The sequence below is a fragment of the Rhyacophila brunnea genome, unplaced genomic scaffold, assembly GCF_057557595.1.
Source record: "Rhyacophila brunnea isolate RB1 unplaced genomic scaffold, BYU_Rbru_1.0 scaffold_19, whole genome shotgun sequence".
Classification (NCBI taxonomy): domain Eukaryota; kingdom Metazoa; phylum Arthropoda; class Insecta; order Trichoptera; family Rhyacophilidae; genus Rhyacophila; species Rhyacophila brunnea.
Window position 1 is genome coordinate 35,350,222 of NW_028232848.1, and position 144,179 is coordinate 35,494,400.

The following is a 144,179-nucleotide window of genomic DNA, read 5'->3' on the forward strand; positions in this document are numbered from 1 at the left end:
ATATTTTTTATGTTAATTTTGATGAAGTAGTATAGCACCACATGCGATTTTTTTAATAATATAACAAATTTCTGGGGTGTGTTTATCTCACAATTAGACGAGCCGCCACGCCGGGCCCTCATAAACCCGGGCCCCCAGGCTGTAGCCCTGTCAGCCCATGGTGGTGGGTGTAGTCGTACTTTTCGCCGAATTTTTATCGTCGATTTTGAGTTTTTTAATAGTGAAGTTCCAAAATATTAATTGAAAATGGAAAAAAAGTATTATTGCATTTAACTTATAGGTACACAAACCTACCCAACAGAACACAGCCTAATTTCTCGTTCATCGGACTTTTGTCTATTGCACTCGGTGTACACCACTCCAGAATTCGGGTGGACACCGAGAATTTTTTGACATTTCCATTAGAGATTGAGTTTCTAAAAAACCCGACATTAGTGTTTCGAAATTTTTGTGTTAGAAATTAAAATCTAAGAAATTTTTCTAGAGGGTGCTGGAGAATTTCAAATCATTTTTTTTGCCGTGTTTTTATTTGTCTAATCTATTGGCTTTCAATTTCAATGTTTTTGGGGGGGGCCAAGGCCCCCTGCCCCCCCCCCCCTGGGTGCGCCACTGTTAACAATATACGATATGCCGATGATACTGTGCCGATTGCTGATAGCTTAAAGAGTTAACATCAACGGGTAGAAAGGATTAATGAAGTCAGTAATTCTTATGGTTTTAACCTCAAGAAAACAAAACTATTATCTACTAGTATCAAAAATAGCGACACCAGACGCCAACACAAATTTTGTCATTAACAGTGAACCAATCAAACATGTGACCCATTATAAATATTTAGGTACATGTAGACCAGTATCAGGAAATAAAAACTAGAATTGAGATCTGAGACTGCGTATGGTACGTTGTTATGTTCTCTCAATTCTTTTCTATTGTATGGTATGGACGCTAAACCAAGAGATGTCACGGAGACTTGAAGCTTTCGAGATGTGGCTGTATAGACGCATCCTCAATATTCCTTGGACTGACCGGGTGACAAATGTTGAAGTTCTCAATCAAATGGCGAAGGACCGAGAAGTTCTGCGTAGTATCAAAACCAGGGAACTACAGTACCTCAGCCACATTATGAGAGGACAAAAGTACAGTATTCCCCGACTTCACGTCGTTGAAATCATGAAATGAATTCAAATTTCTTGTATTAATTTTACACTATGAAATAATCGAAATGTTCACTTACGTGCAAGTCGATTTTTTCTTTTTTTCCTTTTCACAATATTCTTCCTTTTTGCTATTATGTTTGAATAACTTTTGACTGAGAATTTTTTATTTATATATAATCTACTAATTTTAATTATTATGAAAACAGACAGAATAAAAAAAGCTAGGATAAAAAACAAACGATAGTTCACCATTGTCTCCTGTTCTAATTTTGAATGCATAGTTAAAAAGAATGACGTGGACATTTTAAATTTTGTTCTTTATTAAGGGGAAAGGCGTGTACAAGGATTATATCGTTTTCATTTAAAATGGTAACTGTGAAAGGTATATATTTTTAAAATGAAAGTGTTATTATTTTGCATCTCTTTTATCCTTGCTAATGCGATAAAAAATTTTCTCTTTCTCATTCTATCGCATTGAAATTTTAACAAAAAAAAATAACATTGAATATATCTTAGCAAATCCATTCATTATAAATACATAGTAGGTATTTAACATTCATTTAAAATATCAGGTATATATATACTTTATTAAATACGAAGCTTATTAAATACGAATAAATATGACCATAAAATATAATGTAATAATAACGTAACTCGTGACATAAATATGTAACAAGTTAACATTTTTTTATAATAATTGTAAGTTTTATTTTTGAAATAATAAAAATACTTTCAATGTTTTCAGATACATATTTATTAATTAATACAGTTGAAATTGTAAATTATCAAAAAAATGTCTCAAATTGCAAGCTTCATATTTTTTTCCGCTAGGTGCCTCTGCTGGTATAAGGAACCCCCTTAACGGCCCACATGCTCAGCGTAGGTCAAAATTCAGTTTTTATTGTATTTTCAAACCATGATCCTGGACATTCCTTAAACGTTGTAGATAATCTATTTATATAATTTTGAAGCCTTATTATCCTTTACATTTATTTTAAACATTTGATGACTGCGTAAAGTATTTTTGTTACATAAAATGGTATTCTTTTAAACCTCTCGCTCTAATGTTTTAGAATATAGTCATATTTCAGTACATGAATGTGCAGTGGTGTTAAGATTTTTTACGTTTATTAATTTTTAATCGCATTTATAAAACCATTAGTATAATTTATGACGAGATAATTTTAGTAAAATATTTACGATAAAAAATTATATTGATAATCTCTGTGATCCCAAATTTGACAAGAATTAGGCATTTTATTATTCAAAAAATCGGCAAGATTTACACATTTAAAGATAATTCTAAATATGCTAATTATAAGCTATGTCTTTGACCATTCAATTCAAGTGTGATAAACATCTTACGAATAATGATTGCTTTATAATAATTATTGACCTAAGAATAAGGTAGTGTTTTTTTGAAATACGCCATTTCTTTTGTCATTCCCCAGTGGTTAAGCTACAACATACGGCCGTAGCCAAAAATTGACAAACTATAATTGAAGTAGGGAGTGCAAATAAATCGTACTTCTCATTGCTGCCCATATTCAAATCAAGAAATGTCCACAGAAAAACTAAGACGCGGCTCTATAAAACCGTCATACGCACAGTCGTTGCATACGGGTGCGAGTCATGGACGCTAAATGTGAAAGCAGCTGAAATGGTGGATTGCTTTGAGAGAAAGATCCTTAGGCGGATATACGGACCCATGAATGATGGTGGGGAGTGGAGAATTAGGTACAACACGGAACTATACCGCTGATACCAAGATTCAAAACTCTCCAACTTCATAAAACTCCAGAGGCTAAACTGGGCAGGCCATGTCCAGCGCATGCCTGAGTCACGGATACCGAAGAAGATCCTCGAAGGAAACCCTGGGGGAAAAGGCTAGTGGGAAAGCCACGCACACGATGGGGTGATAATGTTACAAAAGATGCCAACCAGATACTAAAAATCAGGAACTGGAAAAGACGTGCGGAGGACCGTTCCGGCTGGAGGACAGCAGTGAAGGAGGCCAGGGCTCGACTTGAGCTGTAGCGCCACCGAAGAAGAAGAATAAGGTTTCAAAATTATATAAATAGATTATCTATAACGTTTAAGGAATGTCCAGGACCATGGTTTGAAAATGCAATAAAAGCTCCATTTTGACCTACGCCGAGCATGTACCCCATTTAGCAAAATTAAAAATATGACACCCAACTGGCCATATAAAAATAATTTCAGTTGTCATAAATATAATTTGTTATTTCGTTGCTAAGACGATCGGTTTATCTGTTTTCTCCTGTCAGATAAATTCTAGAAACATTATGTACTTATATTACTTTTCCCTTCAATATTGTCAGTCGTTTTATAGTAATGCTTTTCCATTTCAAATATATACGTTTAGTTGTCATTAATAATATTTAGGTACTTAACCATAATTACTTTTATTTGGAAAATGCTGTAAAAATACATTACGTTGCTTAATCATAAACATTCTTCTCTGCCCTCTGTCGCCATGTACTTTGTAACCTCATTGATCATCTGGCTCTTGGGCGCAGTTTGCGTATTTTAATGTATCTTGAGCACCAATGTAAGATGCTTAGACTATAACTATAGATACATAAGATGTGATGTCCTCAGCGATGACCTGCTTAACGATGTAGCCTGCCTATCTTTATTTTGATTTCTTTACTAATTGCATTGTCATTTGTTTGACCTATTAGTCTTTTACATTTTATTTTTGATACATGCATCTTTCCATACAGTGTTATACTGTAACTTCGTTGATCCAGCGGGTTTTATGGCAGCTCTATGGTCGTCTGTGGCCACTTTTTACCACAGTATGATAGATTTTTTTCCTACAGCGGTCAACTTGGCAACCTCGATCATATCGCATACCGTCTGCTTTCTTATATATTGGCTAATTTGTGGTATTTTCATGTTGTTCATAACATACACTTTTTCATGTTGTTCATAACATACACTTTTTCATACTACGCTACGCTTCTCGCTCTTTTTAGATTTTTCTTACAGTAAGGGTCCAAGTTTAACATGCATATGTAAGCACTGGTTGCACACATCGGTTGATACTGCGCTTTAGGTATAGCTGGAGGTCACTTTTTATAATACTATTCAGACGCATAAATAATGTTCTCGATGACGGTTTTGGTCTGCAGCAATCTTGTCAAACATAAGTACCGACAATCGACAATATAGGTGCCAGAGATTTTTTTACATTTTTGCCATTGATGAATAACATCGTTAGAATGTAGAAAGTTCTTTGCCTTTAGGTGTAGATTACAGCACAGAAATATCTAATTTGTCCAAATATCCAAACGCTTTGAATCTTCCCATGTCACATGACCTCTCCACAGCTGCTATCTAAACCATTTTGCATACATTGTCGCAAAGACGTTATTCGAAAACGTTTTAATGTAAGCACGCGTCCCTCTACTTGGTAGAAGTTTCCCAAACTTTCGACATCTGTGTACTCCTTCTATTATTTTCGTAACACTGAGTACCCCTCGTCAAAAAAAAAATGCATATACTTTAATAACAATCAAAATATTTTTTTTTCCTTTTTAGTAGGTAGGTACGTAACAAAATAATAATGAAATTCATTCATAATAAAATATAAATAAAAGTTATATTATAAATAACATTCATTATAATGAATGAGAAGGATGAAATTGTTTTTGTTGAGACGACAGATCATCGTAATTTGGTTCCCTGGTTATTAATTTTAATCTGAGATGCGGTTCCACGCCCAAAAGCCTGTTTCTTTTTTGACTCAATGTCTACAAATGCTGAAAAAGCAATTCCACATAGATATGAAGTTGGAAAAGGCAAGATGTATTTCAGGACTTTCTGTTAAAACTGGATACACATGTTGCATTTGCAACCAGAGTGATGTTAAAGTACACTCCTTATATTTATTATCAAGAATCCATCTGAAGCTAATTCCAACAATTACTCTACTTCCGCATGCGATAAACCATCTTGCATGGATGTTGTATTAATATTTGTTGCACCAGGCGCAGCCAAAGCCCGGTGCAGCGCGTACCCCCACCAAACTCTAACTCTTCCCGTACCCCAGGGGGTATGCAAACCACACTTTCGGAAACACTGCTCTACCAGTATCTTAAACATCACCACTCCACCATTGCTATCGACAACTTTCGCTAAATATTCACAATAAATTGTTACATGTGGGTTTTCGACATCGGTTGGGTATAGACCCATGATCCTAATCTTCTAACTCACATCACCATGCCACCGTTACTATTTGACCGCTTTACCGAGTGCGGCATTTTCGATAAGCTGTATCGTATAACTTACTAATGAACTCAGATCGAGAATCCGAAGTCTACTTAAGATCTACTTAATTGGCACCAATAAGTTGTGTTAGCTTCATCAATATTGGTGCTGTAGTTTATTGGGTTTAACGGAACAGGCAATTAAAAAAAAATACAATATTTTGTCTAATGGATTTAAGTTTTGTACTATTCCGTTTGCGTCATTTTTGCGACTACATAAACCGCTATTTTCCTTTCGTCATGATAGGTCATCGCCTTGTGGATACTTCTTCTTATTTGATGATGTCTAGACTTCACAAAATAAAACTGTCGTAAAAATAGTATACCTCATATCATAAAATCTTATTATATTTAAGTTTTGTACTATTCCATTTGAGTGGTTTTTTGCTACCCGGCTACAATTAATTGTATTAATTGTCAGTATGTACTTACCTTTTGGTGAGTGCACATAGTGCCTGAAGATACCGAAAAGCGAAACCCGGGTCGCAAAAAATGACTCAATGACTCATGATTTTTTTCCCTTTCAATGCAGTGAAAAGTTTTTAGAGATTCATCATACCTGATGTTCATTATTTATAAAAAATGGGATATCATCCTATGTTTTTGAGTTACCAAATATTGTCTTTTTATTTTTACAACATTTTTCTTAGCTCGTATTCTTATTTGTCCGGTGGTTGTTTGTCCGGTACAAATCTTGCAATCGATTTTTAACTAGCTTCCCGACTAGCTAGACATTTGAAACTTTTAGAATATATCAGAACACGATGCCAATGCATTTTTTTAATACTTTTAGCCATCTTTAAGTAGAATTGATTTCATTTTCAGTTAATTCTGTTTTGTCAGAAAAGTTATTTCGGAAGAAATCCGTAAAAAGTAAAACTATTATTAGTTGCTAAGTGGGTCCTAGCAACAAAATTATTAATATTAATATATACGTGCGTTACTATGGAAATCAATATGAAGTGTCAAAATGACATTTCAGTATATTTATTCAGTATTTCTATCAAGTACAAATTTTTTTGATCGTTTAAGCTAGTCAAGTAAAGTTTATATGATTCAACAGAAAATTTAAAAACGTATATAAAAAGTTCTTTTTATCTTGTAATTATTTTTGTATTATTTCTTGAGAAAAAACCATGTAAAATGACAGTTTGCGTTGAAAAACAAGGCGATACGTTTGTGTGTTTCCAGACTGTACAGACAGACTGTGGGAAGAGTATGTGGCCACTTCAGCGTCGTCCGCGTCGTCAAGAGCCAGAGTTGGAGCTGCATCCGGGGACACGGCAGCCACAGGAGGAGCGGCGGTGATGATCTCAGAAACAGGATAGACAGTTTTGATTGTTTAGACGGCTAACTTATTGTAATTGTTACAATATGTGCTAATACTTCAATACAAAAAATGAAAAACTACCCTCGATAGCTGCCGATAGCGGCCTATAGCAGTCTTGTGTATAAAATAGATGCGCAGGTTATAGTCTAATCGCTTTGGAGTCGTATTAATAATTTTTATTATTGATTAATGCTTTCACTTAAAATTACACGGTATTCACAAGGATTCGTTAAGTATTTCCAATAATTTTATTAGTCTGATGAAACATGACGTAAAAATCGAATCACTTCTGTAATGCTTGTTTCTCGATCTTGCTTTGTTGTTCTTCCGATTGAAGCTGCTGCAGGGTAAGAAGGGAAAGTCCCAGTTGGTCTTCTCTGGTGAACAGCTGAGCCATCTGTCGAAGCCAACGTTTACTTATCTGAAAACATGTAAATTTAGGACTAAGCTTTATAATCCAGAATCAATCACTTTTCTACATACAAATGGCATGAAATGATAGCAAAAAAAGGCATTTTCGTTTTCCTTAATAGAGCCTACATTAATTTTTGTTATTTCATTCAACAGACCCACTGTAAGGCTAAGCGCACATGAACCATTAGTTAATTGATCATTATATTAAAGCATAGTACAATTTACGAATCTGCAACTCATAAGAATGGGGCATTAAAAGACAACTCGATTAGTTTTCCTTATTCTTGACTATCAATTGCGCATCGATTGATGTCTTCCATGAAGGGATTATGTTTTATTGAATGAGGATTTGCTTGGAATTTTTGGCACACCTATTTTTATTTTATTTTGCATTTTAAAACAGATGACAATTATTATCTGTGGAACAGCTGAACTTCTAGTTTACTACTGACCTGAATAGCTTCTTCTGTACTTAGGTTACATAGAGAATCCTTGAGATGTTCCTGAATCCATCAAGGTAATTTACTTCTCTTATCTTGTCTGCTAAACCTTTTATCAGCAAATATCATGATGAAATATCAGTCAGTCTTTCCCCTGAAACCGAATGATATTTTATTAATTATTATATAAATGATTTGGATTTTGGTCGCCACATATTTTATGAAAAATAAATGTTAGCCACATGCTCAATTTATTAGGTTCATGATCTGCATTCAAACAACTGTGAATTTATTAGAAGCTGGATTCCAACCCGCGACCCTTGACATCATAGGTCCCTCCCTTACCACTCGTCCAATGTGGGCTATATCTGGCAGTAGCGAAGGGTGGAGGTGGCCTGTTAAGATCTGCCATAAATAGTGCACATTAAAATTTGTTGTCATATGTATTTGTTTTTATTGAACTAAGACTACAATTTACAGATGGTATTGGTTAGTTTTTAAAAATCAATTAAACCCCTCCTAACCAAACCGTTTTGGGCGATACAATAAAATTGTGCACACTTTTTCATTCATAATTATTTATTTTCATTGGATTAACCAAAATATAATAGATAAAATATTATTCTATCTATAAAATATACAAATTTATGTATGATTTAATTGCATAATTTTAGATATTTTATAGATTTGTATTGTTGTTTTTATTTAATAAAACGCATTTTTTTGTAGTACTAGTTCCACTTTTAATCAATAGATTAGGACCGGTTTCGTCCGCCTCAGTGGGACATTTTCAACTGAGTTGAAGAGGAAAAGTGGAATAAGTACTACAAAAAAAATTGCGTTTTATTAAATAAAAACAACAATACAATGCAGTTCCACCATGAATTGACAGTTAACAAAATAAAAGAAATATTTTATAGATGGACGAATACTTCTTGACTATTATGTATTACGGCTTGGTTTCGCAGGGTTTAATTGAATTATACAAACTAACCGACACCATCTGTAAATTGTAGTCTTATTTCAATAAAAACAAATACGTATGACTGACAAACTTTAGGGTGCACTATTTATGGCGGATCTTAGCAGCCTACCTCCCCCCTTCGCCACTGATATCTGGTAAATGAAAATCTATTAAATATAATCGATTTATATTAATTCCATTTATAACTGACCCAATAGCGCGACCAACACATTGCGCGGCGTGCCTCATTGCGTCAAAACTGAGGAAATCATTATCTCTTCTCTGAAATAATGCAAACAATATAAAATAAATAACAAATGTATGTTATATAAAAGAAAAATGAAAATAAACCACTAGAATTAACCAAAGAATTTGTACAAGTGGTTGTATTGATAACAAGTTCATTATTTTTCATCTACTATTGGCAGTCTCGAAAACAAAATGGAGGCTTGAAGTCTGTTGCTTTGTTTACATAATCTACGTCAGTGACGTCCCTAGGCAGCGCCAAAAAGCCGCCCAATTTTTTATAAAGTATTTTTATCACCCTTTCATGTTTCCCAGTATCTAAGAAATGTGTTGTATTGATACATTATTTACAAAATAAACACCAATAAAGCATACAAAATTAAATTTAGATATAAAAAGCGAATAAATATAATTAAGTTAGAGTTAGACACTTACCCAAGTCATCAAAGTCTGATGTCGTATTTGACGATATTTCTGATACATTTGGTTTGTACCATTTAGCAATACACAGATTTGTTATTTCCACACCATTTTTATAAAGCTATTATTGTAGATAGGTACAACATGTAACAACAATATGTTTAGCTATTTCTATAAGTAGGTATACCAAATCTCAATTTGCCGCCCCTCGAATAACTGCCGCCGCTAAACGACGCTCAATCTGCCTACCCCCACGGGACGTCACTGACCTACGTACGAATTCCTCGGTGTTTTATGTGATTATGCATCATGCATAAAAATAATGGTCAATGTATTGCTTTTGGCTGTCCACATGAAGAGGGAGTACCCTCCATAGATATTTACGGCAATATGTGAGATGCTTGAAATGTCAAATTGAAGACGAATTTAATTATACATCTGCATATAGAAACATGTATGTGATTAGGTAAATGGGTGAATCTGAAATTATAATGGAATATTATAGTAAAAATGTGTAATTATCTTCAAATGAACCTGTAAGGTTCCAGACACACGGCATTGCAGTTGACGTGCGTCGACGCAGGACTTACTTGATTCCAATTTCATCCGATTAGAATCAACAATTGGATAAAACAAATCCATGCTAGTGAATCTAATCGGATGCAATTAGAATCAAATAAGACCCTGCGTCGACGCATGTCTACTGCAATGACGTGTGTTTGCAGCCTAATGCGAAGTTACTTGTAGCTAACTTAATCAGTAGACCAGAAGTCCTTTATTGTTTAAATTTCACACATTTAGGCTCCACTCTATAAAAGAAAGTTTGTTTCAAAATCTTTGAATATTGCTATTTTTGTCTATTGAAATTATTTGGTTTGTACAGCCTTGATGACCGAGGTTATACTGTAATATTATATAAAACTCGAGTCACCAGGACATGAAAATCGTGTCCGGAAATTTGTACGTATTCAAATCGCCGTATTACACTTCACCGTGAAATGTTGTATTGGAAATATATGGTCGTATTGTTATGCATTAGATCGATACGTCGATAAGAGATTCTAATTAGAGAAACCGCAACTTCCTGTGATAACAATAGCATCCTCTGATATCAATAATATTGTCAATATAAATATTGATTCATTTTATTCTAATTAATTCTAGAAAACCACAAAACAATAATGTCATGTTATTTGTGTTTGATAATTGGAAACATCTAGAACATTATTCAATCTATATATGAACCATTGTACACGTAATGAATTTGTTAGTTCTTTGTCGACCATTGTACCTATAGTATGTAAGTTGGCTTTCTGTCAATTGTAATAAATCTGTATTACTTGTAATTTATCGCCGTTTAATAAATCAAACATCTATCAAAAGTTCTTCTATTTTCGATTTGATATCTCCTGTGAATATTTCCGCCCTCTTTCGCTATTCCTGACAAATCAAAAGAGACTTTTACAGAGTCCTATTTCATAGTCCTCTGTATAATAATAATAAAATAGCAAATAATACCTAACAAGTATAAAGACTATTTAATTTCGTATATTACGAAACCTAAAAGACTTAGTGAAAGTGATTAACTATCTTACTTAAACTATTCCACTTTTTGGGGACGTAACAACTGGTGTCATCCGTGGGATTTATCACAAAGAAAGTGACAAGCAGACGTCTTCTTCGAGACCTTCCAGTAACATCGGGAAAAAGAACCTTTGGGTTTTTGCTGCCGGGAGAGCCTCGCGGAACCGCATCTTCCAAGATTAATCTGTGAATCCACATCGACGCGAGAAGAAAGAAAACACAAGTGCGCACTGTGACAAGATTTCTTCGCGTAGATCATCGAGACATATCAACGCATCAAGATACAAGACATCAAGATAGAAGAATGAATTACAATACATTACTGTGAGTACATGCAGAGAACTATCCATTAAATTTAAGTTTTATTATATTTTATATTCTTATATTTTTGAAACATAAAAATTTCTATTATTTTGTATAAAAATTATACGCAAAACTATATAAAAATTACATATAGACTTCTACATATTTAAATTATTCAAAATGAATCCAGATAGTAATTCTAACACTTCAGAATCTAGTACTAAGAAAAAACCTTGCTCAAACTCTGATTTACGTTCACTTATACAGCATTCATTTGATGGTAATAGAAAACAATTAAGTTCATTTTTACAAAATTGTGAAATTGCTTTCGAACACGCTGATGAAAATCAATATGACTTTCTACTTTCGTACATTCGTACTCAGATAATAGATACAGCTCAATTAGCTTGTAGAATTAGATCTTTTAAAACATTTGATGAATTAAAAGCGCATCTTAAACAGAATTTTGCTGACACTAGAACAGTTATGCAACTAGAACTAGAATTGCAAAAATGTCGCCAACAAAAAGGAGAATCAGTTTCAGAATTTATGATCAGAATAGAAACTTGTGCAAAGGAAATTAAAACAGTAATTAGTCACGAAGAAAATAATGAAAGATTGTTAGAAGGGCGATTCTATTCAACTGATGAACAGGCTCGTACCCGTTTTATAATAGGATTACTCCCAAGCCTCTCAGAGAAAATAAGAAATATGAATCTTAATACTTTAACGGAAGCTTTGAAAGCTGCCACACATGAAGAAGGTCTAGTAAATTTAGTAGAAGAAACAAATAAAACTATTATGCAGAGCAAACCAATTTGCCAGACTTGTGGAAAGATTGGACATGTTTCTACAACTTGTTTCAAAAACAAAAATAATAATGTCAGAAAAATTTATAATTTCGAACAGAAAAATAATCATCAAAAGAAGTTTTGTAGCTATTGTAAGAAATCAGGACATCTAATAGATAATTGCTTTAAAAAAGACCCGTCTAAACGAGATAAATATCTCAAAGATAGAAAATTAAATATAAATTTTGTTTCAAAAGGCTCAAACGAACCGATGTGGTATGTTTCAACGGAATAGGTAATATATCGAGTCATAACATACATAATTAATTTAAGAAAGAAGAAAATTCTAAATCTTACTTTGATTACTCTCTATGAATATAATATTATAATATAATAAAATAAAAATTTACTTTTTTTTGAACCAATATCTTTAGTGAATGAAATTAAGATAGATAAAAATCATTTTAAAAATTTACCATTTGTGAACCTTATTAAATAAAAATTATTCTATCAATTATACGTTTCTAGTAGACATAAGAGCCGTAACATTTTCGATAAAACGAAATGTTTTTAAAACTTTTAATAGTGACATAAAATTTGGTGTTAAGAAAAGATAAAATACAAATTAAAGGTATAGAAAATTCTAAATCTATATCAGGAATAAATAGAAAATTATATTTGAATTTTAAAAATTGAAAGTGCTAAGAATTAGACACATATATTGTCAAATGACATGAATTGAAAATATTAATCTCGAATTCGATGGAATATTAAGAAATTACTTTTCATTAATAAATTATACAAAATTAATTATGAATCAAATATATCGAATATATTGAATAAAATTCGATTACCTTTAAATAAAAGAAAATTAAATTTAGATTTAAAATCTAGATAAAGATATTAAAATAAATGTTAAATATCTCTGACAATTGAATAATCAAGTTATAATTTTAAAGAAAAATTATTATCATTTGAAGTTAATAAAAAATCATTAGAAGAGAATAAGATTAATAAAATCAGTAAAATTATCGTAAAGAATAAAAAATTAATAAAATCGTTACAATAATGAATTTAAATTATTGAAAGTTCTATTCGAAAGAAAATATTTAAATACTGAAGAAAATAAATCTTCACTATAAAAAACTATATGAAATTGCCGAAGTCAATTCATTAGTATACTAAACTTTGAAAATACGAAATATCATCAAAATAACTTATATAAATTATGTAATTTTCAGTTAAAATACATCGCAAAATAAATTGAAAAAATGGATAAATTCAAACTTAAATGGAATCAGACTCTACAAAATCTAAAGTTTAAACAAATCAGGCAATGCGAAGCTTTCGTGTATCACCGATTATGTACAAACGTAGCTGTAGGACACCATAACTTGTGCGAACAACATAGGAAATTAAAAAGATTATTTTGTAAGAAATATCATTTCATAGATCAAGGTTACGACGACATGAACTATCGTGTTTTAAACGAAGTAGAACTGAGTTGTCGGGAGAACTATGAAAGAATATTTAGAATCATACCCGATCACGGACATGAAATATGGAAAAACAAATTAAGAGAAAACATACGTTTAGAAATTTGGTATGAAGAAGATCAACAATATGAAAAAGAAGAAAAGGAAAATTTAACCCATTTAAAATATATCTATAACTTAAAATATTAAAGAATAAATTATCTGTAAGAAAAATACATTGTTTTCAGGTATATACTGTTAGTATTACAATAGAGTAGTTGCTCATACAACAAATTAATTCTATTCCAGATTTTTTCTGCTAACATCGTGGACATGCGAATGTTCCCATACAGAAAAAATTAACGAAGGAAGTGGACTTTACTATGATGAAATAGGAAGTGCTAAACTTTATCAAGACTATTGGAACCTTGTGACTTTTCAAGAGACAGAAAATATTCTATCACAACATAAAATATTATATGATATATACGATAAAACTAATGCAATCTGTATGAAAATAATTCTAGAAAAAAGCCCAAACAATTGTAGATTAACATTGGCTAGTATAAGAAATGATATAAATGGTATCAATTCAAAATTTGAATCTATATTGCATCTAATAGGAAAGAATAGAGTAAAACGTGGATGGTTTGACGGTATAGGAACTGTATTTAAAACTATTTTCGGAACATTGGATGAACATGATGCTAATTATTATAGCGATGCTATCAATAAAGTAGCGGGAGATGAAAAACAATTAATCTCTTTGTTAAAAGATCAAACTCAGGTAGTAACATCGACGATCCTAACATTTAATGAAACAGTAAGAAGATTTCAACTTAACGAATTAGTAATGAATGATAATCTTAAAAAATTAGAAGTGTTTGCGAAAGATATGAAACATGAAACTGTTGCTACAGAATACTTTGTTAAATTAATTTCTCAAATAACCTTATTACAAGAAGATGTAAGAAATTTAGAGAACCAAGTAGATAATATTATACAGTCTATATTATTTAGCAAGAATAATGTTATTCACCCTTCTTTAATCTCACCAATGAAATTATTTCAAGAATTATCCAAACATGTAGGACAATTAACTCAAGGACGCGAATTACCAATACCGTTTACTATAGATAACATACATTCGATTATGGATATCTCATCCCTAACAGCATATTTTTATAAAACTAAAATAATATATGTTATATCAGTACCTTTAACTAGTACGCAAGATTTCACTATATTCAAGGTAACACCTTTACCAATTCCGCATAATCCAAAAAACCCAGATGTATTCTCACTTATTCAAAATGAATATAAATATATAGGAATAACTAGAACAAAAATGCAATACATAAAATTCAACGATTTAGATAAATGTAAATCATTAACGAAAAAACATTTTATATGTAAAATAAGAGACATTTTCACTACATTAGATAATGGAATTTGTGAAACGAAAATATTAACAGAAACTATTTCAAAAATACCTTCTGATTGCTCTACAAAAACTATATTCGGAAAACTGAGTATATGGCATGAAATATCACATAGTAGATGGATATTTGTTCAATCAGAAAAAACAAAGGTAACAATCGACTGTCCTTCTAGACAATTAGAAGAATTAGACATATTAGGTACAGGTTTATTAAAATTAGAAGCTAATTGCAAAGCTTATACAAAAACCTTACAATTCATAGCAAGTAATGATGTTTTAACAAACGTTACTGTGACTAAAAGTGAATTTAATATAGTAAATGAAGACTGTTGTATCAGAAATGAAAACTTCAATGCTACCATACCTAACTTGACCCCTTTAACAATAACTAATGCTAATTTAGACGAGCTTAGAGTAGCTACGCATAAACTTAATATTTTCCAAGATGAATTGAAAAAGATGAAAGAAAAACCGACGTTAGTTAAACATTCTAACTATTTTACAATCGCGATATATATCTTAATCGGATTAGTAATATTATATTTTATGAAAAAATTATATTCAAAATATATAAATGAAACACCACATGGTAAAAATTGTATTCAAATATTTAATCAATGTCACAATACTAGGAGAAATACTCCAAGATCACGAGAAGATTATCCAGCGATTTCTTTAACAAATATTAATGCAGGATATAAGGATGATGAAGAGGAAATACCTGAACATCCTAGGCCCGTCACTAGAACGATGACTAAAAGATCATCCTTAATTAGAGATAATACATTCTCTTAAAATTAAAATTAAAATAAAAATAAAAATTTAAAATTTAAAAATCTCACTAAAATAAAGATAAATGGAAATGGTTCATAGTTCACATTTTTAATCGAAATAAATATTTCACATTTTTAACATGCATGTGATCAAATAAATATGCATATAAGTGATCAAATAAAAATGCATATATAAGTAATTGATCAAAAATAAAATTAAGTGACACATAAATACGTATATAAATAAGTGTTCCAATATAAAATCAATAATACGTATATCGATATCTTTGATATATGAAAATATTGATAATGGTTATAATTCTATCCATATAAAAATTACTGTCAGTCTGTCAATCAGTCTGTTAGCCAACAAATAAAGGTTATAATTCTATCCAGATAAAAATTAAATGGTTATAATTCAATCCAAATAAAAATTAATTGAATACGTATAAATCAATAACATGTATATCAATATCTTTGATATATAAATATGTTGATAAAATCAATAACATGTATATCGATTTTCCCCCCGATATATAAATATATTGATCATGATTAATCAAAATAAAAACTTAAAACGCGTTAGAATAGGAAAAACCCATACAAGGCTAGAATAAAGAAAAATTTCCGTTAGAACAAGAAATACTTTAGGAAAAACTTCATAAGTTAGAATAAGGAAAAGTTTCCATTGATATAAGAAAATTAAAAAGGTTTTTTATAAGGTTTTCCCTAGAAAACTTCTATAGAACCCTTAGAATAGGAACCCTTAGAAAAGTTAACCTTAGAATCCATGTAAAAGCTTAAAATAAAGAAAATCTTAGAAAGCTTAAGGAAAATAAAGAAAATCTTAGGAAATTTAGAAAAGCTTGAATAGAAAGTTTAGAAAAAGAAACATAGAAAGTTTAGAACAAAACAAATTAAAACAAATTTATTCAATTTACTAATTATTAATAATTAATAATAATCAATAATATTAATTTGATTATCCTTTTTCCAATTAAAAATATTATCTTTAATATTAAGAAAAATCTATGTACTTATTCTATATTCTTTTGAATTATATAAAATCTTAATGATAAGAAATGAAATATATAACCCTAATGATAAGAAATGAAATATATAAGAAAATGAAATATATAAGAAAATGAAATATATAAGAAATGAAATATGTTATTCATTGATCTATAAAGATCTTGACAATGTTCAACCCCTGTCTACATATTATATTCTGTCAACTTTTGAATTATATCAAATAAAAAGTTTTGAATTATATAAAATCCAAATGATTAAAATGAAATGAAATACTTTCTCTCTGTCAAAATAAAAATTATATTATATGTAAACATTTAAATAATATTCATTATATTATCTTAGTATATAAACAAAAATGAAGATGTATCAAAAATAAAACAAATCTATTTTCAAATATTCAAATAGATAATTTAAACTATTTACAACATGTTGTCTATAAAAATGAAGATGTATCATTAGACAATAACAAAACTGTTTTAGAAATACCTTATTATAATAACAAAATTGTTAATTATTATAATGACGATGTAAAACTATGTAAAGAATGTATCAATCAACATAACTACAAAAGAAGATTACGTTCATGCAAAAGAAATAAAAATTCTCTAGAAATACAAAACAAGATGCTGAAAGATAAAATAAATAAGATCCTCATGTCAATCAAAGATAGGAATTTCAGACACTTCAACTAATTTACTTAAAAAATATTAGTTTCAGTCTTAAAGAGGGAGGTGTTATGCATTAGATCGATACGTCGATAAGAGATTCTAATTAGAGAAACCGCAACTTCCTGTGATAACAATAGCATCCTCTGATATCAAAAATATTGTCAATTTAAATATTGATTCATTTTATTCTAATTAATTCTAGAAAACCACAAAACAATAATGTCATGTTATTTGTGTTTGATAATTGGAAACATCTAGAACATTATTCAATCTATATATCGTCACCGTTCAGGCAAAAGTCACCAACCCTAAAAACATAGTTTTGAGATATCGCAATTTGAAAGTTTGAAAATGCAGGAAAAATCAGATTTTAATGTTTTTAAGGTTTTATCTACATTAAATTATTTTCTCATGTCTTCTTAATAATTTCTTTAAAGTACTTTTACTTTTTGATGCTAATTAAAACATCTGGAAGGTTTTAAAGGAGGCAAGGTAGCTCAAATTATGGTTTGGTGACTTTTGCTTGTTAATAATCTGAGCAATGTTAGCCAAAAGAAGCATCAGTAAAACTCACCATCCATAGTATAGTGACTTTTGCTTGTATATTTATAACGAAGGATTTTTTTTTTATAGAGTCAATAATGTCTATTCACCTATAATGACTTTTGCTTGTTAAGATTTTATCGGAAGTCATTTAGCGAAAAACAAATAATTCGGATTTAAGCAAAATTTTACTAACTTATGTACCGAGGTGAGTTTTGCATCTTAAAGAACATAATTTTACGCTTCGGGTGACATACTCAACTCAAAACTGCCATTTTCAGAGTTGGTGACTTTTGCCTGAACGGTGACGATATGAACCATTGTACACGTAATGAATTTGTTAGTTCTTTGTCGACCATTGTACCTATAGTATGTAAGTTGGCTTTCTGTCAATTGTAATAAATCTGTATTACTTGTAATTTATCGCCGTTTAATAAATCAAACATCTATCAAAAGTTCTTCTATTTTCGATTTGATATCTCCTGTGAATATTTCCGCCCTCTTTCGCTATTCCTGACAAATCAAAAGAGACTTTTACAGAGTCCTATTTCATAGTCCTCTGTATAATAATAATAAAATAGCAAATAATACCTAACAAGTATAAAGACTATTTAATTTCGTATATTACGAAACCTAAAAGACTTAGTGAAAGTGATTAACTATCTTACTTAAACTATTCGACTTTTTGGGGACGTAACAGTATGTTAAAGACCGTCCAACCTCTTAGGGTACTTATACTTAGGGTAGTAATACTGAGATAAAATTCATGTCTAAAGAAAACACGGTTCTAGTCGGTTTACAGAAACCCAGCGGCAAACAAATTTTGAAAATAGCCGATATACTGGATTATTTGTTAGGTTAGGTTAGGTTTTCATTCTTGAATTCATGAATTTTGCCAAAATTGGCCATGAAAATGCTCCACGAATGTGTAATTTTTTCATCTCTTTCCGATAAGAAAGCGCACGGCGCTACAGTGAAATGTAATACGTACAATTTACATGTAACCAATGAAAATACATTGATATTAATAAAACATATCCATCCATCATACACGTGGAGCATATTATTAATAACGGTAAATGAAATCGGAATACCTGAAATTGATCTCTGAGCAGCGCTCGGAATGGAGCGGAACGTCCCGGAGCGCCGTTCCTGTTCGTGGGATTTCCAAGGATGACGTTCATGTTCGTTAAAACCTCGAAAATGGCGTACCGGTTCGTAAAATATCCGACGGACAGCGAGTCTTCTAGTAAAATCCTCAAGCGTCATACTTAATATTATTACGTTCCGGGTTAGATTTAAAATTTACGAAAATGAACTGATATGTACAAAGGTACAAAAACATAAATATTTTTTTTTATTAAAAAATAATTTTACTGGTTTAGAACCACTGAATTTTCTATGACCCGTACATAATGTACTTAAGTTTTTTTGAAATAGTGATAGAGTAATTGTAAGACAACGTATTTGAGAACTAACCTTTTTCAATACAATACTGTTTTCAACGAATTTGGCCTTTAATGCACCAATAGACAGACCCTTTTGCGTCAATGGTGATAAAACAATAAAGTTGTATACAAAGAAATGCACTGGAGCTGAGTAAAATTTATTGCATTGTCTCATGTATGGAACAATAATGTATTTTGAAAAAAAAAGGTTTTTATGATTGTAAGGAAAGGTTGGAAGCTATTTTACATTGCAATGTAGATTTACTGTAGTATTAATTTATAAAACGAGACACTTATTTTTTTGCAAGTTCATACATATTATTTTAATACAGTTAAGGTTAAGGTACACGCCTAAATATAGTGAGTTAATAACGTAATAGTTATAATGCACACTGCAACTTTTAAATTTTTAAATGAAACACATTAAATACACATATTATCTTTACTGTATAAATGACTTAATTAATTTGTTAAATATTGCACAAAAATAACATAATAAAGATAGTGTGAATAAAACTATGTGCCCTACCTAAGTATCTACCGAGATAGATATACTATATCTGTCCTACCGAGGGTTGAAATTCTTGAGCACGTTTATGATCAATACGGCAGTGGTAGGCATTTGTTTTTTGTAATGAAACTTTAAATTTTGTATCGAGACAACCATAATTGACCGAATTGTCCATTTATCATATTACGTATTATGTTAGCGAAATTTACATGGGTTTGACGAGTTCATAGTTTTTGAATTTCATAATGCAATCGGGGTCTTTCATTGGTCGTTTATCAATATTAAGTTGTATGCAGCCAATGATAAGCGTTTTCATCAGAGGAAGCGACAAAATTAGACTCCTTATTTTTCCAAATTTAATCATTTTAGGTTGTGTTTTTTTGGTTTCCCATTACCTAACCCCCATGCTTTGCTGCTCTGCACTAATTTATTTTTTATATTTCTTACATTATTGATGAATTGATGAAGTTCAGCGGAAATACTTTGCAGTAAAAAACTAAGTAGGCACCGAGAGAGATGGAATAAAATAAGGGAAGCTTTCATCCAGCACTGGATCGACCAATGTTGATGGGTTGGGTTCTAAATAATTATTATTGCATACATGAAAAACCTAACTATTGCAGCTGCTTTGCCAAATTTTTAAATTTCCGAAAAACTTGTGCTCTGACATCGTTTAAAAACTCATTGTAGGTACTTAATAGCTTAATTTGTTGTTTAATAATTTCTAAGGGGGTCAAATATTTCATATTAAATAGTTAATACAGTCATGCTTTTCCCTGTGACCAGAACATACGTATTTGCTGTTTTACCTACCTACTCAACGTTACGGAATCGCCAGATAATAATTATTTATCCAAATCTTTTATAATATACTAGCTGAAGTACCCGGCTTCGCACAGGGTCGCTTCGTGGTTATATTTATCTTAGATATTTGAAAAATAATAATAGGTAATTATTTTTTTAATATTAAAATATCTTTGTAATACAATATGGCAATATGAAAATAATTCTAATAGGAGTAAAGGTCAAACATAAGAACACTAAATTAAAATCGAATCCAAAATATGAAAACGTTATTAATGTTATTAATATGTAGTAAAAAAAAAATCAAAATTGGATGGAACAAACAAACAACAAACTTTGTATTTTATATAATAATAATTTAGACACCTTCGCAGGTGTGCGCACAACAACTGACAAAAGTTTCATCGCAATCGGATGAATGGTATAGGAACGCATACGAATAGTAGAAGAAGATGATTTTCTAAATCAGAAATCTTCGTGGGCACGCGTATGACAACTCACCAAAGTTTCATTGCATTCGGATTAATGGTATAGGAACGCATACGAATAGAAGAAGAAGAAGATGGTTGTACTAATTCAAAAACCTTTGCGGGCAAGGGAACAACACTTGATCAAAATGTCATTGCAATCGGATGAATGGTATAGGAACGCATACGAATAGAAGTAGAAGATGATTTTCTAATTCAGAAATCTTCGTGGGCATGCGCACGACAACTCACCAAAGTTTCATTGAAATCGGATGAATGGTGTAGGTAGGCATTCGAATAGAAGAAGAAGATGATGGTTGTACTAATTCAGAAACCTTTGCAGGCGTGCGCACGACAACTCACCAAAGTTCCGGATGGATCCAAAAAAACGGATGAATGGTATAGGAACGCATACGAATAGAAGAAGAAGAAGAAGGCAGTTGTACTAATTCAAAAACCTTTGCGGGCTTGCGCACAACAACTGGTCAAAATTTAATCGCAATTAGATGAATGGTATAAGAACGCATACGAATAGAAGAAAAAGAAGAAGAAAATGGTTGTATCAATTCAGAAACCTTTGCGGGCGTGAACACAACACTTAATCAAATTTTCATTGCAATCGGATGAATGGTATAGGAACGCATACGAATAGAAGAAGAAGCAGATGGTTGTACTAATTCAAAACTCTTTGCGGGCGTACTCACAACAACTGGTCAAAATTTCATCGCAATCGGATGAATGATATAAGAACGCATACAAATAGAAGAAGATAGAATAGAAGAAAAATAAAATAGTTGTAACAATTCAGAAACCTTTGCGGCGTGAGCACAACACTTGATCAAAATTTCATTGCAATCGGATGAATGGTATAGGAACGCATACGAATAGAAGATAGAATAGAAGAAGAAGATGGTTGTACTAATTCAAAAACCATTGCGGGTGTTACTACAACAACTGACGAAGGTTTCATTGCAATCGGATGAATGGTATAGGGACCATACGAATAAAAGAAGATAGAATGAAGAAGAAGAAGAAGATGATGATTTTTCTAATTTAGAAACCTTTATGGGTATACATCAAACCACTTGCCAAAATTTCATTGCAATCGGATGAATGGTATAGGAACCATACGAATAAAAGAAAATATAATGAAGAAGAAGAAGAATATGATGATTTTTCTAATTCAGAAACCTTCATGGGTGTGCATGCAACCACTTACCAAAATTTCATTGCAATCGGATGAATGGTATAGGAACGCATACGGGACAGACACACAGACAGACAGACATACAGACAGACAGACATTCATTTTTATATATTAGTATAGCCTATACTCTTCCCGCAAGTGCAAGCAATAAGTTTACAAAGTTTTATTGCAATCGGATGAACGGTATGGCTGCGCATTAAATACGAACAAACAAACACACAAACACACAAATATTAATTTTTATATATTAGATTACATTGAGTGACAAAAGAAATAAATATCATTTCCTTATATGTTTTTATTGTTTTCAATTCAATTCAATTCATTTATTTTTTAACATATTGTGGACATTACAAATTATAAGTTTAAGACGTTCACAACATGACATTTAGAAACAAAGATATATAAATATAACAGTATAACATAAAAAAAGAGATATATCAGTAGATGAATTAGATAGGTACAAGGAAGTACACCGGATGAGCTAAACAGACCCTATTTTAAGATTTTATAAAACAACATCCACCTAAACTCATTCTCACGTAGGTGGAATATATCAACACCCCAAGCAATTTCGTTGAACATAGTTATCACTCTCCCAATTGGCATTACCAGTGGCAGGTTGGTTCTGCACCTTGGGAGAATAAACAACTGGTGGTCTCTATTTCTAAGATAGTTATCAGGGACACACAGGTCAACACTGCCCAGAATGGCAGAGTTCTCATTTATACCTTGTATAAGTCGAAAAAAATACGTAGCTAAATAAAGATTTCTTCTAAATTGCAGACTGCAGTATGTAAGCATGCCTAAGAGAAAGTCAGTTGGATAAAGCCACGGATAGTATCCATACAACCTCAAGTAAAGGAGTCTCAAGAATTTCTTCTGTACCCTCTCCACCATAAGGCCATACTTCAACTGGTGCGGTGCCCAAACAATAGACCCACTCTCAAGTCTGCTTCGAACTAAAGAATTAAATAAAAGTTTTAATACCGTAACATCTGAAAAGACCCGGGAAGTACGCATGACGAAGCCCAACATTTTAAACGCTTTGTTACAATAATGGTAACTATATGGCTAATAAATGTCAGTTTACTCTCAAACGTAATGCCAAGATCCCTTACAGATGATATTCGTGACAGAACTCTGCCATGCATCGAGTATTGGAAAAACAACACTTTTGAGGCTCTGGTAAACGACAAAAGATTGCATTTATCAATATTGAATTCTAGTTTGTTTCGCCTGCCCCAATTTAATACATTATCTATATCAAGTTGGAGCTGACGACAATCGTCCAAGGTGACAACTTCCAAAAAGAGTTTCAAGTCATCAGCGAACAACAAAAACATAGCATTTTTTATTACCAATGCTATGTCATTTATAAAAATCGTGAACAGCAATGGCCCTAAGTTTGAGCCCTGGGGGACACCAGAAAATGTGTAAAAGGTCTGTGACTGATAAAGGCCGTACGATACGTATTGTTGACGGTTCCTAAAATAACTCCCGAATAGTTTCAAAAATCGATCCGACAATCCAATAAGTTGGAGTTTTTCCATCAGGATGTCATGATCGACTTTGTCAAATGCTTTCGAGAAGTCATTGTAAGAACAGTCAACCTGGTGGCCTCTATCCAGTGCCGATGACACACAATCGGTAAATACCATCAGGTTAGTTTCCGTTGGTCGGCCTGCTCTAAATCCATGCTGTTCATTTATTATGAATGACTCAATTTTTGGATAAATCATGTTGTGCATGATCATCTCAAGAACTTTTGCTGGTGCAGAGAGAACAGCTACCGGCCTGTAATTCTCCACTGATGAATCTGTACCACTCTTATGGATTGGAGTAACCTTCGACATCTTCCACGTTTCCGGGAAGATACCTGTCTCCATTGCGAGATTAAATATTATATGAAAGCGGGCCTTTAACGAAGTCAATACAACCCTTTAAAAAAATGTAGGAACATAATCAGGTCCCAAAGAGTGAGTATTCTTCAGTTTTTTAATAAACTGAAGTACATCGCCCTCATTAATTGAAAAAATATCGACGGATTGGGCACCACATGACGGTTTTCCTGACGTTGAGGCAACATCCAGATTTGGAATACTACTTGCGTAGACAGACTTGAAATGACCAGCAAATGCTTCTGCCACTCCATGTCCGGTCACCTCTTCGCCCTTCCAACTCATCCTATCAGTAAACCCACCATCTCTTCTTAACGATTTTACGTAATTCCAAAACAATTTAGGATTTTCGCGAATGGAATCTCCTATCGTTTCCATACATGTTCGATAGGCCCGTCGAACAGCTTGTCTCACTTTCGAACGATAGATGCTAAACATGATATAGTCAGTCTGATCATACCCAGCCGGGTCTAGGACGATTTGGCACCGCGAACTGGCCTCCGCCGATTGGCCTCCGGTTATTGGCCGCCGGTACAATCGGACACCGACCCAATTGGCCTCCGGGACGATCGGACGCCGGTACAATCGGGCGCAGGCCCAATTTGACACCGGCCCAACTGGCCGCCGGGAGATTGGACGCCGCACCGCTGAATAAAATGCGCAAAGGAAAAGACCTACGTAACGACTTCGTAGAGAAAGTAGACACGACACTTTAATAAATGCTTCTATCTACTTAGTGGTTGTACCTAATACATTTTGCGCTTAATATATTTTTATTATGATAGATAATAATTATTATTCATGCTTTATGCTGTTTATAAAAGAAAAGAATTCTTTTCTCGCCAGAACTTGAAGATGTGCATAATTAAGTAGTTTTTGTGTATACCTACCTATTCATATTAAAAACAACAAATATTAATAATGAATTAATTAGTTAAAATATTGTCTTTCGACGTTTTCTCGAACTTTATATGTGTACCTATATCACCCGTAAATAATTATTTTGAAGATTATGAAATTACAAACAATATAAGTAGGTAAACTACTTGAAAGGTATATACATATTACATTAGATATTATGTTGACAAAGCGAATTTGTAACTTTATTGGAAGTTTTAGTCATTTTTATTTAAGTATAGTATATATATGATGTTTATAAAAATAATGGAATTCTTTCCTCGTCTTTTAAAGATGTGCACAATTAAATTTACGTATTTTTATTTATATTTACGAATTTGTAGGTGTCCCTATAAAGGGGATAATTAAGTATATGTTATGCGAAACTCAAAGCGAGGAAAAACACCAAATAAAAACAGTAACCAAAATATATGTATTCGTATATGGTATTTTTTTAAGTTTATTAAATGTATATGATTTAAAATACAACCATAAAACACTAAAGCTATTGTTATTTATTTCGTCGTGTGTTTTTTATTTTTTTTGCCTGTTTCTAGTTTATTAGTTAAATCCAGCCAGTTTGAATGAAAATAATATTCTTTCAGACTTTTCTTAAATTAAAACAATACATTTTAAAGTGTGTTTTAGGGTAAATAAAAATATCTTTAAATATTTAAGAAAATAATCTGCTGTAAATATTTCAGTAGGTTGATGGATAAATATGTAAAGTAACCTTATAGTAATTAATAATATTCACTATTTGCTAAGTTATATTTTTATAATAATACTTACATATGAATTTCTTTAACGGTATTAACTCACAGTAAAGCCTTGATGAAAAGACCGTACCTATATTAAATAATAAAATAAAATAAAACACAATATTATGCAGTGCTAAGCAAAATTGATAAATAAAACGACAATTATATCAATACATTTATTTTCAATGACAACCTATTTTAGACAATACATTTTAATAATATAAAAACAAAATGCAGTTCATAAATACACATCGTATGGGTATTATATAATCCTACTTATGATATTTAAATAACATAATATACGTACATATTCATCTTAAAAAACCTCATAACAAAATAACATACGAAAACTACACAAAATATTTATTACTTTCCATAAAAATAAAGGAATAAATGGAGGAACCTAATAATACAATATTAGGTACCTTCCTACCTATCTACCTAAAACTTGTAATGTAAATACACTTTTAATATATTCTACCTAACCGAATATTTTACTACTTTTCTTAATAACCTCTCAAAAATTCAACATACCTATATATTTGAATGTAAGTAAACTAAACGAATAAATTTTAATGGATTGAAGTTTTGTACTTTTCCATTTGAGTCGTTTTTTGCGATCCGAGTTTCGCCTTTCGGCACCTTCGGGCACTATGTGCATTTTCCCAAAGGTAAATACACACTGTCGATAAACACAGTTAATAATTCTAACTTATATAATAAAGTAATACAATAAATTAGGTGAAACTTTATCACCTACCATTAAGTTCACAATAAAAATATAACAAACAAATTATGAATAGTTGAAGTGTTTGTAAAAACAACCCTACCTTCTCACTAATAATACATTCGATATGAGTATTAATCGTCAAAACATAATAATAGATCATTAGTAAATGTAATCAATAAAAATACTTACTACACTCAAGAGGTGTAAAATTGTCAATTCTGGGAACATAGAAACGTATTGGGAATTTAACGGAGGTTACTAATAAGATACCTATATCAATGATATCAATCTTGTGAAACAAATATTCGATATTATTCTTACATGCTACTTTTTTCCACTTCACTTCAAATACTTCAACTAATCATAATTTATTTGTTAATTTTTTATTATTATTTATTGTTATATTTTTTATTGTGATCATTGACTTAATAGGTAGGTGATAAAGTTTTAACCTACTTTATTGTATGAATTTGTTATATAAGTTAAAATTGACTGCATTCGTTGTCAGTGTGTGTGTCACACTCTAACTTTCCATGCCCGCGTTCGCTCATAATCTGCCCTTCCATTGCGAATATGGTATTTGTCAGAAAGAAAGTCAGGCAAAAATGACAGATGAAAAATAAAAATATTTATCCAACAATGATGACAACTTGGTGAAATTTATCGGCAGTCATTCAAATATAAAGAGCTGCTTATTATTTTACCTCAAATATAATCGCTAAAAACGGAAAACCGCTTAGTTAGTGATAGGGAATATAATAATACGAAAGAAGCGTTGCTAAAATGCTTCCACGATCTCATTGAAATTTTGAAAACAAGGAAAAAATTATTGAACGAATAAAAGATTAGCCTTCGGCTAGAAACACAGTGAAAATAGAATCTCAAGAACTCAATTATAATCTTTAAACTTTTTCAATAGCATTCTTATAAACTGTTTTTCATTTTTTTCTCATGAATCTCGGTATGTCAGACAGTCGAACAATTATAATAGGGAAATTTTGGCCCACGTACGTAAAAAGGTTTGCCAACCCTGATCGAAATAATACTATTAAACCTATTTTTTCTCAAAAAAAGGGGTTTTCAAACTGTGTTCACTCGTATAATTCTGTTTAATATAATATTTATTTTATTAATTATGTTAACTGTAAATTCATGGTGGAAATGAATTCTATTATTGATTTAATTTAATAAAACGCAATTTTTATCGTACTGACTAGACTAGCCTCTGGGTGGACGAAACCGGTTGCAGTTAAAATAGGTTCATGTGATTGGGTCATCGATATATTTAATAATATGTTTACTGTTCAATTCTACTTATTAAGTCATAATTTGTGTTATACTAATTATTTAATTTATAAATACGTGCTGCAATATAATCAGTCAATGTCGATTTAATGATTTATTTTCTTCCAAACTCAATAATTACCCAGTATTATTAAATTTAACCTAACTAAAAAAATACGACATCCAACAGGATTCGCGCCCAGATGCGTGCTCTGGCCACTAAGCTATACGAGTCCTATCTATTTGTATCGAAGTGAGTTAATGCTTTTATAATTCTCTTTGAAGCACTTTCTAAATTGCGTTACTTATTGGCAATCGGCTTTTGTATTTTAAATCAAAGTAGGTATTGAATTATCGATTTCAGGATCCCTCCAATGTTTTATATTATATTTTGCTGATATTTTTGGACGAATTCACTGGACTGCCGGCTCTTAGACTGTTAGCCGATGAGTTAGACATTTTTCGAAATTCTTGTCCTATTAAAAATATTTTTAACACTATTATAATATTTTGTATAATTCTCATGACAAAGGCCAATCATTTTTTAACCCCTGATCGAGCTAATGAGGTAGTTAGATCAGATTATTTTTAAATATCTGGGGCTTTCCCACGTACCCAGGTATTTCCACAGATAAATTAAAAATAATTCCCTATTACAAACATCGGCTTCCTAGTGATTAATATAATAGGTATTATATATTTCGACGTAGTTACACAAAACAATACAACTCATAAAATATAAATCCATGCTTGGTGAAATGTTTCACCAGTCAATATAATTTTTTTTCCTAGATTATTTATTTTCTTATTATCTTCCCAAGTCATGTCACCATTCTGTATCCACCATATATATAATGTGTGGATGGTTTTTAGTAGCCTTTGTCAGGTGACAGGTGGTGGTATTTACTTTTGTTGTCAAAGAGGATATATAATTATTAAGTTTACACTGCTACTTATTGCTATTTTGTTTTACTGTTTTTGTTATATTATACGTATTCATATTCCAACAGTGAATTTTCCATTTGTGAGATTTTCTTCAGAAATAAATATTTATTTTCTTCTTCTTATTGTGCCATCCCCTAGCGGAGGTCGGACACCATCAAGGCAATATTAGCTTTGTCGTCTGCTACCTGGAATAGTTCAGTGGAGATGCACTCGTACTAATCACGGAGGTTTTTAAGCCACGATATGCGGCGCCGTCCTCTGCTACGCTTACCATTGATCTTTCCTTGAATGATAAGTTGGGGAATACTGTACTTTTGTCCTCTCATAATGTAGCCGAGGTACTGTAGTTTCCTGGTTTTAATACTACGTAGAACTCATTGGTCCTTTCCCATTCAATTGAGAATTTCAACATTTGTCACTCTGTCAGTTCAAGAAATTTTGAGGATGCATCTATACAGCCACATCTCGAAAGCTTCAAGTCTCCGTAACATCTCTTGGTTTAGCGTCCATAATAATGTTTATAATAATGTATTAATGTTAGCCATACTATTTATCTTTCAACAAAAATATGTGTACACATTTTAAATTAAAGGTGAAATTTTTAACATATGAACATTTCGACTTAAATTAATATCTAGTACACTCTACTCCAGTTATTTTAAAAATAATGTAAAAAAATATACCACACTATGAAAAAATATTCATTTACCCATGCAACGTGCTGAATTTTTTGAGTCAACTTTTCTTGAAATTTATCTAATGTGAGTTAGCGCGTTTTTTATAAAATACGTTTAGTAATAAAAATAGAATAAGCAATTTTAAGCCGAAGATACCTAACACCTATTTCAAACGATAGTCTATTGACAATAATATGCACCTACATACAAATTCGCTTTGTCAACATAATATATAATAATGTAGGTACAGAATACATGTAGGTACTGAATACGGTATAGTTTGTTAATTATTATAGACTTATTTTATTTATTACGTAAACGCCTTGATTAATATAAATTGTACCTAATTATTAAAGATCGATTGACCAACACATTTCAAACAATAATATAATATATAATGTAATATGTAGATACCTTTCAAGTATTTTACCTACTTATATTGTTTGTAATTTCATAAACTTCAAAATACTTATTTACGGATGATGAATAAATATTAAGTTCAATTATAATAACATGAAATCGAGAAAACGCCGAAAAATATTATTTTCACTAACCAATTCATTATTAATATACTTATATATATTTTTTAATATGAATAGGTAGGTATACACAATAAATTACTTACTTAATTATGCACATCTTCAAGTTCTGACGAGGAAAGAATTCTTCTCTTTTTATAAACAGCATAAAGCATAAGTAATAATTATTATCAATCATAAGCGAAAAATGTATAAGGTACAATCACTAAGTAGATAGAAGCATATTAAAGTGTCGTGTCTACTTTCTCTACCAAGTCGTTACGTAGGTCTTTTCCTTTGCGCATTTAATTCAGCCGTGCGGCGTCCAATCTCCCGGCGGCCAGTTGGGCCGGTGTCAAATTGGGTCGGCGCCCGATTGTACCGGCGTCCGATCGTCCCGGAGTCCAATTGGGTCGGTGTCCGATTGTACCGGCGGCCAATAACCGGAGGCCAATCGGCGGAGGCCAGTTCGCGGTGTCAAATCGTTCCATTCCCTGCCCAGCCTTCCATACTGTATGATAGTTATGCTTGACCTTAATGTCCCCAATAATCTCCCGAGAAAACCACCTCGGGTATCGCCTTCCACCACGACATGGCGACTTCCTCGAAAAACATTGATCAAAAATATTATACACAATATTGTAAAAACATTGTACCGCCTCATTCACATCACAAATCTCGAGCAACTCACTCCAGTCCAACTCACTCATCAATGAGTAAAGTAGCTTGAAGAAGGCGGACCTTCAAACCTCCACCCGCCGAATTGGTTGGTTTTGTAAGAGGGAATTGGAGTCTGAAGCGGACGAGTCGACCGAAACCTGAGCAGAAAAACTAAAGTTGGATGTACACATCTTCGCGTACAAGAGGAGATGTGCATCGTGAAAGCGATAAGTCGATATTGCTAAATACCCTATCCAAAAGTCCATTGCTAGAGTTAGAGACATCATTGTGCTGAGAAAATCCAAAAACAGAAGATAGAAATTCAAGGTCATCGCTGACTCTTTTACCACTACGTGCTGAGTTTAGATTAAAATCTCCCATTACAATAATCTTTCTATCTCCAATTAAGTTGATATTAGATAGCATACTCTCAATAAAACACTTATACACCTCCAAGTCACTTGCTGGTGGAAAATAAATGACGCAAACGTAAATAGTGTCTCCGTCGTAGGTCACTTTCACCCAAAGGTCCTCATTTTGAGTCTCCAAAGCACGGAAACGTTCGGCCTGTAACCCTTCCATACTTCTAACCCCCAAAAGACAACCCCCACCCTGCCTGTGGCCTGCGCCGGAGTCTCGATCCCTCCTAAAGACTGAGTACTCACTTCCAAAATATTCACGACTAAAAACACTATCATTGAGCCATGTTTCAGTTAACCCTATGATGTCATAGTCATCAGCCAAAACATTGCTCAAAAAATCGACAGATTTTGTTTTCAAGCCCCGAACATTCTGGTAGTAGAATAATAATTGCTTAGGGCAATTCTTATTTTTATTGTTATTATTAAGTCAGCTACTCGGTAGCCGTGGTGTTTCCATCCTGGCAACCCATTCTTTTATATATGAATGGCGGGGCCAATTTTCCGCCTTCAAAACCAACGTACTTAGCTTAGTAGGGATCCCTACCTTAAATGAAGCGTAATCACCTTTTGACTTCAATTTAACTACTGTGAAATCAGCAGTACAATTAGTAATTTTTTTAATATAGTCGTTCAAGTTCGCAACTGTGGTGTCGCGATGAAAGGGGTAGAAGTGGTAATTTTTAACCACCTCCGCCCCCCTCATCGCCCCACCAAAGCTACCACGAATCGCAATGGCTGCCCTCTTCCTCTTCACTACCGTTGACCATTCTTCACCGGTAGTGGAGTTTCCAAGAGACACATCATTTGCTGATACCGGTGTCCCATCAGATTTCTGAGACGTCGAGGCCTTGGGAGTGACATCTCGCTTTCCCGCTGAAGTCTCCTTTGCACGAGTTGTGTCCTTCAAATCTCCGGCAATTTTTTGTGATCTTGTTATTATTGTTGTTGCACGGGTCTTTGAGTGTTTTTGAGCTGTCAGTGGTTTGGGCTCATTAACAGCTGCATTAACGTCGATTACGCCGATTAGCGTCGGTGCAATTAGTGGCTTTGGTTTTAACTGCGGAGCGGCAGGCGGTAGCGGGGGAAGACGTACGCACTGACACAAACTCGAATAATTATTAATTTTTTCTTCCAGCTGTTCCACTTTTTTCATTAATAATTCCACCAAAAGCAATGTTCTCTCAGGAACCGACACATCCACACACTGAACATATTTGTCATTAGTTGGCATTGTTGACTGACTGTTAATACCAACAAATGATAATAGGTATTCTTTAAAAATGCTGAGAGCGCAAAAAATATGTTGTTACAACGAAGCGGTCAATTATAACTCTTTTTTAATTTTATATGGATATTTTTCGGGTAGAATGAACTGTGTTTTTGATGGTTAAACTAATATAATAATACATTTAATAACTTAAATCAAATAATTCCATAATTAATATAGATACATATTCGTGAACATCGTATAATTTTAAATTTTTTTGTATTGTTTAAGGTACAATACGAAATAAAAATATTGAAATAAATCAATCAGAATCCAATGAGATAAATATATGAAAAATTTTCCCTGTATATAACAATTTCTATAACATTGGAAACCTTTTAGAATAAATTATCTTACATGTCCACATGATGTAAATATTTTTTTTCTAATATGTACCTACACTTCTTAGGTTGTTTAAAATGATTCATATTTAATAAAGAATGCTACATTTATAAATCTTGCGTATAACATACTTTTTTAATTAATTTATTAAAATCCATGCCCTTGCTTTTTTGTATACGATGGATTTTAATTTGATTAAAAAATAGTTTACCATAATCAAAATATTTCGAATTTACGAAAAATCAGAGCTTTGAAAAAAGCGGCATTTATTTTGTTTAAACCGAAGTATCTTCACTCATATTTCTATCCACTCTTAGTTGCATATTTTTATTCAAACTGCTAACGAAACCAATGGGAAATTGTGATTAGTTTGTCTATTATTTCATGTATTTTAATAATGTTTCCCACTCCAATTAGATTCATATACGTTTAGTTATTTATATTTGTATAATTATTAATGTATTTTTTAGAAAAAGATTTCGTAAACTAAAATGACTCTATATTTGTATGTTACCACTATTTTTTATAGCCGATAGCGTATTGGGCGAAGATGATGATGAAAAAAGTACATCATGTAAAACTAAAAGATATTTTTATGTTACAGATATTATTATATCTAATATCACACATTTTTGGAAAATTATAGAGCGTTCCTGTTCGTAAAATTTTCCATTTCGAGCACTGCTTTGTCGTATTACTTGATTTGTATTGCAACACTCACAGCCTGCTGCGGGAGTGAGAGAAAGAGTAAATGTGTATCGCTGCATTTTAAAGGCAGGCATAGTTTCATCTTACTGTCTCGTAATAGGCTCTACACAGCAAGAGAATAATTTGACGGCGATCTCTGTGTAACGCTTCACGTAACGGATACATGTTATTTTCGTGCAAATCCGATTTGGACATTAAAGATATTGCAGAAAAATTGTAAAAATATTTTTGTGGAGCAGTGTTGCACATACCTCGACAAGAAGTTGTCCATAATTTCGTATGACGGCAACATCTTCACGTGTTTCAAATTTCGAGGATATCGCAACTTGATCACTGCCTTTTGACACTATCTGTAATAAAAAATAAAACTTTGCATTTCGAGCAAGCGTGTCAACACCAGGCCACCATTTGCATTTTATGTATACAGTAATATTAACACAGATGATATTAAGAGCATACATCAGTGAAACGGCAAATAATTTTCAACAATAGGTGGGACGAAATTTCGCACTCGTCGCCAATTGGAGAGCAGCAGTTGAGATGTGAGCACGTCAATTGTTTGTGTCATGGCGTCGGAAGAATATATTTTTATATCGTGTAAAGATGACTAAAAAACGTTACGCATGTACTCGAAAAAGAAAACATATCAATATATTATTATTATTACTAATATAACAATAAACATAACATTAAATGGATTCATGTTGAATTTTTATGACAAATTATGTTTTGTTCGGCACGCGTCGTTTGCACAATCTGCGCGTCGCGTAGTCACGATCTTTTCAGACCATTCCTCAGCTGAAGTATAGCTTTAACTTTTCAAAGCCTAAATATATAGTAGGGATGCTGAAAAAGGGGTTACTAACCCTAAAAATTAAAATAACTGCAAGTTATTTTGCATTACAGATTTATTTTAAGTCAAACAAGTTAACAAAAAATAGTGTCATAATATTATATCAATACATATCGGTGTACGGAAGATTCTGGACACGAAAATTGCCAATAAAAAATTCCGAACACAAACACAGAAAACTCTGGACATAGAAAATTTTGATGATTTAGAAAACAGTAGATAATAATATAAGTTCCATTGAGCAAATATGCACATAATGCAGAGTGGAAAGTAATTATTGAAGTATCTGATATATATATCTGGTATTGAAGTAACTAAAATTTACAGGGATTGTACAGGGATGGGCATACATGAGGTCAATGAGAGCCACATTCTGGATTTTCATATATATAAAGGCCACATCATAGTCACGTTCTCACGTAGTATTAAAATTTAAATTCAATTGAATTAAAGGAAAATTATTAGTTATTAATTAATTAATTTAAAGGAAAACTTGCGAAAATACAAGTATAATGGAGAAACAAAATACCTATATTTTTATCAAGAGATATTGGGAGCCGCACTTAACCCAACGAAGAGCCGCATTTGCCCACGTCGGTTTAGTGTAATATAATATTACATATTATTATTACCCGTAAATCTCTCAGATAATACACTAATTTCTAATCTATGCGCCGCTTTGTTGATTTTTTAACATTTTCACTACAATTTATGCATTACTATTACTTCAATTTAAATTGAATACATTTGGAAACTCAGAGATAAGCCACGTTTAAAATTGACATTTTTTAACAAAACATATGCGATTCATTAAAAATGTGAAATTATAACATGTTTACCATAGGTAGTAGGCAGGATCGTGCTAGGGTCATGGTGAATGAGCTTATCACAACGGGATTGAAGTCTAATATCTTTGGGTACATATCAAGTGGGGACAAAGTTCCTGAAAAAGACAGACGAGCATTTTGATTTTGGACATAATAATTATATATTATATATATATTTTGATATGAATTATGAAAGCTTTTGCAACAGTTAAAGATGTGAACATACCTGATGTAATGACAACTGTTTGGAAGCGTGAAAAAATCGGCCTCATCGCTATTGATGAATCAAGACAACTAAAAAAATGAAAAATTTATACATTCATTTCTGGCAACAAATGAGATATCGTCTATGTAAGTTCAATACCGCGTATGAGCCAATATGTTCAAAATATGTATTTTTGGCGCATTGAGTGGTTCATTCAAATTTTGAAATTGACCAATAGACCACTAGCACTCGGTTAAAATGAATACCGCGCATGAATTATCCATACTGAAGAAGCAAGCAAGACCGCGTATATCCCTGATCCAATACAGCGGACGAACGGAGAGTTGCGGCAATACCGCGTAAGGTCCAACTGATTTACAAAATAATCCTGTGGCAATTAATTTCCACAGACGCATACGATAGTAAAAATATATTTTCTAATATAAAACAGGAAGACACAATAAACTGCATTTAAATTAATTTTTTTATCTTTTTTTATTGACGAAATTGCAAGGTTTTTGTCCTTCCTGAACATTTTGACAAATGGTTCTTCCGCGGTATTAAACTTACATAGACGATATGCTATTATGAACTAAAGAAACAATAGAAATTCCGACTGCTGTTAATAGAATTTAAGCCACAAATAATGACTACTTTTACCAGCGCTCGAAATGGAGCGGAATGCCCCGGAGCGCCGTTCCTGTTCGTGGGATTTCCAAGGATGGCGTTCCTGTTCGTTAAAACCTCGAAAATGGCGTACCGGTTCGTAAAATATCCGACGGACAGCGAGTCGTCTAGTAAAATCTTCAAGCGTCATACTTAATATTATTACGTTCCGGGTTAGATTTAAAATTTACGAAAATGAATTGAAAGGTACAAAAACATAAATATTTTTTTTATTAAAAACTAATTTTACTGCTTTAGAACCACTGAATTTTCTATGACTTTAATTGAAACACATTAAATACATATATTATCTTTACTCTTACTGTATAAATGACTTAATTAATTTGTTAAATATTGCACAAAAATAACATAGTAAAAATAGTGTGAATAAAACTACGTTCCCTACCTAAATATCTACCGAGATAGGTATACTATATCTGTCCTACCGAGGGTTGAAATTCTTGAGCACGTTTATGATCAATACGGCAGTGGTAGGCAATTGTTTTTTGTAATGAAACTTTAAATTTTGTATCGAGACAACCATAATTGACCGAATTGTCCATTTATCATATTACTATGTTAGCGAAATTTACATGGGTTTGACGCGTTCATAGTTTTTGTATTACATAATGCAATCGGGTTCGTTCATTGGTCGTTTATCAATATTAAGTTGTATGCAGCCAATGATAAGCGTTTTCATCAGAGGAAGCGACAAAATTAGACTCCTTATTTTTCCAAATTTAATCATTTTAAGTTGTGTTTTTTTGGTTTCCCATTACCTAACCCCCATGCTTTGCTTCTCTACACTAATTTATTTTTTATATTTCTTACATTATTGATGAATTGATGAAGTTCAGCGGAAATACTTTGCACTGAAAAAGTAAGTAGGTACCGAGAGAGATGGAATAAAATAAGGGAGGCCTTCATCCATCACTGGATCGACCAAGGTTGATGGGTTGGGTTCTAAATAATTATTATTGCATACATGAAAAAGCCTAACTATTGCAGCTGCTTTGCTAAATTTTTAAATTTCCAAAAAACTTGTGCTCTGACATCGTTTAAAAACTCTTTGTAGGTACTTAGTAGTTTAAATTGTTGTTTAATAATTTCTAAGGGGGTCAAATATTTCATATTAAATAGTAAATACAGTCATGCTTTTCCCTGTGACCAGAACATACGTATTTGCTGTTTTACCTACCTACTCAACGTTACGGAATCGCCAGATAATAATTATTTATCCTAATCTATTATAATATTTTACATTGAGTGACAAAAAAAATAAATATCATTTCCTCATACATTTTTATTGTTTTAATTTTATATGGATATTTTTCGGGTTGAATGAACTGTGTCTTTGATGGTTAAATATTTATTATATAACATACATATTCATATAACATATATATTTACAATATACATATATACAATATACATATTCGTGAACATCGTATGCATGTTAAAAAATTTTGTATTGTTTAAGGTACAATACGAAATAAAAATATTGAAATAAATCAATCAGAATCCAATGAGATAAATATATGAAAAATTTCCCTGTATATAACAATTTCTATAACATTGGAAACCTATTAGAATAAATTATCCTACATGTCCACATGATGTAAATATTTTTTTCTAATAATATGTGCCTACACTTCTGAGGTTGTTTAAAATGATTCATATTTAATAAAGAATGCTATATTTGTAAATCATGCGTATTACATACTATTTTAATTAATTTATTAAAAACCATGCCCTTGCTTTTTCGTATACGATGGATTTTAATTTGATTAAAAAATAGTTTACCATAATCAAAATATTTCGAATTTACGAAAAATCAGAGCTCTTAATATAGCGGCATGTATTTTGTTTAAACCGAAAAATCTTCACTCATATTTCTATCCACTCTTAGTTGCATATTTTTATTCAAACTGCTAACGAAACCAATGGGAAATTGTGATAAGTTTGTCTATTATTTCATGTATTTTAATAATTTTTCCCACTCCAATTAGATTCATATACGTTTAGTTATTTATATTTGTATAATTATTAATGTATTTTTTAGAAAAAGATTTCGTAAACTAAAATGACTCTATATTTGTATGTTACCACTAATTTTTATAGCCAATAGCGTATTGGGCGAAGATGATGATGAAAAAAGTACATCATGTCAAACTAAAAGATATTTTTATGTTACAGATATTATTATATTTAATATCACACATTTTTGGAAAATTGTCGAGCGTTCCTGTTCGTGAAATTTTCCATTTCGAGCACTGGCATGGACGGGAAAACCGTAGCTCACGCAAACTGAAAAGTGCCGTAAAAGTAGTTTGCACAAACTATACCGTGCAGGCAAGTCACTGCCATCTAGCCGGCGCTTTACTAAACGAACGATACATACTAGAAAGTGACAGACCGAGGAACGATATACAAGAATCCACTTCACTGTAACCAACGTTATTTGAATTGTTTTTTACCCCTACTTAAAGTTTTGAGCCAAATATAGTTAAATAACCCTTCTGCATGATTATATCAATTTATTAATGTATCCATTATTATTGTTTTCTTAAAAATAATACATTTATTATAACATTTAAATTAATTAGAATTAGTTTTTAATTTACGCCAAATGGACAACATGCAGTGATTACATTATGCAATTTTATATACTCTATAAAAAAATGCATTATTTTCAAAATAACCGTATTGTAAAAAAAATGAAAGTATATATTATAATACCTTAATTATTTCACTTAAAAATCGATTTTTTTAAATATTTATATAAAAGTAAGTATATGTATTTCGTTTAAAATTTAATTAAAAAATAATTTCTACAAAAATTATTGTTTCATTTTTCCCCTAGCTCTTCTGTTTTGTCATGTTCTGTTTTGTCATGTTCTGTTTAGTCATGTTCTGTTTTGTCATGTTTTGTTTTGTCAAGTTCTGTTTTGTCATTTTCTGTTTTGTCGTGTTCTGTTTTGTCATGTTCTGTTTTGTCGTGTTTTGTTTTGTTGTGTTCTGTTTTGTCATGTTCTGTTTTGTCATGTTCTGTTTTGTCGTGTTCTGTTTTGTCATGTTCTGTTTTGTCATGTTCTTTTTTGTCATGTTCTGTTTTGTCATGTTCAATTTTGTCATGTTCTTTTTTGTCATGTTCTGTTTTGTCATGTTCTGTTTTGTCGTGTTCTGTTTTGTCGTGCTCTGTTGTGTCATGTTCTGTTTTGTAATGTTCTATTTTGTCATGTTCTTTTTTGTCATGTTCTGTTTTGTCGTGTTCTGTTTTGTCGTGTTCTGTTTTGTAATGTTCTAGTTTGTCATGTTCTGTTTTGTCGTGTTCTGTTTTGTCATGTTCTGTTTTGTCGTGTTCTGTTTTGTCATGTTCTGTTTTTTCGTGTTCTGTTTTGTCATGTTCTGTTTTGTCATGTTCTGTTTTGTCGTGTTCTGTTTTGTCGTGTTCTGTATTGTCATGTTCTATCTTGTCATGTTCTTTTTTGTCATGTTCTTTTTTGTCGTGTTCTGTTTTGTCGTGTTCTGTTTTGTCAGGTTCTATTTTGTCATGTTCTATTTTGTCATGTTCTTTTTTGTCATGTTCTTTTTTGTCGTGTTCTGTTTTGTCGTGTTCTGTTTTGTCATTTTCTGTTTTGTCATGTTCTATTTTGTCGTGTTCTGTTTTGTCGTGTTCTGTTTTGTCATGTTCTGTTTTGTCGTGTTCTGTTTTGTCACGTACTGTTTTGTCATGTTCTGTTTTGTCATGTTCTGTTTTGTCATGTTCTGTTTTGTCGTGTTCTGTTTTGTCGTGTTCTGTATTGTCATGTTCTATCTTGTCATGTTCTTTTTTGTCATGTTCTTTTTTGTCGTGTTCTGTTTTGTCGTGTTCTGTTTTGTCAGGTTCTATTTTGTCATGTTCTATTTTGTCATGTTCTTTTTTGTCATGTTCTATTTTGTCATGTTCTGTTTTGTCGTGTTCTGTTTTGTCATTTTCTGTTTTGTCATGTTCTATTTTGTCGTGTTCTGTTTTGTCGTGTTCTGTTTTGTCATGTTCTGTTTTGTCGTGTTCTGTTTTGTCACGTACTGTTTTGTCATGTTCTGTTTTGTCATGTTCTGTTTTGTCAAGTTCTGTTTTGTCATGTTCTGTTTTGTCGTGTTCTGTTTTGTCATGTTCTGTTTTGTCATGTTCTGTTTTGTCATGTTCTGTTTTGTCTTGTTCTGTTTAGTCATGTTCTGTTTTGTCATGTTCTATTTTGTCATGTTCTTTTTTGTCATGTTCTTTTTTGTCATGTTCTGTTTTGTCGTGTTCTGTTTTATCATGTTCTATTTTGTCATGTTCTGTTTTGTCATGTTCTGTTTTGTCATATTCTGTTTTGTCATGTTCTGTTTTGTCATGTTCTGTTTTGTCGTGTTTTGTTTTGTCGTGTTCTGTTTTGTCATGTTCTGTGTTGTCATGTTCTGTTTTGTCGTGTTCTGTTTTGTCGTGTTCTGTTTTTCGTGTTCTGTTTTGTCATGTTCTGTTTTGTCGTGTACTGTTTTGTCATGTTCTGTTTTGTCGTGTTCTGTTTTGTCATGTTTTGTTTTGTCATGTTCTGTTTTGTCATGTTCTGTTTTGTCATGTTGTGTTTTTTCTTGTTCTGCTTTGTCATGTTCTGTTTTGTCGTGTTCTGTTTAGTCATGTTCTGTTTTGTCATGTTCTGTTTTGTCATGTTTTGTTTTGTCGTGTACTGTTTTGTCATGTTCTGTTTTGTCATGTTCTGTTTTGTCATGTTCTGTTTTGTCATGTTCTGTTTTGTCGTGTTCTGTTTTGTCGTGTTCTGTATTGTCATGTTCTATCTTGTCATGTTCTTTTTTGTCATGTTCTTTTTTGTCGTGTTCTGTTTTGTCGTGTTCTGTTTTGTCAGGTTCTATTTTGTCATGTTCTATTTTGTCATGTTCTTTTTTGTCATGTTCTTTTTTGTCGTGTTCTGTTTTGTCGTGTTCTGTTTTGTCAGGTTCTATTTTGTCATGTTCTGTTTTGTCGTGTTCTGTTTTGTCATTTTCTGTTTTGTCATGTTCTATTTTGTCGTGTTCTGTTTTGTCGTGTTCTGTTTTGTCATGTTCTGTTTTGTCGTGTTCTGTTTTGTCACGTACTGTTTTGTCATGTTCTGTTTTGTCATGTTCTGTTTTGTCAAGTTCTGTTTTGTCATGTTCTGTTTTGTCGTGTTCTGTTTTGTCATGTTCTGTTTTGTCATGTTCTGTTTTGTCATGTTCTGTTTTGTCTTGTTCTGTTTAGTCATGTTCTGTTTTGTCATGTTCTATTTTGTCATGTTCTTTTTTGTCATGTTCTTTTTTGTCATGTTCTGTTTTGTCGTGTTCTGTTTTATCATGTTCTATTTTGTCATGTTCTGTTTTGTCATGTTCTGTTTTGTCATGTTCTGTTTTGTCGTGTTCTGTTTTGTCGTGTTCTGTTTTGTCATGTCCTGTGTTGTCATGTTCTGTTTTGTCGTGTTCTGTTTTGTCGTGTTCTGTGTTGTCATATTCTGTGTTGTCATGTTCTGTTTTTCGTGTTCTGTTTTGTCATGTTCTGTTTTGTCGTGTACTGTTTTCTCATGTTCTGTTTTGTCGTGTTCTGTTTTGTCATGTTCTGTTTTGTCATGTTCTGTTTTGTCATGTTCTGTTTTGTCATGTTCTGTTTTGTCATGTTGTGTTTTTTCTTGTTCTGCTTTGTCATGTTCTGTTTTGTCGTGTTCTGTTTAGTCATGTTCTGTTTTGTCATGTTCTGTTTTGTCATGTTTTGTTTTGTCGTGTACTGTTTTGTCATGTTCTGTTTTGTCATGTTCTGTTTTGTCATGTTCTGTTTTGTCTTGTTCTGTTTAGTCATGTTCTGTTTTGTCGTGTTCTGTTTTGTCATGTTCGGTTTTGTCGTGTTCTGTTTTGTCGTGTTCTCTTTTGTCGTGTTCGGTTTTGTCAAGTTCTGTTTTGTCATGTTCTGTTTTGTCATGTTCTCTTTTGTCGTGTTCGGTTTTGTCAAGTTCTGTTTTGTCATGTTCTGTTTTGTCATGTTCTGTTTTGTCGTGTTCTGTTTTGTCATGTTCGGTTTTGTCGTGTTCTGTTTTGTCGTGTTCTCTTTTGTCGTGTTCGGTTTTGTCAAGTTCTGTTTTGTCATGTTCTGTTTTGTCATGTTCTGTTTTGTCGTGTTCTGTTTTGTCATGTTCTGTTTTGTCGTGTACTGTTTTGTCATGTTCTGTTTTGTCATGTTCTGTTTTGTCGTGTTCTGTTTTGTCGTGTTCTGTTTTGTCATGTTCTGTTTTGTCATTTTTTGTTTTGTCGTGTACTGTTTTGTCATGTTCTGTTTTGTCGTGTTCTGTTTTTCATGTTCTGTTTTGTCGTGTTCTGTTTTGTCATGTTTTGTTTTAACATGTACTGTTTTTTCGTGTTCTGTTTTGTCATGTTCTGTTTTGTCGTGTTCTGTTTTGTCATGTTCTATTTTGTCATGTTCTTTTTTGTCATGTTCTGTTTTGTCGTGTTCTGTTTTGTCATGTTCTATTTTGTCATGTTCTTTTTTGTCATGTTCTGTTTTGTCGTGTTCTGTTTTGTCGTGTTCTGTTTTGTCGTGTTCTGTATTGTCATGTTCTATTTTGTCATGTTTTTTTTTGTCTTGTTCTTTTTTGTCGTGTTCTGTTTTGTCGTGTTCTGTTTTGTCAGGTTCTATTTTGTCATGTTCTTTTTTGTCATGTTCTTTTTTGTCATGATCTGTTTTGTCATGTTCTCTTTTGTCGTGTTCTGTTTTGTCATGTTCTATTTTGTCATGTTCTTTTTTGTCATGTTCTGTTTTGTCGTGTTCTGTTTTTTCATGTTCGGTTTTGTCGTGTTCTGTTTAGTCGTGTTCTGCTTTGTAATGTTCTATTTTGTCGTGTTCTGTTTTGTCATGTTCTGTTTTGTCATGTTCTGTTTTGTCATGTTCTGTTTTTTCGTGTTCTGTTTTGTCATGTTCTATTTTGTCATGTTCTTTTTTTCATGTTCTTTTTTGTCATGATCTGTTTTGTCATGTTCTCTTTTGTCGTGTTCTGTTTTGTCATGTTCTATATTGTCATGTTTTTTTCTCATGTTCTGTTTTGTCATGTTCTCTTTTGTCGTGTTCTGTTTTGTCATGTTCTGTTTTGTCAAGTTCTGTTTTGTCATGTTCTGTTTTGTCATGTTCTGTTTTGTCCTGTTCTGTTTTGTCATGTTCTGTTTTGTCATGTTCTGTTATGTCATGTTCTGTTTTGTCATGTTCTGTTTTGTCATGTTCTGTTTTGTCGTGTTCTGTTTAGTCATGTTCTGTTTTGTCATGTTCTTTTTTTTCATGTTCTGTTTTGTCGTGTTCTGTTTTGTCATGTTCTGTTTTGTCGTGTACTGTTTTGTCATGTTCTGTTTTGTCGTGTTCTGTTTTGTCGTGTTCTGTTTTTCATGTTCTGTTTTGTCGTGTTCTGTTTTGTCATGTTCTGTTTTGTCATGTTGTGTTTTTTCGTGTTCTGTTTTGTCATGTTCTGTTTTGTCGTGTTCTGTTTTGTCATGTTCTGTTTTGTCGTGTTCTGTTTTGTCATGTTCTGTTTCGTCGTGTTCTGTTTAGTCATGTTCTGTTTTGTCATGTTCTGTTTTGTTATGTTCTGTTTTGTCATGTTCTGTTTAGTCATGTTCTGTTTCGTCATGTTCTGTTTTGTTAAGTTCTGTTTTGTCATGTTCTGTTTTGTCGTGTTCTGTTTTGTCATGTTCTGTTTTGTTGTGTTTTGTTGTGTTCTGTTTTGTCGTGTTCTGTTTTGTCGTGTTCTGTTTTGTCATGTTCAATTTTGTCATGTTCTTTTTTGTCATGTTCTGTTTTGTCGTGTTCTGTTTTGTCATGTTCTATATTGTCATGTTCTTTTTTGTCATGTTCTGTTTTGCATGTTCTCTTTTGTCGTGTTCAGTTTTGTCAAGTTCTGTTTTTTCATGTTCTGTTTTGTCGTGTTCTGTTTTGTCATGTTCTGTTTTGTCATGTTCTGTTTTGTCGTGTTCTGTTTTGTCATGTTCTCTTTTGTCTTTGTGTGTTTCATTGTGAAGATCCAACATAATCAACTGTCAATCCTGCATCTTTACCTAACCTAACCTAACCTTACACTGAACGTGCTCTACCGAAACACCAAAACCCAGCTTCAATTGACCGCCCTAAATAATTTCAATCACTAAGTTAGTCGAAGGGAGGAAGCTGGTCGTGTGACTCCCACGTGCCGACCGACGGCACGCTACCAGGGCGTAATTGACGCCTGGCCGAGAGGAGAGTCGAGCGCGGAGATCAGATCGGGCTGTGCGGCCCTAACTCCCTTCCCTACCCGGACTTCCGGGTGTCAAGTTTGGCGAGCCCAACGTGGACCTGTGACAATACTTGTCGTGTTGGCAAGCATCTGTCAGAAATAGGGCAGTGAAAAACTGAAGGAACTTCACCGGATCCACAACTTGGAAATAGAGTCAGTGCTAAATTCAGTGTAATAAATTTAGTGTGCTTAAAGCGTTTGACAGTTGACGTGGACAGTGACATTTTGACATTTGTGATAGTGCGAGGACAGTTGTTGTGGTTGGCATCTGCCACTCTGACGTTTGTGGCGTTGTGATCGTCCGCCATCTTGGAACATTGAAGTTAAAGTCCCTCCACCAAACCCGCCCCGTACCACCCTCGGTCTTAATCGAGAGTATCACGGGACCCATCAATTGGTGATGTGAAGCATCTAAGAATTGGCCTGGGAGTGTCCTGGGAGAAGATGCCCAAGACTTAGATTGCTACGCTCAAAGTGAGCTCTGACTGAGTTTACTGAGTTTACTCTATCGCAAAGTGCCAGGGAGAGAAAAAACACATGGAAATTACTAAAAAGAAAATGAGCCTACTTGTTCATTAAATTAAAGAACGAAGCTAATCATACAGGCAGCAAAATTTATGTGAAGAGATCTTCACGCCCGTAGTAAGACGCCGCAAATTTTTTGAAAGCAAGATAATTGGCCTTAGTAGCAATCAAGTCGGACGGGCCGATGGGTCCAACAGCTGGTTGGACCGACCTGAGTATTTCCTCCCGTTCGGAGCACATACTCAGACGCTCAAAGAGCTTGCCAGCGAATCCACCATGACCAGTCACAAATGGACTGGTGTAATGGTCTGGAGTCAGATATTTGGTTATCTCCATTTGCCACTGTATGTCTGGAAAAAACGTATATGTGTGCCGGCCCTTGGTCGATTCGTCCCACTTTCGCTGCCAGGTCTTAATGGCATGAGTCTAATTCTGCGCCTCAATAATGCTACTCCTTCGCCAGCTAGCCGAGGGGGGGGGAGAGGTGAAAATCACCAACGTCGGCCTCCTCGCCCTTGAGGAGCAATATTGAAGCGCCGCTGACCTGAATATGCAGGTTAAGTGGGAGAATGAATGCGGCCAGGACCGGGAGCGCGTCAGTTGAGGTAGTACGGTAGGCCTTGGTAATGGACAGAAGCGCGATGCGCTGTCCTCTTAAAAGAGAGATTCTAAGTTTGACACTTTTGGGAATGCGCGGGCACCAAGCACTGGCGGCATAAGCCGCGATTCCCATAAAAATGGCGCCGTAGGCGATCTTGAGCGCCCTTACTTTTAAGCCCCATCCTTCACCAGCCATGCGGCCGATCCTCTGGAAGGCCACCCCAGCCTTGTGGACTTGGGTTTCGGCATGGTGTAGGAAATTTAACATTGTGTCTATTTTGACGCCTAGATAGGTGACGATCTTCGACACTTTCACTCTCATGTACCGAATCGGACTGTGGGTAGTCTCTAACAGCTAAGTCGTCTCGGTCCTTTGAGGACAATGGCTTCTGTCTTGGAAGGTGCGAATGATAGTCTAGTTAATCTACCCATGCCTCAATTGATGCTAAAGCTTCGCCAACGGTGCTCTCAATCTTCGCCCTGTTGTCGGCCTCGACCAGCAGCAGCGCATCGTCTGCGTAGGCAATGACAGTACAGTCGGTTGGAAGCGGAATTCTAAGGAGATCGTCGAAGAGTACGTTCCAGAGAAGGGGCCCGAGGACTAAGCCCTGAGGACATCCCATGCTGGTGTGCCTCTTTATTGTGGTTGAACCAACTCGAAACTCGATCGATCTATTGGTGAAATAACTTTGAATTGACGCGAACAAATTTCCTAGTAGTCTCTTCGGCCGGAGCTTTCGAAGTATAAGAGGCCAAGACGCACTATCAAACGCACCTGCAATGTCCAGGAAAACTCCTAGGACGTATTTACGGCGAGAATTTTCAGCAATAGCAATCACGTTCCTTATGGCGTTGACTGTTGATTTGCCTCTTCTGAATCCAAGTTGCTTATCGGAAAGCGGCGAGTGTGTCTCCAGGTGGGCTTCAATCCTGTGGCACAGTAGCTTCTCCAGCACTTTGCCCAGAGCGGGCAGAAGTGTTAGAGGGCGGTAGGCTTTGGGGCTAGACGGTTCTCGGCTGCCAGTTTTGGGGATTACCTTAAGTAAGCCCCTCTCCCAGCAGTCGGGGAACGTGCCGCTTCTGATGCAGTCACTGAGGAGGGCTGTAATCTCTGGCGCGGCGATGGCCCATGTGCGTTTGACAAGTAAATTGTCAATGCAGTCCGGGCCCGGGGCCTTGCCAGCAATCAACGTGCGTATGATGTGGTTGATCTCCTGTTCGGAAGGCAACGATGAGTGATCCGTGTCGATGGGAAGAGAAGCCTCAAAGCGGGCCATCCTCATGGCGTCATCATCCCTGGATTCATCATCCAGGGGGATGAGGGCCTCGAGTAGGACCGCAGCCGTTTCAGACTCGGTACTGGTGAATCCGCCACCCGGTTTCTCGATGCCGCACAGGAGGCTCGTCGGTCTGAGTCCCAGCCTCAATGCGCGGTATGGAGGATCCCAGGGGTCCGAACCTCCCTCAATGGTGACGAAGTTACGCCAGTAGTCTTTCTTGGCTTGAGTAATCGCTTTCTTGTATTCCATTCGGGTGGATTTGGCCATGGTTGCAAGGGGATCGATGGAGGCAGGTGGTTGCTTGCGCAGGCGTGCACGTTGATGAGCCTTGCGCGCTTTTCTGAAAAGGTCACGCAAGCGCAAAACATGCTGCGTCCACCACGGCGACTGGCTTGGTGGCTTGGGTTTGCAGCGTCCAAGTGAATCTTCGGCTGATCCAGTGATGTCTGCAGTCAGTCGTGAGGCGGCCGAGTGCAGGTCCGGAAATCGGGTTCTAGATGTCCTGTCAAGCTTTTTGGAGCGCACCTCTTCAAACTTTTCCCAATTCCCGTCGCGCGTTCTAAATCGCGTGGGCGGGGTTGGGGATACGTCAGAGACGCCATCGTGCGAGGAGACAGTGGCCAGCTCAAAAGTGATCAGCCGGTGATCACTCATGGAAGCGCTCTCATGGACTCTTCAGCCGCTGATTCGTCTCGCGACGGACTCAGTGGCCAGGGTGATGTCGATGTAGGTGCTTCCGGAGTTTGCGTGCGACACGAAAGTCGGCATGCTGTTGGGGTCGTTGAGGACGACCAGGTTGTGCTGGTGAACCAGCTCCTCGATGACGTCCGCGTCGCACAGGGGGATATCCACGAGCGCCCAGCGGGGGGATTGCGAGTTTGCATCCGCACAGATGATGCCATCCCTGCCACCAACTGCGCGTAGGATGCCGTCGAGCACTGATGCCACGTGTTCCTTTGTGCTCTTAAAGCTGAAGTAGGCGGAGATAACCACCACACTGCCTCCTCCGGGAAAGCTTATGTCTGCACACGCGACTAGCTCAGTTGACAGGTGCGAGAGCGAAAGCAAGCCAAGGCGAGGGTCAAGAGCGAAGGCGCAAGCCTTTGGCTCTGCACCCCTGGCGCTGACGACAAGGCCCGCGCACCCGAGTCCCTTTTCAGTGGCCTTGGGGCCCCTTTAAGGCCCCAGTGGTGCGGTTCCTGCACCAGCGCCAGAGACAAGCCTGTGGCCCGCATGGTCTCAATTAACTCCGCCGAGCCGGCGTCGCTCAGATTGACGTTCAACTGAGCGAAGGTAATCATCGCGTGGCAGTGTAGTCCACCATAGCCCTCTCGCGCAGCTCAGCGTGTAGCCTTGCTGGGCATTCGAGACTGCCGGTGGAGTGATCAGACGGCTGCTTGTGTTTATGGCAGGCCACGCATTTGGGTGGGTTTCCTTTGTTGGGGCAGTCCTCGCGGTCGTGGCCGGAGATGGCGCAGTGGCTGCACGTCGGGGTTTTGTTAGAACAACCTTTGGCCATGTGACCGAAGAGGTAGCAAATATTGCACTTTACTACCCCAACGTAGTCCCTAAGAGGGAAGGATTCCCACCCCATGTAGAGTCTGTTTTCTACTATTAGGGCAGACCAGATGGCCGCCGGGGCGAAGACCACAAAGTGGCATCTGCCGGTTCTTGGCCCGGCTTTGTGGCTCAGTCTTATTTCCTGGTATGCCTTTTCTGGCAGGCCGGTCTGTTCCCTGGTGGAGGTGAAGATAGCTTCCCGGAGTTGTGGTTCCGTGAGAGTCGACGGTAAGTTAAAGATAATGACACGAGTCTGTTTTTTCCCAGCGAGCTCGGCTCGTAGGGCAGCCTCCGAGGTCTCCAGGGCTTTCATAAGGGCCTTGGCCTCGACTTCAGAACGGGGGTGAACAATTACACCTCCGTTCCTTATGTTACGGATACCCGTAATTTGAACCCCAAGGGACCTGGGGTCGAAGGCCTTCTTGAGGATCTCCTTCGTGGTATCCGACTTCTTCTCCCCAGATCCGGTCGGGAAGAAGAGAACTCCCGGTCTGGTGGCGAGGGGAAACAGGGACGGAAACTGTTGGTTGGCGGATGTTGAGGTGGAGGGTGGAGCAAGTGTTGCTGTAGTCGCCGTAGGTGGGCGGCTCTTCCTGCCCAATGCTGTGGCCCATGACATTGCAGGTGTCGTTGCGGTAGGTAGGGCGTTTGTGACCGCTTGTGGCTGGATAGTTTTTAATATTTTAGACTGAGCATGCAGGTCCTTGATAGCCTTTTCACATTATTTCATTAATAGCAAAAAAAGTCGCCTAAACTAAACTATTAAATATTTTAGATAATATGTGGTTGAAAAATCCTGGCCCGGGGGGTCCGCTTCGGGATGTGGGGTCCATGATAGAATCCATTTGTCAATAAACGAAGATGAATTTGGATTGACTACTATTGAAATTGATTGTGCTAATAAACAAGCACATTCGTCAAAAATTAATGTTATCTAAGCAGTAAAACCTTGTTTATTTTTGTATTCGTAAGTAGATACTTTGTTGACTATTTAAAAATGTGTCTGTATTATTATAAGGGGGGAGTCGCATAGATTAGATTTTTTTAAAGGGAGGCGTAGTACACAGTTTGGAAACCACTGACCTAACATTTGAATTTTGTCTAAAAAAAACAAAACGTTAATTACCCTTCATGGATATTTTGTCTAAAAAAACAAGAAGTTAATTACCCCACGTTTAATTTTTTGAAAATGCAGAAAATTATTGGTCACTTAACGCGTACTATATTTTTTGCTGAAATACTATAATTTTGAAGGCACTGTACTATAATTCCACTTTCAAAATATGGCAACACTGACGTGACCTGTCATTGTGGTGTCAAAGTTAGGTTATGTGGGAATGTCAATCGTATTTAATTACGCAGTGAGAAATTAATCAAATATTGCTTTATTTTGCTAAAGAGTAAGACATCACACCATTATTTGTACATAAAATGGATACAGTCAACAGCAATCCTCAGATATACGAAAAAGGAGATGAACGTGCAGTTACACATTCGGAAGAAGACGAAGAAGTAACGGATCCCTTCGATGAACGGGAAATATTCGATTTGATCAGAAACATCAACGATCCTGAACATCCTCTTACATTAGAAGAACTGAGAGTAATTCAACAGCAGAACATCACCGTTGACGATAAACTGAACAATGTCCACATCAGCTACACTCCAACGATTCCCCACTGCGGCATGGCCACCCTGATTGGATTGTCAATCAGGGTACTGCTTCTGCGAGTGCTGCCGTATCGTTTTAAAGTGAGCGTGGAGGTGACGCCCGGAAGTCATGTATCTGAATTGGAAATAAACAAACAGCTCGCCGACAAAGAAAGAGTTGCAGCAGCCTTAGAGAATAATAACCTTATTGAGATTATAAATCAATGCATAGCGTAGTATATTTTTTTTTTTTAAACCTCGTAACTCGTTCATACAATGTAAAATATAAAAAGTTAATCAATTGAGGGTTGATCGATCACAATATGTGCATCCGTTACCAAGTTGAGTAAATCGACTTCAAACTTAAATATACGATTGTAAATTCTACACGATTTCTATTCTATTAAATTGACGGTCCGTAAACCAGACATTACAAAAATGCAAGGCAATAGGGTCGCAGATGCCCGCATGAGCTTTAATAACTTTCTTTTTATACCAAACCCAACATAACTATACCTACCCCAACCTAATATAATGTGTGTGATAATGATGCATCGAAATGTATGAAAATTTCAAATTTTAAATTAACAATTATTGGATCGAAAAGCATCTGCGCCGACAGAAAAGGGTATTTAATATAATTGTCTACACGGAATAAACTGTTTTCGGGGGGAAAAAAGGTACAAGTCAGTTATGGGGAAGCCTGGCGGGAACTGCGCTAATTTTCATAGCCGATTTTGGCAAAATTCATGAATTTCATCAATGAAAACCTAACCTAAACTAACCCAACCTAATAAATAGTCCAGTATATTGGCTATTTTCAAAATGTGCTTGCCACTGGCTTCCCCATAACCGACTTGTACCAAAAAAATATATAGAAGCTCATGCGGGCATCTGTGGCATATCTACCAAATGCAATTTTACAGGAGAGCTACTTGAAGTAAAAAATTTTAGAACTTTTATGTTTTTATCGGTTACATGTAAATTGTATGCATTAAATTTCACCATAGCACAGTTCGCCGTGAGCTTCCTTATCGGAAAGAGATGACCATATACTATACTGTCATCTCTGATTTTGGCAAAATTCATGAATTCAAGAATGAAAACCTAACCTAACAAACGATTATATCGCTTATTTTCAAAATTTGTTTGCAGTGGCTTCCTGTAAACCGAAAAGAACCATGTTTTATTTAGACATGAATTTTATTTCAGTACTATATGACCCAAAGAGGTTGGACAGTCTTTAATAATATACAACCATATTTCCGATACAAAATTTCACAGTTGTGATACGACGAACTGCATACGTACAAATTTTCGGATACGGTATTTATTACTAGGCACCTGAAATTCAGTATTATAAATACTATTCATAGTTTATTTAACAATTATTACATTCTTTCTAAATTATATACTTTTGACAGAATTGTAGTTGTCTGACTTTACAACATTCATTAATGAGACAACTACCACATGTTTCACTTTACGTAGGACAAAGTCATCAATCATTAGCAACTATAATTGTCACTATTGAAATCACCATAATTCAAACTGTTGAGAGGTATATTATCTTCCAAAATAATACACTTCTGTCTCCTAACTTTATGCGACTGTCTGGTGCCCAATGTAAAGACGGACACATTAACATATCCGCATTTACGCAGTTCATTTCATAAAATTAGAGTATTTGTCCATTTTTACGTATTTTTTTTTTGGAAAGTGAGGTTTATTTTTTCTTTAATTTTAAATCAAGGAGGAAGTATTTTAAGTGTTTTAGCCAATGACATTATTAATGGACGACGCACTCAATACAGTAGCTAGCAAGTAAATTCGCATGTATAGGTAGACGTCACGCAATTTCCATTATGCGATATCACGCATCGTGAATTTATAGCAATATGACCTTTATTGTAATGGCGTTAGAGCAGTGTTTCTAATGTCAATGTTCTTTGAGCAAACACGTTCGAACCGAACCATTCGGCAGACCCAACAAAAAGCATCAGGAATTTATAGCAATATCACCTTTATTGTAATGGCGTTAGAACAGATTATGCCATTCGGCAGACCCGACAATAAAGTGAGTGTCATTTTCTTTTCCAGATGATTCGTCCATATTAATTTCATTGGTTTTAGCAGAAAAATGCTTTTTTGGTAACATAGGGACCATCGATATATAGTTATAATATGAAGCCTTTTATCCCACGTATCGTACATAAATGAGATATACTCATAGTACTCATAGAGGTATTGTGTTCATAAATTTGTACGTATGCAGTTGGCCGTATCACAGTTCATTGTGAAATGATGTATCGGAAATAGATGGCTGCATAGCAGTGCGAAGTGATGGTAGGCTGCTAAAATTCAACATAAATAGTGCACACTAAACTTTTGACGCAGGCACTTCTTTTACCAAGGTCCAAAAAATTACACCACTGAAATATGTGGTAATTTTATTAAACCTCAAAGATTATTGTTTCTTTGTTAATTATATTAAATATAATAATATATTGGGATTGACATTATATTTGGTCTAATTAAGTTATTATGCATGATTGATCTGGACCAATACATTGTTTTGGGATTAAATGTAAATATTTAATTATTATAATATATCAAGTATTTTATATAAAAAAACTATTTTATTTACCTTCCACAAATACCAAAATGTGAATCACAAAAGTATTGGATTACAGTAATGTCCCGACCTAAGTTGGTTTGTACTTACGTAGTCTGTAATTTAAACATCTGTACCAGTGATGAGCAACGTTTTCTTTTACGAAGTCCAAATAAAATTTTCAGGGGCTGCATTTATTTATATACTATTAATATTAATAATATCGACCGAAGGTACTTGATGGAATTAAAATTCTAATGGATTTAAGTTTTGTACTACATATTCAGTTTGAGTCGTTTTTTGTGACCCGGGTTTCGCCTTTCGGCATCTTCGGGCACTATGTGCACTCACCAAAAGGCAAGTACACACTGACAACGAATACAATTAATTCTTACTTATATAATAAATTAATACAATAGAATAGGTAAAAACTATATACAATGTGTACGCATATTGATTCTATTATTAGTGATAGGGGTTTTTTATAAACCCTTCAACTATTCATAATTTGTTCATATCATATCATAATAGATTTTTGGGTTTCCACCGTGTGTACTTCTTTCCTCGACGTTTCGGGCTCGTTGCAGAGGCCATTATCAAGAGATGATATGTTTTATGATGTATATGAATGTAAACGTTACTCTAAGAATGTCAAAAGGAATCCGATTAGCTAAGACCAAACATTGCTCAGAGTAATGTGTCACTCGTTACGATCAGAGATATCGGATCGAATATTGGATTTTGCTCATGGTGCCGGAAGCCATGACGTTTTTAACCATAACCCATCATCCCTGTTAATATTTTCAGGGTTTCTATGAATTTTGATGGTCTCCTTTACCAATCGTGCGAAATATCCTTTATTCCGACCCAATATCTTGGTTTCAAAGTCACATTTGTATTACCCCAAAAATCTATTATGATAAAAATCAACCGTGAAAGCCTCAAACATTATATGAAGCAGTGGCGAAGGGTGGAGGTAGGCTGTTAAGATCCGCCATAAATAGTGCACATTAAACTTTTTCAGACATACATATTTGTTATCATTGAAATAAGACTACAATTAACAGATAGTGTAGGTTAGATTTTAAAATTCAATTAAACCCTGAGAAACCAAGCCATAATAGATAATAGTCAAAAAATACATGTCTATCTATAAAATATCTAAAATTATGCAATTAAATCATACATAACTTTGAGTATTTTATAGATAGAATAATATTTTTTATTTATTATAGTTTGGTTTACGCAGGGCTTAATGAATCAAAAAAATGAAGCAAAAATATGTGTAATATGTAGTTTTAATCCAACGAAAACAAATAACTATGAATGAAAAATTGTACACAATTTTGTCGCATTGCCCAAATTAGACCAAATCTATTATGGTTTCGTTTAGGCAGGGTTTAATTGATTTTTAAAAACTAACTAATACCATCTGTAAATTGTAGTCTTAGTTCAATAAAAACAAATACATATGACTAACAAAGTTTAGTGTGCACTATTTATAGCGAATCTTAACAGCTTACCTCCACCCTTCGCCACTGATATGAAGTAAGTATGTTAATTCTTGGAACAATTTTACAGAAAATATTATTCCACCTTTGTTGGAGGATCAAGTGGTTGCAATTCTTACTATAAAAGGGACCAATGGTATCAGGGGGTATGATATCTTCATCTTATGGCCATCATAAAAAAATTCTGCATCAATTTCTTATGATTTTTGTTTTGACAGATTTTTTATTTTCTTGATTTTAAATTTTGCTTCCTCAACACGGAAAATACTAGTTTTTAGGATTTTCAAAACCGGTATTTCAATATCGATGGATATTAAGATCCCAATTTTCAGAATACAGGTATTGCAATCACTGGTGGGTGGGACGTAATAAAATCTTTTAAAACATAATTATTCAATATATTTTTAACCTTTTCTATGCCTCACAATATTACTATGACAGTATCTGACAAGCTGCAGATTTTTAACGACACACGTTGAATATAGAGTGAATTCTAACTAAAATCGCTGTAATACTGATAATTTTTAGCTTAGTAATTCATAATTATTCAAACAGATGTCACTGTTTAATTTTTTAGATTATGCAAATCAATCGACAGTGGCTAGTAATAATTACTTGTTGGTTTTGTTAATTTTTCTCTTTCGAGATGTTTCAGATGTCTATATTCTAGTACTATTCATGATAAAATATAAAAACAATCATAAGAAGACGTTATAAAAAGCAATAATTAAACGAATCAAAGACAATTTGACAGCTCAGATACTAAAAAGTATGGAATGTATACTAACATTACTAACGCCGCCTGGTGATAAAAGTGTAGAACTACTGGACCTTTGCTGTTTTATACAAAAATTCCTGGACTATTGCGGTTTTTAGAAAAGTGGCATATATATCTGGGAGCAGATTTGAAGGACTTATGATTTTTTTTTTAAATATATCTTTACACAGTTGTGTGTAATCATACACAGGGAATATAGAAATGCAATAAAATGAAAATGGAAAAAAGTGGACATTTGTTGTTTTTATGCAAAGATCTTCAATTTGATTTTAAAGTCGGACGAGATAACTCGCGAAATCTTTATGTGCAGCCTGTCAATCACGGCCTCAAAGGCGAGAAATCTGGCTGAAGGCATAGAACCGGTTAAGTTTACTATTTTTAGTAGTCGGTAACCTCCTAGAAAATACTTTTCTACCCATGAATTGGGAACCTCGGTATAAACACTATAGAAAGCTACGGAAATATGTATTCAATAAAATGAAACAAACATTTGGTTGTGATAATTAATTCATTTTTTATTATTACAAATTATAAATCGTCCATTGGTAGATAATATAATTATTTATTGGTACATGAAATTCACCGATGCTTATGTAAATATAGCACAGATGTGGAAATAATCTCTGATTAGTATAACATATCTAAACTTAAGACTAGGCATCTTAATATTACATATTTCCGATTCAGCTGACAGTGGTCAGACATAAAATTGTTCTTGCATTCAGTTTTTGGATTCATATTTTCGTGAAACATTTAAATGCTGATATATTAGTATTTTGTAGTTGTGATCCTTATCGTCACAACTACAAAATAAAAGAGAAAAAGAATCTCTCTAGATTTGATGGAATAAAGTATAAAGTTAAATAGCAAAGAGCATGAGACATAAGCAAAGGCCATGGGTTACGTGCATCCTTTTCAAGCTGAACAATAATTACTTCCGTAACCTCGCAACTGACAACTATAAAAATTAAATTAGAATACAAAAAGGAATTGCACGGCTGAAGGCATGTGCAATCTATGATTAAAGATGTACTTATTAAAGTCCTGGACGCCACACGGTCTTGATACCGTGAAAGATTATAATTATATAGCAGTGTGGAATAAAGGGGAAATAATAAATGAGAGAGCAATTTATGTACTTGACCGAAACTATATTATAGCAAAAAACAAGAATATTACATTAAAAGGTTATTAAGGAAATACTATAATAAAGGCAAGCAGCTAAGTTTTAAAAGAAACATTGGAAGATAAGTGAATCAAATAATAATAGTTTTAAAATACCAAACTTGGAACGACACAGAGGCCTCAAGCACTGCGGCTGCAATCGTGCTGTTTTAAGTGACGTCCATTATAAATGTTGGGTAAAACCAAAGCAGAGCACGACTATCCTGGATGACAGACAGAATCAAAAAGCCTGGTTGCTGCGTTCGCACCTTGCGACCTCCGTTGCGGGCAAAAATTCCAACAGCGACATCTGATATTAATCGCGTTGCTCCATCGACGTTACCATAGATCATCGTCGGGGTTGCCAGCGGTATAAATGTTGGTTATGTTCATTTTGAACATAACAATGCCTTTATTTTTGGGATCAGGCCACTATAGTTTGCATGGCCTCAAACATACCTCATGGATATTAAGTGTACAATAATATTAATGATGAACAATAGAACAGGCTTGCCCTGTTTACACAAACCAAACATACTGATTTTACGTATGTTATCTATGTGACCGATATTCTATTTTTTTTAAACATGACACTATGTGTGATGCTCACCTAAACTCTCATATTATGTCATGCGAAATATGAAGGACATAAAGGACAATTGGCACAAACCTTATTTTTGTTTTTTTAGTTATACACTGATTTGGAATGTCAAATAACCATTTCACAGATAAAAAAATGACCCAAGCTAACTTTTTTTACTACACAAATCAACAAATTAAATTTTAAATGTGCAACGTCCTAACCCAGCGGTTTTCAAACATTGTTTCATAACGCCCTTACATTACATTACAAACCATGTTCGAGGATTATATGGACCATACAGATTTTTGTTTTTACAAGAAATGGATGTTATCTATTTGGCCAATACACACATTGACTATCGACACCCAGGGACTCGAACACGAAACTCATAACATTATAAGCTAACACGTTGCCGCTCAGCCTTCGTGGGTGTGTAAAAAAAATACCTGCTACTGGGATGGGTAATCCTGTTCTTCTATAATAGTTTCTCAAATCCTTGAATCAAAATGGCAAACCTAATTTATTATTCCAAGTTCAGCGGTGACCAATATTGTTTTAACACAGCTTGTCCGAAAACCCAGCTTAGCATAGATAAATCGTCATAAATGCAACCAAGATTTTCTAAGTTTTAGAGATCTGCAAATGATATTTATCCCTCACTGATACCCACAATATACAACTAGTTCCATATTGACAAAATATTATTTTTAACGAGTTACCTCTTTTCTACTTATATAAAGTTGGAAAGAAATTTGGCCCCGGATATTAATCGATGATTGGTCATTTCTTGTCGGTTCCACTATGATGTGTTATAGGACTAGTTCTGTGATTTTGTTCCCTAATGTCTTTTTCTCTTTGAACAAAATATATTAATATCGGTCATTCGACAAACAGTGGGATGAAAGCATGAGCAATGTCTGTGAGTTTGATAGAATCAACTATTGTGAGCTTACATCAATAAATTATTGAATTAAGATTGTATAGAATATTTATTTTTTAAATAAACATGCCCTTCCCCTGAGATACATACATTGAAAACTACTGCCCTATATTAAATTGTATAAAAACAGAAATTATATAATTTCAAAAATATATTATAATTCTATAACAAATTAAAAGTTTGTTTCTAAAAGAAATTATTTTGTTTTTCTGTGGTATTGTAAAACCATTGAAAACTAGACTTTTAATTGGATTTATTAAAAACACTAGTTTTGTGTATCCGGATACTTGTACGTAAGTATGCAGTTCACCGTGAAATGTTGTATCGGAAATATATACCGTATATTAAAGACTGTCCAACCTCTTTCGGTCGTATAGTACGGACATAAAATTTATGTCTAAATAAAACACGGTTCTTGTGAGTTTATATTTTACAGGAAGCCAGCAGCAAACAAATTTTTAAAATAGCTGATATACTGGATTATTTGTTATGTAAGGTTAGGTTTTCATTCTTGAATTCATTAATTTTACCAAAATCAGCTATGACAATTGAATTAATGTTCATATTGAATCTAATAAAATTGGAGACCGTATCGGAAAGCTCACACCAAACTGTGCCACGGTAAAATGTTTTACGTACAATTTACATGTAACCCTAGTTTTATGCCGATTGTCCTTTGAGCACTCATCACGGCTTTGGATGTTTCATAAAAAGGTTTAATGAAAAATGGAATGTATCATGAATTTCTGTCATTATGTTTTATTTCAACATAGTATTTACAAAGGTGAGTAAAATAATACATTTTTATAAATGTACAAAAAAACGGTTTTTGTCAATTTTAGAGGGGACCCTGCACAACTGTCACTTGGCCGTCTTTGTTCGGAGAGTTGAACCAACCTTTATAAAAAAAAGACAAATATAATATCCACATTAAGACAAATATTGGTACAATTATTTTTTTATTCAATACAGAAGAAATAATTTGCATTGTAGGTTTTTCAAAATTATGTATTAACATTAATAAGTATCTAATTTTCTTAAATATTACATACAGTCGAACTTGGTTATTACGAGGAAGATGGGACCGACTGAATTTGCTCGTTATAAGCATTACTCGTTATATCAGAGAATAGGTATTTTTAAATGAGCGGTCACATAACACAAAAATACACAATTGGAATTTTTCCCCGAAACAAGCATGGCATTCATAAACTACAAAAGAAGTTGTTTATTGTAATGAACACTGGTAGGTACCTACTGAGTACAGCTTGGATTTTTTACATGAAATTTTAACCATATGCGTGGATACTTTTTCAATGTTGTCAGCGAAAACACCAATTAGGTAGTGTCATAAACGTAATCCGATCCCGGCGGCATCGGTCTACGGTCAGATTTTATTGCTTAGGGTTGAAAATCTTTTTAAACGATCGACAACAAAATTTTTGACGATATTTTTGCACGGTATATCCGATAAGTAGCCCGTTATAAAAGTGAATAAATGTATGGTGAAAATCATAAACTAAAATGTCAACGAATGTTTCCTCATTACATCCGAGATCTCGTTATGTCCGTGATCGTAATAACCCGAGTTCGACTGTATATTCTGTATTTAATAAAAAAGTTGAAATAATAGTTTTTATGAATATTCAGCAATTTGTTAATACTGACCTATCCTGTGGGCTTCCGTCGTCACCGCCATGCTCAGTTGACTGACAACCGACGCGTATTCTCTCTCTAGCTCCTGCAAGCCCACCATCTCCTTGTACAATTTTATCTGCAATTCTTTCTTCTCAAAGAGTTTATCGGCTACTTTATTTCTGGTCTGAGTAACCCACTTGACAATCGACTCCAACTGGTCGAAAAACTGGCCACGGTAATTCGCAGAAGACATTGCCCTCTGATAATTATCCAGAACCGAATTCAAAAGGTTTATTTCCTTGGCGATGTATTGCTTTGTGTCTATCAGGGTATTGTATAGATCGAAGAATTGCTTCGTTTCCACTGTATTTGCGGCAACTTCATCGTAAAGTTCGTGAAACCGTTTTTGATACATTGCCAATTCAGCTCCGTCCGGTTCTTCTGATATCGTCTCCAGCTGTAATATCTGTTTGTTTTCTTCGGCGAGGCTTATTTTCAATTCCTCTATTGTCTTGGTCAACTCTTCGATCACCTGCTCGTGGTCAACGTTTTCATCTTCTTGACTGAGAGTATCATTACTGTACGCTTGATTGAGTTTATCTAATTTTTCTGAATGAATCGTGAACAATTTAGAATATTGTTCGCGTAATTGTTTTATTTCTTCAATATTTCTTTCGATATCCTTACATTCACTCCTATCTTCCAAATGTTCCTTTTCAATATCTTTTATCTCCGATAAAACATTCTCATTTTCTATTTTCAAATTTCCCAACTCTGCCAATATCTCACCGACTTCTGTGTCTAATTCATTTTTTTCTTCTAGCAACACCGCCAAAATATTCTCACATTCAATTTTTTTCTTATTTGCTGATAAGATTTCCGCTTCCAGAGACGATGTATAGATTTCTTCCTTTAATAAATCGTAATGTTTTCGTCTGGCATCAATATCATCTTCAAATGAATCATCTAATAAATCTGCTTCCCAAATGCTGACCAGAGATTGGTTCAAATGCTTATTTCTGTCTTCCAAAGGGTTCGCAAATTCGTTGTTCTTATACGTTACGTGAATATATTCGTGTTGCGTAAATTTAAAACTCTTTTCGGACACATTAGGAACTTTACGTGCAAATTTCCTTCTAGGCAGATACTTTTTTAAAGTTACGAGTAAATTTTTTAAATATACATCGTCTATATTTTCTGTATCGATACCCAACTTGGCAGTTGAGAATTTAGAAAAATGCTTCAAGGCAACTTGTCTAAAGTCATCTATATTTGCTTTTCGGTACTTCTTACTTTGTTCTACAAGCCATTTCATAAGTGGGAGAATATGTTTGACATCCAATCCCAATATTTGATGAGGCTGGAGGGTCAAAGGGCATTTCATATCGGCACTGAGTAAAACCTTTATGATATTCTCTGATAGAAAAATCTTTTTCCCTATATTCAGTTGTTCTCCATATCCAAACGGCAACCCTATATTTACATTTTGGTTTGATGTATAAATACACCAAATCATTCCACCGGCTACTTTATCAAATGACGACAATTCTTTAAAGTTTGCTCTGAAGTACCCAGCTCCAATGAGTACATTAAAAATGTTCTGTAATAGTTCTTTATCTTCTTCATCTTCTCTTATTTCAATTTCTACCTCTTGCCCTTCGGGATTAAGTTTTGTATTTAGCCTGACAGGTGGTTTTGGCGGCGATACTATCTGAGAACTCATTTTACAATAGTATTTGAATTTGGAACAATTTTAAACGTTCTACAAACCTTCCGGTCGCTGATAAGACATGCCAACTAGTGAATTTTTTTAATATTTTTTCAATCCGTTGCTAACTGTTTCTTTTATTCTTTAACTCTTAACACCAAATTGTTAGCTACTATTTATTCACGATTTGAAATTGAAAACAGTGATGTTTTGAAATGAAAGTTGTGGTTTTAAGGTTACGATAATTTTTTGTAGAAATCCAAAAAGGGTGGCTTTTGCTTTGATCATAAATTCTGCGGTTTCAGCTTATGAAATATTGAATAACTAATGAAGCACATGTTTTTCTGTATAAAATGAGCAAATAAATCTAAATCAAATAAAATAAGAAACGTCAATCTGACTTTTGCACTAACAATCATAATAGACAATAGTAGAAGGAAAATTTACACCCACCCTGTCAAAAATTATTGTCTGTGGAATTTGAATGTCAAGTATCCCATCTCGAAAATGCCAAGCTATAATTTTATTCTATTTTTAAATGGGCTAAATTCTCTGGACGGAAAGTCATAACATTGAATATTTTTTTCTTTGATAAGGAAACAATATAATTTTCATAATTCCTTGATTTAACCCTTAGAATGCTACGCAACGTTATATCGTTGTTTTAGATAATGGCCACAACGATCGTCGTTTTGCATTTGATGCCTGAAATGTTAAGTTAATTTTGGAACATACTACTGCTTCAGCGGTATGAAACATTTTTGATATATTTAGTTTTATTGTTGTGTAATATAACTTGATTTATATATGTTTTGTGACTGGGTAGGGTTAGAACGTATAACTATTGTATTTTTTTTCATCGCATCAGCATTTTTATAATTAATTATATAAATTAATTTCAAATACAAATTTCAGTTTACAATATAAACAAATTTCGTTTTTTATTTGTTTACAGTCAAATTCTGGGTGGAATGACAATTTTTTATTTAATATTATACATTTGAAACAGTGGGAAAAGTATTTTAGAACAGTGTTTCCCTAAAAATACTAAAGATTATACTAACTTAATTACTACGAACTTACTTATTTCTAATTTACTAAAGTAAAATACACGGATCGTGACTCCCTGAAGGAACCATAGATTTTCTATTAAATTAAAGTGGATTTATACTATATAAAAACAATTTCATTTATAAAAAAAATAATGAAATAAAAATCATTTGCAATATTTTAAATGTTCCGATAAGCAAACACCATGAAGACCTTTTTCACAACTCAAGCATATTGTACGCGATCTTTTAACGGGGCCACCATTTTTCCTACTGCAAACAATGCAAACTTTTTCTTTCCGGCCGGGTAATTTCCTAATTCCACTATTTTGTATTATCCCTCGTGTGGGATTGTTTCCAATAGCTGTTAAAAATAAAAACTCGATAGTTCGTCACATGGTCGTCAGTATGATAGAGCGAGAAAGAGAATTTCAATTAATTTTAAAGGCAGACGAAGTGGGGGATATCTAATAGCCTCATTATCTATTCAAAACGATAAACTAATTACAAAACGTGTTTTCATAATATTCCGATTTCGCAGAATCAATTAGAGTGGTAAGGTGTCTAAAAATAATACAATACTTTAATTTATCGACAATTATTGGTAGCAATCTTCGACCGGATTTTGCACATCGTAGCAGCCAAAGGGTTAAATAAAATGAAGTACCTACCTACCTACTCAATAAAAAAAGTACTTAGCTGGTATCTACTTACATTGGAGAAAAAATATTGAAATATATTATGCAAATACTGAGGTGTTGTTTTAGGTCTAGCATTCTCATCTCTGAAGCCATGGCTGACGGTACCTGGGTCGATGCTGGAAAGTACCAATCGTGATTCCTGCTAAAATTTTCGGTAGTGAACGCTGATGAGAATGATTCCCGGGATGTGGTCGCTAATGGTAGAAGAGTCTTTATTGTCTTTCCTTGAGGGATTTATCCAGGTGATTCGATACCCTTAATAATTGTAGGGACCTAAATGTCAGTTTTGTCTAAATCATAATAGAGTATCTCCTCAAGTATGCTCAAATGCTATCACACTAGTTCTAAATCTTCTTTAATAGGTTTGGAATTATAGCACAGAGCTATTATTGACAGGTGCTATTACACAAAACGTTGGTTTTCGTCGCATTCATTTTCAAACTAATGCGAGATGAAACCCTTGAATAGGAATGTCGCGTTGGTTTGAAAATTAACGTGAAGTAAACCAACATTTTGTGTAATAGCACCTGTCCTGATCCAGATTTTCCTCTGATTAGCGATAGACAAAACATCGAGAGCGTCGACAGCTTCAAGTACTTGGGGGTACACATCACGGGAGATGGCATTTTGCAGAGAGAGCTCGCTATCTGCATGGGAATGGCTGGTGCAAAATTCAACTCGATGCGGAGTGTTTGGGACTCATGTTTGTACTCGGTCAAAACCAAATGCCGCCTATTCAACGCCTGCATTCTGATGGTGCTGCTTTACGGTAGCGAATTATGGCACCTTACGAAGGCTCAGAGTAACCGTATACTGAGCTTCGAAAACAAATGTTTGGAACGGATACTGGGTGTGCGGGTGTTATGAGTTTAGGACCAACGAGGAGGTAAGAGAACGCACCAAACAGCATCTCATCACGCTGAGAGTGAAGAATCGACATTGTATTTGGCTCGGCCACGTGATGCCGGAAGAGAATCCAGAGATGAAGATAGTGTATACGCCGGATCTATGGGATGCTGGTTTGACCTGGAACGAAGCAAGAAGACTGGCGAGCAACAGGGATTCTTGAAGGCGCCGCGAAATGTCCATATGCTCCAACTATGGGGCGGATATGGCCGAAGAGAAGATTATTGATTCCATAAAACAAGCTTATGCCAGCGCTCCATTGGCGAGCCAAAGTCCGAGGACAATAAATCATCCGATTTGTCTATGCTCTGCCACTGATCAACGAACGAATAAAAAAATCGAGCTGTCAATAGTTGCGATTATCGTAATGTCTTCCGATACTCCTACAATTTTCTGTTATTTATATGTAGACTTACATAAAATAAAGAGCAATGAAAACAACACAAGTTTAACGTTTACTTTTATGAATTTCATAAATACAAATAAAAAAATAATTGATACACCTCTCATTTTCTAATGTGTAAATTAAAAAATCAATCAATAAAAATATTTAAAACAATTTCAAACATGTTTGAAATGCAACGAGCCTGGTCTGCGGATTAAAAAGTCCGCAGATCTGGTATGCTCCACGCGAAAAAAAAGTCCGAAGACTGTAAATCGTCTGACTTGCGTGCCAATGGATCGCCGGCATTAGATATCCAACATTATTTTCATTTGGTCATTACATTTATCTACGGTAACTTACAGCACCTGTTGGGAATACTGGATAGGGAAATTTAAAGTTGGTGGTGTTTAATGAAAATTAAATTAAATTGTCGATTTTATTTTTAAAAATATATTTTTTACAGTTTTGTTTTATACAATTACATAATTGTACTTTGCTTAATTTTTTATAAGGACAAATTACTCCTGTTGTCGATATCTTTCACCAATCCTTCGCCCAGTATACAAAAACCTTCTAAAATGGAGTCCAAATCTGCAATGAGCCCTTCTTTACCATTCCGTGTTACCATTTTGCGGCCATTCACATGTGATGTCTAAAAAATACAATAGAACATACCTAAATCAAAAGTCATAAAAAAATTGATGCATTGCCAGTTTACAGGCATAGATATTACTTCAAAGTATCATATTATTTGAATCGGTATTGCCATTATCAGAAGCCATCTTCCATACAAATATTATAACTCCTTGTCTAAAGGAATTAAGATATTCTATCACCAAATGGCATCACGGTCACACCAGCGTCTAACAATGACCAATCAGTGCTCAGACTCTGAAATCAATTATGACCAATCAGCACTTGGTTGTCAAAAAAAAATTGTTTAAAATATCATGACATTCTAGATATCCAGAAAACAAGTTGTTGTAACATAATTTTCCAGTTGAATAATAATTGGTGTTATATAATAAAATATAAGTTTTAATAGTGTCGGAATTCAATCGATATTCAGCAATTTAGTGAAACAGCTGATGATATAAACAGCTAAGTATATATTTTATTACAAGCCACATAACACTATATAGCCTTGCCATTATATCTTGACTATGGACGCCATAACGGTGATCTGGGTAAATACACACTTTCTTCTTCTTCTTTCGACCATGTCCGATCCTAATAGGATCATATGGGCCTCCACAGAGTGGAGGTTTGTATTGACAGATTTTTGTTTTACGAGAAATGGATGTCAGCCACTTGCTCAACCTATTAGGTCCATACTCTGACTCATACACAAATTGAAAAACAATATGTGTACTTGCCAGACCCAGGATTCGAACCTGGGACCCTCGACTCTATAGGCCGGCATTTAAGCCACTCGACCATCGTACACACATTCAGGTATAAATCTACGTCCCTGACCCCTTCTAATGGTCCGTAACACTGCATACAGTGCTAAAAAAACGTAGGCAAGATATGATGGTTTTAGTATACAATGTCCCTTGAAAAAGTTCTTTGGTGCCATGTTTCTGGCTGCGCAGACCATATTATGAAATCTTCACAAAAGAAAATAATCGATTCGTCTGACAGCAAGTAGCTGACAATAATTACTATCAACAGTCGTATGGTTATTATATCTTCTTGTAAACTTGTATTGTTGTACAAAATGTCTTGCTATCAATACCATTTTCATTGAAATTAACTGTATCTGATTTCAAATATTGTCTTTACTTATTTGTGCTCTAATTCCGGGAGCCCTTATGGGAAAAATTTTAAGAATGAGCAATGAATGGCAACATTTATACTGGATATTCTCTTGTATGGAACATACGAATCTATAAATACATTCATTTGTCATAATATACGGTCTGTAATAAATCGTTCAAGAAAGATACACAATTTAGTGAAGTTAATAAATTACCTTGAACTCTTTAAATTCTAATGCAGGAGGTTTCCAGAGAACAGCTATGAAATCTCCACCATACGTATCATGGAAGAACAAAGCGAATTCATCATAGCACGACTGAAATAAAATAATTTTTCTTATCAATACACCAAAAACAATTAGCGACATCTCTCCGCTCCGTCTCTCATCTCTCCGCCGTGTACAAGTATACAACGCAGATGAGACGGGTTTATTTTGGAAACTTCTCCTTCGTAAAACGTACGTTCATCGCGAAGAATGTACCAGAGAGGATCACAAACTATGCCGTGCTCCATTGCAACCGGAACACACAAAATGAAGCTTTTGGTCATAGGGAAAGCCAGGAATCCTAAGCCATTCAAGAATATCTGCCTCACTGAACAACTGGCTGTGTCAAGTGATTTACTGGTTAATATTTAGTTAATAAACTCAGTTTATAAATAGTTAATTTTGATTATAAATAAAACCGTAACCTGTTTTAATTTTTACCATATTTTGTATGCATAAACTATAATCCGCCGCTTTCACTAATTCGGCACTTGTCTGGTTTTTGGGGTGGCGGATTACTGAGAGAGTACATACTGTAGTTATTGAACATACATCATTTTGAACACTTCTGAGAAAATCTTTTTATTGAGGAATCGAACCTGCATCTCTGGTAATACCTACTTTGATTTAAAATACAAAAATCGATCGCCAATAGTAGCTCAATTTGGAAAGCGTTTCAGAGAGCATTAAGAGCCATTAGTTAAAATTTGTCGCAATTAAGTATGGCGCCTTTAGCATAGTGGTCTATCTATGTCCATGGTCGCGAAACCCGAGATGCAGGTTCAAAAAGTGTTTTCAAAATTATGTATGTTCAATAATTAGAATGTTACATTCTTAAGCCTTGTGAATTATTCGTTGAATAAAAAAATAGATAAATAAAAATAAATTATAGTTATGTTATGTGTTCGCCGATGGAAATCCTTACCAATGGCTTTAGATCTTTACTAAAAACTAACTAAAAAAATAGTATCTTAGAAGTTATGTGTGTTATATCTCTTGACCACTGCATCTTTGATGATTTTAAAATGCTTTTGTGTACTTTACTCACATTCGCCAAATTTGTGGATAAGCTCCACAGTGAGAAATTTGCTAGAAATGAATCTTGAATATGAAATGTTAATTTAATCATTCACCTCATCACTCATATATTTATGCTTCGTCTATATAGAGAAGATCACTTTCAATGTCTGTCGTAAATACATATTTTCTTACCCTTAATTCTTTCAGATACATTTGCACAGGATTAAAATCTAATACTGGAAACAGTTCATCATTTGTTTTCTCATACGCTCGGTTTTTCCTGGGATCACTTGCACTTCGCATTTTACAACCCAAATAGTTCAGAGGGTTGAATTCCCGGTTGAGCTGAATTAGAATGTCGAAACCTTCCGTATTGCAGGAAAACAATGCCTGAAAGAGAAACACAGAAAATAGATTTATGAATTCTCAAGTTCGTTCCAGCATGCAAATCATGAACCAGTTTGGTAAGTTTCCATGCGAATTCATACAAACGGAGACATAAAATATATTATTGAGCAGCTGAGGATTAAATTAATACAAATGAACCAGTGGCCAAGTGAATCGATTTCAAAGTTAAACATGCGATTGTAAATTTGTCCCATTACACTTCTTTCACATTATGCGGTTTTGACCGTACGGAAAAATCATAATCGGCAACAAGTTCACGCTCTTTTCTCACTATACAGTTTATGCACAGTTCCTTCCTTCCTACGTTAGCTCAGTTTGTGGGTGAGTGTTGTGTTGTTTGTACAATTTAAAACCGTCTAATATGAAAGCGTGCATTAGGTCACTTACACCACTGAGTCATCGGTGACCGTCCGGCCGCCGTGCATACAGTGGCAATGGACGGCTGCTATACGGCGCCATTTCAGTTTTAACCATCGCCGTGTAATGTGAACAGGGCCATGCTCTTCTTAAGCCACTAAAAGAATGTCAATGTTCACTTTTTTGCCGTACGGTCAAAACCGTATAATGTGAAAGGAGGGTTAGGATCAAAGGAACCTATCTCAATTTTTAGTGATTTTGAGTTACATAATAATATGATACTGAACATAAAATATGTAACATAGTTCGTTAAGTGACAAAGAGGCTTATCAGATAAAAGATGGTGCCATAGGTATCTGCTGAAAACTGATTTAATGATTTACTTACATCGACATCATTTGAAAGGTTATTGAAAATAATTTCGTTTAAAAGTTTTAGAGATTCTGCCGCTAAAATTTGTATGCGTGCCAGTATTTGGAATGACGGAGCTGTCCTGCTCCATACGCTCGGTTTCTTCCCCTCGTACGGAGTCACAAAGTACAATGGAGGCAACGAGGTCCTCTCTACATTGAACCTGGTTTCAATTCCAGCAAGATCTTCCTCTGAAAGTGGGCAAAAAAAATTCAACTTAATTTTTCAACATCAATCTTGGAGACACAGTCTGGAATTACCATGTACTAAGTGCACATGCATAAAAAAGGTTTTGTTCTTAAGTCATAATGCATAATCTCTAAATATACACTGTCTATTTAATTCTTAATAATAATCATTATCATCAGGGGCGCGACAACCCGGTGTGGGTCCTGGCATCCTCCAACAGCTCCCTCCACCTGTCCCTATCCAGTGTGGCCGCTTTCCAATTTGGTACCCCCAGAATACGGCAGTCACTGGCGGCTCCATCTAACCAGCGAATCTTTGGCCTCCCTCTTCTTCTACGTCCTATTGGATTGCTGGACATCACTCTCTTTGCCGGTTCATTGTCATTCATACGGTGCACATGACCTAGCCATCACAGTCTCCCAATCTTAATTGATTGAACTGCGCTGCAATCTTCGTACAGCCCGTAGAGCTCAGCATTATATCTTCTCCTCCAATTGGTGCCATCCCTGATCGGTCCATATATACGGCGGAGAATTTTTCTTTCAAAGATGTTCAGGGCTCGTTCATTTCGCAGAGTTAATGTCCAGGTTTCCGATGCGTAGGTGAGCACTGGCTTTGCAAGTGTCTTGTAAAGAGTGCTTTTAGTTCGGCGAGATAGTAAGCGGGACTTAAAATGTCTTAACAGACCAAAGTAGCATTTATTCGCAGACATGATTCTCTTGTTGATTTCTTCTGTAATATCATTATGTCGAGTTACTTAATAATAATGGACAGTGTATATTTAGAGATTATATCAAAACAATCCAATAATTTTACATAACATAAGAGAAAAGGTAGTTTAAAACGGGTTCTCATTTCACTAAAATTAAAAACACTTTTTACTTAGTAGGGCAGTGCATTAAGTTGTGATTATATTATGCTGCATATCGCGTACTATCACGTGACATTACAGTAAGCTGCGGCTACGGGAAAAAAGTGTGAAATGTTATTTTTCTTGGTATTTAAAATGTTATCAGACTGATGCTCCCATCTCGTAGCACATTTTGAACCTTTAAACGAACAGTGTCAGTTAGCAAAATCTGCCGTAATCACCAGAACAACAATGAGGTCACCTCACGTTGTACCGCACTGCATCGACACCTGCATGACTCAATGAATGTTTTTTATGATTTTCTACATGCCTAGACATTTTCAACTCATGTCAAAATCGCGTGTTTTCTGTTGGTTAGCACTATGTATTTTCTATAAGAATGTCGTCTATTATCTATGGTCTGCAGGTTGGGTTCTGTTCAAAATATTGTCTATGGATGTAATATCGCAAGTAATTTTAACGTAGAAACTGTTAAAATTGATTTAAATTAGCATGAATAATGAATAATTCAAAATGCTAATAAATCAGAGTTGGCACTCTCCATAGAATTTACACAGATAGTGATCGTTCAATTCTGCAAAATGACGAAACCATAGACTAAATTAGTCGCCGTGACAGTACGCGACGTGCAACTCAATATAATCACAACTTTACCCACTTGAACCCACAACCATTTTAAATCTTATAATAATTGTCTTTAGTTGGAATCAATCATACCCAGTAGGTTCTGTGCGAAATCTCTCAGTTACAGAGCAAAAAATACACCCAGCAACAGAAAAGAATAATTAAAAGACAGGTAAAAGCCTGAAGAATTATTTAATATACGTACTGCTTAAATCTTCATTGAAATTGAGCACTACCATCTGTGTATTCCAATCTGACTTAGATAGCATTGTTAAAGCTCTCCAGAATACTGTCTGAGGTTGGTTTGAGACTTCGTACGGTTCGGGTCTGAGAAATAAGCTGGCCACCAGCATGTCAACGCAAATCTCAGGGAAATGTGATGAGTCGATCAGATGTGCATTCAGCCACCGTTTTAATAAACAAGCGGCAGAACCGAATGCAGGATTTTGATGGTGTAAACTAGAATAGAAAAACATAATAAATTTCACCGTAACAATTCCTTCATGTACCTTACAATATCCCAAGACATTTTTCTTTTTCTTGTGTCATCCCCTATCGGAGGCTGGTGACCACCAAGACGATCTTTGCTCTCTCATCTGCTACCCGAAACAGTTCAGTGGAGGTGCATTTATACCAATCACAGAGGTTCTTAAACAATTAAACGTGGCATTGTCATATATGTACTATGTTTATCATTGATCTGTCTTTGGATAACGAGTCGGTAAATGCTGTATTTTTGTTGTCTGATAATATAGCCAAGGTCATGGCCCACACAAGGGGAGGCTGACAGGGCTCTAGCCAGGGGAACCTGGCTCATGGGGGGCTCGGTGTGGCGGTTCAACCAGATAATTTAGATAAACACACATCACAAATTTTGTCTAATAGTAAAAAAAACTCTATTTTCCGTCAATAATGGTTACATTTTAAAAATACGACTGCAATTTTCAATTGTGTGTCGTTACTTGATAACTCTAGAATTCAAGTGGATGTAAGTATTAAATAATTACAAGATAAAAAGAACTTTTTATATACGTTTTTAAATTCTCTGTTGAATCATATTAACTTGACATTTATTGTACTTGATAGAAAAACTGAATAAATATAGAATACTGAAATGTCATTTTGACATTTCATATTGATTTCCATAGTAACGCACGTATATATTAATAATTTACTTGCTATGACCCCCTTAGCAACCAACAATAATAACTTTCCATACAAAACCGAATTAACTGAACATTAATTCAATTCTGCTTAAAAATGGCTAAAAGTATTAAAAGAATGCATCATCGTCGTGTTCTGATATATTCTAAAAGTTTCAAATGTCTAGCTAGTCGGGAAGTTAGTTAAAAATCTTCAATCGTCCAATACAAATCTTGGACAAACAAAAAAAAAATAGTACTGGACAAACAAGAATACGAGCTAATAAAAAGGTGGTAAAATACACTAAATGCACTTAATTTTATAGCACCACTGGGAAAACGTTACTGTAGTCTTAGTTAGTAAGGTCTTTGACCTTAGCGATAGGTAGGGGGGCCATCAAAAATCCTAGCCTAGGGGCCCGCTTCAGGATGTGGGGGCCACAGCCAAGGGGTACTGTGGTAGGAATTTTTAACTCTCTATGACATCTCTTGTTTTAGCATCCATAACTCCATACCATACAAAACGATCGGGAGAACATAACAGAGAACCATAATATGCAGACTCAGATCTAGGTTAAGTTTCGATAGCTAAGGAGGTTTCAGAGATAGAGAAAGGCACTCTTTAGCCTCTCAACTGTTATCGAAGTGTAATTGTTTGAAGCCAAACTTACCCGTTCAGTGCAATCCTGAGCCTGGGTAAATGCATCAGCCTGTACTCAACTTCTAAGCTTTCATCCGTGTCCCGGTATTTCGTGATGCCATCTTTATCAATAGTCTCTTTGAGTAGATTAATCTCGCGCCAGTGTGCGATCTCGATTCTGAACACGTAGCCATCTTTCAACACATCCACGTGATTCGGCCACGCCTGAGAAGTGACATTACACTTTTCAACTAGGGCCTCGGCGATCTGCACGTTGAAAGCCGCTTTGATTCGTCTGAGTGCATTTATATTGTCAGGCCATTTACCACTGTGCGCTGTTTGGGACAAATAATTTAGAGTGTAAAAATATATCATCAATATGTAATTACAAATTATGGAATATGATAGAGCAAGCGTATCGAACTTCAAGTAGGTGGTGATCTACAATCTATGTAGTATCACAATTGGCAGCGATCTACTTAACCGTCTTCAACTTGAACAAAAGGACAGATACAAATAAAAAAATAACACTTTCACCATCCTAAAGAAATACTCAATTTTCCTATTCGCCGAGACAATAAGATTCTATACAAAAGTGGCACTACGAGGGTAGTCCCAAAAGTACTCGACCTAACAAAGAAAACACCAAAAATTTGGGAAAAAATATTTTAATTTCTCTACGTAGTCTCCTTTTAGGTCGATATACTTTTCCCAGCGATGTTCAATAGTTTCGATACCCTGTTTATAGTGAAAATCGTCGAGCTCCTCAAAATAGCAATCAACCGCAGACTCCACCTCTTCGTTGTTGGTAAATCTTTTACCACCGAGCCATTTTTTCAAGTTTGAAAACAGAAAATAATCCGAGGGGGCTAAATGTGGCAAATAGAGTGCGTGAGGAAGCAATTCAAACTTTAAATCATTGATTATGGCCATCGCGATAACGGATGTGTGAACTGATGAATTGTCCTGATGAAACGAAACTTTATTTTTCGCCAAATGCGGTTGTTTTTTCTTGATTTCATCACTCAAACACTGCAGTAAGTTTGCATAATACACGGCGTTGACTGATTTTCCTTTCTGAAGATAATCAATGAAAATTACCCCACGCGCATCCCAAAAAACTGACGCCATGACCTTGCCTGCAGATGGAACTGTCTTCGCCTTCTTTGGAGCCGATTCTCCCTTTTCAGTCGATTGTTTTGACTGTGCTTTCGTCTCAGGTGTGAAGTGATGGAGCCATGTTTCATCCATGTTTATGAATAGAAGCAAAAACTCTACTTTATTGCTGTGAAACTTCGCCAAACACTCGATTGAAACATTCTCACGATGCTGTTTTTGTTCCATTGTGAGTAATTGCGGCACCCACATTGCGCACAGCTTTTTCATGTCCAAATTTTCAGTCAATATGTGATGTACAGCACTTTTTGAAATGCCTACCATGTCTACTAGCTCGCACAATTTCAGTCGACGTTCATCCAATACCATTTTGTCGATTTTCATCACCATTTAATAATGTGTATTTTAAACTATCGTGACAATAAATGTTTACACGTAAAAGTGCTGACTGTCTCTCCAATCTCATTCTTCAAGAGTAATCGAGACGCGATGTTGTCAATTTATGGTACTATTTGGCGGTTGTAAAAATCGGTTAACCTCAAAATGAGTCTCTTCGCGGTGTACTTCGTTTTTTTGCCGGCAGTTTCGCCACTATCGTTCTACTGCGCAAGTGCAGATTGAAAAAATCCCAACTGCCGCATGAAAATTCAGAAGCTTCCGAACTTTTTTGATTCATGCATGCAATCTTGCATGTTTACATGTACATCGATAATACGTACTGTCAGTAGTAAATCCATGCACGTGTAAACGGGGTATAATAATATTATGTTTTCTTTTATTCAATATGTTAATATAATGAGTTAATACCAGTGGCGAAGGGTGGAGGTAGGCTGTTAAGAAATAAATAAATAAATAGTGCACACTAAGCTTTCATAGTCAAAAGTATTTATTTTCATTGAGCTAAGACTACGTTGTGTAGTTTTTAAAATTCAACTAAACCCTGTCTAATCTAAGCCATAGTAGAGAATAGTCAAAAAATATTCATTTATCTATAAAATATCTAAAATTATGGCTTACAAGATCATTTTTTTATAGATTACGGTTTATAATAGCCTCTCTCAACCCCTCACCATTGGTTAATACTGTTACTTACTCAATTGTACAACGACTTTTAAAGCAGGAATGAAGAGTGGACAGTACAATTTGTCTGCAGCATCATTGGAAACCACGTCTCGGATCAGTCTATATTTTTGATTATACCGAATCCCTTTGCTAGTTACAGGAGCGTATGGCAATGGTGGCATAGGGTCCGAGAAACTGAAGACTGAACACGTCCCTGAAAAAAAATATACATTTTAGAAGATCCTCGATTATCTGGATTAAATGGCGATGAATGTAGCGCAAATAATGATAATTCCAAAGAAATTGAAGAAAACCTTCTTCTATATAGATCAGTGGCGAAGGGTGGAGGTAGGCTGTTAAGATTCGCTATAAATAGTGCACACTAAGCTATGTTAGTCATATGTATTTGTTTTTATTGAATTAAGACCACAATTTACGGATGGTGTTAGTTAGTTTTTAAAAATCAATTAAACTCTGCCTAATCGAAACCATAATAGATTTGGTCTAATTTGGGCAATACGACAAAATTGTGCACAATTTTTCACTCATAGTTATTTGTTTTCGTTGGATTAAAACTACATATTACACATATTGTTGGTTCATTTTTTTAATTCATTAAGTCCTGCGTAAATCAAACTATAATAAATAAAAAATATTATTCTATCTATAAAATGCTCAAAGTTATGTATGATTTAATTGCATAATTTTAGATATTTTATAGATAGACGTGTATTTTTTGACTATTATCTATTATGGCTTGGTTTTTCAGGGTTTAATTGATTTTTTTAAATCTAACCAACATTATCTGTAAATTGTAGTCTTATTTCAATGAAAACAAATATGTATGTCTGAAAGAGTTTAATGTGCACTATTTATGGCGGATCTTAACAGCCTACCTCCACCCTTCGCCACTGATATAGATAGAGCGTAAACATACAAAAAAGAACCTCCACTCTATTAGGTTAGTTACAAGTGACTTCGCATTGTAGATTCATTTGAAGAGATTTTCACACTTCACTATGCCCACGATGATCGAGCAGTTATGCGTCAGGCTGGTCTAGCAAATTCACATATTGTTTTCTATGTGGACCTGTGGTCAATATGACAGTATGGATCTAATAAGTTGAGCAAAGTGGCTAACATACATTTCTCGTAAACATAAAAATCTGTACATACATACATCTATACAACCCAGTGGCGAAGGGTGACTTTTGGAAAGAGGTAAGCTGTGGAGATCAGAGAAAAAGAGCACACTTGTCAGGTAAATTACGGGAAATAAGAAGATAATACTTACGATATTACTACTGATGAATAGGTGCACACTAATGACAACGACACACTGGTCATAGGTTTCACCGCTGAATTTGTCAAATTATTTAAATCACTTATGGCAGTAGAATTCCACGCATACTTTCTTTACCAAACAATACGCATCGCCAACAAAAAAGTTTGTTTAATGTATAACTGCCAGTTAAAAACAAATATTTATCATTTATAAATTGTTGTGAAAATGTCTAATATAAGTTTTTTTGCTGTATTCAAATCTAAATGAACCCTTGGAAGGTCAAGCTTTGATAATTTTTAAATGCAATCGTTCGCACATTTTCTACCGGGACACTACACAATTTAATAAATACTTATATATTTAAAGCACTGCCGAATGATTTCGGTACAATATGAGATAATTTATCCACATTCACAGTAACACAATGAATTTTGTATTATAAAATAAACCTTTACCACCGCTTTGACATGTCAAAATGACATAAACTGTGAATAGCATGTTATGTTTGTCTATGACTGAAGTAACCTAAATAATAATCGCGAATTAATACAATATTTATTTTTAATAACAATTTATAAATTATATGTGATCGAACACAATAGTTATTATTTTTTTTAATCATCATTATTTATTATTTGCTTTTAAAGATAAGCAAAGACAATAAACAATTCAACATTTCGAATAAGCTTGTCTGTTAACGCTTCTGAGTCTCGAACAAAAACCCAGACATGCATGAAGTTGGCAACTGAATTTCGGTAGAAAATTCGGCTTGGATTATCGTTGAAATAATTCTAAAAATAGCACTCACGTTGGACGTTCCGTCATTTATTTTTGATTCGAAACATGACTAAATTAAAAGCTCTACTTATAAATAACGACGATAGATGGCAATCAATATTTTTATTATAACCTACAATGTCCTACAATATAGATATTTATTTATATAAATTAAATACTTGAAAATAGAAGGTAAGCTTTAAATAATCGCTTAGTATGGAGCCTTCGCCACTGATACAACCGATCATCGGATCGAACATGGTAAAGGATCGTACACAGAAGAATAAAAAACTATGAGATTTATTTGCCAATTTACAGGGCATATGAAAAGATAATCCATCATGATGAGTAGATAAGTGGCATTTTGGCGTTAGTATTTGGATAAAAAAAATCTTGTAAGATAGTTTATAACTGCATCCCATGCATAAACACAGTAAATATAAAAAAGTGGCAGCCTTATTTGAATTAGGAATTAAGAAATGCCAACTTAGTGACGTTAATATATTTACAGTTTACCAACTTAATGTTTCATTTGGTACTTAAATGTGTTGAAATGGCATAACGTCACCCTAGAACAACAAGGTATCATCTGGCATTTATACCAAACTGAGATATCGAGCTCCAAAGTTTTGAATATGAATAAAATCTTAACTATATGCAATGAAAATTGGCAGATATTATCAATACTATTATTATTGCATTATGTTTGTATTTTCAAAGCATTGTATACTAAATATATCTGATATTATCTAATCCAGACATTAAAATTTTGTGATGGAACTTAATTGCTCTGAAAATCGAAAAAAATCAGAGCAACAAAGTTCTATCTGATTATTAAACCTTTATGTTGTGAAAATATTTTGCTACAGGGCTTAATTATTGTGTTTAAAATAGAATAAAAATACCTTTTTCGATTAATTCTTTATTAGAACAACATTAAATTAAACATAGTTTATGAAAAATGACAGGACGTAGTATAAAAAAATGTTTCATAATACTGAGATTTAGAACAATATTAATAGTTTATAAAATGACATGAAAGTATCTTCACTTTCAAGGTTTTTGTTGTTAGAATCCATATGATCCATGATGAACGCTCCAGTGTACTCACATAACTTCACAGCTATGAAAAAAAAAGTTTTTATGATAATAGACTGGCATAAAAAAATAGTTTCACAAAACTATTATTACGAAACCTCTCAAATTACTCAATTTTTAAATGAAACTTAATAAAGATATCATTGTATTGTCACTGCAGTGATTCATACAGTAATAATTAAATAGTTTATGAAAAGAGCTATTGCAACTATTATGATTTAGTCAATATCATCGCCAACATCTATGTTTTTTCGCAAACAACATACTCTGCAACTTCTCCAAGTACTTCCACCTACCTGAATAATAAAAAGGAGAATATATATGAAATTATGACATATTCTAGAAACAATTTATTCAGTAATCCTCATCAATTGTAATATCATCAGACAGTACCTATAACTTGAAGATCGTTTATATTATCCAATAAATTGAGATTGTTGCTGAAAATAAAATAAATAGATAATAGAATTACTTATATTAAATTTGAAACAAAATAGAATAATTAATTGCAATACATGAATAACAAAAATAATACATAACCTCAAACTTACCTTGTATTTAAAGCAACGATATTGTAGGTTGGTGAGGTATATTCGTAGTATTATCATCCTCTTAAATGTCCACAATACCCCTTTCACTTAAATTATTGCTCATCTTTATATTATTTTTATTAAATTGTTGAAAAACGAAGCGCGAATATTTGAGAGAAACGTACTAGTTTGACAGCTGAACGGAAATGAAACCATATTGCTCCAAAATTATTTTTTTTATAGCAAATGGTCCATAGTTGTTTTCAAATTTTGAATCGAACCATATTGTTCCAAAACAAATTACCAGTGCATCTGATATAGAACTTAAATGCCCTGCTATATCATAAACCATAAAGATTTTTAAAAATCTTGTAACACAGTTTTAAAGAGAAAATTATTATAAGAATTTTGGTACCAAAAAGTCAAAATTGACCAAAATGCCAGATGATACCTTATTGTTCTAGGGTGACGATAATACAAATAGTGTATAAGACTCCTCCTATATAGGAATGTTTTTATAATTCTGGATACTTCATAAAAAAACTTTTTACTTTCGGAATAAACATTTTTTCAAAAATTCTTCATTCAACCACGAGAAACGCTTGTACAAAGCTGGTGATCATATTAAAATCCGGATAACCGTGAAGATGTGACATTGGACATGACTCGGCCATGTGCTACAGATGCCTCAAGAGTCAACTAAGTCTGCCTTTTCTTCAAGCAAACCACATTCCGGCGTCATCAAAGGCAACTAAATACTATCCACAAGTTACGGGATATAGACAAGATCTAGTAAGACACAAGACAACTGGTGAGTGACAGGGATTCTCAGATACATGCTGTCAATAAGCTCTACCTAAGGAGTGGACTTGGACATAGAAGACGATTAGGATTACTCACCATGTATTGAATGGACTTCAAGCGGCATATCAGTGAGAGATCGGAGGTCCTTCGTTAAGTTGTCAAATGAAGCACTCACTCTCATGGCACATTCTTCGCCTGTACCATATTCGAAGTTTGCAGGCTGCAGCTTTCTATTATGCAATATGAAATCAAATTGATCTGCTACGTAGAACATCTTATTTTCGAGACCTGTTCAAAGACAAAAAACATATTATATCTACCTTATAAATGAATCTGCGGTTCAGTTTATTCTAATATATTGTAACTTACATAATCACATTGTATATAATTACGTACATATATCTACAATGAAGCTTACCTAGTTTGATTTTAAGTAAATAATTTATTATTTGTTTGACAATAAGCCGCTTGGAAGTCATCGTATGATCGGTTTCCCAAACACAAGCTTCAGATATGGATCCATCTTGAAATCGTCGCAGGTCAGACTTTTCACCCCAAAACTCCCTAAAATGTAATAAAATAACATTTATCGTTAAGAGGACAAAATTTTCATTATATGTAATACATTAGGGAACATCATCGCTCATACTATTGCAGTAAAACCTCTACATAACAAACTGTACCGCCTTATTTACATTACAAATTACATAATTATGTATAGACCCAAAAGAATATTTTAATCAACCATGAAAAATATTCTTTGTCTATGGCTATTTGGATAGACACTACATAAATAGCAGTGGTGAAGACTTCATACTAGGCGGTTGTTTAAAACCTAACTTCTTAAGAAAAATAAATTTTAATAGCATATTGACATATTTATACATAATCACTTGATTATTTATTACAAAACAATATGCAAAGGTTTAAAAAAATATATGACGCCCGCCATCTGTCTTTACGTACATAAATGTTAGATCAAATGTCAAGGAATTATGATATTTTTTCGTATGGACTTTACGTCACGTAACCTCAGTCAGTCTATCGAATTGTATGCAATACGGTAGGCTCCTATTGCAAAACCTTCACTCATAATATTGTTGTCATGACTGCACAAAATAATTAATAAATAGATAATTGAAGAAATTAATTTTTACGGCGCATTTTAATAATTAATACAATAATTTTTATCTAATGATTTTTGATGTGTATAAATGTTTTGAAAAATACGTAATTTAAACTCATCGTTCAATTTTATGTCGTCAGTGGGTTATTGAAATTTCATCGTATTAGTGTCGTTATCATTAGTGAGTACCTATCAGAAGTGGCGGCCGGTGATTTTTTGGATTGTAATTTTTGAGGGTGCGTTGGAAACTTACCTTATTGAAAAATTAAATCAATTCGGCGTTGTTTTTGATTTGACAAAAGGTTATTGACATTTGGGAAATTACCTGTATATTTTATATTTTTAATAAAACATGATGCGAGTTACTTATATCTTTATTGGATTAGTTTTAAGAAACGATTGTATCTCTTATAGTAGATAAATACCTCTTACGTTTAACGGAAGCCATCTTATTCTATATAAGTACATTAGGTATCTTTAGCAATTTGTACAATGTATGAATAATGATTATTATGAAACTGCACTTGAAAGAGTATTAAGATTTATTAACTCATCACTAGAATTCATGAATTAATAATTTTCTATCCCTATTATAAATAACCGACATCATTTCGCAGAAAAGCGGTAGGTAGCAAAATTATTTTTATCTTCACTGATTTAAATTGGAGTACACATAAATCAAAATATCTTACCGACATTGTATTTCTTACCGATTTTAAATTTATAAAATAATGAATTCTATTGTTTTTAGTTTTACAGGCATTTTACATACGAGATTGCTAAATATGATACTAAACATAATTTGACCGTGAACAGTAAGCTACAGCGTCTATAATAACAAACCATAATTCAAATCTGTAATTGCTCTCTACTCAGACCAATATGATGTCATTTTACCCGGTCGGCGCACGATATTCTGGAACTTACGCATGGCGAAAACTATTAGCATGGTTTAAGTTGTTTTTTAATGGCTTTAGTTCATACTAAGCTTTGGGCTCATTTTAAGTAAACTAAATATATTGCCCGGGCGCAAATGATTTCAGTGAGGATGACATATCGAGGGCTTAGTGTCAAACAACACTATCTACAAAAGTGCAACTTTACAGGAGAGCCAAAAATCGTTATTTTAGATTATTGTAACTTAACAAGGGAAATGTTTATTTAAAACCTAATGTTAATATTTTATAATTTATTGTGTATTGTAGATTTATCTTGCTTATGATGATGTTAAAATTTATAGGGATAGTTTTTAAAAAATATGAAAACAAGGGTAACTTATGTAGTTAGCGTTAAACTTTACTGACGATTTAATAAAAAATTAGAAAAGATTGACATAACGTTGTTTGACTATCATGTAGCCGTAAATGTAAAATAACGTTATCTCAAAAAAAAAAAAACACTTTTTTGTAGATAACGTTGTCTGACTATAAGCACTCGATATACGGTGCATAGTGACTGTATTATCGCCTATTGACAATATGGGTACATCGGTTTATGGTTTGCATTACAATAAGTGAGCGATAATATTAAAAACCTATGAAGAAAAAATATAATTTACGATGTTGAATGATGTTTCATAGCAATGTAAGCAGTGCAGTGCACTTGCATGATGTTAGACCAGCCGCCGCTGCCTATCAGTAGTAATATCATATTTTCTTCTTATTTCCCGTAAGTATAAATGACAAGTGTGTTTTTTTTCTCTGATCTCTACAGCCTACCTCTTTCCAAAAGTCACCCTTCGCCACTGATTAATAGTGTGGTGTATCTTGCAAAAATACAAGATCAGCATTTAGAATTTCACAGATCTTATTCCGGCTAGGTCAAAGTCTGATTATTTTTTATTAATAGAAATTGGAACACTGGAAGCTCACTGCAACCTTCCCACATCCATGAAGAAAAAGGTTTGTACAAATATTTTACAACTGATCCTTGCAAAACAAAAAGATCTTGCAGATATATTCACTTGGTAAATGGAGAATAATTGGTAATAATACAGTCGAACATGGTTATTACGAGGAAGATGGGACCGACGGAATTTGCTCGTTATATAACATTTTTCGCGCCACGTTCCATTTAAGCATAAAACATAAAAAATTTGAAAACCATTGTAAAAATCCCCGCAACAAGCATGGCACTCATAAACTACAAAAGAAGTTGTTTATTGTAGGTACCTACTGACTTCACAAACTTCACTACTTTTTCAATATTGTAGGCGAAAACACCAATTAGGTACTTAGACACTTATCTAGTGTCATAAACGTAATCTGATCCTGGCGGCATCGGTCTAGTTAACTGCCTGGTCGGATTTTATTGCTTCGGGTCGAAAATGTTGTTTTTAAACGATCGACACATTATCAGTTTTGCTCAGTATACCCGAGAAGTAGCTCGTTATAAAAATGAATAAAATTATGTAGAAAATCATAAGCGAAAATGTCAACGAATGTTTCCTCATTACATCCGAGATCTCGCTATTTCCGTGATTGTAATAACCAAGTTCGACCGTTTATATAACATATTGATTATCATTACCTGAAACGTTCCGCTTCAGGTAAATTTGCTTGGGGGCCTTTATCCAAGAAATTATAAGCATACTCGGGGTTTAATTTAATACCGAATGTGAAAGGTTTCCGCAGTGCTTTTCCTTTCTTCACTGTAATACTAACTGGCCAGGACAACTCTTCTGCGGTTAGACATTTTGGAGTCAGAAGAGATATCCTTTGCCCGAGACCTTTGCGAATCAAATCACATAAATATTTTTGGATGATAATATATTTATCGGCTCCGCAATCTAGTTTGATGTTGTCGCCGACTGTCTTCATTACTGCGTTCTCTAGTTTGTTGGTGTATTCTATTCTGCAATGATAAAATAAAAACATCATTAATACAGTGAGATATCCCGAGTTCCAGTCTACCTCAGAACTGTGTCGAACTCAGGATTCACAAAAATTAATTAAATAGATTTGGGTTAAATGAAAAGTCTTTGTCATTTTTTTTTGGTTATAAGCACGTTGCTTTATATTTTCAGTGATTTTTCTTTGCTACACACTTATATGCTAATAATTAAAACAATAGTTTATTTTTAGCGCGGAGTACACAAATTCAACTTGCGTCCGCTCGCAACACGCATTTCTTCCGACTGCTTTAAAACAAAAGAAAAAAATCTCACTTGACAATTGAGTGAGTGGTACAGTCGCTACAAAAGGAACTTTCATACTCACTCTCTTCCACTCATACATCTTTCACGCCCATCTCTTTCAAACTTAAAAAACAAAATCTTACATATTATTACAAACTATTTCTTTTTATCCAGATAGCCAAGTGATACGTCATAAGCCTTTCATATTTTGCTAATTGACTATGTGACCAAGCTGCACGCTTAGGCCTACAAAACTTTATTCCGGCTCCCCATTGAAGACGGGAATTCCAGGAGTATGTCAACAGTGATCATTTTTTTATAATATCATACAAAAAATTTTAAAGTGCGAGGATTAATTGTTTTTTTTTTCTAGATACTTTTGCATTACAAGGGGACTGGAACTGACTGGAATAGACTGTGGCCGTCGATGGCTCTGTGAGAACCAAGCAGTGTCAGCAAAACCCATGACATACGAATCACTTTCAAATTAATGTTATTCATTTAATTATTTATTTAATTATTGTTAAGTACAATTTTATTAAACGTTTATTATATTTTCTCACCAAATGGCTGAGATACTGAGGTAAGCATTTTTCCATCGTGACAGGTTCTACAAAGGCTGTCGGGAGAAAACAAGTGAGTCTCTCCGTAGTATTCACTTGATAAACTTGCATCTTGATAGAGAACTTAGTGCCTTGGAAAATAACACCTACCTCTGTTATATTGTACCGATTGTACCCTTGTACTTATGTAACCTTAAACAAACTCTCACTTCTCCATCATCACGAATAACCATGATCGTCTACCATCGACCACTCCTACAAGACCAATTTTTTAATTGCTCTGCTTTCATATTGAAATATGTGTTCAAGTTCTGCTCCATGCTATGAGTAAAATGTTTAATTTGAATTATTAATGTTTAAAAATTTAATTTTTAAAGTTTTAAAAACAGTGAAACCACCAGTACTGACAAAAGAAAAATAAATAAAAGCAAACTGTTTATAATATTACTTTCTATAGTGACAATTCAAAAAAATCATACAAATTGGTTTGGTGTATTCATTGTTAATGTGTTCTTTTCTCTTGAGCCAACAATATTTTTCTTTGCTGAGAGCAGTGATGCCAACCGTACTATAATTATAGTACAATACTATAATTTTGATTTCGCGAAAAATGTAAAATACTATAATTTTACGCCAAATATACCAAAATACTATAATTTTAAAGGATTCAAGAAGAAAAATGTTCCTGTACTATATATTTTTTCAGAAATACTATAATTTTTACGCCTTTGTACTATAATCAGCATAGAAAAATATGGCAACACTGGCTGAGAGATTATTAAATTGAACAGGTATACCAACAATAATTTGTAATACAATATGCGTTGTAAGCTTGGTCTTGCAGTGCAGACATGTCTCTAAATAGAAACGCACACATGTGTTTGGAATTCATTTCAATAAATTGAATGTGTTCACATAAATTGGATTTTTAATTTTAATACATGTTTAAATTGAATTTTGAATATTTCAGATGTTGATTGCTGGAAATAAACACATAAATCCGGGAATTAAAATAATGTACTTACATAAATGACTTCAAACACTATACAGAAATAGTGAGAAAACGTGAATTCCGGACCGGTAAATAAGTAACGTTAATAAAGTTTATTGTGTGAATTTGTTAAGTAGCTCGCGACCGTATTTTAATGCAAAAAGTAGATCACAATAACAAACAAGTTTGCCACCCCTGTTGTGTAACGTCTTTGATTAGACCAGTTAGGCAAGAACGTTGCTTGTATACTCTGTATAGACACATAGAGAGCTATCATTTGAATCTGAACTATATAATATGCAATGCGTACTCACCTTAGAATATTATCATATTTCAAATGATAATCAACCGGTGTCATGAATAGAGGAATGAAGCCATTGACGTATCTACTGTCCAAGAATTCCACCGCCATTTGACTTTCGTACTTGACTGTATTGTACAAGTCCAAGCTGGTATGGGCGCAGATGTTGTTGAAACCGGAACAGTCCACAAATACAACGGGAAAATTTGTGTGAAACTCTGATAATACTGGGTGATGAGCCGTCGGATCGGATGAGAAAAGGGATACTCCATTTTTGTCCCATTCGCTGGCGGCTAGAAAAAATTGTTAAAATTAGTTAAATGACTGTTTGTATTCCATGAGGGGAGCATGTGGAGGTATTTTAATAAGCTTGAACGAATATTAGTAGTTACTCATCTAGTCCAGATCCGAACATGGTTCGAGAGGGTCAGAGCACATGGGCAAGAATCTTGGGGGACATAGGTTCGAATCCTGCTAGGAAGTCGTATACATTTAAATTTTTTTTCCACTGGTAATATATTTCTCAGAAGTGTTTTCGAATTATGTATGTTCAATAAAAGAATGTTACATTTTTAAATCTTGTGAATTATTCGTTAAATAAAAAATAGTTTTATTGTATCTATGGTTATATTGTCATACATTTGAGTTGCGCACGCCACTCAACGCTCCGCCGAACGCATCCACCCTGGACGGGGCCTTAGAGATAGAGTATCTACTATGACAAGTCAACATGTAAAGAGCATGTGACGTAATAGTATCAGCACGCAAAAACCATGTGACATACGAGTCAGCGCATGCAGCGCTGTGACGTAGACGACTTGATATAGAAGTTGGTCTATAATATACAGATAGAAATTAATAAACTATTAGCAAGATCTAAGACTGTAACATTAATTCTCAGTTGGTAAACCACACTAGCCGGAATCCGATGGACACAGGTTCAAATCCTGTCCAGTGCTGCCTTTTCCAAGATGTTTCTGAGAATAATGAACTTTTCCTGGAAATCGGATGATTCAACAACTTAAAGTTTGCTGTTCAGACGTAGACAGTTGACACATATTCATACACTGACCGATATTTAATGATAATAATATTACCTAACGCTGTCCAGACATTCCTGATGACTTGATAGCTACTCATGGCATTGTTGATCCTCTTTATTTTGACCAGATGCGCCACGAACATACTCAAAATGAAGCCGGAAAATCTATGTATATGCCTCTGCTTCAGCCATATTTTGAGCAACAAGATACCGTGTTTGATATTTTCCTTTTCAGCAATGTTCGCGTAAAGAAACATATTATTTACGTCACATGTGAGGTCCTGCAGAACGGCAGAGTTGTACATAGGAGTCGCTGCAGAGAGATTATTCTCAACCGTGTCCCCTAATTCAAAACGCCAATCCTCTCTAACGTTATTTCTGGATGGACTGAATCGGAACAGAGTAAATGCACCATCTTCCAACGTGACATGCAGATTGATATTAACATATTTTCCAAGCTTTCCAGCAGGTTTTATAACGAGGATAGGTTTATAATTGGATCCATCCAACAGTGAGAATGTTGAGTTTTCTACAATGTCACTAGAAGCTAATTTTGAAGCGATGTAGCTGAGATATAAAGCTCGTTTGCGGTGATATTTTTCATTCACATAGTCATTTTTGTTCATCATTTCTTTGGGCATTTCAATTTTCAAATCGACAACAATCTTTGGACCCAAAATGCATCCTAGTTTCAAAGAACCGATCACAACAGCGGGAGGACATTTGACGAATTTAAAAAAACCTTTAGTTTCAAACGGTTCTTGGATCATCGGTATTTTTATATAATTTTCCGACAGCCATTCTTGATCAGATATTTCAGAACTAGGCCCGTCCTGTAATGTATCAATAAAATTATTGAACTTCTTCAACCAATCGTCGAACAGTGCTACGTATTTAGACTTCAGATTGACTTCTTTGAGAACCTCTTCAATCTGGAGACGGAAGAAGTTCGAATTGAACAAGTTCTCAGTTTCTCTGAGACGATTTAGTTCTTCAGTCGTCGGTTGTTTGGTGAGTTTTGAAGATTTTAGTTTTTTTAGTTTGTCACGCGTCGCCGATTGTTTTGGCTTCTTCTTATCTGAAATTTTTGGCTGTTCTGATATATCAGCATCACTGTCGGACATGGTTCCATAATCAGATTGAATTTCCGGCACTTCTTCGATTCCCTGCAACATTAATTTCAATTGAGAATCGTACACATTATTAAAATAAACATAACCTGTCGACTACCTCTTATGAGGTTTGACTATATAAAATACAACAACCGCACTCACTTTACGGGGTCGCTTCAAGTTGATTTTCTTCATATTTGTATAATCTATTCACTTTTTAATATGTAACTTTAAAATCTTGATTTATTCATTCAAGTATTTTAAAAACAAGAGACTGGAGCATACATTTTTGACACACGTGTAGTCCTGTCAACATTTACAATATTCCATAGACAACAGTGCTGCCATCTTTTCAAAGTGGAATTATAGTACAGAGCCTCCAAAATTGTAGTATTTGGGGAAAAAATATAGTACGCGTTGTCATCGCGTGACCTTAGAACAACAAGGTATCATCTGGCATTTATACCAAACTCAGATATTGAGCTCTAAAGTTTTGAATATGAATAAAATCTTAACTATATGCAACGAAAATTGGTAAATATTAACAATATTATTATTATTGCATTATGTTTATATTTTCAAAGAATTTTATACTAAATATATCTGATATTATAATATCCAGACATAAAAATTTTGTGATGGAACTTAAATGCTCTGAAAATCGAAAAAAATCAGAGCAACAACGTTCTATCTGATTATTGAACCTTGATATTGTGAAAATGTTTTGCTACAGGGCAAAAATTTAATAAAAAAACCTTTTTCTTTATTAGAACAACATTAAATTAAACATAGTTTATGAAAAATGACAGGACGTGGTATAAAAAATGTTGCATAATACTGAGATTTAGAACAATATTAATAGTTTATAAAATGACAGGAAAGTATCTTTACTTTCAAGGTTTTTGTTGTTAGAATCCATATGATCCATGATTCCATGATGAACTCTCCAGTGTACTCACATGACTTTACAGCTCTGAAAAAAAAAAGTTTTTATGATAATAGACTGGCATAAAAAAAATACTTTCACAATACTATTATTACAAAACCTCTCAAATTACTCAATTTTCAAATGAAACTTAATAAAGATATCATTGTATTGTCACTGCAGTGATTCATGAAGTAATAATTAAATAGTTTATGAAAGGAGCTATTGCAACTATTATTATTTAGTCAATATCATCGCCAACATCTATGTTTTCTTCGCAAACAACATACTCTGCAACTTCTCCAAGTACTTCCACCCACCTGGATAATTAAAAGGAGATATATTATTATTATATTATATGAAATTATGACGTATTCTAGAAACAATTTTTTTTTTTTTTTTTTTCGACCATGTCCGATCCTGATAGGATCATATGGGCCTCCACAGAGTGGAGGTTTGTATTGACAGATTTTTGTTTTTTTACGAGAAATGGATGTCAGCCACTTGCTCAACCTATTAGGTCCATACCCTGACACACACAAATTGAAAAACAATTTTTTTTTTTTGTACTTGCCAGACCCAGGATTCGACAGCAAATAAATTATGTACTCATTTGAAAAGAAACATAAGTACCCAAAATTCTCATCAATTGTAATATCATCAGACAGTACCTATAACTTGAAGATTGTTTATATTATCCAATAAATTGAGATTGTTGCTGAAAATAAATAGATAATAGAATTACATATATTAAATGTGAAACAAAATAGAATAATTAATTGCAATACATGAATAACAAAAATAATACATAACCTCAAACTTACCTTGTATTTAAAGCAACGATATTGTAGGTTGGTGAGGTATATTCGTAGTATTATCATCCTCTTAAATGTCCACAATACCCCTTTCACTTAAATTATTGTTCATCTGTATGTTATTTTAATTAAATTGTTGAAAAATGAAGCGCGAATATTTGAGAGAAACGTACTAGTTTGACAGCTGAACAGAAATGAAACCATATTGCTCCAAAATTATTTTTTTTACTGCAAATGGTCCATAGTTGCTTTCAAATTTTAAATGGAAGCATGTTGTTCCAAAACAAATTACCAGTGCATCTGATATAGAACTCTGATGCCCTGCTATGTCATAAACCATAAAGATTTTTTTTAATCTTGTAACACAGTTTTAAAGAGAAAAATTTTATAAGAATTTTGGTATCAAAAAGTCAAAATTGACCAAAATGCCAGATGATACCTTATTGTTCTAAGGTCACGAGTTGAAAATGTATAGGTTTTTTGTTTCTCAGAAAAAATAACGGTACCTCTTCCGACTAAAAATGCTTACCGAAGAATTCAAGAAATTTCATTTTAAACCAAAGTCAAGGGATTTTTTTACGTTTTTGGAGCAATTTTTTCCAAATTCTCCAAATCTTCTTATATTGCGAAATTCTAGTACTTCGCACCAATTTATCGAACGGAAATATCGAATTTTTAGTACTTTACATATTTTTTTCCCGGAATTCAAAATTATAGTATATTGGGCGTACAATACCTGTTTTATATCGTACATCTAGGGGCGGCAGGTTATATGAAAGTATGGTGAAGCAGGCAATTATGGTGAAAAAGTATGGTGAAACAGGTTGGTAATCAATTTGCGGCAAAATTTCCACCTTTACATTATATTATATGGGTACGTTATAATAACCAAAGTAAATTCTCCGTGATGCTCTGCATTTTTTCTTATCGCGTCACCATTTCTTATGAGCTATCGGCTGTTGTCGGCATGCTTCATTCAGTTGTATGAGGAAGCCAAATCGTTGCCTATCCTACTTTTAATACATCTATGTCGTACATGGGAATGGGACGATTGGCCTCCGGACAATTGGATGCCGCACTGTCGTAGACATGTGCAGACGAGGTATTTTAATCAGTTTCTATCTACTACTTAGTAGTTTGAATTCATTTTACTTTTAACATAATGTATTCTTTATCGCGGATTGAGAATTACCATGCCTAAGGTTTTATATAAAATAAAAAACTCTTTTTTCGTCGGAAGTCTGCATATTTACATTCTCACCAACTATTAAATCATAATATAATCATTGCGATATAAATAATAATATTGAATTTTGAAGTACCTATAAGTACCTAACGTCTATTTATTTTAGAATTCCGTGGCGTCCAGTTGTCCGGTGCCAAATCGTCCTAGACCCGTCGTACATAGTACGTGGACCAAAATTATAGTACAAATACTATAATTATAGTACGGTTGGCAACACTGATAGACAAACAATAAACAATAAATTTCATTCTTTCCTCACGAAAAAAAATTGTGGTTTGACCTTCTGAATATCGAATTAAAATAAAATTAAAGCACTTTAAGATAGGAAATGAAAAAATAGTCATCTTTAATTAGTTTTAGTATAATGATTTATTTAGCAAACATAAAACATTCTAGGTAGTTGTTTCAGGATTTTTTTGTAGCACTTGCAACATTCAAAATTGTTTATGATTTTAAATAACATAACCAAACTTTTATCCGTCATTTGTAGAGAAAAGGACGCCGCTTGGAAAATGAAGTAATAAATTGATGTTTATTCTAATTATTACCATTTTCACTTTATATCCATTTGAATTACCCATACTATATAATTAAAACGCATACATGTCAAGTAATCACAACTGTACGCATTTTATAATACTTTGAATGTGACAAGTTTTGTACAAACATGTCATATCAACGGAATACATGTTTCGCAGAAACAATGTTATTTATCAGATGGTTATTGACACCTACTGAATCTCAAAAATAACATTCACCCCGATGACCGTCGAGAGTCTAATAGCGTCTGTACACGTGCATGGATTTACTTGCACCAATAGTGTGTATTTTAAACTATTGCTATTGCTAAACTGTTTAAACGTAAAAGTGCTGACTGCCTCTCCAATCTCATTCTTCAAGCGTAAGCGAGACGCGATTTTGTCATCGTATGGTGCTATTTGACAGGTTCACAGGAAAATAATCGGTAGACGTCAAAATATTCTGTGCGGTGTAGTTTGTATTTCTTCCGGCAGGTTCGCCACTATCATTCTATTGCGCATGCGCACCGCCATGCAAGTACTAATTATTGCATGAAAATTCAGTGAACTTTATTGATTCATGCATGCAATTTGCAACTTGCACGATAATACATGTTTAAACGTGAATTTTCTTGTTATGGCCACGATAATACGTACTGTCAGCAGTAAATCCATGTACTTGTAAACGGGGTATAAATCCTTACGTTACTCTTCTATCGGTCGCAGATTTTCAAAAAATTTCAAGCGGCTCTAATTTGAATAAGTACTATATAGGTAGTAAAAAAATATGACGCATCTCTCATGCTTACAGGTTGAGCGTCGATGGATTACTTGTTTACTTCCCGTATGAATATATTTACCCCGAGCAATATGCATATATGTTGGAGCTTAAACGCGGGCTTGATGCTAAGGTGAGATGAATATTCAATGACTTTTTGGGGACGATTTCATCATCTAATGTTGCGCAGTTCTTGCACAGACATCAGAAATCTAATATATAAAACTATGATAGTATGGGGAAGTAATACAATGTTTTGTATTAAGTCACGATAGCAGTTCCAAAATTTATTTAAAAATTGAATATTGTAAATTATCAATTAACCCAATGCTTACGGGCCCTTTAAATTAATTTTGTAATTAACGTGTTAATTTGCATTTGAAAAGCAATTAGCAAAAATACAATTTTGTGCGGCCCGTAAGCATTGGGTTAATTGTCTAAATTACAAGATTCCTATTTTTCCGCTGCGAGTTTTTCGTAGGCCAAGTATTCACCTAAACAGTAAGTGTAATAAAGATCATCCTAATTAAAGTTTACCCACGATGGCTGACCGGGTTACGCGTCGGCTTATAATATCTTGGGTCCCAGGCTCGAACCCTGAGTCTGGCAAATACACATATTGTTTTTCAATTTGTGTTTGGAGTCAGAGTATAGACCTAATTGGTTGAACAGGTGGCTAACATCCGTTTCTCGTAAAAATAAAAATCTGTTAATATACAAACCTCGACTCCGTGGATGACCATATGATCTTCTTAGGATCGGACAAGGTCAAAAAATTATAGAATATTTTCGTGATAATGCCGTGATTTAATTAATATTTATTTTAATTCTAGGGTCATTGCCTTTTGGAGATGCCTTCAGGGACTGGCAAAACCGTTTCTTTACTCTCGCTTATTGTAGCATACATGATACAAAACCCGCACCACATCAGGTAAGGCTTTAATCTTTCCCGTTCTGCGATGTCAAGTCATCTTATACAGATCTTTAACTATTTTATATTTCAGTTCATCCACTTCCCTTTTTAACCATTCAGAGAATCGTTGACAAAACAAATGGTGATATTAATTTTGATATAATTAAAGTGGATATTAATAAACATAATATATTATATTGAAGAGTTAATACACAGTTTTGCTTGTTATGAGAAAATTGAATTGGTTTAAAATCAGTGTCAAAATGAACAAATTAATCATGTTTAAATGAGAGAATAATATCTTTACCAATTCCGATGTTAACCCCCACCAAACAATCCCAAACCACTACAATCTATGTCTCCAGGACACATCCTAATTTAGTGCCTTATCGACCACTACAAGGTCAACATTTAAACAACTCAATTTCAATTAAATCATGAACACCAATACTACAGGGTGTCTGCAGAGCTCCAAAGCAACCAAAGTAAACTGCGACAGCCATGAACAGTGTATGTTTATAGCTATTGTCATCTCGAAGAGTGAGAAGATTGCCTGGAGTTTCTTTGTCCGCCATATCAATCACCCCAATCACAATCCACTAAATTATCAGATGTGGAATGGTTTTACAGAATAAAGGTATAATGCAGACGGGTGTTTTGTGATAACTAAATGTCGGTAAAAACTGCACATACAATATAATAATAACCCATTGATATGTTGTCATAGCTGATATTTAAAAAAATAATGTTCGAATCCACTCGGCTTATTTTCTATTATTCTATGATTTATATATTGTATATTTCTATGATTTTTCTAAAACATTTCCGTGTTCCAAAATAAAATAATTTTTCACGCAACTTGATAAAACAACTATTTTTCCATGTCTGTTTTCAGAAAACTCATTTATTGTTCTCGTACAATTCCCGAAATCGAGAAAGTTGTTGAGGAGTTGAAAAATCTTATTGAATACTATCAAAAAAGTACCGGTGAGAAGCCAGCATTAACAGGCCTCGTTCTCAGTTCAAGGAAAAATATGTGCATTCACCCCGAGGTATGTCATTGTCCATAATATGGACAAATATTATTTGAGTTGCTCAAAAGCAAAAACGCCGTTGTCCATAAAATTACAAAAGTGACTTAAGGCTATACGTCAGCTGAGGCATGGTCTAAAAAGATTGTAACTATGCAATGCACGGATTGTGCTAATATGGCGTGCCGAACGAAACATAGTTTGTCATAAAAATTCAACATGAGTCCATTTAGTGTTATATTAGTAATAATAATAATTATATTCATTTGTGAAATAAGTAGGTACCTACCAGCGTTCATTACAATAAACAACTTCTTTTGTAGTTTATGAATGCCATGCTTGTTTCGGGGAAAAATTCTAATTGTGTATTTTTTTTTTTTGAATTGCGACTTTATGTTATGTGACCGCTCATTTATAAATACCTATTTTCTGATATAACGAGTAACACTTATTCGGTCCCATCTTCCTCATAATAACCAAGTTCGACTGTACAACATTATTTAATGCAAATGTACACATGTGAAAAAGACACATTCCTTAGTTACGTAATTCACAGTAATAAGCTGAAGATGATTGTTCAACTGTGCTCTTTCTTTGATATTTCATCACTTACCTCCCACCATAGATAACAGACGTATACATATATATATATATAGATTTGTAAGTTCCATACAAGAAGATGCCCCCTATAATTGGCACCATCTATTGGCGTGACTGGAAGTTTTGACTATGACAGAACCATAGATCCGAACCCAAAAAAGTATTTATAAGTATGTGACAAAAATGAATAAAAGTCGATAACTCAATTCAGATAGGTACACTTTATTGCAATGATAATCATATTGACAAATTATGAATAACAACATAAATTTATGAGGACATAATTATGTAATAATAATAATAGAAAGCACTCCCACCATGGAAATTATTTGTCAGCACTTCCTGTCAGATTGATGACTTCTTAATTATTTCATATTGTGTTTCATTATAAATTTTCATCGCTTGCTGTTATTCTCGCAGTCAAAACCTCAACGATCGACAACATATTGATGTAGATTCTGAAACAATAATTTTAAAATCGACCTAATGTCAAAATATAAAACGACAATGATCGCCATTTACACTTTTGTAAGAATGCGCAAATATAATATAGACATTTTATATAGGTAGGTATGTAATTTACTCAAACATAATCTTCTTTATATACCTACCTATTTTTTATGTTTGCCTTGGTAGATTTGCAAACGTGAAAATTACAATAGGTATGTACTATCATTATTTCAATGCCACGACTGCAAAGAAATTTCAAGGGGCATGCAAGTGTATATACATATAAACATAATATAATAAAAGTAAACTTACCCATTAACTTATTTTATCAGCTATCGGATTGCAAAACCTTTTTATCAATACGGTTTAAAAACGCCGAACAGCAATATTATTCTGACACTTGACATTATGTCAACTCGAAAAATATTACACGACTGCTTTTGTTTTGAAAATATCATGTAGAATGACATGAAATTTGAAAAGACTGATCGAAAGCTCGAATGTTGATTGGCTGGACTATGGGTGAGCTCTGATTGGTCATTGAAATGGCCTTGTATCATGCGACTTCGTGTGTGACCATGCTGCCATTTATTCTGAAAACTGAGTATTAGGTGGTCATGTTCGCTGTATGGAACTTTCACCCCCCTGCCTCCCACCGACAAGACACTATATAGTGTAGTGAGTTGAAAACAGGCATTTTCTTCACAGGTATTATTTAACAGTATGGCAACAAAAAACAGCGCTTAAACCAAATTCTGACACGATCCCTAGAATTAATTGAACGATTCGGTTTGTATCGTCAATATTAATTGTACTTACTTACCCACAATTCGCTATATAACTTTCCGTGTCCAATCAATTAATCTGACTTATTTTAATGTAGTAAATTTCTATTGAGAATAATAATAATTGTAAGATTAATACTATCGACTGAAGGTACTTGATGGAATTTGAATTTAAATTCTAATGGATTTAAGTTTTCTACTATTCCTACTATTCCATTTAAGTCGTTTTTGCGACCCTTACGAACTTTTAAAGACTGATATCATAGATATCTCTCATTAGTTAACAACTCCATTAATTTCCATTATTCCCAGAATGGACGATTTTCCACCTCTTGAGTGTAATATTTTTATTGTTTATAATTAGTAATGGTACTAATGATACTAATAATTCTGACGATTTATTATACGCTTATCGAGTGTATTATTATTGATACGGTATGGGGTTTTTTACTATTCACTATACACTTCAACTATTCATAATTAGTTATATATTTTTTATTGGATCCTCGACTTAATAGGTAGGTGATAAGTTTTTACCCACTTATTGATTTGTTATATAAGTTAGAGTTAATAGTGCTTGCCTTTTGGTGAGTACACACAGTGCCTGAAGGTGCCAAAAGGCGAAATCCAGGTCGCAAAAAAACGTCAAATGGAATAGTACAAAACTTAAATCCATTAGAATCACTGTAAACTTGAAGTCGGTGTCTCGATTCGATTATCTCACATCTCGTAACGTAACCTAACATATCCCATAATAATCTTGTTTCAGGTTTCGAAAGAAAAAGAAGGCAAAGCAGTCGATGGCAAATGTCATTCTCTGACAGCTAGCTACATTAGGGAGAGACATCAGAGCGACGAAACTGTTCCTATATGTAAGTAAAAAAATGTTGCTTTCTTTTGTTTTATTGTGTTTTGTGGACATCAACTAAATTGTACTGAGTTGCCATTGTAATGGATTTAATTCTACATGTGAATACAGTACACTCAGTAATCCGCCGTTATTTTTACTAGGTGAAAACACAAAATCAAGCGCTATAATTCACCGGTATTCGATTGTCAAATTCAGTAGTCCGCCGCGAACAATACAATGCAGATGAAACGGGTTTATTTTGGAAATTTCTCCTTAAAATGTACGTTCATCGCGAAGAAAGTAATGTACCAGGGAGGAAAGTGCCCAAGGACCGCATCACAATTATGCCGTACTCCAATGCAACCGGGACACACAAACTGAAGCTTTTGGTCATTGGGAAAGCCAGGAATCCTAAGCCATTCAAGAATATCTGCGTCACTGAACAACTGGTTGTGTCAAGTGATTTACTGTTTAATATTTAGTTAATAAACTTAGTTTATAAATATGTATAATTTAGTAAATACCTGCTTGAGTTTGATTATACATAAACCGTAATTTGCTAGTATGAATTTCTCAAAGAAACTATTTTTACGAAATACCTGTTTTAATTTTTACCATTTTTTGTATGTATGCACTATAATCCTCCGCTTTCACTAATTGGCCGCTTGTCTGGCTTTTGGGGTGGCGGATTACTGAGAGAGTACTGTATATTGATAGATCACAGAACTAATCCGCACTAGTGTTTCAATTTAGTTTTTGTAATATTCTAATGAAATATGATTGCAGGTCAATACTATGAAGGATTTAATACGGAAGGCAGAGGGTCAGTGTTGCCGCATGGAATATACACACTCGATGATCTTAAACAGTATGGATCCGATAGAAATTGGTGTCCCTACTTTTTGGCAAGGTTTGCTGTACGTAATTCAAATATTTCATTGATTATTATGTTATATTATCTATAAAGAAAACACAGATAGTAATTTCTAGTTTTTAATAGTACTTACACAATAATTTTTTCTGTGGAAGAGACATTTTTGACTATATCAACAAATTAATTTAAAAATGTTTTAATCGAAAACGGAAAAAATGTATTTTTTTTTAATTTTATTTAGTAAGTAGTAAAAACTAATTTTAAATAATTTAAATGTTATAATAAATGTATTATTTTTAAGAAAACAATAATAATGGATACATTAATAAATTGATATAATCATGCAGAATGGTTATTTAACTATATTTGGCTCAAAACTTTAAGTAGGGGTAAAAAACAATGCAAATAACGTTGGTTACAGTGAAGTGGATTCTTGTATATCGTTCCTCAGTCTGTCACTTTCTAGTATGTATCGTTCGTTAAGTAAAGCGCCGGCTAGACGGCAGTGACTTGCCTGCGCGGTATAGTTTGTGCAAACTACTTTTACGGCACTTTTCAGTTTGCGCGAGCTACGGTTTTCCCGTCCATACACACGGGCTTCCCGATACAAACCGGTTTACGCAGGTAAGCTTGGCAAAGCATGAGCGTCTAGTCGGCACTTAAGGTCCTGAAAAATTTTCATAACAAATTACGAAAAAATATCTCATTGATCGTTCCTCTATTCATTGTTTTCTCGCTATGATCGTTTGAATTCAATTTATTTCACTGATTTACTTACACTTTGGTGATATAAAGGCTCATTGGCTTCAAACCGCTCCATACCAATAGGCGAACACCTCATTGGCTGTATTTTGTCTAATACCAATCGGTTGACCAATGAATGGCCCCGATTGCAAAATTTAGCTGAAGGCCTATATGAAAAATCATTGATTACGATTACGTTGTCCACTTTGCAGATTCTTCATGCAGACATCGTTGTATACTCGTATCATTACCTGTTGGATCCAAAAATAGCAGAAGTGGTGTCGAAAGGCTTGAACAAAGAGGCGGTGGTTATTTTCGATGAGGCCCACAATATAGATAATGTCTGCATCGATTCAATGAGTGTCAAAATTACCAAGAGAATCATGGAACGGAGTTCTCAGGCATTGCAGCAGTTGGAGAAAACCGTGTCCAGGTATGTTACATATTAAATATATAATAATTACGTTTATGGAGACTTTAATGTCTTTTCTTTGGCTCATTTCCACTCGCTGGGATTAGCTACACGCTTTCCAACATTATTTGGGTCCATTTCAGTTAATTAAAAATAATGCTTTTCCTTTAACAGCTTTGCTGCCACCGGCGCCGATCGGTGCCGCGTGGCCACTCATATTCGGTGCCGTCGTATCCGATCGGAGCCGCCTGTATAGTAATCACGAAAATGTCATTCTTTCACTGGCACTACCATTGAGTGGTTTATTTCTTAGCTGGCATCGTAGTTGAATACGCTACTGATATTTTTCGTTAGTTGGTTTTTATTTTGCATCATGATTAGATTTTTTATAGACTTTTTCGGCACTGTGTTTTATAAGGTCCTACCTACATACCACTTATCACATGTTCAGCAGTGGCAGCATTAGGTTATTTAGAATATTTTTCAGTATGATTTTATAATTTATACTATATTATATATTATTAAATATTCATTTCCTACTTTCACATTTAAATGTATAAATTAATTATCTAATACTTCACATTGCATTTCAAATTTTTAACCCTCATGATCTCAGTTCGAGTCGAATGTGGACCGGTTCCTTTCTCCATAATGCCAGCTAATAATATTCTTTTATAACCAGCGTGTCCTGTTACCATAATCAATTGACACTTAATTTGTCAAATAAACCCATATATTAATTCTGAAAACACTAGCCAATGGTCACGGATCACTCCAATATTTTCTGTTGTAACTTACTTGAACTTGCTAATAGATTTAATTAACTATTTCTTTTATTCAACGAATAATTCACGAGATTTTAAGAATGTACCATTCTAATTATTGAACATACATAATTCTGAAAATACTCATGAGAAAATATAGCTAATAGAAAATATTGAAGAAAATATTTGAGTGATCCGTGACGTCGATTAGTAATTAAAGTTATAAATACTTTAATTTGGAATACAAAAATCGATCGCCTACCGTAACTCAATTTGGAGAGCACTTATAAGCAGGTATTAAAAAGGCCAATAGTTAAAATCTGTCGCAATTAAGCATGGCTGCTGTAGTATAGTGGTAATGCACAGGGCGTGAAACCCAAGGGACGCTGGTTTGATGCCAGCCGGGTGTCTTACTTTTTTCGAAAAAGATTTTTTCTATTGGCTACATTTTCTCATGAGTGTTTTCAGAATTATGTATGTTTAATAGGCTATTATACAATGAAATAATTGATAGGTTACGTGAAGATGATGCTGCAAGACTAGCAGATGAGTATCAGCGAATGGTGGAAGGTTTGAGAGACGCCGCTGTCGCCCGTGATGCAGATCTGTTACTCGGAAACCCCATATTACCTGATGAAGTATTAAACGGTAAAAAATCTTTATTGTCTAAAACAATGAATATGCGAATATGCTAGACAAGAACTTGTGTACCATAAAACTCAACATAGAACTCAACTGGTGTACCATAAAATTGAAGCGTCTACCTAACACTGCTTGATTTATTACATTATTTGGCACGATGCATCGATATAAAAAAAGATATTTTTTAGCTTTAATTTCCAACATTTCTATTGGATTCGAAATCTTTTTGCATAATTATTACAAAACTTCAATGATAAATAAAGGAAGGTCTCCTATATTTGAATAGTGATCAAATACTTGAAGTTCATATCAAAGATAATCTATTGGAGATACGGCAATAAATATTTGACACCACATACAGTAGGCGCTCGGTAATCCGGCACCCATGTTTTTTCACCTATGCCGGATTGTCGAAAATGCCGGATTATTAGATTTCTATAGGAAATAATAAATAATCTGTCAAGGTCGTGCACCAAACTGCCGAGCGAACGGCTCTGCTCTGTAATCCGGCAGTTTAATGTGTAACCTGCCAGATTATAGAGCAGGAGAGCTGAGTTGAAAAATGCCGGACTATTGGACGTGTCGGATTGGTGAACGCCGGATTACTGAGCACCTACTGTGTGAGCAATCTTTCTCAACAATTTTCACCTATCATTCAATTTCCTAATTATTTTGGCACGGCTTTGTAATGGTAGCGAAATAAAAAAATCTGCCACATTTAAATTGTTCTCACTGTTCAAACTGCTCATTTACAGAAAATATTCTTGCGTTTGTCTCGAAAATTTAATAATTTGAATAGTATTGTCATTATAGTTATTGCATTTGCTATTCGCATTTCGTAATTCAAGTCCTGGCATATAAAAATATTCAATAAATCGTAATAAAGTACACTGTTTCATGAGCCAGTCATTGAAAATTGTGACAGAAGAAGGTAATATAAATAATCCTGACATTTTATGACCCATTAACACACACGGAATCGGAAATTTCGTAAGCTAATCTATGATCGTAAACGAAATTAATGAAAATAATTTTTTTTTTTTTTCAAAATCTTAATATTTTTCCTCCATACATTTCATATTTCGTAATTCGATTTTTTTTTCGATTCTCGGTCCCATGAAATTCGTATTAACGAGGTTTAAATATATTTTATATACGAATACGTTTTTCTTAGGTCGTATTCTTATTTGTCCGGTACAAATCTTGCAATCGATTTTTAACTAACTTCCTGACTAGCTAGACATTTGAAACTTTTAGAATATATCAGAACACGATGCCAATGCATTTTTTTAATGCTTTTAGCCATCTTTAAGTAGAATTGAATTCATTTTTAGTTAATTCTGTTTTGTATGAAAAGTTATTTTGATACCATAATTGGTTGCTAGGGGGTCCTAGCAACTAAATTATTAAATAATATATATGTGCGTTACTATGGAAATCAATATGAATGACATTTCATTATTCAGTATTTCTATCAAGTACAAATTTTTTTGATTGTTTAATCTAGACAAGTCAAGTTTATATGATTCAACAGAAAATTTAAAAACGTTGTATATAAAAAGTTCTTTTTATCTTGTAATTATTATAATATTAGTTTTTGGTTGGAACAAAATAGGTTTGCGTATCTATTCTATACACAAGGCTGCTATCGAGGGTAGTTTATCATATTATAATTATTGTTACAATAATTTAGCCGTCTAAACTGTCTATCTCGCTCTAAAATTTAACACAGCCAAGAGAGGTGCTGTTAAAACAGCACTTTTTGACAGTTCAGACGGTTAACTTATTATGACAATTAACCGCCTCAATATATAAATATGATAAACTAACCTCGATAGCCGCCGATAGCAGCCTTGTGTATAGAATAGATGCGTTGATAATCAAAGGTGGTGGTTTTAATTATCATTCTGACATTAACATTTACAGAGGTTGTCCCCGGAAACATCCGAAACGCTGAACACTTCATTGGATTCCTGAAGAGATTTATAGAATATATAAAAACTCGACTGAGAATCCAGCATGTCGTGCAAGAATCACCAGCAGGTAAGATAATTTTTTTTTAGATAGGGCCTCAAAATATAAAAATGAATCTGAAAAAAGGATTCATTGATTACTCTTATAGCCTGTTTTTACACATGCATTTATTTACTACTAGCAAGAAAATGCTAGTGTAAACACGTATTATCGTGCAAGTTGCAAGACTGCATGGCTGGATCAAAAAAGTTCAACAGCTTCTAAATGTTCATGTGATAGTTGCAACTTGCACAATATCTGAGCACGCGGAGTAAAAAGATAGTGGCGAGCCCGATAGAAAAAATATGAATTACACCGCAGAGACCATTTAAACGTTTATCGATTTTCGAATGATTTGGCGCTGGGACAACTGGGCACCACTCAATCGAATGAAATTAGAAAATAAATAGAATCGTGAATTATAGTGATACACCCCTGTTACAGGCGGGCTTCTCCCGGTGTAAAATAATCATTTAGTAGCTATAAGTCGAAACGTAACCCTGACCTCTAGAAACGGCTTCATAAAACATCTAATCTGATTCCTTGCTCAACCACGTAAGTATTTTTTAATCATAAGTAAAGGCCTTCGTCCGGTGTGTGAAAATCGCATATTGGGCGGAGGTGTAATTAAGATAAATTTAATTTAATTTAAAAGGTATAAATGATGATGGACGAAAGCGATAATTTTAAGACTAAATATAAGTATTCAAATATAATAAATTTTGCCGCGCATTGTGCGTGAAATCCTCGCGCGCCGGCGCCAGGGTCAGGCTCGTGATTCGCCGAATCAAAGATCATGCGATCAAGATTTGGCCAATCACTAGTCCCTTTTACTAATGGCGTGGGTACGCGAAGTTTAAAAAAATAAAAAGAAGTTAGTAAGCGTCCCCTTTCCGACATATACGGACCTGCGTAACTAATTGTAAAAACCTAAACATGTAAAGAAAGTGTAAAATACATATAAGTTAATACCAAGTTACACGAGACAGACGTGGTTTTATTTAATTCCTCCCTCAAATATATCGTACTTTTTTTTGTGAATCCGGGGTTCGATGGACACCTGAGCTAGCCGCTGGAACTCCGGGGATCTCAATGGCGCCTTGGCAACGTGAAGCTCGAAGAATCGCATGGATTCTTCCGAACCCGCGAAATAAAATTTACGCTCGCGAACGCTAAATAAAAGTTTATGATCCAGGAGCCGGAACAACCAAGAAATGGTTAACTAAAAAGTGGACTCCGACGTGACCCTTATCAAAGAAGAAGTGCTGTCTCCAACATCAAACCGGGAGAGCCCTCCTCTGGTGTTCGAAGACAGTCCACATACGGAGCTGACCGCGCCTAGCGTCGTGCTGGAGACCGTAGCACCAGCGCGTCTCCAGTACGACGAATGGCTGCACAAATCCCACCTATGGAGACCAGACACATCATCGACGGTATCCAGCGAGGAGGGCTCGTAAAGGCCACGGCCCACTCGCGACGAAAAACGGCGAGCAAAATGCCAATTTTCCTAGGGTATCACTAACATGTCGTGTACCCTAGTCGACCACGGGATGTTCGGTGAGGAGAGAAAAAGGAAACGCGAGGCCAGGGAGCCTCACAAGAGGACTGAAAAGGCGCGCAAGCTGAGAGGAATCGAAGCTGTGCGGGCGCAGGCTCGACCACGAGGAGATGAAGCAGGACCAGTCGCCAACCCTCGAGTCAAGGGTGAACGCCGAGTTCCTGTTGGAAGTGAAATGTGTAGATTATACGAATAAAACATCCGGAAATTCTTCTAATTACGGATACAAAGTTAATTAAGGACCCACTTTCTGAGCCTTGTAAACTTAAGTTCATTAGTAAGAAAAATGTACATTCTAGTTTTAAAAATAACGCTTCGCAGAGTGACGCCAATTCTTTCCGTTCAAATAAAGTAAATATGAATGAATTCGAAAACATTAACATTGAAAATCGCAAACAATTTTATAAACGGGAAAGAGGATATTCTACAGTAGCGCGAAACCTGTTTCAAAGTTACGCCGTGTTAATAATTTGAATCCAAAGAGAAACGAAGAAAATAGTATACGACCGTCACTATTATTTCTTTACAAATTACCAATCGTAAATTTAACACAGCGAAAACGGAACGGGAATAATACGGCATCACTCGACGAAGTGTATATTATAGTTGATAAGTGAAATTTTAATAATACGTTAAAATTAGGTACAAGAGGATGAAAGTAGAGATTGTATGCTTGTGATAAAAAAAAAAAAAAATGAGTCAATAAGCCGTAAATTTCTCAACAGGGTTTCAATAATGAAAAAAAAAATAATAATAATAATAAAACGTGAGAGGCACCGCAAATCGGCGCGGCGCGCCTTGGAATACGATGTCGGGCGCGTAAAACGAAACAACAATTTTTTTTTTAAATAAAATGGGTTTCACTAAAAATAAAGTTAATTACACAGTTTTAAGTTTACTGATTCAGAAATAAATATAATGAGAGGGTGGAATATTTCAATTTTTAATACCAATGTGATTTATACAGTCAATACAATGTTGCAAAATAATTATGGGTATTAGGGTAAAATATTAAAAGTGATAGTAAGTACCATAAGTACAATGGGAAGATTTTATATAAAATTAGTAGCTATTTAATGTATGGGGTAGGAGTAATTAATAAAGTAAATTCGAATAAATTTAAAGTACAGGAAGTCTAATGAACGAATAAATTACTAAAGAAAGAAAAAGAATAAATACAGATGAAGACAATTTGGAAGCACAAAGGGAGCCACCTCTCGAAGTAAGCGCATCCAAAGGCAGCGTAGCCGAAAATTCATGATACCAAAGCTTGATGGTGTGGAGAGTGCGCACTCTCCTTTCTCGCGCAGGTTCATGGAGAGACTAGGGACGTGACGCATGAAAGATATCGTGAAACAACAAGAGGTACCTCCGAAGTGTAACCATCTATAAAAAAAAAAAAGAAAGGGAAGAGGATACTTATTGTGAAAATCCATCCTAGTACCTGTGAGAAAGCCGTGCCGCCGTCAGCGAGCCTAGCCGTTGTACCGCTATACGATGCCTTGCCCGCAGTAATAGGAACAGATGGAGACACAGTATCTGTCCGTGAGGTGATACTCTAGAGACCAGCTAGGTATGCTCCTATTGAGCAAGAATAAAAATAAAGGTAAAACGTAACACGAAATAATAATTCCGAACGAGGGCCAAACGTCTACAAATGTAGCCTCTCGGAATACAAAAAAACTGGACAGCCCAAGAGTCGAAGACTGCAGCTCCACGACCCCTCCGCTGACTAGTATAAAAGAACGAGAAGAATAACAAAAACATTACGAAAACAAAATAAACGCACGACATTACAGGAGAAAAATAAAATAATAATAAATTATGACAAATGATAATAAGAAAGGAAAATAAATCAAACTCTGACTTATTCAGGAGCATTGCTTTGAGCAGGAAAATAGTAATTAAAATAAATATAGAAACAATACGTAAAGTTAGTTGTTTTTTTTTTTTGTTAGAATAGTTAGATTGTAGTTGAATTTTTTTATAAACTTATCATGCTATGTACTTAACGGATGAACAAAGAATTGGATGGGTGGCCGATGAGATCAGGGCGTACCTTTCGACTTTAATCCAGATGGGGCGAATTGATACGCCCCTGTTACAGGCGGGCTTCTCCCGGTGTAAAATAATCATTTAGTAGCTATAAGTCGAAACGTAACCCTGACCTCTAGAAACGGCTTCATAAAACATCTAATCTGATTCCTTGCTCAACCACGTAAGTATTTTTTAATCATAAGTAAAGGCCTTCGTCCGGTGTGTGAAAATCGCATATTGGGCGGAGGTGTAATTAAGATAAATTTAATTTAATTTAAAAGGTATAAATGATGATGGACGAAAGCGATAATTTTAAGACTAAATATAAGTATTCAAATATAATAAATTTTGCCGCGCATTGTGCGTGAAATCCTCGCGCGCCGGCGCCAGGGTCAGGCTCGTGATTCGCCGAATCAAAGATCATGCGATCAAGATTTGGCCAATCACTAGTCCCTTTTACTAATGGCGTGGGTACGCGAAGTTTAAAAAAATAAAAAGAAGTTAGTAAGCGTCCCCTTTCCGACATATACGGACCTGCGTAACTAATTGTAAAAACCTAAACATGTAAAGAAAGTGTAAAATACATATAAGTTAATACCAAGTTACACGAGACAGACGTGGTTTTATTTAATTCCACCCTCAAATATATCGTACTTTTTTTTGTGAATCCGGGGTTCGATGGACACCTGAGCTAGCCGCTGGAACCCCGGGGATCTCAATAGCTACTTTTAAAATAAATATTTAATATTCTTATTTATATTTAAATTTTTACATTATTATTTAATACTTGGTGAGAATTTAAATATGCTCACGTAAATAATGATTTAATTGTGCATATGTTTAAGTCAAAACGAGAAGTGAGTGCTTTTATTTTTATATAAAGCCTCAGGCATGATAATTCTTAATCCACAATAAATAACATGTTAAGAGCAAAATGAATTAAAACTACTAAGTAGTAGATAGAATCATCATCATCATCAGGGGCGCGACAACCTGGTGTGGGTCCTGGCGTCCTCCAACAGCTCCCTCCACCTGTCCCTATCCAGTGTGGCCGCTTTCCAATTTGGTACCCCCAGAATACGGCAGTCACTGGCAGCTCCATCCAACCAGCGAATCTTTGACCTCCCTCTTCTTCTACGTCCTATTGGATTGCTGGACATCACTCTTTTTGCCGGTTCATTGTCATTCATACGGTGCACATGACCTAGCCATCGCAGTCTCCCATTCTGAATTGATTGAACTGCGTTGCAATCTTCGTATAGCCCGTATAGAAACTGATTGTAATTCCTTGTCTAATTCGGTTCCTTACAACAGAGACTCGTTATATAAGAGAATAGGTATTTTTAAATGAGCGGTCACATAACACAAAAAGTCGCAATTCAAACAAAAATACATAATTAGAATTTTTCCCCGAAACAAGCATGGCATTCATAAACTACAAAAGAAGTTGTTTATTGTAATGAGCGCTGGTAGGTACCTACCGACATCACAAACCTTCGATTTTTTACATGTAATTTCAACCACATGCGTGGAAACTTTTTCAATATTGTCGGCGAAAACACCAATTAGGTAGGTACTTAGACACTTAACTAGTATCATAAACGTAATCTGATCTCGGCGGCATCCTGTCCGGTCGGATTTTATTGCTTAGGGTCGAAATGTTTTTAAACGATCGACACATTAAAATTTTTAAGAAAATTTTTGATGATGGTTTAGCTCGTAAAACCCGATAAGTGAATAAATTTATGAAGAAAATCATAAACTAAAATGTCAACGACATACGTTCACAAACCTTGAATTTTTTTTCAACCATATGCGTGGATAATTTTTCAATCTTGTCGGCGAAAACACCAATTAGGTAGGTACTTAGACACTTAACTAGTGTCATAAACGTAATCTGATCTCGGCGGCATCCTGTCCGGTCGGATTTTATTGCTTAGGGTCGAAATGTTTTTAAACGATCGACACATTAACATTTTTAAGAAAATTATTGATGATAGTTTAGCTCGGAATATCTGATAAGTGAATAAATGTATGAAGAAAATCATAAACTAAAATGTCAACGACACACGTTCACAAACCTTGAATTTTTTTTTCAACCATATGCGTGGATACTTTTTCAATCTTGTCGGCGAAAACACCAATCAGGTAGGTACTTAGACACTTAACTAGTATCATAAATGTAATCCGAACCCGGCATCAATTAAGTGTGGAAACGTGGCATGTGGTAGAGGGAATAGCAAATCGTGGTCATACCAAGTTTCACCATGTTATTTTACATTGTCTTTTTAGGTTTCCTCAAAGATTTGGCAGCCCGAGTGTGTATAGAAAGGAAGCCTTTGCGATTCTGTGCCTCCCGACTCTCGTCTTTGTTAAGAACATTAGAGATACCGGACCCGTCGAACTATTCATCACTGACATTAGTCACGAATCTGGCAACGCTTGTGGCCACATATACAAAAGGATTCACCATTATAATTGAGCCGTTCGATGATAAAACGCCGACTGTATCGAATCCAGTTTTATACTTCAGGTTCGTTTCAAGACATGTTTATTATCTTATATATAATTTTACCTTCACCAAAAAATTAAGCCTGGTTTTTAGTGTACAGTAGGCGCTCAGTAGGTAATCTGGCACCCATATTTTTTCACCTATGCCGGATTAATTGGATTTCTATTGGAAATAATTCTATCACTGTCAAGGTCGGGCACCGAACTGCTCAGTGAGCGGCTCTCTGCTCTGTAATCCGACAGTTTAATGTGAAACTTGCCGGATTATAGAGCGGAAAAGCTGAGTTGCAAAATGCCGGATTATTGGACATGCCGAATTGGTGAACGCCGGATTACCGAGTGCCTACTGTATTTCCAATATTAAAAACATTGTTTTTTTAAGTCGATGACAGATGAAAAAAAGAAATGAAAATAGTGTCTCTGTCATTTGCCTTATGCAATGAAAAAATAGTTAACCAGTTATATGCCTTCAGCAAGTTTTCTCACTCTTTGAAGCCGTGGTCGACAGGCCGCACATACAAAGTTATCTCTTCCGACTTTCAACTCAAATTACTAGCTACTGTCGATTGATTTGCATAATCTGAAAAATTAAACACACAGTGACATCACAGCCACAATTATCGGTATTACAGCGATTGTAGTAAGAGCTTCGCTCTACATTCAACGTGTGTTGGTAAAAATCTGCGGCATGTCAGATACTGCCATAGTAATATCGTTAGGCATAGACTTCATTGATTATTAATATTGTGGAAATAATAACACGCGCAAAACAATATTCTTTTGCATATTGGCATATAAAAATAAATAAACATAATACTAAGTAGAGATGGAGCCTCGTGAGAGTGAAGCAAAAGAACAGCACCCCCTCCCGGTTTACTAATTTTAATACAAGCTCTGAGGATCGGTAAAAGTAGTCATTATTTGTGGCATAAATTCTATTGACAGCAGTCGGAATTTCTATTGTTTCTTTAGTTCATAATAACATAATATCGTCTATGTAAGTTTAATACCGCGGAAGAACCATTTGTCAAAATGTTCAGGAAGGACAAAAAACCTTGCAATTTCGTCAATAAAAAAAGATAAAAAATTAATTTAAATGCAGTTTATTGTGTCTTCCTGTTTTATATTAGAAAATATATTTTTACTATCGTATGCGTCTGTGCAAATTAATTGCCATAGGATTATTTTGTAAATCAGTTGGACCTTACGCGGTATTGCCGCAACTCTCCGTTCGTCCGCTGTATTGGATCAGGGATATACGCGGTCTTGCTTGCCTCTTTAGTATGGATGATTCATGCGCGGTATTGATTTTAACCGAGTGCAAGTAGTCTATTGGTCAATTTCAAAATTTGAATGCACCAATCAATGCGGCTTGTGCCGTTTAACCGAGAGCGCCAAAAATACGTATTTTGAACATATTGGCTCATACGCGGTATTGAACTTACATAGACGATATCTCATTTGTTGCCAGAAATGAATATATAAATTTTTCATTTTTTTAGTTGTCTTGATTCATCAATAGCGATGAGGCCGATTTTTTCACGCTTCCAAACAGTTGTCATTACATCAGGTATGTTCACATCTTTAACTGTTGCAAAAGCTTTCATAATACATATCAAAATATATATATATATAATATATAATATTATGTCCAAAATCAAAATGCTCGTCTTTCTTTTTCAGGAACTTTGTCCCCACTTGATATGTACCCAAAGATATTAGACTTCAATCCCGTTGTGATAAGCTCATTCACCATGACCCTAGCACGACCCTGCCTACTACCTATGGTAAACATTTTATAATTTCACATTTTTAATGAATCACATGTTTTGTTCAAAAATGTCAATTTTAAACGTGGCTTATCTCTGAGTTTCCAAATGTATTCAATTTAAATTGAAGTAATCGTAATGCATAAATTGTAGTGAAAATGTTAAAAAATCAACAAAGCGGCGCATAGATTAGAAATTAGTGTGTTATCTGAGAGATTTACGGGTAATAATAATATGTAATATTATATTACACTAAACCGACGTGGGCAAATGCGGCTCTTCGTTGGGTTAAGTGCGGCTCCTAATATCTCTTGATAAAAATATAGGTATTTTGTTTCCCCATTATACTTATATTTTCGCAAGGTTTCCTTTAAATTAATTAATTAATAACTAATAATTTTCCTTCAATTCAATTGAATTTTAATACTACGTGAGAACGTGACTATGATGTGGCCTTTATATATATGAAAATCTAGAATGTGGCTCTCATTGACCTCATGTATGCCCATCCCTGTACAATCCCTGTAAATTGTTACTTCAATACCAGATATCAGATACTTCAATAATTACTTTCTACTCTGCATTATGTGCATATTTGCTCAATGGAACTTATATTATTATCTACTATTTTCTAAATCATCAAAATTTTCTATGTCCAGAGTATTCTGTGTTTGTGTTCGGAATTTTTTATCGGGAATTTTCGTGTCCAGAATCTTCCGTACACCGATATGTATTGATATAATATTATGACACTATTTTTTGTTAACTTGTTTGACTTAAAATAAATCTGTAATGCAAAATAACTTTTAACAGTTATTTTAATTGTTAGGGTTAGTAACCCCTTTTTCAGCATCACTACTATATATTTAGGCTTTGAAATGTTAAGGCTATACTTCAGCTGAGGAATGGTCTGAAAAGATCGTGACTACGCGACGCGCAGATTGTGCAAATGACGCGTGCTGAACAAAACATAATTTGTCATAAAAATTCAACATGAATCCATTTAATGTTATGTTTATTGTTATATTAGTAATAATAATAATATATTGACATATTTTCTTTTTCGAGTACATGCGTAACGTTGTTTAGTCATCTTTACACGATATAAAAATATATTCCTCCGACGCCATAACACAAAAAATTGACGTGCTCACATCTCAACTGCTGCTCTCCGATTGGCAACGAGTGCGAAATTTCGTCCCACCTGTTGTTGAAAATTATTTGCCGTTTCACTGATGTATGCTCTTAATATCATCTGTGTTAATATTACTGTATACATAAAATGCAAATGGTGGCCTGGTGTTGACACACTTGCTCGAAATGCAAAGTTTTATTTTTTATTACAGATTGTGTCAAAAGGCAGTGATCAAGTTGCGATATCATCGAAATTTGAAACACGTGAAGATGTTGCCGTCATACGAAATTATGGACAACTTCTTGTCGAGGTATGTGCAACACTGCTCCACAAAAATATTTTTACAATTTTTCTGCGATTTCTTTAATGTCCAAATCAGATTTGCACGAAAATAACATGTATCCGTTACGTGAAACGTTACACAGAGATCGCCGTCAAATTATTCTCCTGCTGTGTAGAGCCTATTACGAGACAGTAAGATGAAACTATGCCTGTCTTTAAAATGCAGCGATTCACATTTACTCTTTCTCTCACTCCCGCGGCGGGCTGTGAGTGTTGCAATACAAATCAAGTACTACGACAAAGTCAAGTGGGTGTCCTCATGGTTCATGGTAATAGAAATAGGAGTGGTTAATGCTTCCCTTTCAAAATCTTAATTAAATCATAATATATTACAACTGAATGTACACGCTCTTTACATGTTCACAACTAAATTCCTATAGGTCTATGGTGTGAACCAAATTCCATCCCGCAATCGACACATTGGACATGGCCCGGCTTAGATTTTAAACAAACATAGACTTCTTTTTACCAACATTTAGGGCCAACACCTACGCCACGTGCACCGCTTCCAGTGTGCTTTGGCCCTACACAGCCACTTTTCAAGTGAACTGAATGTCGAAACTTGTCATGGCAACCCTACATATAGAATGTATTAGGAATTTATCTTTAATTTATGCTTTTCTGATTCTAGATTGCTTCTTGCGTGCCAGATGGAGTCGTATGCTTCTTCACGTCTTACTTATATCTCGAGTCGGTAGTGGGATCGTGGTATGATCAGGGAGTAGTCGCTTCACTGCAGAAACACAAATTGCTCTTCATTGAAACACAAGACAGTGCAGAGACCAGCTTTGCCTTGATGAATTATATTAAGGTATAACTAAAATGCTACTTTCTTACTTATTCCATTATCAGATCAGGCCTCGGTCCATTAAACAATTTCCACCCTTACCATCCCCACGTTTGGTGCCCTGGTTTGTAGAGTCTCCTTTGAAGAGAAATGAGCTTAAGCTGATACTGAGGCTAAGAACAGGACACACAATGGGGTAAAAGATTTGATGTCCTCATGGGAAGAAGCGATTCGCAGCTCTGCGATGAATGTGATGCTTTGGAGGACATTGTACATATAGCACTACAGCTCCGAATTGCGGATAGAGAATATCGACGAATTGGAAGTTGCCCTGGCGGTGGGTAAGACGGAAGAGTTTGGCAAAATTGTAAGGTTCTTTTAGATGAGAAGAGGCGATATGACAGTGAGTCACAGTCAAAGCCTCGGTAAAATCATATAAAAAAAAAACAATTTCTTTCGGTCCAGCGTCCACACTTCTTGCTATGTCAGCCTGCAATGCTAGTTTTAATTAAATTGTAAGCACCATTTATATAGTTTTTACAATAGACTCAATTTACATTTAATAATAACAACACCAATAAGGTTGTAAGTTTTGTAAACAGTCAACATGACTGCTACAATAAGTTTAAGTGCATCTTGATTTTGACAGCTGCAACATAGTTTTGTGCAAAACTTTGTTTTCAAAACCATTTCTCTCCATTCCGTCCAGTCCTGTACCTTCCGCATCCAACTCTGAAGAGCAGTCGATTGAGTATGATGTAATTGAATATTTATTAATTATATCTCTAGGCTTGCGAGTCAGGCAGAGGTGCCGTACTGCTCTCTGTCGCTAGAGGGAAAGTCTCAGAAGGTGTGGACTTTGATCACCATCTCGGCAGGGCTGTGCTTATGTTTGGTATTCCTTATGTTTACACCCAGAGCAGAATTCTCAAAGCCCGATTGGAGTATCTCAGAGATCAATTTCAGGTATTCCGATTTCATTTACCGTTATTAATAATATGCTCCACGTCTATGATGGATGGATATGTTTTATTAATATTAATGTATTTTCATTGGTTACATGTAAATTGCACGTATTACATTTCACTGTAGCGCCGTGAGCTTTCTTATCGGAAAGAGATGAAAAAATTACACGTTCGTGGAGCATTTTCATGGCCGATTTTTGCAAAATTCATGAATTCAAGAATGAAAACCTAACCTAACCTAACAAATAATCCAATATATCGGCTATTTTCAAAATTTGTTTGCCGCTGGGTTTCTGTAAACCGACTAGAACCGTGTTTTCTTTAGACATGAATTTTATCTCAGTATTACTACCCTAAGTATAAGCACCCTAAGAGGTTGGACGGTCTTTAACATACGACCATATATTTCCAATACAATATTTCATGGTGAAGTGTAATACGGCAAGCTGAATACGTACAAATTTCCGGACACGATTTTCATGTCCTGGTGACTCGAGTTTTATATAATATTACAGCATAACCTCAATCATCCAAGTTGTACAAACCAAATAATTTCAATAGACAAAAATAGCAATATCCAAAGATTTTGAAACAAACTTTCTTTTATAGTATTATTATTATTTGACCATGTCCGATCCTAATAAGATATATGGGCCTCCACAGAGTAGAGGTTTGTATTAACAGACTTTGTTTTTACGAGAAATGGATGTCAGCCACTTGCTCAACCTATTAGGTCCATACTCTGACTCATACACAAATTGAAAAAAATTAGTCGTACAATATAAAAAATGGTGGTCGACGAATATATAATATGACTTTGCAATCAACCTTTGGTTTAATTTTGTCTAACTAACAAGAGCTGGATTTGATATTATATGAATATACCTATTATAATAGAAATATAGTACATATTATGTACTTCCAAAATCATAATCGAAAATAGTTAAAATGTTACCAAATTTGAAATACTATTCTTGAACCATCATAAATTGACCGCCATTTTATGACACTGTATGCAGCGGTAAATACTGGTGGAAGTCAGAGACGTATAAATATAAAAAAAAAAATATAGAGTGGAGCCTAAATGTGTGAAATTTAAGCAAAAAAGGACTGGTCTACTGATTAAGTTAGCTACAAGTAACTTCACATTAGGCTGCAGACACACGTCATTGCAGTAGACATGCGTCGATGCAGGGTCTTATTTGATTCTAATTGCATCCGATTAGATTCACCAGCATGAATTTGTTTTATCCAATTGGTGATTCTAATCGGATGAAATTGGAATCAAATAAGACCTGCGTTGACGCACGTCAACTGCAATGCTGTGTGTCTGCAACCTTACAGGTTCATTTAAAGATAACTACACATTTTTACTATGATATTCCACTATAATTTCAGATTCACCCAATTGGTTAATCACATACATGTTTCTATATGCAGATATTTGATAAGTGTATTATTAAATTCGACTTCAATTTGACATTTCAAGCATCTCACATATTGCCGTAAATATCTATGGATACTCCCTCTTCACGTGGACAGCCAAAAGCAATACATTGACCATTATTTTTATGCATGATGCATAATCACGTAAAACACCAAGAAATGCGTATGGAGGTTATGTAAACAAAGCAACAGACTTCAAGCCTCCATTTTGTTTTCGAAGCTGCCAATAGTAGAAGAAAAATAATGAACTTGTTATCAATACAACCACTTGTACAAATTCTTTGGTTAATTCTAGTGGTTTATTTTCATTTTTCTTTTATATATACATTTGTTATTTATCTTATCGTCTATTCAATTCTAAATTATCCTAAACGCCAGTTTTTCGAAATACGTTTTTTTACATCAATCGATTCTCTATGAAATTTCCAACATTTCTGTATAAACCTAAATGCATAGGATTATTTATTGAATTTAAGAAACAATCATTTTCATGCCACTTCTTAAGTATCCTAAGTGACATTATTTGCCAATGTATTGAATTTTTCATAAATTTGAAATTGGAAAAAATTCCCCAAAATTTATTGTAATTTGAAACACAAAAAATGATTTTTTAATATTTTGATATTACAGAACTAAATCGAATTAAGTATAGGTTCATAATTTCGCTTTCCTGCACATTTTAAGATTTGGCGTTTAGGATAGTTTAGAATTGAATAGATGTTATATTGTTTTATTTTATATTGTTTGCATAATTTCAGATAAGAGAAAATGATTTCCTCACTTTTGACGCAATGAGGCACGCCGCGCAATGTGTTGGTCGCGCTATTAGGTCAGTTATAAATGGAATTAATATAAATCGATTATATTCAATATATTGTACCAGATATCAGTGGCGAAGGGTGGAGGTAGGCTGTTAAGATCCTCCATAAATAGTGCACACTAAACTTTGTCAGTCATATGTATTTGTTTTCATTGAAATAATACTACAATTTACAGATCGTGTCGGTTAGTTTTTATAATTCAATTAAACCCTGCGAAACCAAGCCGTAATACATAATAGTCAAAAAGTATTCGTCCATCTATAAAATATTTCTTTTATTTTGTTAACTGTCAATTCATGGTGGAACTGCATTGTATTGTTGTTTTTATTTAATAAAACGCAATTTTTTTTTGTAGTACTTATTCCACTTTTCCTCTTCAACTCAGTTGAAAATGTCCCACTGAGGCGGACGAAACCGGTCCTAATCTATTGATTAAAAGTGGAACAAGTACTACGAAAAAAAATTGCGTTTTATTAAATAAAAACAATACAAATCTATAAAATATCTAAAATTATGCAATTAAATCATACATAAATTTGTATATTTTATAGATAGAATAATATGTTTTATCTATTATATTTTGGTTAATCCAATGAAAATAAATAATTATGAATGAAAAAGTGTGCACAATTTTATTGTATCGCCCAAAACGGTTTGGTTAGGAGGGGTTTAATTGATTTTTAAAAACTAACCAATACCATCTGTAAATTGTAGTCTTAGTTCAATAAAAACAAATACATATGACAACAAATTTTAATGTGCACTATTTATGGCAGATCTTAACAGGCCACCTCCACCCTTCGCTACTGCCAGATATAGCCCACATTGGACGAGTGGTAAGGGAGGGATCTATGATGTCAAGGGTCGCGGGTTGGAATCCAGCTTCTAATAAATTCACAGTTGTTTGAATGCAGACCATGAACCTAATAAATTGAGCATGTGGCTAACATTTATTTTTCATAAAATATGTGGTTACCAAGATCCAAATCATTTATATAATAATAAATAAAATATCGTTCGGTTTCAGGGGAAAGACTGACTACGGTATCATGATATTTGCTGATAAAAGGTTTAGCAGACAAGATAAGAGAAGTAAATTACCTCGATGGATTCAGGAACATCTCAAGGATTCTCTCTGTAACCTAAGTACAGAAGAAGCTATTCAGGTCAGTAGTAAACTAGAAGTTCAGATGTTCCGCAGATAATAATTATCACCTGTTTTAAAATGCAAAATAAAATAAAAATAGGTATGCCAAAAATTCCAAGCAAATCCTCATTCAACAAAACATAATCCCTTCATGGAAGACATCAATCGATGCGCAATTGATAGTCAAGAATAAGGAAAACTAATCGAGTTGTCTTTTAATGCCCCATTCTTATGAGTTGCAGATTCGTAAATTGTACTATGCTTTAATATAATGATCAATTAACTAATGGTTCATGTGCGCTTAGCCTTACAGTGGGTCTGTTGAATGAAATAACAAAAATTAATGTAGGCTCTATTAGGGAAAACGAAAATGCCTTTTTTTGCTATCATTTCATGCCATTTGTATGTAGAAATGTGATTGATTCTGGATTATAAAGCTTAGTCCTAAATTTACATGTTTTCAGATAAGTAAACGTTGGCTTCGACAGATGGCTCAGCCGTTCACCAGAGAAGACCAACTGGGAGTTTCCCTTCTTACCCTGCAGCAGCTTCAGTCAGAAGAACAACAAAGCAAGATCGAGAAACAAGCATTACAGAAGTGATTCGATTTTTACGTCATGTTTCATCAGACTAATAAAATTATTGGAAATACTTAACGAATCCTTGTGAATACCGTGTAATTTTAAGTGAAAGCATTAATCAATAATAAAAATTATTAATACGACTCCAAAGCGATTAGACTATAACCTGCGCATCTATTTTATACACAAGACTGCTATAGGCCGCTATCGGCAGCTATCGAGGGTAGTTTTTCATTTTTTGTATTGAAGTATTAGCACATATTGTAACAATTACAATAAGTTAGCCGTCTAAACAATCAAAACTGTCTATCCTGTTTCTGAGATCATCACCGCCGCTCCTCCTGTGGCTGCCGTGTCCCCGGATGCAGCTCCAACTCTGGCTCTTGACGACGCGGACGACGCTGAAGTGGCCACATACTCTTCCCACAGTCTGTCTGTACAGTCTGGAAACACACAAACGTATCGCCTTGTTTTTCAACGCAAACTGTCATTTTACATGGTTTTTTCTCAAGAAATAATACAAAAATAATTACAAGATAAAAAGAACTTTTTATATACGTTTTTAAATTTTCTGTTGAATCATATAAACTTTACTTGACTAGCTTAAACGATCAAAAAAATTTGTACTTGATAGAAATACTGAATAAATATACTGAAATGTCATTTTGACACTTCATATTGATTTCCATAGTAACGCACGTATATATTAATATTAATAATTTTGTTGCTAGGACCCACTTAGCAACTAATAATAGTTTTACTTTTTACGGATTTCTTCCGAAATAACTTTTCAGACAAAACAGAATTAACTGAAAATGAAATCAATTCTACTTAAAGATGGCTAAAAGTATTAAAAAAATGCATTGGCATCGTGTTCTGATATATTCTAAAAGTTTCAAATGTCTAGCTAGTCGGGAAGCTAGTTAAAAATCGATTGCAAGATTTGTACCGGACAAATAAGAATACGAGCTAATAAAAACGTTGTAAAAATAAAAAGACAATATTTGGTAACTCAAAAACATAGGATGATATCCCATTTTTTATAAATAATGAACATCAGGTATGATGAATCTCTAAAAACTTTTCACTGCATTGAAAGGGAAAAAAAATCATGAGTCATTGGGTCATTTTTTGCGACCCGGGTTTCGCCTTTCGGCATCTTCAGGCACTATGTGCACTCACCAAAAGATAAGTACATACTGACAATGAATACAATTAATTGTAGCCGGGTAGCAAAAAACCACTCAAATGGAATAGTACAAAACTTAAATATAATAAGATTTTATGATATGAGGTATACTATTTTTATGACAGTTTTGTTTTGTGAAGTCTAGACATCATCAAATAAGAAGAAGTATCCACAAGGCGATGACCTATCATGACGAAAGGAAAATAGCGGTTTATGTAGTCGCAAAAATGACGCAAACGGAATAGTACAAAACTTAAATCCATTAGACAAAATATTGTATTTTTTTTTAATTGCCTGTTCCGTTAAACCCAATAAACTACAGCACCAATATTGATGAAGCTAACACAACTTATTGGTGCCAATTAAGTAGATCTTAAGTAGACTTCGGATTCTCGATCTGAGTTCATTAGTAAGTTATACGATACAGCTTATCGAAAATACCGCACTAGGTAAAGCGGTCAAATAGTAACGGTGGCATGGTGATGTGAGTTGGAAGATTAGGATCATGGGTCTATACCCAACCGATGTCGAAAACCCACATGTAACAATTTATTGTGAATATTTAGCGAAAGTTGTCGATAGCAATGGTGGAGTGGTGATGTTTAAGATACTGGTAGAGCAGTGTTTCCGAAAGTGTGGTATGCATACCCCCTGGGGTACGGGAAGAGTTAGAGTTTGGTGGGGGTACGCGCTGCACCGGGCTTTGGCTGCGCCTGGTGCAACAAATATTAATACAACATCCATGCAAGATGGTTTATCGCATGCGGAAGTAGAGTAATTGTTGGAATTAGCTTCAGATGGATTCTTGAAAATAAATATAAGGAGTGTACTTTAACATCACTCTGGTTCCAAATGCAACATGTGTATCCAGTTTTAACAGAAAGTCCTGAAATACATCTTGCCTTTTCCAACTTCATATCTATGTGGAATTGCTTTTTCAGCATTTGTAGACATTGAGTCAAAAAAGAAACAGGCTTTTGGGCGTGGAACCGCATCTCAGATTAAAATTAATAACCAGGGAACCAAATTACGATGATCTGTCGTCTCAACATAAACAATTTCATCCTTCTCATTCATTATAATGAATGTTATTTATAATATAACTTTTATTTGTATTTTATTATGAATGAATTTCATTATTATTTTGTTACGTACCTACCTACTAAAAAGGAAAAAAAATATTTTGATTGTTATTAAAGTATATGAATTTTTTTTTGACGAGGGGTACTCAGTGTTACGAAAATAATAGAAGGAGTACACAGATGTCGAAAGTTTGGGAAACTTCTACCAGGTAGAGGGACGCGTGCTTACATTAAAACGTTTTCGAATAACGTTTTTGCGACAATGTATGCAAAATGGTTTAGATAGCAGCTGTGGAGAGGTCATGTGACATGGGAAGATTCAAAGCGTTTGGATATTTGGACAAATTAGATATTTCTGTCCTGTAATCTACACCTAAAGGCAAAGAACTTTCTACATTCTAACGATGTTATTCATCAATGACAAAAATGTAAAAAAAATCTCTGACACCTATATTGTCGATTGTCGGTACTTATGTTTGACAAGATTGCTGCAGACCAAAACTGTCATGGAGAACATTATTTGTGCGTCTGAATAGTATTGTAAAAAGTGACCTCCAGCTATACCTAAAGCGCAGTATCAACCGATGTGTGCAACCAGTGCTTACATATGCATGTTAAACTTGGACCCTTACTGTAAGAAAAATCTAAAAAGAGCGAGAAGCGTAGCGTAGTATGAAAAAGTGTATGTTATGAACAACATGAAAATGGTTACATGTAAGTTGTACGTATGCAGTTCTTCGTGGGACACTTATTCGTGTGCCGCAGTACGTGAAACATGAGTTCGTGCAACATTTAATCAAATGACGAGTTCTTCGTTGAACATTTCACCGTGGAATACGTATTCTACAACACGTGGCGCTAGTTTGCTCTTCCAATTAGATTCAATACGAATTTTATGAGATGTCTTTATTGGTTTTAAATAATTTAATGTTGAAACTACATAACTAATATACCTATACGATGTGATTGTATTTATAATCTACTTACCTACCTATTTTTTAATGTGTGTTCCTTGTATGACGATGGTTTTATTACGTATTTTTAGGTGTTTTATTTAGACATTAATATTGTAAGTTACCGAAATAGCAATATTTTGTTAAATATTATGAATAAATAATATTATATTTATAATTCCCTGTGTAATATATTAGTATTAGCTAGTATTAGTATATTAGTAAGTAATATTGCACTTTAATGGTATAAATTATCAACAGCTATTGGTGGGAATTAGGAAAACATTATATTAGGTAGGTATTAAGTCATAGTAGGTAGTATTATAGTCAACAACCACGTGATAAAGAATATGTTATTTTCAATATTTACATTATGCATTAAAGTTTCTAACATAAACGAAACGCGCATTCAATATTCGCAATATTTGAAAACACTAAACGGGCTTAGTATTTCTTGTGTTGCTGGCTTCAAATTCTTGGTCGATGGTGACTGGCTTTCGCATATCTTATTAATCAGTTCTGTGGTATGACCAATGACATATTAAATGGACAACTCACTTCATACCGGCGCGCACGAGAAATTGTGCATGAAAGTCATTCACAGATGTATAGGTAGATGTCACGTGACCATATGACGTATCCATTTCCATTATGCGATACAAGCTTCGAGAATTTATAGTAATATAACCTTTATTGTAATGGCGTATTAGTGTCATGACTCATTGCGTTAGAAACAGATTCTCGGTTACTTACGACTTCTCGAAGATTAGACGCAAGTGAGCCCAGCGCATCGCAAGCGACTGTCCAATGGTTTCTGTCATTCAATTGCATTGAATAAACATTATCTTAAAATGGCATTTTATAAATAATAAATAATACTAACACATGAAAAGTGATATCCCATCTTTCTTGGAGTGTTTAGTAGATTTTTTTTACAATTTTTAACTAGGCACATTGGCATTTTGTAACACAATAATAACGGTGGAGTCGAAACCTGACAGTCAGAAATTTTGTATGGGCAGACCCAGCGGTGTCGCCAGACCGCTTGCAAGCAGAATGTTCATTTGAGCGAAGGATACCGATATTAAAATATGAATTTCGCCATCCGGCAGACCCGACACAAAGTGAGTGTCATTTTATTTACTAGATGCTTTGTCCATATTAATGTCATTGGGTATGACCTATAGATATTTAAAATGCACTAATATGCAACTGTAACAAAAGTAACCTATAACGTAAGTGTATTAAACATTACATATTATTATTTATAAATCATGCATGTGTGAATACTTAGTAAACAGAATACAGTAGGTACCTAGCTAAATAATTAACATTTTTGCTCCAAAGCGAAACACATTGGGCTCCATTGAATGGAAATTATATTAATAAATAAACTTTTTGCGAAGAATGTTGTCACTAGTTAGCCATTCGCCCAACCCATTGGGTCTTTACGCTGTATTAACACACAATGGTTTCAAATGTTTTAATCAGATTATTATAATCTGATTAAATCATTTGAATAAAAAATATAGATATTATATGAAAAATATTCTCTTAGGTATAAGTATAAGAAAACAAATCAAATGTTCTTCTACGCATAATTTTGCGTGCGGACAGTGGACTAATTGAATTAAAACTTATTGTAAGTAGGTATTATTGAAAATACAAAGATAGCAATACCTACTTTAATTTAAAAAATAAATGTTTTTACCGAGGTATATAGATAAATGCAGTTATTATTTAATTCATTTAGGATAATATTGATCTTTATATATAAAGTACGCAGTACCTACCAACATGTCCTAAATATAATTATAAAATCAATAACTAAAATGTAGTGTTTTGAAATAAATCAATTACAAATCTAAGAGTATAGAAAAATCCGTTGTATTTTGATGGTGGTATTTTGGAGACTGCATTTCATAAAAAAGACAAAAGACGTATCCAGATGGTAATGATTTTGTATAGAAATTATGTCAGTTTATTGTGTAGGTTTCTTCTTTTATTATTGTGTGCACAAAAAACATTTGACAACTGTAATATAGGTACCTAATATCCGGAGTTAGGGTTTAGAAATAAATGTACCTACCTATATAGATAAATGGTGTTATTTAATTCATTTTGAATACTACAATACAAAACTACATATAAATAATATAGGTAGGTACCTATATGCTATAATTGTATTTATAATATACTTACCTACGTAGGTATTACTATTAAGTATTCACACATACATTATTTATAAATAATAATATGTAATGTATAATACGCTTACGTTATAGGTTACTTTTGTTACAGTTGCATAATAGTGCATTTTAAATATCTATAGGTCATACCACAGAACTGATTACCAAGATAGAAATGCTAAAGCCAGTCACCATCGACCCAGAATTTGAAGCCAGCAACGCAAGAAATACTAAGCCTTTTAGTGTCTTCGAATATTGCCAATATTGAATGCGCGTTTCATTTATGTTAGAAACTTTAATGCATATTAAAATAATATTATATTTATAATTCCTTATGTAATATATTAGTATTAGTAAGTAATATTGCACTTTAATAGTAAGTATTAATTATTATCAAAACAGCTATTGGTGGGAATTGGTAAAATATTATATTTGGTAGGTAATTACAATAAAACATAACAATAAGTAGTTAGTGTTCATTCCACAATTCAAACACGGATATTACTGTAGGATAACCGAATTTATAAAAAAATGTAGGTACTGATACCGAGAAGAATAGGTGGAGAACTCACATGTACGCTGGCAGCATTCTTCACGAGTATCACCTTGATTGAGGGTTGTGTGGACACCAGGACATATAATTCAAGATAAAACACGTCTTTGATTTGACAATTTCCCTGCGCAGGGACGTTTAATTACATTAACTTTTCAGACATTGGTTGGATTACATCATTAATTACACTTGCACAGGAGTCTTAGATTTAGCTATCGCACAGTCATTATATGGGAACACGTGTTTGAACACATTAGCCAAACTGACGCGAACGTTTTATCGAGGACGCGACGCGTGGTTTTGAGGTGGTTATAGGGATTATTATTAACACAATAACGGGGAAGGAGATTCACTAATTTATCATATTGGGGCAAGCGTGGCTTTGCACTTCGGGTTGAGGGGGGCCGGCCAGACCACGCTGAGCGCGTGGTCCTAGACACCTACCACTCTCCCGGGAGAATTTGTACTCCCTGCAATTATCTATGACGGATCTATGGGTGATGAGACAGGAGGGAGGGGCAAAGGGATGAAACAAAATTACGGTAAATTTTTGTTTGTCTCTCGGCAAGTTACCATTTCCTAGTAGCTGGGCTTAGGTACTCGCCCTTTTTTGCCGCTGTTGAAATGTGCCGTGACGATGTTATTTCGTAAATCAGGGGTGGTGAACCCTAATTCGAAGGCGTTTGATTAGGTTGTGGATGTGTGATTTGAAACTGCGGACCAGGAGTTTTTTCGTCTGGTTACAGTACCTAATACTGATTTTAATCCTGAAATAAATCATTTTTATTACCTACCTATATATATGTGTAATCCAACTAATAATGACTCCAACTCATACTACAGAGAAATATAGAGATCAGCACAAGTGTAGGTAGAAAGAGATTATATTATTTAATATTAAGATACTATTATTGTTTCAAATGTTTTGTTAGATTCCTATTAATTTTACTAAAACATTTGAATAAAAAAAAATATGTGAAAAATGTTCTCTCATGTAGATAGGTAGATAGGTAGATAGGTAGATAGGTAGATAGGTACTTACATATATAAAAACAAATCAAATGTTTCTTCTACCTGTTTTACCAGTCAATCACTTGAAATATGGAGTTAAAACCATTATATGTGGACCTATTGTTTGAATAAAATATATTTTTGAAAGCATTACCAAGCTAATTGCAAAGTTGTAAAAAACGCCTCAAAGTACGGGTAACAGTTTAGACATGGCTTAGACTTTAGTTCGTGTAAGTGTTATTGTTATTATGTTGACTTATAAAAAAACAATTATTGTCCTGTATTGTGTTGAATGTCTGGCAGAGATCTGCGTTTGAATGAGGAACAGTATTCCAGGCTAATAAAAATGCGATTAGGGTTTTGACTAACTGATACAAATTAAATGCTTTTGTGTTTACTATTTATATTGACATAATTTAAAAGTATTTTTTTTAAATACCTATTTAAAATTTTTTGTGTTTATTTTAGATAATAATTTATGTTCGTTATTGAAAAAAAAATCGGTAAAATAATGTTTTTTATTCAAATGTTCATCTTATAATTTGATTATGTACTTCTAAAGGTATCCTGGTTGTTTATAAAATAATTCAAGTTCATATTTTGGTCTTAAAAATCGACATGACAAAGATATAACAATTTAATAAGTACATTAGAAACATTACTAAAATAAGGAAGTAACATCATTTTCGGCGTCATAATATAGGTAGGTAATTAATTGTATACTATTTTCCAGGCTGATACGTATCTGTGGGTCTATTCTATACTTATCGACCGCTAAAGTGATAAAGGGATAAATATTATCAAATACAGCTCGAACGGGTCAAAAGCTACATCTATCTGGGACAACAAGTGTCTATAGAGTATAGATGGATGCATATTTGATGAAATTTTTCCCAGAGTAAAGCTAGGCTGGAGTGCTTTTGGCCGCCTGAATAATGTATTCAAAAGTGACCTTCTACTGTGCCTAAAGCGCAAAGTGTTCAACCAGTGTGTGCTTCCCGTGATCACATATGCGTGTGAAACATGGACCCTAAGTAAAAGAGAGATCCAGAAACTTAGAGTAGCACAACGTAATATGGAGAGGTGCATGCTGGGCATAACGCGTAAAGACAGAAAGAGAATGAGTGAATAAGGAAGCAGACAAGGGTTTGCGATGTAATAGAGTTTTTTAAAAGCCTTAAATGGGGATGGGCTGGATACATAGCTCGAAGAAGAGACAATCGTTGAACAAATCTAGTCATCCAGTGGCATGGCCCCCACATCCTGAAGCGGGCCCCCAGGCTAGGATATTTCATGGGCCCCCTACCTATCGCTAAAGATAAAGGCAGTGTGATGCTCTACAGTAGCGGTGGTGTACGCGGTAAAATTAATGTGTATATTTAGTGTTTTTTGTATATTTGAATTCATCTATTTGAATTATGGAGTTGTCGAGTATCGATACACAATTAATAATTGTATCGTACAACCACATAATTTTAAATAATAATAATATTGAAAATAAATAGTGCCGCAGGCGACTTTTGTTCGAACCGAACCATTCGGCAGACCCGAAAAAAAGCATCGGGAATTTATAGCAATATCACCTTTATTGTAATGGCGTTAGAACAGATTATGCCATTCGGCAGACCCGACAAAAAAGTGAGTGTCATTTTTTTCCCAGATGCTTCGTCCATATTAATGTCATTGGTTTAGTGTCACTTACTAGATTTCACCAAAATAAAACGGATTTGTAATTAGATAATGCATCATTTCAAAATACTTACTACATTCGTTATTGGTTTTTTAATTATATTTAGGACATGTTTCCCACAGTAAACTGAATGTATTATTAAATAAATACATAGGTATTATTATAAAATTGTAATAAACTATTTTTTTTCAACCAATAAGACCCTAGATTTGAGAATGTAACATTTTATATATTGATTGACACACTAGAAATAATCACTTGACACGACACATTGGGTCTTTACGCTGGATTGATCGATCCCACTTCTTGATAGACGACCACTTTACCAACTCAGCCACCATGGGTGTATTATTAGTTTTACTTATTACTTATAAGTACAATACATAATAAACGGTACTGAAATGATACCAATATCTCAGGATTATAGGTTAACCTATAATATCCATGTGTGAATTGTGGAATAAACACTAACTACTTATTTTTGTGTTTTATTTTAATTAACTACCTAGTAAAATGTTTTCCTAATTCCCACCAATAAATAGCTGTTTTTATAGTTACCATTAAGTGCACTTCATAATATTAAGTACTTATAAAAATCATCAATTATTAATACTTACATGATATCTATATTACACAAGGAATTATAAATCTCGATCTTGGTAAAATAAGTGCCAATATCAAAATTTGCCAATACTAAGTTAAGTGTTGAAAAGTTCTTAAAAATGTTCAAAAATTGCTTTATTTTTTAGTTTCCAAATTATTTACTTGTATTAAAAACAACATAAAAATCTATCGTGCATATTATTATTTAAATTATCAATTAATGACTTTGAAAGGCATTAAAGAATCGTTTGTACTGGAAAAAATGACATATTGACATAACCACTTCTTTTACGAAGGTAAAGAAATATATTATTATTTATTTACCATTTTGAAGTAAATAATGCTATTTTGGTAACATATAATATTCATGTAAAATTATAACACTTAAACCATCGGAGTATATGGGAAAGACGGAAGAAAATAAGTAAGTAGGTTAGTTTCATATTGTAATTATATGTATGTAGTTTCAACATTAAATTATATAAAACCAATAAAGACATCTCATAAAATTCGTATTGAATCTAATTGGAAGAGCAAACTAGCGCCACATGCTGTAGAATACGCATTCCACGGTGAAATGTATTCCACGGTGAAATGTTCAACGAAGAACTCGTCATTTGATTAAATGTTGCACGAACTCATGTTTCACGTACTGCGGCACACGAATAAGTGCTCTACGTTGAACTGTTTACGTACAAATTTCCGGATACGCATGAAAATACCACAAATTAGCCAATATATAAGAAAGCAGACGGTATGCGATGTGATCGAGGTTGCCAAGTTGACCACTGTAGGAAAAAAATCTATCATACTGTGGTAAAAAGGGGCCATAGACGACCACAGAGCTTCCATAAAACCCGCTGGATCAACGAAGTTACAGTATAACACTGTATGGAAAGATGCATGTATCAAAAATAAAATGTAAAAGACTAATAGGTCAAACAAATGACAATGCAATTTCTAAAGAAATCAAAATAAAGATAGGCAGGCTACATCATTAAGCAGGTCATCGCTGAGGAAATCACATCTTATCTATCTATAGCTATAGTCTAAGCATCGTACATTGGTGCTCAAGATATATAAAAATACGCAAACTGCGCCCAAGAGCCAGATGATCGATGAAGTTACCAAGTACATGGTGACAGAGGGCAGAGAAGAATGTTTATGATTAAGCAACGTAACGTATTTTTACAGCATTTTCCAAATAATAAAAGTAATTATGGTTAAGTACGAGGGTGGGTCAATAATTCCTTAGAAAAGCCGACAGGTGGCGCGACTAGTACTGTAAGCGGTTTGTTTTCATGCAGCGGCACTACCGATTCAGTATGCTGCGAAGTTTCAATCAGATTGGTCGGGTTGTTGTTTTTATTTTCGTACATTTAAAAAAAAAATTTGCTTGTTTACAAAAATGGAGAAAATTGAGTTTAGAGCTGTTATTAAACATTTTAATATAAAAGGGTTAACAGTAAAGGAAATAAAAAATGAGTTGGATTTAGTTCACGGCATATCTGCTCCTTCACTTGCAACTATTTATAACTGGTAACTGTACATCAACAAAGGATGAACCACGCTCAAGACGTCCTGTAGAGGTGACTACACCAGAAATGATCAATAAAATCCACGATATGGTGTTAAGTGACCGAAGATTAAAGTTGAGTGAGATAATTGAGGTTACAGGGATCTCAAAAGGTAGGGTCATTTCTATTTTACATGACAAATTGGGCATGAAAAAAGTTTCTGCAAGATGGGTGCCGCGTTTGCTCACAGTCGACAATAAACGCAATAGGGTGGTGGCCTCTAAAGCCCTGTTGTCGCTCATGCAACGCAATCCGGATGAATTTTTTCGTCGCTTTGTGACTGTAGATGAAACATGGATACACCACTATACTCCCGAGACGAAAGAACAGTCAAAGCAGTGGATTGCGAAGGCAAACCATGTCCAAAGAAGGCGAAAACCGTAAAATCAGCTGGTAAGGTTATGGCTACTGTATTTTGGGATGCACGTGAAATTATTTTCGTTGACTATTTGGAAAAAGGAAAAACAATAACAGGGGATTATTATGCATCTTTATTGGACCAGCTAAAAAACGAAATTGAAGAAAAACGGCCTCATTTAAACAGGAAAAAAATCCTCTTTCATCAGGACAATGCCCGTGTTCACACATGTTTACGATCAATGGCTAAAATTGAAGAATTGAAGTTCGAATTGGTCGACCACCCACCGTATTCACCAGATTTAGCCCCCAGTGACTTTTTCCTTTTCCCAAACTTAAAAAAATGGCTAAGTGGACAACGTTTTTTTTCAAATGAAGAAGTCATCGATCGGACAAATGCTTATTTTGAGGACCTTCCGAAAACTTATTTTTCTGACGGTTTAAAAAAAATTGAGAAACGTCTAACCAAGTGTATTGAGCTCCAAGGAGATTATGTTGAGAAATAAAAAAAAATACAAAAATAAAAACTGTTTTAATGCTTTTTTCTAAGGAATTATTGACCCACCCTCGTACCTAAATATTATTAATGACAACTAAACGTATATATTTGAAATGGAAAAGCATTACCATAAAACGACTGACAATATTGAAGGGAAAAGTAATATAAATGTATGTAATGTAAGTGTAAGTAACATAATGTTTCTAGAATTTATCTGACAGGAGAAAATAGATAAACCGATCGTCTTAGCAACGAAATAACAAATTATATTTATGACAACTTAAATTATTTTTATATGGCCAGTTGGGCGTCATATTTTTAATTTTGCTTAAGGGGGATCCTTATACCATCAGAGGCACCTAGCGGAAAAATATGAATCTTGCAATTTGAGACATTTTTTTGATAATTTACAATTTCAACTGTATTAATTAATAAATATGTATCTGAAAACATCAAAAGTATTTTTATTATTTTTTAACCTGATCCGTGCCACGGACGAATTAGCTCGCCAAAGCATGTATGTCTCGATAGGCCACGGACAAATATATTCGCGGGTTCTTGTAAACGTCATAACTTCTGAATAACGTTGTGTTGCTAAGTTTTCACAAATATTAATCATTCTGTTCCTATTTCATATTTTTTAAGGATTTATTTTATTCCGAAAATAGCTGGCCTACAAGTGTCCACCGAGTAAAAATTGCCTGGCAGTGATATGGTTAAGTCAAAGATAAAACTTACAATTGTAAAAAATGTTAACTTGTTACATATTTATGTCACGAGTTACGTTATTATTACATTATATTTTATGGTCATATTTATTATTAAAATTTAGTTTATTAAGTTTTCAATTTTTTATTTTTTATTCATATTTATGAATACAGTTGAAATTGTAAATTATCAAAAAAATGTCTCAAATTGCAAGCTTCGTATTTTTCTGCTAGGCGTCTCTGTTGGTATTCTGCTGGTATAAGCATCGCCATTAAATAATTGAAATAACCAATAAATAATTAAATATTGGTGTTACATAGTTAATAAAAAATATGTATAAATTTAATAAAGTATACCTGATATTTTAAACGAATGTTAAATACCTACTATATTGTTAATGAATGGATTTGCTAAGATATATTCAATGTTGTTTTTTTTGTTAAAATTTCAATGCGATAGAATGAGAAAGAGAAAATTTTCTATCGCATTAGCAAGGATAAAAGAGATGCAAAATAATAACACTTTCATTTTAAAAATATATACCTTTCACAGTTACCATTTTAAATGAAAATGATATAATCCTTGTACACACATTTCCCCTAACGGCCCACGTGCTCGTCGTAGGTCAAAATTGAGTTTTTATTGTATTTTCAAACCATGATCCTGGACACTCCTTAAACGTTGTAGATAATCTATTTATATAATGTTGAAGCCTTATTATCCTTTATAGTTATTTTAAACATTTGATGACTGCATTAAGTATTTTTGTTACATAAAATAGTATTCTTTTAAACCTCTCGCTCTAATGTTTTAGAATATAGTCATATTTCGGTAATTGTCAATTTATGGCTTCGGCCGTATGTTGTAGCTTAACCACTTGGGAATGACAAAAGAAATGGCGTATTTCAAAAAAACACTACCTTATTCTTAGGTCAATAATTATTATAAAGCAATCATTATTCATAAGATATTTATCACACTTGAATGGTCAAAGACGTAGCTTATAATAAGTATCTTTAGAATCATCTTCAAATGTGTTAATCTTGCCGATTTTTTGAATAATAAAATGCCTAATTCTTGTCAAATTTGGGATCACAGAGATTATCAATATAATTTTTTATCGTGAATATTTTACAAAAATAATCTCGTAATAAATTATACTAATGGTAATAATAATAAGTAATAAATTATACTAATGGTAATGATAATAAGGCTTCAAAATTATATAAATAGATTATCTACAACGTTTAAGGAGTGTCCAGGATCATGGTTTGAAAATACAATAAAAACTCAATTTTGACCTTCGACGAGCATGTCCCCCCTTAATAAAGAACAAAATTTAAAATGTCCACATTATTCTTTTCAACTATGCATTCAAAATTAGAACAAGGGACAATGTTTTTTATCCTAGTTTATTCTATCTTTTATCCTATCTTTTTTATTCTGTCTGTTTTTCTAATAATTAAAATTAGTAGATTATATATAAATAAAAAATTCTCAGTCAAAAGTTATTCAAACATAATGGCAAAAAGGAAAAATATTGTGAAAAGGAAAACTATTGTAAAAAGAAAAAATCGACTTGCACGTAAGTGAACATTTCGATTATTTCATAGTGTAAAATTATACAAGAAATTTGAATTCATTTCATGATTTCAACAACATGAAGTCGGGGAATACTGTACTTTTGTCCTCTCATAATGTGGCTGAGGTACTGCAGTTTCCTGGTTTTGATACTATCACCGGCCTTCCGCGTGTGAAGCAGAGATAGCAGGCCGTGATAACGTCAAGGTCAAAGCGGGGGTGGGAGACAGAAACGCACGGGGTATTTTGTCAAGGCTGGTTTATTTTAAGTCGTTACATGTTATTGTCATGGCGGTCGGTCGGTAATTGGCGGGTTGCAAACGTGGCTTCTTTGCGTCCTAGCTGCTGATGCTTGGCATCCGAGGCGATGCTCGCTGTCCGATGGGAGATAGGATCGGGGCTTGTGGCTTGGCGTGCTGCCGATGTGGTCCTTTATTTCCTGGAGATGCTTGAGAAGTCTGCCGACGCGGTCCTTTTGGCGGGATATGTATCTTGGCTTCGCGTCAGAGGCGAGCAGAGACGATGCTCGCTGTCCGGCGGCCAATCGAAGAAGAACCTTTTCGCGCGTGTTCAACCGTCAGATTCGGCGTCATCCCGCTCTCGGTCGGAGACCTCCTTGTTTTACCGACAAATTAACCGGTGGCGGCGCTATCGGTAGGCCGCGTCTGTTTTGGCGGGATTCTGACGAATTTGGATTTTTGATTTCGAGGCGGGCTCTGCTCGGCCGAGAACCGCGAAGAGTGGACGTAGGCTGTGGTGTTCTGGGAAAGTTGATGGTTCGGTCCGCCCTTTGAGGTAGTCTCCTGTGGGAGACTTTCATCTGGTATCAATACTATGCAGAACTTCTCGGTCCTTCGCCATTTGATTGAGAACTTCAACATTTGTCACCCGGTCAGTCCAAGGAATTTTGAGGATGCGTCTATACAGCTACATTTCGAAAGCTTCAAGTCTCCGTGACATCTCTTGGTTTAGCGTCCATACCATACAATAGAAAAGAATTGAGAGAACATAACAACGTACCATACGCAGTCTCAGATCTCAATTCTAGTTTTTATTTCCTGATACTGGTCCCATTTCTCATTGACTCATGTACCTAAATATTTATAATGGGTCACACGTTTGATTGGTTCACTGTTAATGATAAAATTTGTGTTGGCGTCTGGTGTCGCTATTTTTGAGACTAGTAGATAATAGTTTTGTTTTCTTGAGGTTCATTTTTAAACCATAAGAATTACTGACTTCATTAATCCTTTCTACCCGTTGATGTAAACTCTTTAAGCTATCAGCAATCAGCACAGTATCATCGGCATATCGTATATTGTTAATATGTTTCCCATTAACCAAAATACCCACTGATTCACCTTGTAAGGCTTCCTTGAAAATAGTTTCTGAGTATGTGTTAAATAGCAGAGGTGACAATATACACCCCTGTCTTACACTGCGACGAATTTTACCTCCACTGATTTCGTTTTCGATCTTAATATTTGCTGTTTATTTCCAATATAAGTTAGCTCATCAAACTTATTGTTCTAAACTCGCTGCTCTCCTTTGCATTCGCCTTTTTTGGTAGAGTGATGAATATCAATTTCAACCAATCATCGGGAATTATGCCCGTTTCGTAAATTTTATTAAACAAATAAACGAGAATTTCAAATTTATCATCTCATAATTTTATCATTTCGTTGTAAATATTATCAGGGCCGACAGCTTTACCATTTTTAGAATTTCGTATTGCTTTTATTATTTCTGCCCTATTTATACCTGGGGCTTGTTCAGGTTCATCAAAAGTATAGCCAATAGGTCTTCTATCATCAGCAAACAGATTTTTGATATATCTATGTCTTCCAATGAATCTGCTTCTTTTCTATATCTAATATAATACGCCCATCTTTGTCGTTCAAGATAGTTGATGAGGTTCCTCTCGTAACTCCCAATGTTTCCTTTATATTCTTGTGCATATACAAGGAATCTTATGTTCTTTGGAGATTTTCAATTTCTTTGCATTGATTGGACATCCAGTCTTCTTAAGCTGTACGAATATTTCTTTTTATGGTGTTATGAATTCTCCCATATTGAGTTTCTTTTTATTTTTCCATTTTCTTCTTTCGTCCATTAAAGACAGAATCTCATCTATCATCCATTTTTGCTTCTTAGCTGTTTATATTCTAATTGGTTATTAGATATGGAGGAGAACGCATCTTTTATCCTGTCCCATTTGTCTGTTATGTTAGAGCAGGGGTTCCCAACCCCGTTCCCGCGGAACGATTCGTATGTGCCCGCCACTATTCGACAGAGACAGAATTTTCACGCTAGCCTGACACACGCAGAAAACCCGAAGTGAACGAACACCACGAACTGAGCCGATGAACGCCGAAGCACGTGACAGTAGTCACATGCTCGTACCGCCCCGATTGCTTCGGCGATCATCGGCTCAGTTCGGGTTTTCGGCGTGTACAAGGATGGATGTGCAAATAGCATTTCCCGCCTGGAACCACGTTGTTGTCATTGTGATTGCGATTGCTGCCCCGTTCGGGTCATGGAAAAATTGAATTCTTTAAATTTGGAGTTGCAGGGGAAAGACAAAAACATAACTGAAATGATAAGCTCTGTAAAGTCATTTAAAGCTAAATTGGATTTGTTGATATCACATCTGCAGATCAATTCTCTCGTGCATTTCCCACATATGAATAAAATGCTAGGTAACAATGAATTAAACGGGTCATTATTTATTAAGCATCTTCAAGTGTTAAAAAAATAATTTGAAGAGAGATTTTTGCAGTTTACAGATATCGAGCCAATTGTTTCCTTCTGTATCAATCCTTTTACTTGCCAAATAAATGTAATGGAAATGGCCGCATGTATTGCAGATTTTGTTCAAGGTAAGACAGAAGAACTAGAGTTAGAAATTTTGCATAAATCCTAAAAGACAGAGAAAAGTTCCCATTTTTGAAAAAAGCGGCATATAAAATTGAATCATTTTTCGGTTCGACATATTTATGCGAATCATTGTTTTCAAACATGAACTTAATAAAATCAAGATATAGATCTCGACTCACCGATGAGCATCTTTATGATTGTTTGCTAACAGGATTATCGTCATACTCTCCTAATTATGAGGCACTGGCCAATGATATGCAATGCCAAAGATCACATTGACATATTGATATTCTATTTTTTTATAAAATGTTTTCTTTGTATTTGTGTTTTTTGTTTACTTTGCTTACGTTTTGTAAATACATTTCTCGGTGTGTATGCAATTTGAATAATATTTTTACTATTTTGAAACATTTTTTTTGTTATTTATTAATAAATTATGAATATAAGAAAATAAATTATGGGAAAATGAGAAGTTATGGAAGGAGTTTGTCGATTAAAAATAGGTGGTGCCCGCCACCCTACCGATATTTTAGAATGTGCTCTAGAGTACAAAAGGGTTGGGAACCCCTGTGTTAGAGGATGTATTGTACGACAATATCTTCTTGGCTACGTGAAGGAAGGCGCTGTTGTCGACTAAATGGGAGGAGCTTGTTAGTTTATAATGGAAGTGCGGTTAAAAATGGGAGGAGCATGTTAGTTCACAGTTTTAACACGTAGCCAAGAAGATATTGTCATAGAGTAATGACTGAAGTTTTTATTTGTTCTATTTCTGTGTTCAGTGCATTTTTCACTTGTTTGACATCAGGATCTTTCAGTTGATTAATGTCAACATGTTGGGTTGCGCGTGGTTCCCTTAGTAACCAAGATGCCGTTGTCAGTTTTAAATCTGCCGTTTCCCTTCCAATTCACTTCGCTGATGCCAAGAATATCTGATTTTAACCTATTAATTTCCATTCCAGGTCGCAATCTTCATAGCCGGCCCGGGGATTCTTAGCACCCTCTGACCATTAAGGCCTGCCGGGTTTATTAAATGTGTATTAAAAAGTTTATTAAATTTAATATTAACACTTGTAGGAAAAAATGAACCCTCTTACCTGGATATACTCCCTAATGAGATCCTGCATATGGTGGTAGAGAAGCTCCCATATCAACGTAGGTAACGTGACAAAGCGTTTCGGAGCAGTGGGGCGGCGAATTTTGAGCAAAGCAAGCTCTGCTATTTACCAGAAAGCCTCTGAAAGGGGTGATCGAAGAGGACACAATTCGTCGGTGTTTTGTAAAAAGGGCGAATCAACATTTTGGCGAAATCGAGATTTTAATGAAAATACAATATGTACCCCACTAGCTTTGTTGTGTAAAATTGGCGAATTTTTATCTCTACAGGAAAGTACTTAAAAACGATAATCGACTAAAATTAAATTAATTAAAATTACGAAATATAAAGCAAATGTGACATATTAGGCCTTTTAAAATAGTATATAATAATACCTATTATAATGACAGTATTCTTTCTAAGCTTTATTATAAACTTGTTAAATATGTATAATCATCTACAGGTAAAAAACAAATAAATGTCAAAAGTTAAAAACCCTCCTCCTGTAAAGTAGCATTTTGGTTAATTCGCCCTTTTTACAAAACAACGACGAGTCATCTGCATGACTGCTTTAAATATCTTCGATGTGTGCTGCCCAAAACGCAGTCCCGTCTATCGAGTTTTGGATGCGTGCGACGCAATCAATGGTTTTAATTTTTTCACTATAATTTTAGATACGTCTTTATTTATTGTTCAATCCTGTTTGTTACAAAGAAATTATTCAGATTATTTTAGTATGTTTGACGTAAGAAGGTATTTATTTATTTTGTATATTGAATTTATATGCTAATTTGGAAATAGTTATGGGCCATTCTACATGAGCAGGCGAAACGCTGCGCGTAATGCCGGGTCCAGACTACGTGCACTTCAACCCATATAACACCAACTATATTGTGCGGGTGTGCTTCTATTTGAAATGCTGAGTATGTCGACTATCCATGATAGCTCTGCCAACAAATCCTACCCGCGGTCCCTAGGCAATGCAGCATGCTGTAGCAGATAGAGCAGGGTGCAAGGCGAATCACCAGCACCTAAAAACTGGTACATTCTGGCTACGGGAAGGAAAACCCCTACAGAAAACCAGGGCATGTTCACGGGCCCTAAGGTGGCAGCCCCACCAGTGAACTCGGGTGCTGTGGGATGAACACCTGCACACCCTAAAACAACAGATTAATCCAAGCACAGGGAAGCCTCGGACCCCCGTTTCCATCTTGACGACCTCGCCTGAATTCGCTAAACGATTTTGTTTTGGAACCTACAATACTGTATTCTAAATGTCCCTGGAAAGGCCGAGCATCTTATAGAAACACTCTCTCAATACAAGTTAGATGTTCTCGGGATCGAGTCACTGGCAATGGCGAGAAGTTTATTCGTGGGTTTCGTCTATTGTACTCCGGACACACCACATTGCGACGTAGTGGAGTTGGATTGCTATATCCAAGGAAGCTTGCAAGTCCCTCACTACAAAGCAACCTAACTCCAAACGTCTACTCCGTGCTACTTTCAAGACCAAGTCGGGCTCCATAACTTTTCTACAGTGCTATGCTCCCACAGAGGCTGCTAGCGATGCAGATAAGGATACATTCTACAAAAGTCTGGCGGAAGCCGCTGGAAATATCCCCAGCTGTGATCACGCAGTTATCCTTGGTGATCTAAATGCCAAAGTAGGATCTGATCCCTCGCGTGGACCCTTTGTGCTGGGAAAACATGGCCTTGGCCAAATGAACGATAATGGTTCCCGTCTGGTAGATTTTGCCTCCATAAATGGTCTTGTGATTGGTGGTAGTCTTTTCCCTCATAAAACCATCCACAAATATACATGGACATCGCCAGATGGTAATACAAGAAATCGGCATGCACTGCTAGATGTGCGGACATATAGAGGTGCAGATATCCACAGTGACCACGAACTCTTGGTGGGGAAATCTCGTATAGACCTTAAACGAGTCCCAAAACCCAAAAGCACGGTCAGACTCGATGTGGAAAAACTGAAAAGTACCCGTGTGCGTGCAACCTATGAGCTGGAGCTGCAGAAGCGCTTATATGATGCTAGGACTCTTTTTGGTACGTCTTCCATTGACTCGGATCCCTTGGAAGGAAAATGGATATTATTCCGGGATGCTATAATGAGCTCCGCAACTACTGCTTTAGGAGAGCGGCATACGCACAGGCCGGACTGGATGTCACCTCATACATGGGAGATGATTGAGAAGAGGAAGCTCCTGAAAGAATTACGGGACAATGGTACATACCACCCACAGCGCAGCGCGGAATACCAGACAATGGACGTGTGGTAAAGCGTTCTGCCCGCCGCGATAAGCGCCGACGCCTGGATGACCTCATTCGGGATGTGGAAAATAATCCAAGTGCTCTCTTCTGCATCACCAGAGCAATTTGCAGTAGGAAACGTCCAGTGGTCACTGCATTACGCAACTCTTGATGGAGTGACAGTCACTGAACCTGCAAAGGTCCAGGATCTATGGCGCCAACATTTCAGTGATGTCCTGAATCGCCCACCTCCATTGCATCCCTTCGATATTCCGTTGGAGATCACCACCCTCGGAATCACTACTGCATCGGGATTCTGCGAAGATCCTCCAACAACTGCTGAAGTTAAAGAGGCAGCCAAAAGACTGAAGCGCAGGAAAGCTCCTGGAGATGATGGCATCCATGCAGAATTTGTGCCCCAGAGCCTGGAGGGATGGTACCGTTGTTACTCTGCACAAAAAGGGTAAACCACAAGACTGTAATAATTACAGAGGAATCACTCTCATCAGCGTTCCCGGGAAGGTGTTGGCGCAGATTCTCCTGTACAGGATTAGAAGTCCCAAGCTGGAGGTTTTGCGTGCGCAGTAGAGTGAATTTGTCCCGGGGAAGTCCTGCTCGGAGCATATTTCAACTCTCCGATGCCTCCTGCAACAGTACCAAGAGATGAATATACCTGTCGTCTACTGCTTCATGGACTATGAAAAGGCATTTGACAGTCCTCATCGTGAATCTCTGTGACAAATTCTGCTAGGCTATGGTGTCCCACGGAAACTGGTCGCCGTGATAAGTGCTCTCTACACCAATACAGAGTGTCGCGTGAGAGCATCCGGAACATCCTCTGACCTCTTTCAAATCACGTCAGGAGTCAAGCAAGGATGTGTACTTGCGCCCTTTCTTTTTATCATCATGATGGATTTCATAATGCGTGAGACGGTTTGCCCCGACAGTGAGATACGCCTACATCATGATGACACAACCGATCTATGCGAAGAAAGACTGTGTGACTTGGAGTATGCAGATGACGCAGTCGTGTTTGACTCGACGATCGAACGGTTGGAGGTAACCGTGAACAGGCTCGCCGCGAACTCGAAACGTGTGGGTCTTCATGTGAATGCGGCTAAGACCAAATCCATGTGCAGTGCTGCATGCATCGACGCCGACACTCCTCTGCGGGTTTCCGGTCTGCCCGTCGAGCTGGTGTCCAGGTTCAAATACTTGGGTGCCACGGTTGCCGATGATGGTGGTATTTCTAGTGAGCTTGGAATCCGCATTGGTGTGGTGGGCTCTGCGTTCAACGTTCGAGTCGCATGGAGGTCAATGGCTGTATTCTGTGAGGACCAAATGTTGTTTGTTTAACGCGTCCGTGCTACCTGTGCTCCTGTATGGCTGTGAGACATGGCATCTTACTAAGCTTAAAGAGTCTCGGCTTTTGAGCTTTGAGAATCGATGTCTCCGCCGAATCTTAGGGGTACATTGGTACGACCGCGTTACAAACACCCGAGTTCGTGAGCAGACACAACAGCCTTCGGTGATTGAAGTTATCACGAAGAGACGCTTTACGTGGCTGGGACACGTATTCCGGATGCCGCCAAAGAGTGCGGCACTTCGTACCCTTGTGGCACAGCCTCAAGGGTTCCGTCGACGTGGCCGGCCCTCCCTCACCCTGCAGCGACCTACGTGCTGCAGGTTTGACATGGCGGGAGGCGTAGGAGTTGGCGATGGACCGAGGGAAGTGGCGCCAACTTGTGCTTGCCCTATGCCCCAATGTTGGGACGTGACAGGGTGGAAGAAGAAGAAGATATATATGACAAATAATTGTAAATTAGGTGCGATGTTAGAAAAGTTGTTCGGGACATGACATTTGAAAGAAAGAAATAGTATTAAAACACTATTAAAAAAACAAAGAAATAGATAGGTACAGTATTAGAAAAACAGTGAAGACAAAAATTATTAAGTATGGAAGTACGCTATATTTTAAGAATTGATAAAACAATGTGCACTTATCCTCATTTACAGTTATGTACCATGTTGTATTTATTATAAAAGCCTTTTAATTAAATACCTTGTCAGCGACAGCGTCTGTCCAGGTTCTACATTGGTTGACGCTGTTGTATTTCTTCGTCGATACCATCATTAATTTATTAACCAGTAAGTACCCCAGCTTTGTTAGCCTAAACATATAAGAAAATGTTGACAATAATTTATGGTGTATTATAAAAATATATACATGTCAATACATATTAATAACTACGTTATCTGTAGTGTTTCAAATCCCACCTAGATATGGTTACCAACTTTGTAACTAAAATCAAGGTAGATGACACCAACGTATTACCAACACGATTGATTTTGTTAGGGGTAGTCTATTTTTTGGATATGTGATGCCTACCTCGCACTTACTAATATATTTTTTATTCAATATTGATACGTTTTCTATCGATACGACTGTCGTAGGTTTTAGGACAAGATTTAAGAAGTTAGTTCGTATCCACAGAACAGATTAATAAATATAATTCAGATAGGATATACCCCAATAAACTGCATTTTGGAGCAGGGTTTTATATGTGTGAGTTACCTACACACATTATAGACATGCCATAGTGTGTGTTGCAACCTTCAAATACGCCAATATTAAATGAGCGTCAGTGCATAAACCGAGAGCAGTCGTCAGAACCAGAGCGTTGGAGCGGGCCCCTTTTTTGAGTTGCTCCGCTCCGGGACCTAATAGGTACTTGCTCCGGCTAAGTATTATATGTATACAAATGTTAAAAAAATAAGTAGTTTTAAAATAATCGTAATTTTCATTATTAATTCGATTAAACAAAATTCTCGGCAGCAAATCGACTCTCATTATTTGCCTCTTCTGTCAAAAATATGAGGTTATTTATCACTCGGCAGTGTTGCCATATTTCAAATAATTCCAGTGTTGCAAAGAGTCAAAATATACTATTTTCATTGGATTTTAGGACAAAAATTTAATAAGCAATAAAAAAAATCCGGAGCGGTGGAGCACTACAAATGTTCGGTGCTCCTGCTCCGAGCTCCGCTCCAGCGCTCTCGTCAGAACGAAAGACAAGCTTAGAATGACGTATTCTTGACACATGTTTAAGTTTATATAGTATTCTTCCACACTCGAGATCAGTTGTCTGCAGTGACGTCCCGTGGGGGTAGGCAGATTGAGCGTCGCTTGGGGGCGGCAGTTACTCGAAGGGCGGAAATCAAGGAGAATATTTTGGTATATCGCTCATGAGAAAGCAATACCTCTTATGCCACATGACACTTTTTGTGGATGAGATAAAAAAAATATCTATATTATTCTCTATGATTCCATCAAATCTATCACGTATTTTTCGTATTCTACTATTAATCTTAATAGTGATAAACAAAAAATGAAGAATTTTTATGCCTTGATAGTGACTAGAAAGAGTTTTCTTCATCTCGTGCTTTGTGGCATACGAGGTATTGTTTTCTCATAAGCGATATATAAAAATAGCTACCTAAACTGAGTACTAAAAAACGAAAATATCTTTCATTTAAAAAAATCAGCTCACTGGTTGTAAACAAAATGCATTAATAAAAAAAACGTTTAACAGGGCTGTATTTTTTTTGTCGGGTTCATGATGTCTAGTTTACTTCTGTTTCCCTTCGACTTCCTTGGTGACCAGAAACGACACGAACACGGATGATAAAAAATATTGTAAGTATACGAAAATGGGGCGGCATTTTGTCTAGGGACGTCACTGACTGAATGTCATAATATGTACCTATCACATACTTTACAAGTGTCTATAGCAGCGATACTCAACCTGCGGCCCTTTAAGCTTTTATGTGCGGCCCGAAACACATTTATTATCAGGAACATGATTTGTAATTTTGAAATAAACGGTTGGATACACATTACTTTTGTTTATAATTTTTAAAATCTCAAAAATGTTTTGTAAAAAAGGGGGGGTTTCATGATTTTTTTCGTCACACCAGTACTGATGCGGCCCGCGTTACTTTACAAATATATGTATTTGGCCCGAAGAAAAAAAAGGTTGAGTATCATTGGTTTATAGGTACTAGGACTTTTAAATTTGTAGCCTAGTTCACGAAAAATTGAAGCATACCTATTGAGAAAGGAGGGAGACTCGGGTGGTCAAAATGAAACGCTCGATCGTCTCAACAGAGATCCATTTAATGCGGTAGACGACAGAAATATTGGGTTACAATCTTATTTATTACAAATACAGGTTTGGTCATAAAGTTACATAAAACAAGAACATTCGATCAATTATTATATTAGGAATTTACATCGCCAAGCGTAGTGACCTGAAGGGGTTAATCCATCATGCAGGTACAGCACACATTATATTGCCGTAGAAACGCGTCAAAATCACAAGTGTCAAATCGAAAATCTTACTATTATAAAGAAAAATTACATACTAATTTAATCCTATATAATGCGAACAATATAGGGCTTTGTTTGGGAGTACTGGGCCAAAGGCGCCCAGTGTGACAACCGCTGGTTGAAGCTTTATAGATTTAGCTACCCAAAGCCACTCCACAATCCTCGAATTAAGTCCTTTGCAGGGAGGGGTACGTCTGCGGGTTTTCTAACTCAATTATTTTATTTAATTAAGGTGACGCATCAGTGAAACGCCAAATAATTTTCAACTGTACGGGCGACGAAATTTTGGACTCGCTGCCATTCACTGAGAGAATATTGACCCAGGAACACGTCACTTTGCTGCGTGATGGCGACGGGTCAATTAATTCTAAAATCGTGTAAAGATGACTAAAAACGTTACACATTTACTTTAAAAAGAAAACATGTCAATGAATATATTATTATTGTTACTAATAGAACAATAAACAGAACATAGAATAGACGTATGTTGGATTTATATGACAATTAATATTTCGTTTGACAGGCGTCATTTTCACCCGCCACCCGCAATCCGCGCATCGCCTAGCGACGATCTTTTTAGACCGTGCCTCAACTAATGCATGGCCTTAAGTACATTTTTCCTCGTGTTCTATGGACTGAACACAGATGGCAATAGCAAAAAAAAGAAGAAATTATAGTTATTTAATTTACATTCGAGGATTGTGGACCGTCAAAAGCTGGCTAGTCAGACGGGTGCAGTTGTGTTGATGATTAGACCAACCGAAGACAAAGAAAGCCCTATATATACGTATATTTGGTGAGATGTGGCACCACAAAGCTCTCCGATTATATGACAATCACGTCCGGTGAAATGCCCTTTCTGCGCGCGGGAAGAACGGTTTTGTCCCGCGGAAATTAACCCGGCGTAATTAATTTATTTGGTAGGATTAATTTGTCCGGGTGGAATAACGGAATGCGTAAACAAAACAATTTAAAAGAACTTAGGAAGGCCAAGCACAGAAATCGATATATCGACACAAAAAGGTTCGCGCGTCAGGTAACGTGCCTCTATCTGATTTTCACAGATGGCAGTGCAGGTTCAGGAAATCGATAAACGCCGTTCTTTTTAAACCAAGAAAAAGGACGAAATAGGAGAATTTAAGACGACAATCGACTACTTTACACCTCGCTTAACGTATATTGTGGTACCACATACCACACTACAAACCTCACAGGTCAATTAGACTTAATTCCTTAACATGTAAATGGCAATATTCGACTTAATAGCGCGGGAATTAAATTTAAACACAACCACGGAACAATCTAACACACACGTAAATGGGCAGTACAAAAACTTTTAAACATTAAAGGGATCCTATACGCTACGAAACAATTACACTATGACAATTAAAAATAATATCAATAACACCTAGAATTAATTTTTCACTGACAGGGCATGGCTTTAATATTATACAACCCCAAAGGGAGGCAAGCTCGAAATAAATTTGCGAAAAATTAGACACGAAATAAAAGAATAACAAAAGGGAAGACAAAAGTTATTAACAAACAAAGTTATACTTATAGTTATACTTATACAAATATTATATAGTTATAGTTATACAATATATAAGTTATACAAAGGAGAAATTAACAAAAAAAAAAAAAAATATTGATACAGGGTACTCAGGGTTTGGCGGCGTGCTGGTGGATGGCACCTTCGGATGAAGGTCCTGTGGAGACCCAGGTAGGGTCTTCAAGGCGTCGGAGGAGAAAAGAGGCCTCTTCGAGTTGCGCAAGCTTCTTTTAAAAGCTTCTTTGCGCCACCCGCGTGAAGGGGGCACTTCGGCGGCCGTCGTTAGTTCCGCTACCCGCCGCTGAGGTAGATCCCGGCCCTTTTTTACTATGTCACGGTATGTCGGCGGGATTTTTAAACTGGCCGAAGGCCTTACGGGATACCGTCCACCCCGCCCTCCTGGTTCTGGGGTTCTTGGCGATCGCCTTCCTTCGCATAGGTGTAGAACGTCCCATCCGTTCGGCGATGCCTCGCGCAGGTGACCAAGTTTGCCGCTACTTGCGGCGAGATGTCGCTAGGATGCCCGTTTTTGATATCCGATAGCTGCGGCGGGAAAAGTTCGATCTTTTGAAGATACCGACCTAACCACTATTGCCGACTAAGGCTGCGCGCAGACGGCAAAGCGAAGTTTCGGATTCATCCGCCAAACGTCGTTTACGGGTCGAATGCGTTTTGTTTGCGTTTCGTTTACGGCGATATATCGACGATGCTGTCCAAACATCTGGATAGAGAAAACACAGTTTTCAAGGAGATTCATAAACGCCTTTTTTTGAAACTGCACCCTGCTGCGAGAGTATTTATCTCTCATTACAGTGGTGTACAAGGGTAAATAAATCAATATAAAATCAGTACATAATATTGCATTATACCTACATTTATTTTCCCACTATTGCTTCTTTTGGAGCTGGACTGCTTTATATCGATAGCGTTTTGAAAATTACCTTTTATTGTGCCTATTATGTATCATCATAAACTTTGTCTGATCAATACTATCGACCGAGGGTTCTTGATGGAGTTTGAATTTAAATTCTAATTGATTTAGGTTTTGTACTATTATTATTTATTAATACAATAAAAAAAAAGATTATAAGTTAATACACGAAGAAAGGGTAAAAACCTTATTACCTAGATACCCACTAAGTAAAGGATGAAGTATAAAAACATAATATTGTGAATAATTTGAATACTTGCATTGTTTCTAAAAACTTGTTGTAAATACTATTAATACATTCGGTAGGTAAGCAGTTTTACAAAATAAAATAAAAAGTTTTGACACAGCACAGCTATGAGAAGAAGTATTTCATCAGAAGAAAGGCTCGCCATAACTAGAAGGTAAACTAAACTAAACTAAAAAATATACATATACCTATACAAGTACATAGGCACATACATATCAATAGTAGTAGGTAGGTATTCATTATTCTCACTACAATATATTATTATTGGTACCCGTTTACATTTTAGTGTATATATATATATATATATATATATATATATATAGATCATCTAGATGAACAGATTTTAAGGGAGATATTTCAAATGTTTATTTATAATTTATTTTTTAAATATTGATTTGATAAAAGATACAATAGGTATAATAATATAATACATTGTTCTGACAAATTATATACAAAACATCTATAAAATATTTTAATTAAATTATATCTGTTTTTTTCCCCATTGCATAAACGCCACTGTGAAATTCTTGATGACACTAATTATTAAGAAAGAAGGATTTTTTCAAATTTTTCGGACTAAAGTAATAAATTATGTCATACAATATGTGCCTTATTGTGTTCTGCAAACTGATAGTAGTAGTCTTTGTTTTCACCCCTAGTGTTATTATGGAAGAATTTATTTATTGCACTATCCGAAGAATTTAAAAAAAACCTTTTTTTGTCTCAGAGGCCAGTGGCGAACTAAGATGTTAACATTACCTACATATTATTAAGTATTTCTTTTTTACCGTTTTACCTAGATATTTTCATAGTGTAGAAATTATTTCAAATGACTTTCATGCGGATTTTTGTTAGCTATATGCAAATGCAG

General features: G+C 34.7%; 6 protein-coding genes and 1 long non-coding RNA gene across 7 annotated transcripts; 4 read left to right on the top strand and 3 right to left on the bottom strand.

The window, feature by feature from the left end:
- The first annotated feature begins 31,842 nt into the window (after nt 1-31,842).
- Nucleotides 31,843-44,036, top strand: LOC147072954 (uncharacterized). Its single transcript, XM_085945894.1, has 4 exons — nt 31,843-31,927; nt 38,921-40,389; nt 40,959-41,193; nt 44,026-44,036. The coding sequence occupies exons 1-4, from the start codon at nt 31,843-31,845 to the stop codon at nt 44,034-44,036; spliced, it is 1,800 nt and encodes a 599-aa protein (XP_085802020.1).
- Nucleotides 44,037-49,519: 5,483 nt separating this feature from the next.
- Nucleotides 49,520-52,527, top strand: galla-2 (MIP18 family protein galla-2). Its single transcript, XM_085945798.1, has one exon. It carries the CDS (start codon nt 49,673-49,675, stop codon nt 50,126-50,128), a length of 456 nt encoding a protein of 151 aa, XP_085801924.1. The 5' UTR covers nt 49,520-49,672; the 3' UTR covers nt 50,129-52,527.
- A 5,669-nt stretch (nt 52,528-58,196) lies between these two features.
- fidipidine (coiled-coil domain-containing protein 93) lies at nt 58,197-61,264 on the bottom strand. Its single transcript, XM_085945984.1, has 2 exons — nt 59,150-61,264; nt 58,197-58,378 (listed from the first exon to the last, which is right to left on the bottom strand). The coding sequence occupies exons 1-2, from the start codon at nt 60,840-60,842 to the stop codon at nt 58,320-58,322; spliced, it is 1,752 nt and encodes a 583-aa protein (XP_085802110.1). The 5' UTR covers nt 60,843-61,264; the 3' UTR covers nt 58,197-58,319.
- Nucleotides 61,265-64,290: 3,026 nt separating this feature from the next.
- On the bottom strand, nt 64,291-86,822 carry Mat89Ba (nucleolar protein 6 Mat89Ba). The gene is made up of 13 exons (XM_085945955.1): nt 86,662-86,822; nt 85,443-86,553; nt 84,359-84,638; nt 81,884-82,207; nt 78,647-78,792; nt 78,325-78,516; nt 73,766-73,948; nt 71,588-71,891; nt 69,980-70,233; nt 68,067-68,281; nt 67,107-67,304; nt 65,844-65,945; nt 64,291-64,520 (listed from the first exon to the last, which is right to left on the bottom strand). The coding sequence occupies exons 1-13, from the start codon at nt 86,692-86,694 to the stop codon at nt 64,374-64,376; spliced, it is 3,489 nt and encodes a 1,162-aa protein (XP_085802081.1). The 5' UTR covers nt 86,695-86,822; the 3' UTR covers nt 64,291-64,373.
- A 436-nt stretch (nt 86,823-87,258) lies between these two features.
- On the bottom strand, nt 87,259-88,699 carry LOC147072958 (uncharacterized). Its single transcript, XR_015070536.1, has 3 exons — nt 88,249-88,699; nt 88,058-88,142; nt 87,259-87,744 (listed from the first exon to the last, which is right to left on the bottom strand). It is a non-coding gene; the product is annotated as an uncharacterized LOC147072958 (long non-coding RNA).
- Nucleotides 88,700-89,960: 1,261 nt separating this feature from the next.
- Xpd (general transcription and DNA repair factor IIH helicase subunit Xpd) lies at nt 89,961-116,467 on the top strand. Its single transcript, XM_085945980.1, has 18 exons — nt 89,961-90,002; nt 90,815-90,914; nt 91,615-91,712; nt 92,590-92,746; nt 95,330-95,432; nt 96,197-96,327; nt 97,241-97,461; nt 98,719-98,852; nt 100,773-100,889; nt 106,747-106,987; nt 108,468-108,535; nt 108,649-108,752; nt 110,081-110,179; nt 110,843-111,022; nt 111,788-111,964; nt 114,168-114,238; nt 115,258-115,396; nt 115,842-116,467. Exons 1-18 carry the CDS (start codon nt 89,998-90,000, stop codon nt 115,977-115,979), a joined length of 2,283 nt encoding a protein of 760 aa, XP_085802106.1. The 5' UTR covers nt 89,961-89,997; the 3' UTR covers nt 115,980-116,467.
- A 13,850-nt stretch (nt 116,468-130,317) lies between these two features.
- Nucleotides 130,318-136,217, top strand: LOC147072960 (protein CFDP2-like). Its single transcript, XM_085945895.1, has 2 exons — nt 130,318-130,437; nt 135,339-136,217. Exons 1-2 carry the CDS (start codon nt 130,318-130,320, stop codon nt 136,215-136,217), a joined length of 999 nt encoding a protein of 332 aa, XP_085802021.1.
- The last annotated feature ends 7,962 nt before the right edge of the window (nt 136,218-144,179 follow it).

Excerpts from the sequence above, each read along its gene's own strand:
- fidipidine (XM_085945984.1), bottom strand. The coding sequence starts at position 60,842 with ATGAGTTCTCAGATAGTATCGCCGCCAAAACCACCTGTCAGGCTAAAT. Across the intron at positions 58,379-59,149 it reads GACGGAAGCCCACAGGATAG|GTTGGTTCAACTCTCCGAAC; the intron begins GTCAGTATTAAC and ends TTTTTTATAAAG.
- Mat89Ba (XM_085945955.1), bottom strand. The coding sequence starts at position 86,694 with ATGAAGAAAATCAACTTGAAGCGACCCCGTAAA. Across the intron at positions 82,208-84,358 it reads AAATATGATAATATTCTAAG|AATAGAATACACCAACAAAC; the intron begins GTGAGTACGCAT and ends TTATCATTGCAG. Across the intron at positions 78,793-81,883 it reads CCTGAAGCGGAACGTTTCAG|GGAGTTTTGGGGTGAAAAGT; the intron begins GTAATGATAATC and ends ATTACATTTTAG.
- LOC147072954 (XM_085945894.1), top strand. The coding sequence starts at position 31,843 with ATGGCTGCCCTCTTCCTCTTCACTACCGTTGACCATTCTTCACCGGTA. Across the intron at positions 31,928-38,920 it reads CACATCATTTGCTGATACCG|TTCTGTTTTGTCATTTTCTG; the intron begins GTGTCCCATCAG and ends TGTTTTGTCAAG. Across the intron at positions 40,390-40,958 it reads GTCGTGTTTTGTTTTGTCGT|GTTCTATTTTGTCATGTTCT; the intron begins GTTCTGTTTTGT and ends CTGTTTTGTCAG.
- LOC147072960 (XM_085945895.1), top strand. The coding sequence starts at position 130,318 with ATGCTCGCTGTCCGATGGGAGATAGGATCGGGGCTTGTGGCTTGGCGT. Across the intron at positions 130,438-135,338 it reads CGGTCCTTTTGGCGGGATAT|TGGAGTTGGATTGCTATATC; the intron begins GTATCTTGGCTT and ends ATTGCGACGTAG.
- galla-2 (XM_085945798.1), top strand. The coding sequence starts at position 49,673 with ATGGATACAGTCAACAGCAATCCTCAGATATACGAAAAAGGAGATGAA.
- Xpd (XM_085945980.1), top strand. Across the intron at positions 96,328-97,240 it reads ACTTTTTGGCAAGGTTTGCT|ATTCTTCATGCAGACATCGT; the intron begins GTACGTAATTCA and ends TCCACTTTGCAG. Across the intron at positions 115,397-115,841 it reads GTACAGAAGAAGCTATTCAG|ATAAGTAAACGTTGGCTTCG; the intron begins GTCAGTAGTAAA and ends ACATGTTTTCAG.